This window comes from Ochotona princeps, chromosome 30 (assembly GCF_030435755.1).
Source record: "Ochotona princeps isolate mOchPri1 chromosome 30, mOchPri1.hap1, whole genome shotgun sequence".
NCBI classification, from domain to species: domain Eukaryota; kingdom Metazoa; phylum Chordata; class Mammalia; order Lagomorpha; family Ochotonidae; genus Ochotona; species Ochotona princeps.
In genome coordinates, this window is record NC_080861.1 from 19,773,446 (window position 1) to 19,917,624 (window position 144,179).

At 43.0% G+C, this 144,179-nt stretch overlaps 1 protein-coding gene across 1 annotated transcript; it reads left to right on the forward strand.

The window, feature by feature from the left end:
- The first annotated feature begins 17,466 nt into the window (after positions 1–17,466).
- SCN11A (sodium voltage-gated channel alpha subunit 11) lies at positions 17,467–110,258 on the forward strand. Its single transcript, XM_058657032.1, has 26 exons — positions 17,467–17,733; positions 20,790–20,908; positions 22,014–22,109; positions 41,946–42,074; positions 43,287–43,381; positions 46,315–46,473; positions 47,180–47,246; positions 50,133–50,274; positions 50,848–51,045; positions 51,865–52,047; positions 53,884–54,013; positions 55,243–55,481; positions 58,722–58,892; positions 62,002–62,373; positions 64,321–64,734; positions 83,993–84,085; positions 84,725–84,839; positions 85,652–85,806; positions 88,253–88,426; positions 92,082–92,183; positions 92,608–92,877; positions 93,416–93,469; positions 96,716–96,857; positions 102,556–102,656; positions 106,089–106,359; positions 109,098–110,258. Exons 1-26 carry the CDS (start codon positions 17,467–17,469, stop codon positions 110,114–110,116), a joined length of 5,277 nt encoding a protein of 1,758 aa, XP_058513015.1. The 3' UTR covers positions 110,117–110,258.
- Positions 110,259–144,179: the final 33,921 nt, after the last annotated feature.

The following is a 144,179-nucleotide window of genomic DNA, read 5'->3' on the forward strand; positions in this document are numbered from 1 at the left end:
CTCTCTACTGTGGTTCAGTACCTACCATCTCTGTTTCTCTCTCATCCATCTAACAATCACGTTTAAATCAGAATTACACACACACACACACACACACACACACACACTTGCTTTCAGCTTCCACTTATGAAAGAGAAAACAGGGTATTTTTGTTTGCGTGTCTTGATTATTTTACTTCATATCTGATTTCCAGCTGCGTTCACTTCGCTGCAAGTATCAGGATTGCATTCTATTTGATGGCAGAACAATCACTCCATTATGTACATAAACCACATTTTCTTGATCCATTCATCTGTTGATGGACACCCAGGTCAACTCCGTTTCTTGGTTGCTGTACATGTGCTGAAATGAATAGGGGAATGCCGGTAACACCTTCAAATGCTGATTTCATTTCCTTTGAATGTATTCTCAGGAGTAGGACAGCTGAATCTTGTGGTAGGTAGATCAGACTTTTGCTTTTGCGAGGAAGCTCCATACCGCTCCCCATAGCACTATATGAACTTGTATTTCTTTTTTTTTCACATTTAAAAATATTTTATTTTGTTTTGTGATGTAGTTTCATAGCCTCTGGGATTGCACGTGCTCTTCATTTTCCCAATTGATCTCCTATCTATCTATCTATAGATATATCCCATACATATCTTCCCCCCCGTCTCTCCTTGCATGTCTGTAACTTCCTTTCAAATAGAAATAGATAAACCTTAGCTATTGTGTCAGACCGCTCTTGTAATTTCTTCTTCAGTGAAGTTGCTGTTGGCGTATATGAAAGTTACTGGCTTTTCAGTGTCGAATTTTACATCCCCCAGCTTTACCGAATTTGACAGTTCCAATTGTCTCTTGCAATCCTTTAGTTCTACCATAGCTAGAGCTGTATCCTCTGTAAAGAGACATGTTTTGACTTCTTCCCTTCCTATGTTGAATGCCTTGAGTTGACTTTTCAGGTCTAATTGCTCTGAATAAAACTTCTTGTACTATTTGGAATACGGGTCGTATGAGGAGACATACTTGTCTGGTTCCACATCTTAGAGAAAATGCTTTCAGCTTTTTTCCATTTAGTACGATGTTGACTATGGATTTCGTCATATATAACCTTCATTGTATTGAGGTATGAACCTTCTATATTTAATTTGTTCAAGATGTTTGGATCATGAACTAAATTTCATCACATGCTTTTTCTGCATATATTGAGATTTGCACATTATTTTTATCTCTAATTTTATCTTTTGGTTCGCTGGCATAATGGATTTCCCTTGCTGAATTGCATATTTTGAATCATTTCTGCATTCCCTAAGTTGAGTTTCACTTAGTCAGGGTGAATAACCATTTCTATGTTTTGTTGAATTCAATTATTAATATTTTGTTGAAAAATCTGCACTTATTTTCATATACTTCAAAAAATGTCTTTGACCAAAACAGTCATTTGAAAACACTATTTGAGCTAAAGCCAGGAGCTGGGAACTGAATCTGACCTCCCTCATGGTTGGCAGTGACTCAATCAGTTAGTCACTTAATGTGTCCCAGTGTCTGCAAGAGCAGGAAGATTTAATTAAGAGCTGGAACCGGGAAACAAACCCAGGTACTCCAGAGTGGGCACTGCACATCTTAACCTGTTTCTTACCCACCAACCAAATGCCCAGCCAGCACTTACCCATTAACTCCTTGTTCCACACTTCTTATTTGCATCTACAGTGTTGGCACTAACTTCTGAGTAAGCAGAGGCTGTGTGCCTTTAAACAGCAAGTTTGTAAAAAAAAGTGTTTTTTTCTTATAATAGCATGTATGTACTCAAAAGCTTCAGTTAAAGGAGTTTAATGGCTATAAACTTTTTCCTTTGATCAAGCTGAAGGTTGAATGTCTCTCTATGGAAGATTAAATACAAATTAGCATGTATTTTTTTTAAGCTACAGTCTTCAAAGTCACACCAGTGTTCTGTTTTGTAACCCTCTTTCTCTTTTCTGTAACTGTGAAAACGTTCCTTGAGAGATTTTGCTCAAACTATACTGCAGACTTGTGGATCTTGGCATTTTCATGCGTCTCCTACACAGGAGAGCTAAAGCATGGCCAGCCTTCTTAACGAACTCTCATGTCAATGTGAGGTGTGAGGGCCTAGTCTGGAACACAGCTCTTCATGTTCCTGAATTTCTTTCTTTGCGGATGGTAACATCAGGCTCACCGTGCCTTCCTCTCCTCTGTTTCTCCAGGATTCTCAACAGAAACAGATCTAACAGACTGCTGTAAGCTAAGTGCGGTGAAGAGCCTTTTCCTAGGTGACTCCGGTGAGTTCAGCATGCTTCCCCTGTCTTCCCAAGTGAATGGAGGCAGAAACTGTACCTTGGCCTTTCTGTTTCCTCCGACCGCTCCCCCGTTGAGTGCTCTACAATGGGCAGGAACTGAATATATTGAAATCTGCTGGGGCGGCCACCTGGATGTCCTCTGTTTTTTAAAGACTTACTCTATTTATTTGAAAGGTGGAGTTATACAGAGGGGGAGATGGAAAGAGATCTTCTCCCTGCTGGTTCCGTCTCTAAGTGACCAGGGCCACCAATGCCAGGAGCTAGGCACACCACCTGGGTCTCTCACGTGGGTATTGGGGTCAAGTACTTCTGCCATCATCTGCTGCCTTCCCAGGAGCATTTGCAGGGAGCTGGAGCAGAAGTGGAGCAACCTGGACTGGAACCGACACTCCTGCGGGATACTGGCAACTGGGTAGGGCGCTGCTTAGCCCGATGGGTCACTGGGCCACCATGCTGACCCCCATCTGGGTTTCTTTAGACTGGAAGACAACTGAGTGGGCCTGACTGGCACATGGTTGATGTAAGTACCTCCAGTTCCCAGCACGCTTCTGATATGCTCTCTCCATTGGGGAAGCCAAGTGTAGGAAAAGGGGTCCTGGCCCATAAGAGAGGCTGGAGAGTGAGGGTCCTAGTGTTGGCTGCCCGCACACTGGCTCTGCGCTCGCAGGGCAGCTTCTTGCCTCAGAGCTTGCCCCTGAGGCTCCCACCTGCTTCAGACAAGCACAGTTCTGTGGCAGTTCTCCACAACCTCTCCTTCCTTCCAATTAACTGTGCATAACAACAGTGAGAGAAAACAAGTGGTTTAAGTAATAATTTATCATATTCAGTTCCCATTAACAGCCATCTCGTGTTTCCCTGGCTCTTTCAAATGAGTCTCAGCTCTTTGGTGTACTCCTTCACCTTTCCGTGAGCACTGCTTCTCCTCGGCTCCCTGCTTCTCTCTCTGGATCCCTCCCCCTGCCTTCCTCCGGCTTTGAAACCTTCCGTGTCCTGGAAGCAACCGACCTCTCCTGCCTTTCTCCCCCTAGAGTTGCAGGCTAGCTCTTGAGCATGAGCTGCAAGCTGGATGTTGGACCACAATGGGAATGGGACACAGCCTCTGCCCTAGGCCGGCTCTCAGCCTCCTGGAAGATGAGGATCATCCAACATTAGAGGCAGCGTAGAAAGGGAGGGATGGTACTCGGCTGTGGATGGGCGCTAGTGCAGGCTGCTGGAGCCAGCAGAGGCCACACCTTACTGTGGGCGAAGGAAGATTTGAGTCAGTTCTGGTGTTGGCATGGGTTGCAGGAGGCAGAGAAAGGAGAGGGCAGGCCACGCAGGAGCACAGGAGTGGCCTGGGGAAGGAGACTCTGGCATGAGGGTTTAAGGATGTGCTGGTGTTCAGTGCCCAGTGAGTGAAGCCCTTCAACCACCTGCTGGCTGTTCTGTGTCTGTATCAGGATTGCCATGGCTCCTGGGTAAGGGGTGCCATAGCCTGGCAAGCCCTACAGAGCTTGTACCCCAAGGGTGAGCCAGGAGTTCTGGGTTCCATCCTCATGTCTCTACAGCTCTCACTCACTCCCTGTCTCTCCCCTCCCCGCCCAACTTCTCCTTCCTCAGCATGAACACACACCCGCTCTCTTACCCTCATCAGGCTCCAGTGTCTGGACTTGTGGCTGAGCAGTGGAGCGAGGGCTAGCATTGTTGCCAGCATGCCTGAACAAACTGCTCCTACCTCAAGGCCTGCTAAGCACCCTGGTGGTGGAGGACAAGTCCCGGGTGGAGGAAAGTCAGGAAGCCTGGGCTTCCAAGAGAGCACCTGGACAGGTTACTCAGGAAGATGAAGTGGCCGCCTCCTAGCGGATACCCGGTGAAGAGGCACCCACGTCCCACTTTTTCAGGAGGCAACATCAGGCCATGAGTTGTGAGTGATGAACCTCCACGGCCTTCTAAGGAGCCAAGACACCAGCACAGGACTTCCCAGGGCACAGAACCCTTGGGAGTGAGCTGAGAACAGTGAGTGTGCAGGGGGATCTGATGTGACCCATGCGCTCACCTCAAGGTCCCCTGAGTGTGAGGGTGGGAGCGCCAGGCAAATATTCACCTTCATATCCAGTGCCCACGTTTAGATCCTAAAATTAAGCTTAAGGTTGACAGCAAACGGAATAGCACAGGCAGCCTTAGATTACAAACGGTGGCAATCCAGTGAGCTGGAGATTCATTTCTTGACTGGCGTTGATTTTATTGAAGCACGTGGCTTATTCGAAGACAGACTGGTGAGTTTTTGAGGTGAAACCCTGGGCCCAAGGAGCTCCTGAGGAAGTATAGAGGGTGGTGTCTCCACACAAGGGTTCTGTTTGCTTCATTCCGTAAGAGTGACACAGGGGTTGGGGTGCCGGGTCCAGAAGGAGTCCAGGAATCTCTGTACTCTCCAGGTCGGCAACATGAGTGAGATGCACGCTGCCCACCCAGGCATTACTGAGAGCCCTTTCAGCAGAAGTGAAGGGCGTCTGCCGTGGACGCAGGCAGCAGTGCTGGGCAGGCAGCTCAGGGCTTGTGCCCCGGCTTGAAGAAAACTGTCTTGTCAAGGGTGTCAAGTGGTCCAGGGTCCAGCGTGGAGGTGTGGGCTGGAACCTGGGAGGCAGCTGGCAAAGGGCTTGCCATCTCAGAACTGAACCTCATCGAGAAGCAGAGAGAGGAACGGAGAGAAAGTGCTTCTGATTCCTCCTGGGACACCCGGGGCCTTCAGTCAGCCTGAACTTGACTCTCAGTTAGCAGACCTTTTCTCTCTCTTTTCCATGCACATGAATGCGTCCAATTTATTTCCAGATGCCTTTCAATGCTTTACAAATACCAACCCTCAGCAGGTAGGAAACACGAAGGAAGCTGAGAGGAGCACCCAAAGCAGGCATCAGAGGCATAGGTACCTTCCCCTCCCATCCTGGCAAGGTCTGCTGACCTGCCTCCTGCCTGGACAGCAGGTGGGATGTGGACTTCGTGGGCAGCCCTAGCGTGTTTCTTCCCATCTCCACCTTCAATGCAATTGCTCTGAGCGTTCCCTAGGGAGCGCCATGCTAGGAGGACTGGGCCGCTGAGGTCTAGTTCAGAATAGACACCGCACTCCTTTTTCTCCAAACATGCTGTGGGGCTGCCCCGTTGAAATGATTTCTTCCCCTTTTCCAATCTCTCGGGTAAGGAAGGGCAAGCTGAGAAGAACGAGGCCAGGGTAAATGAGGAGAATATTTAAAGCCCATTAAATGTGGCAACAAGTTTATTGTTGCTTAAGTTAATTACATCTGTTTTGACTTCCCGCCAGTCCCTTCGCCAGGCTTCCATGTAGACTTGGCCAACTCTCCCTGCCTGGGGCTGGCGGCATGCCTGTCTGCCTGCTTTGCTCCTTTGCCCCTGCCCTCCCTCTAGCCACCTCCTCCCCACTCCCTGCTGCACCGGTGAGGCTGCCCCCACCAGGACTGTTACTCCATGAAGCATAAACAAGGCAAAGGCAGTCTCTCATGCAGGTGCAGGGTCCCAAGGCTTTGGGCCATCCTATACTGCTCTCCCAGGTCACAAGCTGGAAGGGAAGCGGAACAACCGGGATATGAACCGGCGGCCATATGGGATCCCAGTGGATGCAAGGCGAGGACTTTAACCACTAGGCTACCACGCCAAGGCCTACCTGCTAACCTTCACAGAACAGAATCAGAATGAAGATATGCTGGAAATGCACAGGTCTACCTCTCTGTGTCTCCTGCTTCTGTTGTTCTCCCTCCTCACTGTCCAGCGTTCTTATCTGACCCCAGTGGGCCTGGAAGGATCACTCGGAACCACCAGGTGTATGTGCTGGTCTCATTCATTGCCAGTGCATACTTTGTGAGGAAGAGGGCTGATCCCATCCGAATCAAGTCAGCAGAGGTCAGGGAGATGGGGGAGGGGGCCACCACTGCCAGCCTGTAGCTGGGTCGGGGGAGGAGCAATACCCGAAGAAGTCAGAAAAGAGCATCAAGATGACAACACTAGGGCCCGGCGGCGTGGCCTAGCGGCTAAAGTCCTCGCCTTGAATGCGCCGGGATCCCATATGGTCGCTGGTTCTAGTCCCGGCAGCTCCACTTCCCCTCCAGCTTCCTGCTTGTGGCCTGGGAAAGCAGTCGAGGATGGCCCAAAGCTTTGGGACCCTGCACTTGTGTGGGAGACCTGGAAGAGGTTCCTGGTTCCCGGCTTTGGATTGGCACAGCACCGGCCGTTGCGGCTCACTTGGGGAGTGAATCATCGGATGGAAGATCTTCTGTCCGTCTCTCCTCCTCTCTGTATATCCGACTTTGTAATGAAGATAAATAAATCTTAAAAAAAAAAGATGACAACACTTCGTGGATTATGGGAGGCAGCAAGGGGGCAACTTTCTGGTTGTTTTGGGAACAGAGTAGAGGAGAGGGGAACACACACACACACACACACACACAACTTAGACTTCAGAACCTGGGCTGGAGTCACGCCTTGCTTTGTCACCTGCCAGCCAAACCTCATTTTGTTCATCTAGAAAATGTAAGTGATCTAGAAGGTACCCATGAGAATTAATGGTGAGGGGAAAACACTTTGTCAATGATAAGGTATAAGTTGAAATCAATTCCTTTGCGGTGTGGTAAGAGTGATGATTCACACGTAGGGTCTTCCAACATGCATCACATCCGTGCCCCACATACAGACGTAAGGCTTTGAAGTGGTTCTGGCCTGAGACCAGTTGAACCCTCAGCCATGTCCTTCACAAAGTACAAGCAGAGTGAACTCAATGCTGCCTATGGGTCCTAGCAGCAAAATGTGGCAGTCCAGGGATGGAGTGAATTTCAGTGCTGTGCTGTAAGAGAGCTCCTGAGCTGGGTACAGATCTGTCTCTGCGGACCTGCATGTAGAGGCAGCCTTTTGACTTTAGGAAATTCCAGCTGCTTTGGTTTTCCTTGTCTCATTTCTTCATCGCCTCTGCCACGTCCAATGTCAGCTCAATCTATGATGGACCATTCTTTTTTTTTTTTTAAAGATTTATTTTATTTTTATTAGAAAGTCAGATAAACAGAGAGGAGGAGAGACAGAGAGGAAGATCTCCTGTCTGTTGATTCACTTCCCAAGTGGCTGCAACAGCCAGAGCTAAGCTGGTTCAAAGCCAGGAGCCTGGAGCCTCTTCTGGGCCTCCCACGTGGGTGCAGGGTCCCAAGGCTTTGGGCTGTCCTCTACTGTTTTCCCAGGCCACAAGCAGGAAGTTGGGTGGGAAGCAGGGCTGCCAGGATTAGAACTGGTGCCCATCTGGGATCCTAGCACATGCAAGGCGAGGACTTTAGCTGCTAGGCTATCACGTTGGGTCCTGGACAATTCTTTTGCAACACCAGCAGCACCCCATCTCAAGGGCCTGCCTTGCTTCTCTGTCCCTGTGCTTTCTCCAAAGCAGTGAGAGCTCTCACAACCCAGGAGCAAGCACAGCCCAGGAACTTGGAGATGGGAGGAAATTCAGGCCATTACTGAGGCCAGAAGTCCTGCTTCTGTGATGGTGTCTCCAAGGGCTGACTATCCTCACTGCATGGCAGCCAGCTTCCTCCACATGGACCCACCCAAGACAGCAAGGCAGGTGCTGCAGTGCCTTTTAGCACCCAGCCTCAGAAGGCCCTGATGACACTTCTATAGTGTTCCTTCAGTTATACATGCTGGCTCTGGTCAGTTGAAGATGGGCTACACAAAAACTTCTAGGAACTGGGGATCAATGCCGATAGGGCATTCACCCAGAGGACAGATGTCCCAGCCCACACGTCCATGAATGCACCCTACCTGGCTCCACAGAGAGTCTCCAGAGAGACTGAGTCAGTTAGCCACATTGAGAATGAACCCCATAATGTAAAGGTAGGACCCGGCCTCTCATCTGTGTCCCTTAGCCAAGGCATTCTTGCCTGTTCCTTAGGTTAATCCATTGTCACGAGAAATTCACTGAATTAAGGAAGTGGTACCACTGACCCTCCATAACTCTACTCACCAAACTCAAGGAGCCATTTGCTCTCTGTGAGATATAACCCAATTGGTCAGAATTGCAGAGGGGTCTGTTTCGAGGGATTCCAGGGCTGAACGGGAAAATGACAGGTCTAGGGGTAGAAGGTAGCTGTCACCCGCAGGTAGCTCACCCCCCACCTGGACTTACCGAAACCCCCTTGGGCCGCCATAAATGTTTCCTGAAGAGCATGACATCACCAATGAGTCCCAGGAAGGGTGCGAGCACCACTGAGCAGCCAGGAACTTGGACTTGAGCGGAGCATGCACCTCTCAGCCTCAAATTCCATGTATAAGGATGTTTACCTGAACCCCTCAGCCAGGAATTCAGTGATGACTGCGCTGCTCCCTGCTTTCTTCCACCAGCTCAGTGTCAGACATTGGCTTTCTTGTGATGGGACAAGCAGACCCAAGGTCTGGGGGTTCCGCAGCAGCACCTCCAGCATGCCTGGAAGCTGTTCTGTACAGCACACCATTTGTTGGCTTCTCCTCTTCACTTTACTCATTTCCTGCTACCACCACCCAAATCAACTCTCATGAATCAGCAGGAATTTAAAGCCTGAGAAGCTGGGAAAGGCAGCAAGACAAGAGGCCAAGCAAGAGCAGTGTGGATGCACAGCTTTAGCAAGACTCAGAGCTGCTGTTGGGCTTGGCCAGGGCAGGGAACAGAGGAGAGCTCCGAAGATGTGGCTGGGGCAGGGGCCGTTGGTCTGTGGGGCAGCCTCCAGGCTGGGGCAGCCCAGGAGAGCAACAAGGAGGCCTTGTCCTAGACAAGCTGCTGGACACAGAGGCGGGAGTGAGCAGCAAGACCTGGGAGAGGGGGGCTGGCGGGTCCTCCTTCCTGGTTCCCTACAGCGAGGACTGAGGAGCCAGGGCTGAGGAGCCAGGGCTGAGGGGAGGCAGTTGCTCCTCCCCTGCTCCAGTCAGCAGCAGTAGCAGCAGCGTGCACTGATCTCAGCCTGGAACCCCGTGTCATCAATAGGCATGTGTTGCCCAAGTGTCCACTGATTGGTCAGTGCCAGACCCCGATGGCAATGCACTTCCTGGGAGCTGTATCCCAAGTCTGCCATTACCCCTCCTCTAGGGTTTGCTCACTGAGAGTTTTCCACACCGTGCTGTGTTCATGTTGGTGCCTTCTCCTTACATCATAGCTTGGCATTGTTCAACTCACTCACACGGACAGGTCATTGTCTTCTCGAGGGCAACAGAGATGTGCATCAGACCGGAAGACCTGCTGGACACTCATCAAGTCCAACCCTTCAGAAAGTGCCAGGAGGTGTGCTTGAGTGACGAGCCAAGTTCAAGCTCAAACTCCTTAGATATTCCAGGCCTGGAGCTCTGTTTCGTCTGGCAAGTGCATGTTTGTGTTTTCTGCAGGAAAGACAAGACTGCGGAAAGTCCTGCTGCAAACCCTGCACTGCTCCAGTGGCCTGCATGGTGTTTTAGTCACTGGAGTCCTTGTATTGGGAAGCACTTGCATTTACCTTGAAGAAGGAGCTGGAAAGATTCTCTGAAATTACAGGAAGTCTGAATATGACTTCGCAGCCCGAAAAACAACATTTGCAAGGAAATGATATTGTAAAAGACGGGGGCCTTTTAAGATAATGGATCTAGAAGCTCCTACCTCTTCAAGTACACACGTGTTTTGAGTCATGTAGATGATGTTCAGTCGCTCCAAACCCCTCTCGCATTCCTTGTCTTCGTTTATTCTGAGACTTGCCATGAGGAAGCAGGGCTCAGAAGTTCTGATTTCTACTTCAAAAAGCCAAACCAATTACAACGTGTCAGACCTAAGGGCTAATGCCCGGGGTGCCCCTTCCACTCCCCCTGAAATTGGATCAAAGTAGTCAACGTGGTGACTTCCCTCTTAAAATCCAGAATATGCTTGCAGCTGGGTTTACCAAGTATTTCAGTGTTATCACACTTGCTTCTTAACAGAAGGAAGTTATGAGGGAATGATCCCATCTCACAGGGAGAAGACTAAGGCTCAGAGAAAAGAAACAATCTACTCAGCACTGCACAGCTCCTCAGCGACACAGCTGACACAAGTTTGCCACATGCCAGGACCCAGATTTGCCTGTGAGTCCCACCCCAGACCCCTGGAAGAACCCACTTCCTAAAACCTGCTCCCACCCTGTACCTCTATGGGTGAGACTGGTTGCAAGCACCTGATGTTGACATTAACTTTTCCCCCTGGACTTCTGGGTTTGGTCACAGGCTGCTGTGGAGCTGGAGCTGCTCCAGGGGCCTAGGAGTCTTCTTGCCACCCCTGTGGTTGCCACAGTATGTGGGCATGCTATTCTCCAACATCCAAATCCCAAATGTTGATGGTACAAGAGGTAAGAAGGAAGGCAATGCTGACAGGGTGCCTTTAGGCAACTGGACACTGTGTGGGCCTCCACAGTTCTGGAGGGCAACAGCCCAAGACCCTCACCCCCCACCCCAGTCAGCAGCATGCAGGTTCAGCCAAATGCAGGAGCACAGCTAGGCTTTTCTGTACTCCCCCAGTGACTCAGATGAAGCCAAAGGAAAAAACAACCTGTTTCTTTATTAATGAAGCTTCCTGCAGTTAGATTAAGCGCTGATTAAAGGCAGAAGCTTCTAAAGTATAAATGTAACTACCCTCTCAGTCACTTCTCCAGTTACAGGGTTTCCTAGGCGAGTCTCTAAAATCACTTTGGCTGTCTTCCCATTCGCCATCCTCCTTCTTCTCCACCCAGCTGCTGAGCTGCTCTCCCAGAAGGACTTCAGGCCACTGGCAGCGGCAGGAGCTCGGATGCTGGTGAGAGCCTAGCTCAGTGCAAAGCCGCGAGGGTCACTGCCATGCGCCTTCTGGAGCCACCTTACCAAGAGGACAGGTAACTCCTTCCCTGGGGCAGCCCCACGCTTCTGCTATTGGAAATCTGGGACCTGCCACAAAGGAAGGACTGGGGGCTTTTGGTTTCTTTTTGCATTGGGGATGGAGTACAGACCTTTCATATCCTGCTCTGATTTGATGTGAAGACCAGGAAGAAGTCACATGGCTCAGGGGAAGGGGGTCTTTGGGGTGGTTCTTCCTACTTCCACATGCTCTGAGAAAGCATTAGCATATGGGGATGGGGAGCAGGGTGAGGGGCTAACCTGATTGATTCCTGCAACCTTGGGTTTTATGTCAATAGCTGGAGTTTTCTAGAAAAGAGCCCTCAATCTTGATCCGAGGCTAGGGTAATCTTGTACCAAATATTTGCTGAACTCCTCGTGGCTAGTTAATAAAAAAAAAATAATAACAAACACAATTTCCATGTTGAGGAGCCAGCAAACAGTTCTTGGGATTGGCTTTGCATTGAGATCACTGTGTTAAAGCCTGTCTGTGTTCATCTGTTTTCTGATTTGATGATGATATCTATGAAAGGAGGAACAGGTTACTTGGTAGCCCAAATTAGCGAATATTAATGCATCACCAAGGGTAGGAAGCTGTGGGCCATAGACCACAGGAGGCAGTCTGCAGGGCACGCAGCAGCATTAGGCCATCTCACATGGGTGGGGGTGGGCAAGAATGTCACTGTGGGCTCAAGGGCATGTGTGATGGGGAGGTGGTGGTTAGGCTGTTATCCTGGGAGATGTGTCACATATAGTGAAGTACCACAGCCCCAGCCCAGCCCAGATGAACTCTATGCAGCATTCTCCCCCAACTCCCTTCTCCCATGTCCTTGGGGATGCTTTAGCCTTGGGTATATAGAATAAAAAGGCGACTGAGAAAATAGTCCTGGAAAGTGATTACATGAGCACAAGATCCTTTGGCATTTACTTTTGTGATCATAGGAAAGTTCCTCAATTTCTCTAAGCCCTAATATCTTCTTTTGTAAAATAAGGGTGATATAATAATGCTTGTCTAAGAGATTTCTTGAGGAGCTATGAGAGATGAGCCACTGAAAGCATCCTACAGTGTTTGGCCCATCGCTCATAGCTCTTGCTAGCCACAGTGTGGCCACCCGGCTCAGGTGAAGGGGTCCATTCCTAGCTCCAGGCCATGTGCACTGAATCCAAGCTGTAGCATCTTGGAGAAGCAGTTGCAAGCCTTCTTGTGACCTCCCCAGCAATTCCCCTCACCAGTTAAGGTGCAGAATGAGGCACAGGGCGCCCAGTGTAGCTCCGTACCTGGAGGGGAATGGAAATAAAACAATAGTCAAAGAAGGTAGAAGGGTATGTCCCTTCAAAAAAGGCCAGAAATAACTCGCCTTAAATCCACATGAGCACTTCCTTCAGAGGTCCGCAAAGATGTGTCTTATGTGGTTGTTTTGAGGATTCAATGAGAAATATGTGTTCCCAGACCCAGAATTTTACCTGGAGACAGACACTGTCAAGTAGTAGGTGTTGTTGAGAAAAACTGAGCCTTAGGGTTCAATGAAAAAAGGAGGGGGACCCACCATGTAGAATTGCATAACAATGACAGCAACATAAAGTATATTCATAAGAGTGCTAAAAAGAAACGCAACTATACATTCTCACCCAGGAGGTGACTGTGGCTGGTGCGTGATCATGGCTGTATCAGCTGAAAGCCCAGGCAGGAATCCTGTGGCACATTCGACTGAGTGTTTTCAGGACTTTTTATTGAGGTGTAGGCAAGGTCAGTAAGAGAATAGGCGATGTAGCAGTTCCCAGGCCTGGAGAGAGCAGGTAACCTAAGTCACATTAGAAGGGACAGGAGCAAAGGTGACATGACCAACTCCTAGAGAGAAGGGTGGGAAGAACTGCTGGACCTTACTCTCCCACTTTCCTTTAGTCTGCACTGGTACCTTCAACTGGCCCAATGCAATCAGTAGCCAGACAGTGAGAGATCCCGAAGCAGGCTCCAGGTGGGTGAGCCTCAAGGGCAGTGAGCAGAGTGGAGAAAAACAGTGAGCCAGCTGGCGATGGGGTGACTTCTACATCTAGGGGTAAGGTCAGAAATCAGCACCCAAGATGCTTGTGCTTGGCTTTGATACTTTCCCCAAAGCGACCTGTGTCCGGATGCCTTCCTCTTATCTGCAGCATGTCTGGCCCCACACAGCCACACCCTCTTATAGGCTTGTACAGCATCCAGTAGGAAGCCCTGGTGTCCAGGTTCTTCACACAGTGGTGAGGTCCGTGGGTGCTGGGGCAGTGCCCATGTCCCCCTTCATTCCCAGCCCCCCCCAGGTCAGGTCTGCGGGAGTTTCTGTGAAGCTTGTAGATTTGCAGGAAGGCACAGTGGGGCCTGATCATCACTGCCAGGGGCTTTCTCAGGAAGACGGGCCCGGGGAAGTGTTTGCTTTCTTACTTTTCTGTGGAGAGTGGGCTGTGATCGGGAGGGACAGGACAGAGCCCTCTCTGCCCTCCCTTGCAGGGCCAGCTGAGGCGGTACCTCCCAGAGAGCTTGCAGAGCCTCCTCTGGAATGTCTCACATCAGACCAAGTTGCTGGCCTCCTCCTGTAGAATGACCAGCCGGGATTGCACTTAGCTCCTTTGTGACTCAAGATTGCTGGACTTGCAGTATCAACGCTTTTGACTCAGATGTCCTGACACCTTCAAGGGTTCTTACTGTCATTTTCCGGTCTTATAAAAGTAACACATACATATGATTCAGACAGCTCAGACAGGGGAATGCTGGGACGGACAAAGCCTGAGAAATGACAGGTCTTTACACACAAGGTCACTCCTGATGGTCTCAGCTCTGAACTGCTCTGGGTGCTGTTTAACTCAATGTGCTTGTATTATCTCCTGATATTACCAAGTCTAGGTAGGAGTTATGGAGTCATTTCCATGGGAGAGATCTTGAGTTTTCTAACCACAATCCCCATGACTCTTCTGGTTTTTGTCATTTCTGCTTTAGCTGAAGCACACTTCAGCACTTAGCTACCTGTATAATTTTAAGGGATACATACAGCTTGTTGCTTGATCTGTGGACTTTCCATAGCAAATCCCAGCTCAGTGCTTAAGAGGAAACAATTGATGCCATGAGCTTATTTCTGCCTTTTCTCTCCAAACTCAGGGTGCAATCAAAAAATGTTTGCAACATTTGCATTCAATTTTATAAATTCCGTTTTTGTAGGATAACTATTAACCTCAAAAATTGATATTTATAGCGTAAAAATGTGCAACTGCTCTTCTCCAAAGCCAAGGATTCCTAACAAAGGGGAGGGAGTCTAATGTCACTGAGGAGAAAGTTGAACCATCAAGGTCAAGGGGCTCTTCCTTATTCTGATTGTCTGTGAGCTGCTCAAATCATTTAGTTGGCTTCGTGTGTAAACTGACTTTTAAAAATCGTCTTTGATGGTGTTTCTAGGTATTTTTGCATCAACAAAATCCAGTATCTGAATCATAGTCTTTGCTACAAAGAGTTTTATTCATATTTTGAGACATTTTCTCAGGATTCTCTGCCTTGTGATTCAAATTGGACTTTTTCTCCCATGTCTGTCAACTAGTGGTCACCTGGAATATTTTTATTCTATGTATTTTTTGGCTAAGTACATTATGTAATAAATTTCATTAGACCTGTTTTTTTCAGTTCCTCATTTGTTACTTGGAAGCACAAACTTAAACATTTTTGTTTGGTAAAGAGCCATTTAATGTTCAAAAATTTTGCTTTTATATTTGTTAGCAGGATTGAGAAAATAATTGCACTTAGCCATTTAATTCTTGGGATAAAGTTTAACAACGAAATCTAGTTTCTGTGCAGCAGCTTTTCCGAATGAAGTATTTTAGGAATTTGGATCATTCTAAATTTGACCAATTAATATATATGTCAATTGAATTTCTACTAATTTATAAATACTATTAGCTTTCTGAGCACAGCCTTTGTTCTCATGGCTCAATTATTTGGCTTCTACTTCTTCCAACCCAGCTTTTTTTTTTTATTAATTATTTCGCATTATGTGACAGTTTCATAGGCTCTGGGAATCCTTCCACCCCTCCCCACGCCCCTCCCCCCATGGTGGATTCCTCCACCTTGATGCAGTATTACAGTTCAAATTCAATCAAGATTCTTTCCTTGCAAACGTATACCAAGCATAGAGTCCAGCTACTTATTGTCCAGATGGGTTGAACAGTTTCTTGGGGAGACCATTTCTGGTCCGAAGTTAGAGTTGGTAGAATATCATCCCAGTCAATTAAGAGTCCCAACATAACATCAACAGCAATTTGCAATATTATGGAATTGACATGGTTTTGCGTAACCAGTATGTTAAAAAAAAAAAAAAAAGCAAGTCCTAACCACAACCTATGATTAACTCATTGACATTTCAATTTTAGTTTATATACAGGACCGGCTGCTATATACCTTAAAATGGCGATAAGGTACCATTCAGCTGTCTCGTGTCTATTTCATTTTAGTATTTAGCCATTTGTTGTGTTGAAGTACAATTTTGCTGTTCTTGGCAGATTTTAGGATAATCTAGACTGGTTTGTAACTCTAACAAGACATTTGTCGACAATTAAGGTGCAGAACATTTTTTTGGGGGGGGTGGGTGTGCAGGAAAATCCCCAACACCATGGTGAGGAGTGACTAATCTTTGTGTGTCCCACCCAGCGAGGCATGAGCCAATCCACGCCAGCTCTTTCCTGTCAGATTCAAAGCTCTACTTTTTGTTGTTTGTCTATTTATTTTAGGTTTTTTTTAGTTTGTATGATTGTTTGTTTGCTATGAGGGGTTTTCGAAGCGATCCCAATGGTCATCGCGAGGGAGGGTGGGGGTCCAGAGTTGGAACCAGGCTTGGACCAGAGAGAGCTCTCCTCCCTGGTCCCGAAGGACGTTTATTGTTCTTCTGTGTCTGCGGACCGCTCAGGGCTTCTGGTTGTCTTTCCGATGACGTTGGTTTCTGCACGGTAGTGTTTGGACTTCTTCCATCCCCTGCGGAAGCTCCGGTTGGGGGTGGGTGACCTCAGAATACTCGGCCTCCGAGGGCATCCAATTCCCTGTGGCCTCCTTGGCAGTTGGGATATAGTCCTTGTTGCTCGTATTAATAGTTTGTCAACCCAGCTTTTTTTAATGAACAAGAACATTTTATGCGTGTGTGTGCAGTTTCAGGGACTGTCAGCTTTGTTTTGTTTTCTTTATTTTTGTCACATTGCTTTTCCATGAGAGCACAGGGAGCATACCCCTTAGGGTCCAAATGGCAAAGTCAGAATGCTCGCTGTGTTCCAAACAATCTCAGTGCTGTGGTGGCAGCCCTCCACTGCGGTCCTCGCTGTAACTTGCTCAGGCTCCAGGTTTTAGCAGCACCCATGTACTGTTGACTGTCAATGACCCGCATCCTGTCTTTGATGTCTTTCTGGAGCTCAAGAACCAAATGTGGTAGAGTCCCATCATATGCCCACTTTGTTTCACAAATTTAATTATGAGTGTTTACAACAGTGAGGGGTGTGTGTGTGTGTGTGTGTGTGTGTGTATGAGAGAGTTTTAAATACTATGAGCAGTTCCACATTCCCATCTTCCAAACTCATTAATAATCAATCTGACCTTGAATGGATGTTAGGGTAGAATGCCCTGAATCTTCTGACAAGCTGCCATTAGAACTCATTATATTCTCCTGGAGTGATGTGATAGACTGTGCCAGGTTAGCCCTCAGTATATAAGAAAGGGGTGTACACAGCAAGAAAGATAGACAAATCTTTCTGCTTTACCAAATCTTAAAGCTTTATCTTGTTGGTATAGGATCAGGGGTCCTGGTGCCTGTGTTGATGGCTCTTGGTCTTTCTTACCCCAATTCCAGAATTTCACTGATCCAATGTGAGAAATGACTCAAGGACTTGCAGTTTTGCTTTTGCAACCCATAGTATTCGATTCTGCTTTCCTCTTGTTCATGTTCACCCAGTGGTGGCCTCATACCTACCCTCCCCAAGCCCCACATTGACATTCAACCAGTTCAGTTTGTCTTGCTCAAAGACTTGACGCTTGTGGCTTGGTATTAGACACTGGGCTTCTTTTGATCCCACCTCAGCACCCCACCTACCCCAAGATTCTCCAAGAATGTTGTCCTGCTTGGAGCTTGTCTACGTCAAAATGCCAGGTGTTGCCACAGTGGTGATCACGGCTTCTGATCTGCTTCACAGCCAACAGGTTCTCTAGATCCTCAGCTCAGCCTCAACCCTTGCAGACCAGGGCAGGCTGCATAGTCCCTATCTCCAGCTACTGTGTGAGGATCTACAGTTTATCTCTGCCCTGAAGATGATGAAGATGGATGACAGGTGCTACCCTGTGATCTTCCCAAACTCACACAACTTCCGGCCTTTCACTTCTGATTCTCTGGCTGCAATTGAGAAACGGCTCAGCATCCAAAAGGAGAAAAGGAAATCTGGAGACAAGACAGGGTCTGGATCTCCGCCTCGACCTCAGCTGGATCTAAAGGTCTCCAGGGAGTTGCCTAAGCTTTATGGTGACATTCCCCGTGACCTGATAGGGAAGCCACTGGAAGACTTGGATCCATTCTACAGGAATCATAAGGTACTTCCATGAGCATTCTGGGGTGGAGGCAGGGGCGTGTTGCCAGTTGATTTAAAATTGGGGTCACAGTTTCTTCAAACACTGACCTTAGGGCTGTATTTCTTTTTTATTGCCCCTCTCAATGTCCTGGGAACCCCTGTCAGTCCTCATTTTCTCTGTAACATACATGTTGCGGGGAGAAGGTGAGAGCGAGGGGTAGAAGATTAAAGCAGAGCAAAGAAAACACAGACGATGACAGCTGTAAAGAGGGACTGGACCAGCAGTCAGAGAAGTGAGGTGGAGGCTATTCCACTGATGCTCGCTTTTCTAATCTGCACAATGGGAATGATGCCTGGAATTCCTACCCTGCAGCAGGGATATACTAAGTTATAAAGCATTATATTGCCATAAATAATTCATGTCACTGTCCAGGAATGCCTATCTCAGTAATTAAATTTTATCGTGAAAAAAAAAATTCTTGGATAGAAAGCTTTCTAGTGTATTAAATGAGACTTATTAAGGCCATTTCAACACCTGACACTCAATAGAGCACCACAAATGGTTATCATGAATGGAATGATAACCACGCAGGCGCACACAGCTCGTGAGAAAACCCCATGCAAAAAATGTGAAAATGTTGGCATTCTATCCGCTCCAATGTGGTCCTTGCATGAAGTTCCTGAAAAGAGCTTCTGAGTGAGAAAATGGGAGTGCTTGGTTACCTGGCTGGCTTGTTAGAAGCCTGGGACTGTGAGAGCACCCCCTGAAGACTGCTCCTTTAGAAAAGGTTCTGAAGACCCAACCATCACCACCATTTCAGTGTATGACTCAGCAGAGAATGGAAAATCCATCTTACCCAGACACAGGTTGGAGAGGAAGGAGGATGGGAGCTTGTGGGAAGTATTAGGAATTACAAGACACTGAAAGCCCCCTTGTTTGGCACCATGAGGCCCTGACCTCCCAAAGAAAGTTCACCTGCTTGGCATGACCTTTAACTTGGAAAAACTTAGGCCTGTCGCACCAACTGGGACTGTATTTATAGAGAGATCAAGTGTAAGTGGAAAGGACAAGAAGGGGAAGATAGAGAAAGGAAGAACACTGCAATATTTCTCCTTTTTTCAGTTGCCAGGGAGGAGTTACCTGAGTGAGCCCTCCTGCTCAATACTGACAGGAGACCCATGTGCCAGGCAGCATCTTGGTATGCGTCGGGCTCCTTTCCAACCTGGACGGAGATTCCAGGAAAATCCTCCTGCCTGGTCCTCCCTTTCATTCATACAACATGACTCTTGTTTTGAGTTCTGCATGACCAGAACCCCTGTGGTTGGTGCTCTCAACAGCCATGCAAGGTGTATAGGGTTTTTATCATGGATGCCTCTTACAGAGGAGGAAACCAAAGCAAAGAAGGGTAAGTGCTATACCAAATCCAACATCACATTAGCGGTAGATCTGAGATTCAAGCCCAAGGGCTCTTTCTGTAATCACAGGCCATTTCCTCTCGTTCGAAGCTCCCATGTTCAAGAGTTACAGGGAGAAAAGTATCGAGATGTGCTAGAAAGCACTTTAGCAAGAATGGCCAGCACATACTGGTGCAGTCATGAGAACCCTGGCAAATATAATTAAAGACACCATTAGCTAAAATATTTAAAGTGATAGAAAAGACATGAATCAAATACCCAAAGCAGGGCCTTAAAGTTCCACCATGACTCTGGGATAGGGGGGAGTCTCCCTCCAAAATTCATTAGTCACAGGAAGCACACTAACGCTCTGGAGGTCTTGGGCACGTGGGCTGCCACCTAGAAGAACCCTGTTTCCTGAGTCATTGTACTGTGAAGGTGAAGGAAAACATTCAAATTCCCACCTTTCTCCTGGTCAGATGACCCTGGGCTGGTAAACTGCAGCAATTCATTGAAGAAGGGTTGGTGGTCAGCAGTGGCTGAGGTTGGGGTACTTGAGTTAAGTCAACACCTGCCCAACTTTCTTTAGGATTGTTTGCCACCTGCCCAACTTTCTTTAGGATTGTTTGCCATCTGAGAACATGCTGGATTCCATGGTCAAATGAGACTTTCCACAAATCTACAAGGAGCAGTGATATGGGGATGACAGAAATGAAGACCCTTACTCTGTGAAGGCCTCTGTGACTGACTGCCTTGGGGACAGATTAAGGGATAGCCAGATGACAGGAAAATGGAAAGAAAAGGATCTGATGTTAGATGGCTGTAGGTGCTATCATCGGAGGGCTGCTTCATTCACAGAGCCCAGGGTGAGCTGTTGGGAGGAAATGGGTTTGATGTTCTTCAATGAGGTCCACGTGGACACTTTGGGTGTGCAATGCAGATACGTCCTGTATTCGGCATCCCTGATACTATCCACTAAATCACACTGTGCATCTTTGTGATAGCAACCCAAAATACACATGCTTCCATCAGTCTTCTGTAGGGAGGGCATTAACTTCTCCAACTGGTTAAGAACCGCAGCTATGTTTGACCCAATTTGCATGGAAAGAATAGAACAGTAAGTCCTGGAATCTTGGTAATGTTCTTGAAGGTTTTCAAGGTTACAATTGGTTGACTAATGTAGAACTCTTCCAACGAGCCACAAAACCAAATGTTCCTAAGTTTTCATCAATGAGTAACATGGCTTAAAATAATTACTGAACGTGGATTTAAAACTCAATTTCCATGCCTTCTACCCTTCTGCTAGCTCGTATCCCTACAGAGATACATTCCACGAAGTCAACATTACAAAGTTTGTTTGCCCTTGTTATTACTCTATAACTCTATTTTGTGTATTTTCAAAGCTCGTGTTCTGGATCTTCAGGTTACTTCAAAGAGTGAATGAAACCCAAGTCATGTGGTGGTGTGGGGAGGTATTTGTCAGCTCTTGGAGTCACTAGAAATGGTCAGAAGATCAGAAAATATCTCGGGCTTCAGAATAACGGCTCTACAATCATTAGCTGGACTTCTGATAGCATGCCAAGCCAGGTCTCCACCCTTGCTTCCACTCAGCTTTCTCTAAATGAGCTCAGGATAAGTGATGCTTTGTCATTGAGTTTAATTTCTATTGTTGTTGTTTTTCAGACATTTATGGTGTTGAACAAAAAGAGAACCATCTACCGCTTTAGTGCCAAGCGCGCCTTGTTCATTTTTGGGCCTTTCAATTCCATCAGAAGTTTAGCCATTAGGATTTCAGTCCATTCATATCCTTTTTCTGAGTCCAGATCATGTCAAAAGACCATAAGTCCCATAGTGTGGTTGTTGAGTTTGTGCATACTGAGTTGCAACACACATTTATTCCTGTGACAAATATTGGCAGAGTACCAGACTTTGTAGCAGGAATTGAGCAGCCTTTAAGCAAGGTATGGCTGCTACCTTGGGCTTCTTGATCAGAGCAAAAGGTGGGCAATTTCTACAGTGAGATCACTACCGTGAAAATGATAGCATAGAGATTATTGCTGTGCTTGGGACTCAAGCAACTATAAACTGGCAGTCTGTGCACTGTATTGTTCTGGGTTTGTTCAGTGCTTACAATGTTAGTGACAATTTCTAACAGAGTCTAGTTGCCCAAGTTCTCAAAAAACAGAGCATTTGACAAGGCTAGGCCTCGCTCCCACCTGGCACAGACTGGTAAAATGAGAAACTGCTACCCGTTTTAGAGAGCCCTGCAGGCTTTGCCTACCTAAATCAACACCTTCCCCATGGCCCAGCATCAGCCTAATTCACACATTTATAGGACTGAAGATTTAACATGCAGATGTTGGTGGCAGTGATTAAGCCTGTTTGATTTGTGCAGTGGATGGGGGAGGCAATGGGCTATTTTAGACAAGAAAAGGGTGAAAAGGGCAGTAGGCAAAATATTGAGGACAACAGCAGTCATTTCTGCCAGGTTTTGCAGACACAAAACTGAGCCAGGATTCCTATTTAAGGAGGGAAGCATAAGGGGACAAAAACAAGAGCCCACTGAGGTTTGGGCCCCCAGCTGACTCTGCTTAAGCCTGAGCCCATGACGAGTTGCAAACCATGAACTGCCTGCAGAATCATGTAACCCTCTCGCAGGAGGCCAGAGTTTCAAATGCCTGAGTCAGCTAGACATGTGGAAGCCGGCATTTAGCCCTGCAGGTGGAAAAGCCTGTCCATTTGGTAGGGAACAGTTCTCCAGTTGAAGGGATGGTTTCGAGTTGTCACAGTCAAAGGACAAATGTGCCTGCAGAAAAGAAAGTCAGAAGGGATTCCTACAGCTTGCACGACAGGAACAGAGATCACGTGTCTGCCTGCCGTGTGTCTGCCTTGACAGCCGTGGGCCACGCTCTTCACCATCTTCATCATCAGCACGGTGGTCATCAACTGTGTGTTCATGGTGATCACTACAGAGAGCAACAGCACAGCCTCCAACATTCCTGAGTAAGTGTTTCTAAACCAGCAAACCTAGAGAAGATACTGTGATTGCGCTAAGGCTGAGAAAGACATGGCACTCATCATTCCCATTTCCTGATGCAAATGCTGGCAGGATCGGTTATATTTCTGTGCATTTTCTTCCCCCCCCCCCCCTCAGATTCACTTATTATTTTTATTGCAAAGTCAGATTTACAGAGGGAAGAAGGACAGAGAGAAAAGTCTTCCATCCACTGCTTCGCTCCCCAAATGACCACAGTGGCTGGAGTTGAGCTCATCTGAAACTAAGCCAGGAGCTTCTCCTGGGTCTCCCATGTGGTACAGGATCCCAAGGTTTTGGGCTGTCTTCTTCTGCTTTCCTAGACTACACACAGGGAGCCTGATAGAAAATGGAGCAGCCGGGACTCGAAGCAGCACCGACATGGGGTGCCAGTGCATGCAAGGCAAGGAATTTAGGTACTAGACACTAGGCTACTGCACCTGGTCTACGCATATTTCTTAGTGTCTTTAAATCATCCTTAAAGTTGCATTTGTAGTAAACAACACACATGTCATTTTATGTCTAGCTTTTAAGCCATCTTATTTGTTTTTCTTTTTTTAAAAAAGATTTATTTATTTTTATTACAAAGTCAGATATACAGAGAGGAGGAGAGACAGACAGGAAGATCTTCCGTCTGATGACCCACTCCCCAAGTGACTGCAATGGCCGGTGCTGCGCCGATCCAGAGCCAGGAGCCAGGAACTTCCTCCAGGTCTCCCACATGGGTGCAGGGTCCCAAAGCTTTGGGCCATCCTAGACTGCTTTCCCAGGTCACAAGCAGGGAGCTGGATGGGAAGCTGCCAGGACTAGAACCGGTGCCAATATGGGATTTTGGTGTGTTCAAAGTGAGGACTTTAGTCGCTAGGCCACGCTGCCGGGCCCTGCTGCTATTTTTCTAACTCCTTCAAATGTATACTTAGCTTATTTACCTGTTTACTTGTTTACTTATTTACTTCTAATTTCTCAATATAATTTGATTGAAATGAACTTTCCTCTTCATACTGCCTTGATTGTGTCCTGTAATTCTTCATATGTTGCATTGATGCCTTAATTTGTTTCAAGAAATTTTTTAATTTTCTCTTTGATTTCCTCTATAACCCATTGCTCATTTTGTAGCATATTATTCAGTCTCCAGATCTTTGCATGTCTTCTGGGGGGTATTTTGACTTTTTGGTCTCCAATTTTACTCCATGATGATATGAAAACGTGCATGGTATAATTTTGATTTATTTTAATTTGCTCAAGCTTGTTCAGTCGCCTATAAACTGATCAATCCTGGAGAACGTTCCATGTACTGATGGAAAAAAAAAGTGTATTCTGTGTCTTCAGGAAAAAAAATTCTGTAGATGTCAATTAAGTCCATTTGCTGTGTGCTGTAGTGTCTGGTCAGCTCTGTTGTTTCCTGGCTGAGTTTCTGTCTCATTGATATGTCAATTGATGTTAATGGGATATTAAGATCCTCCACTACTGTTTTGGAGTCCATGTCTCCCTTAAATGTGTTAATATTTGTTTCGCATAGCTAGGTACCCTAGCATTTGGTACATATATTTATTATTGTGATCTCTTCTCGTTAAATCAGTCCTTCGATCATTATGTGGTGTCCTTCCTAATCTTTAATATTTTTCACCTCAATGTCTGTGTTATCTGATATAGGATGGCTATGCCAGCTCATTTTTTTTCCCATTAATCTGGAATATCTTTTTCCATCTTTCACTTACAGTTTCTGTGTATCTTTGTTGGTTAGATGTGTCTTCCAGGCAACAAATAGATGGGTTTTGTTTTTGGGTCCAGTCTGCTGATTTCTAATGTTTGATTGATGAGTTAAGTCCATTTACATTCAGGTTTAATACCATTAGGTAGCAATTTGGTCCTGTCATTATAGCAATGGGAGGTTCATTGCTTGATTTAGTCTTTTTTTTTTTTTTTTGTCGTTTTACTGAAATGTTCTCCATGTTTGTCTTTGGGTTTAGAAGGTGCTCTTCCTTTTCTCTGTCAAGAGAACATCTTTGAGTATCATTTGTAGGACAGTTCCGGAAGAGGCATATTCCTTGAGCTTATTTTTACTGTTAAAATTTTTCTTTCATTTTCAAAGACAAAGGAAAGCTTTTCTGGGTAAACTATTCTGGGCTGGCAATTTTTCACCTTTAAAATCTGGATGATGCTACTGCATTCTCTTCTGAATGATCTTTCCTCTGAAAGATCAGCTATGAGTCTGATTGGGACTCTTCTATATATTAATTGATTTTTTCATATGCATATTTAAGGATCTTTTTCTTATATTCAACTGAAGAGGGTTTGATACCATATATCATGGCAAAGATTGTTTTTGGTCAACCTAATTGGGAGTTCTGTGTCCTACCTGTATGTTGTTTCCCAATTCTTTCTTTGTATTAGGGGAGTTATGTTTTTTTATTTCATTGAATACATCTTTAAATCCAGTTTTTCTCTGTGTGCCTTCAGGAACTCCCATAACTGTTATGTTTAGCCTTTTAATACTGTCTTTTAATTCTTGAGTACCTTTTTTTTTTTTTTTTTTTGGCTGGAGTCAAATTGTTTCTCCAATGCGGCAAGAAATGTCTTCCAATTCTGAGATTCTTTCTTCTGCCTCCCTCATTCCATTACTGAGAGTTTCCATGGAATTTTGAACTTGCTCCCTTGTGTTCTTAATGTCTAACATATTCACTTTTTAAAATCCTTGTTATTTCCTGTATAACATATTCCTTAAGTTTTTTGATTCTTGTATGTGCTTTTCATTGTTGACAATAAGCTTTATAACAGGTTTAAAAATTCTTTATCCTCCATTTTCTCGATGTCTTTCTCAGTTAACTCTGAGGTTGACTGAGGTTGCCTGATTGCACTATTTCACTTAACATGACGTTCTCCAGTTCCATCGCTGCCACTGCAAAGGACAGAATTCCATCTTTCTCTTTTTAAAGATAGATATGTAAGCATAGCACATCTTTTCAATCCATTCATGTGATGGTGGACACCTTGACTGATTCCATTTCTTAGCTGTTGTGAATAATACAGTGAGGCAATTTATCTTTTTGATAGAATGAATATAGCTAATAGTGAAATTACTGTATTTGGCAGTTCTGGTTATTGTAAAGAAGTCATCCTACTGTTTTCCATAATGGCTTTAATAATTTATAGCATTCCATTTTCTCCACATCCTCTGCACTATTTCTTTTTATATATGTTATAAAAGTATATTATAATATATAATTTATATATAATCATACATAAGTTATTTATATAGATTTATATATGATTGTTCACATATATTTATATATTTATATATATGATTTTATATATATAATTATATATAGTCAACGATTACATCATTTTGGTTTTTTTATTATTTTTATTTATTATTTTTAATTCGTTAATTACATTGTATTATGTGACACAATTACATAGATACTTGGATTCTCCCCACCCCTCCCCAAACCCTCCCACCATGGTGGATTCCTCCACCTTGTTGCATAACTACAGTTCAAGTTCAGTTGAGATTCCCCCATTGCAAGCATATATCAAACATAGAGTCCAGCATCTTATTGTCCAGTCAAGTTCAACGGCTTCTTAGGTATACCCTCTCTGGTCTGAAGACAGAGCCAGCAGAGTATCATCCCGATCAATTAAAAACTCCAACATACCATCAGCAAAAATTTACATCATTATGGAATAAATTGACATAGTAATGAGTAACCAATATGTTTTGACTTTCACTTCTCTGATGGCTAGTGCATTGAGTACTTTTGCATACACTGTGGGAAAATTTTTTTTTTATGAAAACTGCATATTTGGAGAGAACCTTTTCAGTTTGATAGTCTCATTATATAGTTTTGGCTATGTTGCCTGCTCTTTTGGGATCTTCCAAAAGAAATGTCATTGCTTACAAAATGTCTGTAAGTGTGTTTTTGTTCTATATACTTTCAGGTCTCCCATGTGAGTGCAGGGTCCTAAGGCTTTGGGTCGTCCTCGACTGCTTCCCCAGGCCACAAGCAGGGAGCTAGATGGGAAGTGGAGCTGCCGGGATTAGAACCGGCGCCCATATGGGATCCCAGTGCATGCAAAGCAGTTTAGTCACTAGGCTATCACACTGGGCCCAAAATTTGTATAAGTGTTACCTCTATGTTTTCCTTTGGAACTTTGATAATTCTGAGGGTTTTAAAAATATTTTTCTTTTACTTTATACAGTTCCATAGGCTCAGGGATTTTCCCTCCAACCCTCCCCACTGTTTTCCAACATATTATTACAATAGTCTACTCCTTTAACAACAGTCACAACACTGTCCTTCTACTGTTTAAATAATCATGGCATTATAGTTATAGAGCATGATAGAGAGAACAGCATCCTATTGTGAAGACATATTTAATGGTTTCATTGGGGAGCCACCTTTTACTCAGGAGTAGAGATGTGTACTGGGCTGTGTCTTTCCTTGTCAGTATAATAATCTCCATTAAACTATTCCTCTAGATGAATATATGTATGTACAGATTTACCTGTGTAACTATCTTGTATGTTGCATGAAAATTGCCTTACATAAGAGTTAATATATGATATTTGTCCTTTTGGGATTACCTTATTTTACTAGGAAAATGGTCTCTAGTTGGAAAACCATTTAATTGTAAATGGTAGAATTTAGTTTTTTTGAATGGCTGGATGGTACTCCATAGAGTAGATTGTACCAGTTTCTTTATTCACTATTCTTTCAATGGGCATCCGGGCTGTTTCTATGTGTTCACTATTGTCAATTGTACAGCTGTAAATATAGGATTACAAATCCATTTCTCATATAAAGATTTCATTTCTTTTGGATATAGTCTCAGAAGTGGGATAGCGGGGTCACACAGCAGGTCAATTTTCCAGTGTATTAGCACTCCCCATACAGACTTGCATAGTGGTTGTACTAGCCTACAGTCCCAGCAACAGTAAAGGAGGGTACCTTTTTCCCCACACCCATGTCAGTAAGTGTAGCTAGTAGAGTTCTGAATGTGGGCCACTCTCACTGGTGTTAAATGGAACTTCAATGTGGTTTCCATTTGTATCTCCCTGATAGTAGGGACCCTGAGCATTTTTTTCTATGTCTATTAATCATTTAAACCTTGTTAGTTAGAAAAATGTCTGCTCATTTCATTTGCCCATTTCTTTGGTCATTGAAGTTTCTGAAACTCCTGGATATTGCTTCTCTACCTGTTGTTTAGTGTGCAAAGTTTGCTTCCATTCTGTTGGTTGCGTCTTCACTTTGTTTAACATTTTCTTTGCTATACAGAAGCTTTTTAGTTCGATGTAGTCCTATTTGTTTATTTTGGCTTCGATTGCCTGTGCTTTTGGTGATTTTTGCAAGAAGTCTTTCTCAATTACTATATCTTGGAGGATGCGTCCTATTTTTCTTCTAATAGTTTGATGGTTTTTGGGTGCATATTTAGATTCTCAATTCATGCAGAGATGATTTTTTTTATAAGGGGAGACGTAGAGGTCTTGCTTCTTCTGCAAGCAGCTGTCCAATTGTCCCAACAGCATTTGTTGAAGAAACCAAACATTTTCCCTGGATTATTTTCAATTTTGTTGAAGATTAGTTGACTACACATGTGTGGGCTCCTTTCTGGAGTTTCCATTCTGTTCCATTGATCTTCTCCATTTCTGTACCAGTTCCAGACTGTTTTGATAGCCCTCAAGTCTGTCTTGAGGTCTGGAATTATGATTCCTCCAGGCTATTTTGTTCTTCAGGATAGCTTTGTCTGGCTTTTTGTGGTTTCTTGTGTTTCCAGATGAACTTTTGTATAATATTTTCTGTTTCTGAGAAGAATGTTGCGGCCTTTTGTTTGGGTCACATTGAACCTGTTTAAGACTTTCGGTAACATATGCGTTTCTATGATGATCCTGTCCATCGAGAAACATGGTAGGGTTCTCCATCTTCAATTTTGTCTTCTATTTCTTTTTTTTTAATGTTTTGTAATTTTTACCATAGAGGTCATCTACATCTTTGGTTAGGTTTATTCCAAGGTATTTAAGAGTTTTCTCTGCTATTTTAAATGGGAGTATAATTACCAGTGCTTTCCCAGCCATGCAGTTATTTGTGTATAATAGAGCCATCGATCTATATCCATTAATTTTGTATTCTGCTACTCTGCCAAATTGTCTTATGAGTACAATACTCTCTTGATTGAATCTTTGGTTCTCTTATGTAGAGATTCATGTCATCTACAATCAGGAAAAATTTTAAATTCTCATTTCCAATTTGAATCCATTTAATTTTTTTTTTTTGCTTAATACCTTTAGCAAAAATTACCAATACTGTATTGAATAGCAGTGGTGAAAGTGGATATCCTTGTTCTGCCTCAAATCTTAATGGAACAGCTTCCAGTCTTTTTCTATTTAGTATGATGCTGGCATTGGGCTTTGCATATACTATTTTGATTGCATTTTAGAATGTTCCTTCTACGTCTGTCTTGTTCCATCTTTTTAGCATTAAGTGGTGTTGGATTTTATCGAATGGCTTTTCTGCATCAATTAAAATAACACAATATTAATTTTTCAATTTGTTGATGTTGTCTATCACATTTATAGATTTGCAAACGTTAAAACATTCCTGCATGCCAGGTATAGATTCTACCTGGTCCAGGTGAATCACCCATCCTATGTGTTGTTGAATTTTGTTGGCTAGTATGTTGTTGAGCATTTTTGTGTCTATGTTCATTAGGGATATTTGTCTGTAGTCTCTTTTCCTGATGTGTTTTATCTAGTTTATGTACTCAGGTGATTTGGGTTTCATAGAAAATGTTTGGAAGGATTACCTCACTTTCCATCTTTTTGAATAGCTTGTAGAGATTGGGATAGCTTCTTGAAATGCTTGGTGGAATTGTGCAATATAGCCATCTGGTTTAGGGCCTTTCATGCTTGAGATGGGATGTAATTACTGATTCCACCTCTATCCTGGTTGTAGGTCTATTTAGATTATTAATTGCTTCATTATTCAATTTTGGTTATATGTGTCCAAAAATGTATCCATCTCTTTCGGTTCTTCTGATATGTTGGTGTATGATTGCTTGTAATAGTTCCTGATCACTCTATGCATGTCCTAATTTTCCATTGTTTTTATTTTTTTAAAGATTTGTTTATTTTTATTGGAAAGGCGGATATACAGAGAGGAGGAGAGACAGAGAGGAAGATATTCCGTCTGATGATTCACTCCCCAAGTGAGCCACAACAGCCGGTGCTGTGCAGATCCAAAGCTGGGAACCTGGAACCTCTTCCGGGTCTCCCACATGGGTGCAGGGTCCCAAAGCTTTGGGCCGTCCTCGACTGCTTTCCCAGGCCACAAGCAGGGAGCTGGATGGGAACTGGAGCAGCTGGGATTAGAACCGGCGTCCATACGGGATCCCGGGGCGCATTCAAGCTAATTTTCCATTGTTATATTTCCTATTATGTCTTTAATTCTATTGATTCATATAGTCTCCCTGCTTTCTTTGATATTGGATAATGTCAAATCTACAATGTTGATTTTCTCAAAGTATCAACTCTTTGATTCATTGATCTTATGTATTGCTCTTTTGGTTGCTGTTTAATTTCACTTCTTATTTTTACTATTTCTTTTTTCCTGATATTTTGATTGCCTTACTTTCTTGTGTGTGCCTTCAGATGTCTGCACAGCCTGTTTAATTCTTATTTCATAATTTTAAAAAATTCATCTTATTTAAAGGCTAATTGACAGAGATAAGTAGAGATAGAAAAAAGATCTTCCATCCACTGACTCCATCTCCAAGTTGCTACAATAGTTGGAGCTGAGCCAGTCTGAAGCCAGGAGCCAAGAACTTATTTTGGGTTTCCCACATGCATAGAGGGTCCCAAGGCTTTGATCCATCCTCCATTGCTTTCTCCAGCCACAAGCAGGGAGATAAATGGGACATGGAGCAGCCAGGACATGAACTGGCACTCATATGGGATCCCAGCAAGTGCGCCACTGGGCCATCATACCAGGCCCAGTTTTTTGATTTCTTAAGGTAAGCATCAGTTGAAATAAATTTTCCGCTTAGCACTGCCTTGGTTGAGTCCAATAAGTTTTGGTATGTTATGTTGATATGTTCATTTGCTTCAAGCAATGTGTTTAATTTCTTCTTTGTTTTTTCCTATAAGCCATGTAATATAGCAGCATATTATTCAGTCTTCAATTTTTGCATATCTTTTGGGGTATTTTGACTTGTTGGTCTCCAATTTCAGTACATGGTGGCCTGAGAAGATGCATGGTATGATTTTGATTTTTTTCATTTGCTGAGCCTTGTTTTGAGGTCTATAATATGATCAATCCAGGACGAGGTTCTACGTATTGATGAGAAAAAAGTGTGTTCTGTGTCTGCAGGATGAAAGGTTCTATAGACATCAATTAAGTCCATTAGTTCTGTTGTCTGGATGAGCTCTGTTGTTTCCTGGCTGAGTTTCTGTCTCATCGATCTGTCGCTGAGGTAAATGGAGTATTAACGTTCTCCACTATTATGGTATTGGAGTCTATTTCTCCCTTAAATCCATTAATATTTGTCTCATATAGCTAGATGATACCCTGATATTTGCTGCATATACATTTATTATGATGATCTCTTTTCACTGAGTGGATCCTTTGATCATATGTGGTGTTCCTCTTCATCTCTTAAAAAGTTTGCGCTTTCATGTTTATAGTATCTAATATAAGAATGGCTATGCCAGCTCATTTTTCCATTGGATTAGCCTGAAATATCCTTTTCCATCCTTTCATTCTCAGTTTCTACATATCTTTGTTGGTGAGATGTGTCTCCTGTAGGCAACAAATAGATGAGTTTGTTTTTGATCCAGTCTGCTAAGCTGATATTTGACTGATGAGTTTAAGCCATTCAAACCAGGGTTAATAGGTAGTGACTTGGTCCTATCTTTTTAGCAATAGATTGTTCATTGCTTGATTAGTCTTTTCTTTTCCTTTGTCATCTTACTTGAATGCTCTCCACATTTGCCTTTGGCTTTTGTAGATGCTATTTCTTTTTCTGTCTGGAGTACATCTGTAAGGGTCATTTACAGGGCAATTCCAGTAGAGGAGAAGTCTTAGAGGTTTTATCTGCTTTGTGTTTTCTTTCATTATGAAAGACAAAGGAAATATTTTCTAGGAAATTATTGTGGGCTGACAATTCTTTCCTTTGAGGATCCAGAATATGTCATTCTATTCTCTTCTGGTCCTTGGAGTTTCCTCTGACAGATCAGCTGTGTGTATGATTGGAGTTCCTATGTAAGTTATTTGATTCTTTGGTATACATATTCAAGTATCTTTTCTTTTTATTTTAAGATTTATTTATTTTTATTGAAAAGGCAGATAAACAGAGAGAAGAAGAGACAGAGAGGAAGATCTCCCATCCATTGATTCACTCTCCAAGTGGCCGCAAAAGACAGAGCTGCACTGATCTGAAGCCGGGAGCCCATCAGGTGCAGGGTCCCAAGGCATTGGGCCATCCTTTGTTGCTTTCCCAGGCCACAAGCAGTGAGCTGGATGGAAAGCAGGGCTGCCGGGATTAGAACTGGTGCCCAGATGGGATCCTGGCGTGTGCAAGATGAAGACCTTAGCCACTAGGTTGCTGTGCTGCACCCATCTTTTTCTTCTGTTTAACTGTAGAGAGCTTGATGATGTTGTGTCATGTGAAGAACACTTTTGGTCAACTCTATTCAAGTTCTGTGAGCTCCTGTATTTTGTTTCCCAATTATTTCTCCATATTCTTGGATTTCTCAATTTTTTTGTTTCATTAAACACATCTTTGAATCCGGTTTCTTTTTCTATGCCTTCTGGAGCTCCTGTAACTCTAATATTCAGCCTTTTAATTATTTCTGAATGCTTTTCTAAGCTTGACTCCGTTCCTCTTCCAGCTATATGATTGATTCTGAGTTATTATGGAAGGCTCCTTCCAATTCTGAGATTCTTCTGTGTCACTCATTTTATTATTGAACCTTCCACTGAAGTTTTAATTTGCTGTACTGTGTTCATTTTCAATAATCTGTTTTGATTTTGTTTCAATGTTGCTATATTCCTTAAATTCCTTGAACTCCTGTATGTGCTTCTCATTGGCTTTAAGGAGTTTTATAGCAATTAAAAAAATTTTTTTTATCTCAAGCTCCTTATTTTTTTCCTGAGTTAACTCTGATATTGTCACTGACTTTTTTTAAAGATTTATTATTATTGGAAAGCCGGATATACAGAGAGGAGGAGAGACAGAGAGAAGATCTTCCATCCAATGTTTCACTCCCCAAGTGAGCCACAATGGGCTGGTGGACGCTGATCCGATGCCGGGAACCAGGAACCTCTTCCGGGTCTCCCATGCGGGTGCAGGGTCTCAAGGCTTTGGGCCATCCTCTCCTGCTTTCCCAGGCCACAAGCAGGGAGCTGGATGGGAAGTGGAGCTGCCGGGATTAGAACCGGTGCCCATATGGGATCCCGGGGCTTTCAAGGCGAGGACTTTAGCCGCTAGGCCATGCCGCCGGGCCCTGTCACTGACCTTTTTCTCCTTTGCAGGGAAGGTTTCCGTAACCTTAACCATTCTGCCTATGTCTCTTCTTTTGCCCTTGATCATTGCAAATCTGATTAGTAGATTTCTCTCCTTGGGGATGGTTTAAAGCTGTATTGTCCACAAGACTACATGTCAACTTTCCTGATCCTGCTCAATGCTTGATTCACTTGCCATTGGCTGTGCTACTCCCTCCAGTGAGTTTCAATCCCAGTCTCCTGTGCCCTGCTTCTACCATGGTATCTGTAATGCCAGCTTCTGTCTCAACACCCTCCACTCCCTGTAATCCCATGCTGTGGCTATGTCATTGCTGCTCAGCCTTACTCCCATTCCTGGTTCCAGCACTATCCAGGATTAGGGAGACTTTAACTTAGATCACAGTATTGTCAGTAGTGTCCATTGCATAGATTTTTTCCCCCTCTTCTCTTCTTGCCTTAACCTACTGGCAATTAGGTCTGGCGGCATCCTACACCAATTTTTAATGCAACTTGTGGCTTGTGAAGTGTTATTGTTTACCTAGTGGCACCAGAGCATTGCACTGATCTGGAGGTGAGTTTTTTCCTGGTTTAGTGCACGCAGGGTTCACCGTTGTCCCTCCCCCAGAATATTCTACTCAGCACACAAAATGGTGTCTGATTTGGCACTGGTGGTAGTCAAATTCCAGTCATGAAATCCATCCTTTTCCCACACTCTACTGCTTGGGCTCTGCTACTCTGTTTCTGCTCATGGTCAGATTAAACAAATCAGCAGAATCTACAGTTTCTTGGCTGGATTCACGTCCTGAGTTCCTAGTGAACTGCTTTTCCCACCTGGCTGCCAGTGGCGCTCTAATCACTGCTGGGATCCTCTGCTCACTGTAGCACTACTCTGTTGTCTGCTGTGTCCCCATGTCCACTGGTTGTAGGTGTCCCTCTGCCCTTGGCTTGTCCTCTCAAAATTCTTGGGTGTTTGCCCTCTCTGTTTCACCTCAGCTAGTCCTTGCCTTTAAACATGTCCTCACAGTATCTTGCCATCTTTAAACTTCCTTTAGAAAGTCTTACAGTTTAGGTCTTTTTAGCCATCCTGATATTTCATTCTTGGTTAAAGTGAGAGTTAGTGTATAATTTCATCCTTCTACATATATGTGTCTAGTTTTGCTGGCAACATTTTAAAAAAATGCTCTTTTGCCTCCAATGAATGTTTATACTATTATTTTCAAAACTCGGTTGTGTGTTCAAGGACTGGTTTATGCATTCTCAGCTCTGTTAGTCTGTGTGTTTGTGTCATTAGTACACATGTCATTTACCATAGCTTTGTAATCTGTGTTGAAATTGTACCCAATTTGATATGTTTTGTTCAGAATGACATTAGTTTGGAATTTAGTTATTCAATGTGGGTTTTAGGAAGGTTTTGTTTTCTGATTTAGTGACAAATGCCATTAGTATATTTGTAAGAATAAAACCACACCAAAACAGCAATACTACCGAGATCAAAACAAAGATAAAACCAGGAGTTTTGGGGGTCTGCTTCCGAGCGAGGTTCACTGGTCCACGAGGAAATGGACTGTGGAAGTCGCACCCAGACAGAGGTGAGCACATTTTACGTAGTGGGGCTGTCGGGGCTTGAGGTAGAGTCATGTGTTGCTTTCTGATTGCTGGCTCCATTTGAATATGTTTCTGGGCAGTTTTCTCTGGTGGGAACTTTTGACGTTAGCCCGGGAATTTCTAGGGACAACCTGCCTGCCCCTTTGTTCCATCGGAAAGGCCTTCCGGGTTAACAGCATTTTAATGGGACAGCATTGAATTTGTAAATTGCTGCAATTTTTAAAAAAATTAGATGATATTTACATAATTGATCTGGGAGGGAAGGGTTAAGGGTTAGGGAAAAGTGAGTGTGATCCTCATTTCCAAATTTTCCTTTTCTTCTTCCTGCTTCTGGAGGAGAGGAGGAAATAAGGGGAGAAGCTTTACCCATCCTCCCAACCGCCTCAGTACCCAAGAATGGGAAATGGCCATGACCCGATATCAATCCAGGGTCCCCATGTGACACACTCTGAGGGTTCTGCCCACATGGTTTCGATTGTTCTGAAACATGGATCTTGTCAACTCATGGATAACAGAACTCTTCCCTTGTCTATTGGCTGACTTAGTTGACCTTAGTCTCAATCTGCCCAGATATTCATTGTCATCATTTGGCTAATGTAGTTGTCCAATTGGTTCTGTACTTGTTCTTTTGCATGGTGCCAGATGTCCTCTGCAGTCCCCATTGACTGCCATATCCTCTTTGTGGATCTGGGCCAGCCATCTGCTACTCCATCTTTTCTTGCAGATGGGCCCAAGGACCTAGCCAGGTGACTTGGACCCCACTGAATCTCCTGCCCCTAGAAGTCACAGACATAGCACCCAACATGCAGGGGTACCTAAGGGATTGGGTCAGGCAACCCAGGCCCAACTGGACCCCCATTCAGGGGCTCATGGACCCAGCACCCACTGCATAGGCAGTCCAAGGACCCAGGCCAGGTGACATAGAACCACTGCCACAGGAGCTCACAAACCTAGCACACACTGCACAAGTGGGCCCAAGGACCCAGGCCAGGTGACCAAGGCTCCACCAGAACCCAAGCCATGGAGCTCATGGACTCAGCACCCACCTGTGCAGACTGGCACAGAACCTGGGCCTGGAGACCTAAATCCTACTGAACCCTCCTCTCCAGGGGCTCACAAACCCAGCACCCACTGCCCTCAGATTGTCATGTATCACCTCACCTCAGCATCCATCAGTGGGTGCTGCAGTCTGGTTCTGTCCAGGCTGCCCTAGTTCCAGCTCATGCTGGTGGGTGCTGCAGCATAGCACAGCCCAGAGAGTCCCCCAGTCCCAGCCCTAATGTGAACTGGCTGGTGTTACAGTTTGACCTGGGCTGTCCTACACCTCATCTTAGTTCTCAGATCTGCCACCTGATGTTTAGAACTGGCCCAGCCTGGCATGCCCCCAGACTTGACCCACATGTATGCTGGCAGGTACTGTAATTTGGCCTGGCTTGGGCTGCTCCTTGCATTGGTCATCTTGTGCTTATCTGCAGGGAATGTATCTTGACAAAGGAGTTCTCCAAGCTTCTGTATCAGGTCTCCTCCTAGTGGCAGATGTCACACATACTGGTGGGTCCTTTGCCCAGATTGACTTTGTCTACCTCGTGTCCTGGAAAGAACAGTGTCCTTGCCCAACCAACCCACACTCATTCCTGTCCTTACTGTTGAGTGTTACAGCTGCGCCACACTTGGTCCACACCCATACACAGCTCTCATGTGGTTCAGGAGGAGTGAAGACCTAGCCCAGCTCATTCTACACCCATGCTGGCTCACACAAGTACCAGTGGGTGCTGGGCAGTAGCCCAGTCTGTCACTCCCCAGACCCAGTAACCATGTCCAGCCAAGCTTAATGCCCTCAATCTGGCTCTTGTGCTCACCAGTGGGAACCCCAACCCAGCTGGGATGTCCCCTTAGCTCTCCAACCAGGCCTGTTTCCAGCCACACAGCTTGCACATACCAACAGAGACTGTTGTTCTGCAGAGGTGAACCCACATACTAACCCACAGATTCTGCACCCAGACCTGATTCACTCATGTGCTGCTCAGTGTCATGACCCAGCCTTACATTAGCCATTCCCTGTTTTGACTCTCACTGGTTAGTATCGATAGCTAGCCCTGTCAGATAGGCCCCCAAGGTTACTGCAAATTTTAACAATGCTAATTTTACGAACACACAAATGAAGAATATCTTTCCATTTCTGTTAGTTTGTTTCTTTCATTGATGCTTTATAACATTCAGAAAATTTTCACTTCTTTGGTTAATTTTATTCCCCAGTATTGCTATTTTTGGTAATTACTGTAAGAATTCTTATTGATTTCTCTTTCCACAGAATCATGACTGTTATAAAAAGTACTGACTTTTCTTCGTATGGTGATTTTAATTTTTTTTCACTTTACTGAATTGATTTATCAATTTGACAGGTTTTTGGTGGGGTGTTTTAGACTTTTCTATGGACACAACACATCACCTGCAAACATGGCTATTTTGACTTTCTTCTTTCCACTTTTGTGACACTCGAGTTCTTTCTCTTTCCTAGTTGTGTTCTCTGATTCTCCCAGGAGTTCACTGAGTAACAGGGGAGAAAGTGTACATCTGTGTATTGTTTCAGATAAAGAGGAAATGCTTTCAACTTTTTCGCACTCAACTTGATATTTGTTGTAGATTTCTTATCCAAAGCCTTTAAATGTTGAGGTATATTTCTCTATATCTAATTTTGCAGAGTTTTTATACAGAAGAGATACTGACTCTCATCATGTTTTTTTTTTTTTCATGCATTGAGACGGCAGAGCGTTTGTTTTTCATGATGGTAGCGTGGTTTGTGATGTTTATCAGTGCATGAGTGTTGAACTAGACTTGCATCACTGGGATTAATCCTGCTTGACTGTGATGTATGATCGATTTGATGTAGTGTTTGGTTTGGCTTGCTAACAATTTGCTGAGAATTTTTGAATCTACAGTCATCAGGGATATTAGTTCATAGTGTTCTTTTCACATTGTATTTTTTTTTGACATTAGAGTAATGTTGGTATCATAAAAAGATTTTGCAGAGTTTTATTTTTTCAGTATCGTCGAACAGTTTGAAAAGACTGTTGGCTTCATTGTCATATGGTTCTTTATCATAATCTCTTATCCTTCGTATTTCAGTGTGTCAGTTTCATTCACTTGTGAAAAATCAGTTGGCTATAGATGGTATGGTTCATTTCTGTTCCATTGATCTTCATGTCTGTCTTTATGTCAGTTCCTTTTGATTAGTGCTTTACAGTACATCCCGAAGTCTGGCATTGTTGTGGTTGTTGCTTCAGATTGCTTCAGCTGTGATTTGAACAGAAGCTGGGAAAGGGGTATGACGTGTCCAAACGGACACAGGTGTGACCACACATTTTGGCAGCTCATGCAATCTTTTTTTTTTTTAAACAAATTATGAATCTCTCAAACTTGAACTGGAAAACAGTAAGTTTCCCTATAACCTGCCAGCACCAAATCAAGCCCATTCCCTAAGGATTTTCTTAAACCCGTGGCAGGACCTTTCCAGCCACTTTTAATCAAGAAAAATGAGAAAGATCACTTTAAACATCTGTTTATAATCTACACATAGCAATGTTAACTGCTGCTGTAGAAATCGCAGGCAGCAGAAACTGTCTGAAACCAGAGAATACTGATCTGTTAAATTCAAAATAAAATAGCACTCCATGTCTAAGAGAAGCAAATCCAAGCACAGGCAAGGCGAGCGCTTTAGCCACTAGGCTACCGTTCCGGGCTCGGAATGCTTTGTCTTGGTCTATTGAAATAATCATATGGATTTTTTTCTCATCTTGTTGATATGGTACACCACATTTATTGATTTGCATATGTTCTACTTCCCTGTAGACCAGGGTTAAATTCCCTCTGATATGAGTGAATGATCTTTCTAGTGTGTAGTTGGACTTGACTAGCTAGTTTTTTTTTTTTGAAGATTTTTGTTTCACTTGCATTTATTAAGGATACTGGTCTACAGTTGTCTCTCTCTTCGTATCATAAACAAGTTCTTAGATACCTTTTTAGATAAGAAATAAGACCTGTCATTTGGTTGATTGGAAGATGATGCTCCCTGCTCTGCTGCTGAATTTCATGGTGATATTTGTGTCACGTTTATTTATAATGCAGAACCCACGCCAGCATTTCTTGTAAGGCTGGCCTAGTAGTGATGAACTCTTTCAGTTTAAGCTTATTGTTCCTTCAACTTTAAGGGATATTTTTTTTTCTTGGAGTGATATTCTTTGATGGAAGACTTCTTTCTTTTCAGACCTTGAACATACCATCACATGCTTCAGCCTGCAGAGTTTCTGCGTGGTATCTGGCATCTGGTCAACCTGTGCTGGTTTGGAAGATACTAGGAGGGGAAATCATTCTAGAAACATAACCCAAAGGGGATACAGCCACCCCTCCCGGAAGTCTTGCTGCTGTGCAAACAGCTAATTGAGAGTTCAGGGGTGCAGGGGCTGCTGCTAGTGAGTTACTGCAGCTTCCTTGGAGGCCTCTGTGGTCAGCAGAGCAGGACCTGTGCAGATGGGTCAGGAGGAGGTCCAGCTCCCAGAGCAGCCCTCCACCCTGCCCAGCACTTGTGGTGAGATGAAGCGAACGCACTGTTTCCATTACAGGACATGGCAGCCCAAGTGGAAGCTCATTTCCTCTAAGGCTATTTTAACTGCTGAAAAATCCGTAAGGGAAATTTGTTTGAAGAACGTTGGTCTGGGCTACAAGAAGCGGTAGCCGGGAATGGGCGCAGGTGCCTGTTCTCTCTGGCAGCACTTAGCAATGGCTGGGAGGAAACTGTTAAGGCAGCACTCCTATAAGGAGGTCCACAGCATCTGCCTGGCAGGAGGAACCCCAGGCCATACCATGGGGCCCCCATTGGCCAGGCTTTATAGGAAAAAGAGACTGATGAAGTTCAGGAGGTGGCCAGGCTAAAAATGACAGCCTGTGGCTGCTGTCTCATTGGCTTGAAATGAGAAGAAAACATCCCACATATCTGTGATTATAACCCTTTAAGAAAGTACCTATAGGGCTCGGCAGCGTGGCCTAGTGGCTAAGGTCCTTGCCTTGATCCCATATGGCCGCTGGTTCTAACCCAGCAGCTCCACTTCCTCTCTATCTCTCCTCCTCTCAGTATATCTGACTTTGTAATAAAAAAATAAAATAAATCTTTAAAAAAAAAGAAAGTACCTATAGCATTGTACACCTGAGTTTACAGATGAGATTTCAAGGCATATTGTATTTAATCTGATGTTTTCATTTGTCTTCTGGAAGATGAGTAGCTCAGATGATGAGTGGAGCAGAGCGGAGCTTTGGCCCATGGCAACCTCTTGATGATTTCTGACTTTAGCTTTGGGAAGCTAATCCTGGGTAAAGATTCTATCAGGAAGCACTTCTTTTACTTTGAACTGACAGGTTATTTGATCAAATTGATTATTTTGATCTTCAAAGTAAAACTTGTGTGTGCATGCATACAAACCCAGACTTTTTGACTATTGGGGATTATAAGAAAAAAAAAAGATAGACTGTATTTTTGGAAGAAATAAGAGAAAAGGAAAATAAGATAGAGGGTAGGACAAATTAGGTAATTATGTAAAATTTAGAGAACAACACATTAAGATGGAGGGCTTTTAAAATGTTGGTTAAAAAAAAGTATGTACTACAAAAATCACATCATCACCATCTTTAAGTGAAATTAACTGCTCAGCACTTTAAAAAATATTTTATAATATGAGGGCTCTAATACTCAGGAAAACTAATCTCCCATTTTACTTTCCCTGCAGGTGCATCATGTAAGTGTTGTCCTATAGTGATTAGTGTGTTTGTGTGACTGGCTTACATTACTGACTTGAAGGTTCACTCATGTTGTAATGAGTGGTGATTTCCTGCCTTGTAAAATACGATTCATCGTCCGGCACAAGGAAACCAGATCTTGTTTATCGAGTCATTTAGGTTTCTTCCACCTCTTGAGTATTGTTAGCAGTGATGCTCTGTACATGGGTGCACAGAAACCTCGCTGAGACTCTAGATTCTGTTGTCAATTCTTCTGTGCGTTTACCTTGAAGTGTAATTTATGGAACATAGGCCAGGTCTGTTTTATATTTTTGGGAAAATCCTGTTTTATTTGCCATAGGAGTAACATTATGTTTCCACCCAATCAGTATTACATAGTGCTTCCAATTAATTTTTATCTCCTTATCAACATTCATTGTTTTGTGGTTTTAACAGCAGCAATCCTAGTGGACATTAAATAATATTTTACTCTTTGTTTTAAGATTTATTTATTTTTATTGGAAAGGCGGATATACAGAGAGGAGGAGAGACAGACAGGAAGAGCTTCCATTCGATGGTTCACTCCCCAAGTGGCCGCAACGGCTGGAGCTGAGCCAATCCAAAGCCAGGAGCCCGGAGCCCGGAGCCTCTTCTGGGTCTCCCACGTGGGTGCAGGGTCCCAAGGCTTTGGGCTGTCCTCGGCAGCTTTCCCAGACCACAAGCAGGGAGCTGGATGGGAAGTGGGGCAGAATGGATTAGAACTGGCACCCATATGGGATCCTGGTGCGTGCAAGGCGAGAACTTTAACCACTATGCTATCACGCTGGGCCCTACTCTGGTTTTTATTTTCATTTCTCTGATGATTGATAACGCTTTTTGGCCAAAGATAGTTAAATGTCATCTTTAGGGAAATTACTATTCAGGCTTTGTCCATTTTAAAATTGGATTCTTTGATCTTTTTTTCTTTTGGTTCCTATAGAAACTTGTAATATATTCCAGATGTTAACCTAATGTCAAATGTACTCTTGGAAGTATTTTTTGTATGAGTTTTGTTTTTTCAGATCTTAACATTTGCGTGTCTAATCCACAAGTATTTCAACTTTGTGCATCAATGAAGTATCTGACATTTCTATGTGACTCCTCAGATTTTCAACAACATTTCTGAATGAACTGTCCTTTTCCTCTGAGTTATCTTGGCACTCAGTGAAAATCATTTTACCCAGTAAATGAGGCTTATTCTAATCAATCGGTCTACATTTATATGTGTTTATGTTAGTAACAAGCTAGTCTAACTTCTGTTGCTTTGTGTGACAGGTTTTAATACCAGAGACTGTAAGACATTCAATTTTGTCCCTTTTGAAGATGCTTTGATTATTTGGATTTTTTGTGAAATTTCATTTAAATTGTATAATTGGTTTATCTTTCAGCCCCCAAGATGTTGCAGACATTTTGAGGGGACTTGCCTTGCATCTGTCGATTGCATTAGGTAGTAGAGCTTCTTAGAAAGATTCAGCCTTCTAGTTCATACACACAGAATATACAAAGGCTCAGTGGTTTGGTCACCTGTGTTCACAGAACCCTCACCATCATCTCCTCCTGTATACTGCACCAGAGGGGCATTCCGGACTGCTGGTGACAAATTACAAGCTGAGGTCCTAGCATCCCAGAGTGACTAAAACCGCTCTCAAGTGTAAGGCCACAAAGTGAGGCATTGAAGGGCAGATTTATAACTTGATTCAGAAATTATCCTGGTCCTCAGACTTTCTCAATGCCAGGACATGCTGTAAAGTGTTTGCCTGTCTGAACTCTAGTTTGTAGAAGACCAGGGTATTAAATGTCACCTTGAAATGGAATACAATATCAAGGCAAGGTAAGAAGCTTTTTTGCCTTTGACCTCGTTTACCATTTCCCTCTTGTTCTGGATTATTTGCTTTGTAGATATGTCTTCACTGGAATTTATATTTTTGAAGCTTCGATAAAAATAGTAGCAAGTGGTTTTATTCTGGATGAATTTTCTTTCCTTCGAGATTTATGGAACTGGTTGGATTCCTTCGTCATTGGAGCAGCGTAAGGATATTAAAGATTTTTACTGAAGAGACTTGGGGTGGGAAAGAAGTCCCTCTGCTTCTATTAGGCTTCTGAGTGGGTCCACATGAGTCATTGAGTAAGGCCTAATTACATCTACAGCTTTGAGACTAGCGTTGGATGGCCCTTAGCAGTGCCATGGAGCAAATGGCTATAACTCTAAGCACAAATCCATAGCTAGGCCAATAATCATATTCATATTTCCTTAGCCATTCACAAACACTGCCCATTAGTAAGCCAAGTTCTATGCATGCTATTGCGGTTGTGATAATGGAACAAAACAAAGGGACATGGTTCTCATGAAACTCACAGATCAAAGGGAAAAAGAAACAATGAATCACAATATGATATGGTGTGTGCCAGTGGATCAGGCTGTGGTCATACAGGAAAAATCAATGAGTCTAAAAGTCCTAGTTTACCACAGTAGCACAAAGGGTTTCACTTATATTTATACCCAATAGTTCTATGGTTTGAGATTTTTTTATATGTTTAAGCCTATGGTCCATTGAGAATGGATTACTGCAAATAAATAAATAGGATGAGCTGAAGAGGGTCGTGCTGCTTTGACAACTGAATGATGGGGCAGAGCAAATTAAAATCAAGAGAAGCAGCATGCCATTGCCTATATAACAACAGCCTAATTACTTGTGTGGGCCAGGCATTGTGTTAAGCACCTCACATATACTTTTCTATTTAGTATTCACACAAGTTGTTGGAGATAAATGCTACAAATTCAGAGTTTTACATTTGTCCAATGGCTGTGTTCTCTTCGTTACAGACAGGTGGTGTAGAGCATTGGTTAAGAGTGTGAACTCTACATAATGAAGTCCTGGGTTCATATCCAGCCATAGCCATGTAGTGACTGGGAAACTTTAGCCAAATGTATTGGACTCGGAACTTACCAATCAGTCAAAAACAGTGTGGATAGATTTCTATTCCCACTGGATGTGGCTACAACTGATTGTTTCAATGAATCCTTACCTCTGCCTACACTGAAGAGTGGCACAGTCTCCTGTGCAGTCCATGGGCCACGCTAATGGGCATTGAGACTCTCAGAAGCTGAGATGAAGGTGGGGACGGGAAGGAGAGGTACAGAGTTTACCATGGTGGGCAAAGAATCCAGGCAGTTTGGAGGAGTGTGGTACAGCCCCAGGACAGAGAGGGCCTGGGCTCTCTCTCTGCTTTATCTTGCAGGATCATATCCTTTTTTCCAAACATCTCCCTCAAGCTATTGCCCCTGCGTACCTTCCGAGTATTCAGAGCTTTAAAAGCCATTTCTGTGGTTTCAGGTAAGTCACTCTAACTCTAAATACTGCTTCTTAGCTGGAGAGAATGTTCTATCATTAAATTTCTTAAAATGTCATTGTGGAACCCCCAAACAAACCAGTCAGCCATGCTTTATGCAGTTACTTGATGGTTCAGCCAGTAATTATTTAACACCTAGTATGTCCAGGCCTGTGCTAGCTGCTTCAAGTCTGCTTGTAAGACCAAGGACCACCTGCCCCTACAGAATTGGTGTTCAAAGATGAGGGCTGGAGACACTGAAATGCAACAATCACGAATTTGAATTTGTAAATTACATACTGTGGACCATACTTTTGTAATAACATAGGGGAAAACAGTGGAGGTAGGAGGGTAAGTGGGGAGGGTGGAAGGGAAATCCTTGAACCTGTGGAACTCTATCATGAAAAATATAATGAAACCTTTTTAAAAAATGAGGTGCCATGTAACACAGAAAAGAACAACAGTTAAAAAAATAGATAGCACGAGGGCCAGGGGAGACCACAGAGATTGGGGGAAGCAGGTTGCGAAGCATCCGGAAGGAGTCACAGAGCAAGTGAGAAACGAACAAGGGGCTGAAACTGGTGGAACAGTAGCACGCACATGGGCAGAAAAAAGCATCTGAGACTGGGAGACAGGACTAAACAAGGATGTGGGCACTGCTGGGCAGGAGATGGCGAGGGTGTTGGTAGGACCAAAGGAGTGAAGGGGAGATGTACTGCTGAGAGAAGACTCACACAGCAGTCTCCAGAGCTGTATGAAGAAACGAAAGTCGGGGAGCAGTGGTAGAAGCAAGAAGGCAGAGTAGGAGGCATAGTGGTTGCCATAGAAACACATCACAGTTCATTAATAGTCCCAGCAGTCACCTCTTTGGATTCACTGTTGCATTCGTGCCACTAGTGCATAGCAGTTGTACTAATGTGGACCCATCTCTAAATCCTTGGGTTCCTTTTAACTGCTTCAGTGCTCCAAGTTCCTGGAAAGAAGTATCTCATAGCTACACTACAGTTTGAGGTTCTTCCTCTCCAATCCTGCCGTCTTTCCCCTTTCCTAATGATTTCTGTTCCTTGCTCCTCCTCTTGCACAGGTGTCCCTCCCCCAACCCCAGCCAAAAATCTCTGGCATCTCAAATCCCAAAGTATTCACCTCTCTTAAACCAAACTGACCCAAGAGGCCAAAACCCAATCAGGAATAGTGGAACTTTCGGATCATGGGATTGTCTTAGAGTTGTTCAGATTGTGTGAATGGGATATGGAAATAAGAAGAGTCTGTTATAGATGGATTGGACAGTGTTCATGATGTGAGCAGAAGAGAGGAGTCCAGGGTAATGCCAAGGTTTTTGGCTGGGGTGAGTGGAGAGGAGGAATGGCTCCTGAGGCAGAGAAAGTTGTGAAAGAAGCAGGCCTGATGGTCAGATTAGGGACTGCTGCTTGGGCATGTGTTTGACATGACAGCAAGACATTTAGGTAAAAATGTGAGGTAGGATTTTGAGTACATATGGGTCTTCAAAAAGTTGCAGGAAAATAGAATTTAAAATGTGAGTTTATTTTGGAGCAAAAATGGTTTTCATAATATGGAGGAACTGCACATTTACAAAAAAGCTATGCACATGTTGGTTATTGTTTCATTGATTATAGTTTTATCTTGGCGGGGGAAAGTCAAAACAAGTAAATACAGACTACAACTCTGGACAAATTATGTATGTTACAAGTAACTGACACACAAGCTGAAACAATGCATGGGAAGAATCAAGAAGCCTTTTATGATTTTAACCAACTTCATCTAAGTTCATAGTGATGGTGTCCCTTAAAAATGTAGCTCATCCTCAATGACAGTCAAAATAAAACAGAACAAAAAAATCTTAAGCAACAGTTACAATGAGAGAAAATCCTGATTTTTGTGAAATTATTTGTAACTGTTCATAGAATGCATCCCACAGTTTCTCCAGCCATATTGCTTTTTTAATATACATTCTTTATTTTTCATGATACAGTTCTTTAGGCTCAGGGATTCCCTTTCCACCCTTCTCCACCCTCTTCCTCTCACTGTTTTCTCCTATACTATTACAATAGCTTAGTCCCCAATAACAGTCACAAGCCCATCATTCTGCTATTTACATGTATCCTGACATTGTAGGAATAGAGAATGGTATAAACCCCAGCATTCTATTGTCAATATATATATATATTTTTAAAGATTTTATTATTATTGGAAAGCCGGATATACAGAGAGGAGGAGAGACAGAGAGGAAGATCTTCCATCCGATGTTTCACTCCCCAAGTGAGCCACAACGGGCCGGTACGCGCCAATCCGATGCCGGGAACCAGGAACCTCTTCCGGGTCTCCCATGCGGGTGCAGGGTCCCAAAGCTTTGGGCCATCCTCTCCTGCTTTCCCAGACCACAAGCAGGGAGCTGGATGGGAAGTGGAGCTGCCGGGATTAGAACCAGCACCCATATGGGATCCTGGGGCTTTCAAGGCGAGGACTTTAGCCACTAGGCCAGGGCGCCGCCGGGCCTGTCAATATATATTTAGCAGATTCATTGGGAGTCCGTATTTTATTCAGAAGCAGAGATGCACGCTATAATGTATCTCCACTTCATGATATACTTGCCAACAGATCTAGATCTAGCCTCCCTTTTGCTTTCATGCTGTCTGTGACCTCCAGCGGGAAGTTCACTTCACTGTCATCAAGTTCTGCCTGTGTCAATGTGGTATCCTCACTTCCTCCTTAGCCTGGATAGGGCAGGGACAAAGTGGTCAAGTCTCAGTGGGAGTGACTGCATTGACACTACATAGCCTCTGTGACACACAGTTCAAACAAGAACACAAGATACCAGAATGCTGAGCAGCCCCACCGCCAATTCCAGCCTGCAGTTCTTGACTGTCACTTCTGGTTGGGGGTGGGAAGTTCTCCTGCTTATGCCTGTCCTTCTCCACAGGTCTGAAGGTCATTGTGGGGGCCTTGCTGCGCTCTTTTAAGAAGCTTTTAAATGTGATGCTCCTCATCATATTTTTCCTCAGCATCTTTGCCCTGGTAGGTCAGCAGCTCTTTATGCGAAACCTGAGCCTGAAATGTGTCAGTGCTGAGTGCCAGAATCGTGATCCATTTGATGGTAAGCATAATTATGCCACCTTCTATGCCTTGGTTTGTGAATGGTTGATTCATCCTGATTCCCACTCAGAAACCCTGCATACTCACAACGTCCCCTAGGAGTCAGCGAAGGCTTCACCGTGCTGTTTACACAAGCAGATGTATTTCATTACTTTACTTGGGTTTTCACGGACAGGCAAAAGCCCAAAGCCATGTCCATAAAAACAATGCCTGTTCCCATGTTTTCCCATTTCGAATCTGGCCTGTTTCTTTGTCATATTTTACAGAAGTGCATAGAGTGCCTAGATTTGGCCACGGGGAAGCAACATCTTCCAAGCTCCACTCTTTGAGTATTTTCCTTCTGCACCCACTGTCTCTGCATTGAGCTCAAGGTTACGCCTTTTCCATGCACCCTCATGTCTGTCATGTACTGAGGTTGTTCCAGCCTTTCTGGGCAGCAGCACTGTGCCTATGGCACACCGGGAGGCAATATGTGCACAGTGATGCCCCTGCTACCCCCTCCCATATTCCTTTCCTTCTTTTCCTCTCAGCACTGCCTGAGGGATTACACCTCCATTTCTCTTTGGACAGCAACTTTATAATCATGTTGAGAGCTTAAAATCATCCGTTTTCAAGTACCCTCTGATGTATTTGCTAGTCTTGCTCCTTTCAGTGTTTTGAAAATCTGAATTTGTGGCTTTTTTCTCTATCAGAGGATTGTTTTGAAAGAAAAGAAAATTCTACAGAATTCAGAATGTGTGGCTTCTGGATGGGTGAAGGGTAAGAGGTTTTGTTTTCTTCCAAGAACGATTACTCTAGATGGAATCATATGGAAAGGGACCCTCACGGCTAGAGAAGGCATGGATGTCAGTTCTATGGTACTAATTCTTTCTTCCGTGTAAGCCAGTTTAAACGTCTGTTATTCAGCTAAAACTATTTCCAAGTTTTAAGGAAGCTCCTCCCTCAGTTTTGTTGAACTGATAGCTTATAAAAACCCTGCTACAACCTTGGGTTCTTTCAACGTGATAGAGTTGGATACTCAAGACTTTCAAAGGCACACAGGGTGTAATCACTCAGTCCCATGAAGCCATTGTTCCCTATTCAAGGGCATTGCATTATTATTTTTTTAAAGATTTATTTTATTTTTATTACAAAGTCAGATATACTGAGAGGAGGCGAGACAGAGAGGAAGTGGAGCCGCCGGGATCAGAACCAGCGGCCATATGGGATCAAGGCAAGGACCTTAGCCACTAGGCCACGCTGCCAAGCCCTCAAGGGCATTGCATTATTGCAAGCGCATGTGAACTGCTTCCTTTTGCCACTCACTTGAGTACCAACTAGATCACAAATACAGTTGTGGATCACAAATAGAGTTGTCGCTCTGAAGCAGAGCCTACCACTGCTGAATTCCACTCTGCCTATCCCCAACTCCAAGTCTGTGGGTCAGCATCTCTGATTAGAGCAACTGAGCTGCCCAGGATCATCTGACATTGAGAGACAACCTTTGCTATGAAGAAAGCTGAAGCAAAGGAACAGATAAAGTGGCCATGGGCAAAGTGAAAGTTCTGAGATCCCAAAAGGGTTTTAAAAACCTTGAGTAGGGTCCTTGGTGAAATCAAAAGAGATGCTGCCCACAGTTAAACAATGGTTACTTATGAAAAAAAAAAAAAAAAAAAGAAGTCATAAAACAGAGGTGATTTAGAAATTAGGTATGAATGCCAAAATAAGCATAACTAAAATAAAGTTGAAATAGCCAAGAAATTAGAAATAAAGAACATAAACAGAAATTAGGAGAACAAATGTAGGCCTAAAAGTTCCAATTTGTGACTAAGTAGAAGTTCCATAAAGAAAGCACAGAAAACACAAAAGAAAGGAAATTGGTGAAGAAATTCTCAAAGAACTTCCTTAAGAACACAGCCCATATGTGCACTGGCTCAAACCAATTGTTCCACACTGATCCAACTCCCTAGAAATGACCTGGGAAGAACAATGGAAGATACTCCAAGTGTTTAGGCCCCGTCACCAGAGTGGAAAACCCAGGAGAATTTCCTGGCTTCTGGGATTCAGCCTGGCCCAACCCAGGAAACTGTGGCCATATGGGAAGTAAACCAGAGGGTGGAAGATCTCTATCTCTCCCTCTCTTTTTGTAACTCTTTCAAACAAATAAATCTTTTTATAAAATGCAGATCTTGGGTTGTCAGGGCAGGAATTGTTATGTAGTAGACTCAGTCTGCTTGGAAAACCTGCATTCCATATCAAAGCAGTTTGTTCTAGTTCCAGCTGCTGTGCTCCCAATCCAGCTTCTTACTAGTGCACCTTGGGGGCAGCAGGTATTGCCTCCAATGCTTAGATCCCTGCCACCCTCACAGGAGACCAGGTATCAGACCCTGGCATCAACGGAGCCTCGCCACAGCTGTTGAGGGCATTTGAGAAGTAAATAGGCAAACAGGAATCTCCTTCTCTATGTCACTCTGCCTTTCAACTAACTAACTAACTAACTAACTAACTAATTAACTAACTAATTAACTAACCAATTAACTAAATCTTAAGGAACAAAAAAGGAGTGTGAGTCTCACAGCGCCCAGTACAGCAAACAGAAAAGTACCATGGTAACAGTATTATCGTGATATTTGAGGGCAAAAACCTTAAAATCAAAAGGGAAAATGTCACCTATGAAGGAACAAAACTTAAAATGGCATTAGAATTCTCAAGAGTGAGACAGGATAATAGCTTAGTCATGCCTTCATATTTCTAATAGAAAATAATTTTCACCCCAGAATTCCACTTTTGACCACATTTATCCATTGATTGTGATGATAAAGAAATCAGATGACAATGTAAGCCTAGAGCTATGGAAGTAATAGAACTACCCTAGTTGGATTTGGAGTCTGTAAATCACAATTACGGGATATTACAATGGGTTTGGTTACAAGCTTTTTGCTGCTTGTGATTTGTAAACCATATGTGTGTAAATTATTTTTTTGTTAAAAATTAAGTGTCCTATGGATACACTCACTGATATATGTTTTATCAAGTGGACAAAGACCCATGTGCACAGTTATCCATTGTCCAAACGCTGATAGAAACAAAAGACTGTTACCTCTGAAACTCAAAAATTCACAATTTGGCAGAGCAGTTAAATAAATTGTAGGTCTCTAAAACATGAGAAGAAATATATTCCTGAATGCTTATGTATGAAATGCCTCCTAGCTAAATTGTTCCAGGATACAAGCAAGATGCAAGAGTGTTTTGAAGTCAGACTCCCACTTATGTGTGATAAAAGTTGTGTATGGACATCTGTGCGCTCCTGAATGCATTGAAACATCTGGAGAATTGGTGAAAGTGCTGTTAACTTTTTCATCAAGAAAGTGGCACAAAGGGCAACCTGAGGAGAGAAAGACATGGCATTCACCATGTGCCTTTTTTTTTCTGTTCCATGCCCACTATTTCACCACACTTAATTGTTCATTGAATTCATTAATATAACTGTACCCATCAGTCATTGGAGAAAGAGTCCATAGTAGGTACATTAAGATCAAGACTGTCCTTTTTCTGCAGAGGACCTTCTGGTGTGAGCCAGGAGATAGGGTCATGGGGCTGCTGCGTGGAGAAAGCTTGGCTGCAAAGAATGCAACCTTTTTCTGTTTCCTTGTTTCTAACATCTAGTGCCTGTTCCAAACAATATACATGTAACTTCACCAAATTTAATCCTGACTATAATTACACGAATTTTGACAACTTTGGCTGGTCTTTTCTTGCCATGTTCCGGCTTATGACTCAGGATTCCTGGGAGAGGCTCTATCAGCAGGTGAGCTATTTAGAGTCACTCTCTTCTTCCTCCCACTCTCTCCCTCCTCCACCCATCACTTATCTATTTATTATGGAGCTAAAACCTACCATCTATATGTAGTTAAAACCTCACTTTAGTCATAGATTGCTCATCTTTAACAGATGTGCTATCAAATTTTGCTTTAGAAATTTTGCTATACATGTCACAAAAATTATAAATATAATATTTTGAAGAAAGATGGAAAAAAACCCACAATGCGTTCCTCTTTCTACAAGTATTACCTCCTCTCCAGTCTTGCTACTGCCTAGCATTTTGTCATTAGCACTCTCTGGCTTTTGTTTACTGTAAATTGAAAGTTCTTTCAGAAAGCTGTAGATGGTGAAGTCATCAAGCCTCCCACGTTAAGGTTCTCACTGACAGATGGAGCACCAGGGCCTCTGGGTGCCCGGGGGAAGCTGTAGAAGATGCTAGAGTAACTAAACTCAGCAGAGACATAGGGGGCAGCTGCATGCACTGTGGGGCCTGTGCTTGAGGTGACAGGCACGGTTCTATGTAGGAGTTGCAGTCCCATTGCGTGCTCTGCCCTTGCAGGTTTTGCGCACCACTGGACTCTACTCAGTCTTCTTCTTTGTGATAACTATCTTCCTGGGCTCCTTCTACCTGATTAATCTAACCCTGGCCGTTGTCACCATGGCCTATGAGGAACAGAATAGGAACGTGGCTGCAGAGACCGAGGCCAAGGAGAAGATGTTTCAGGAAGCCCAGAAGCTGCTAAGGGAGGAAAAGGAGGTAGATGGTGAGATGTGCTGGGCTGGGGGCACCCTGGAAGACCCTGCAGGTGGCATGCCTGAGGACTGAGTCCACGTCCCAGGATCTGACCTCAGTACATTCTCTCCTGATGATCTTCCTGCTACTTGACTATACCAGTCTCTTGCTCAGAGTTTCCCAGGCAGAAGGATCTTGAGGAAATGGTCTTGATACTCTTTGACCTTCTAAAGCCTGGTCTTTGAGGACAGCTCTCAAATTATTGGTTAGAGAAATTACTCCATTGTGAGTCCAGGCTCTGTTCAGTGTCCATGTATAACTGATTGTATCCAGGGCCTAAGGTTGGGAGGGAGGGCTGGCTATAGAACCACAAGAATGACAATCTCTCTGCTCCAGAAATACCTGTGGTTTTTAGAGGCCACGCTGAGGGTCTCTTTGGTATATTCAGATTTTCCAAATGAAGCTTAGAATTTTCATGGCAAGATAATGTTTTGTACGCCTTCCCATCCTCTAAAGAGACTGGTCAGTGGGAAGCTAATAATGAATCTGTAATAATAAATCCACATCATATGGCATATGCATTTATCGAGTGCCTAGTACATACTAACAGTCTGTGATTGAAGGTTTATGGTACAGAGATGGAGCGGCCAACCCCACCTCTGATGGCTGCATCTCATGTTCTCCCCCTCCCCAGACAACTACTGGTAAAGCTTTGTGTTTCCAGTAGGTGAGCACTCTAAATGGAGAACAGGAGGGAAAGCATGCATGAAGGCCAGGGTCAGTAGAAGCATACAATGTTTCATGGACAAATATAATTTTCCATTAATTACTTTGTTCATCAAGGCTTTGGTTGCCATGGGAATGGACAGAAGCTCACTTAATTCCCTTGAAGTCTCATCTTTCTCTCCAAAGAAGAGAAAGATCTTTGGTAACAGGAAAAGGAAGTCCTTCTTCGTAAGAGAATCAAAGAAGTCAAACAAGCACCAGGCTCCAGGATCAGAGTCTGACGAAGACCCTACTCCAAAGGTAAAGCTTGTCCCAGGGTCCAGTGACACTACAGCACACTCATTCATTCATTATCCACCCGCTGATCTTTGCACAATCTCATGTATCCTTGCAGGTTTTTCAGCTATCCACTCTTTGTAAATAAAGGTTTGCAAGTGTTATCATCTGTCTATTATATACTAGGGTTACATGGTTCCTACTCTACAGAATCACAGTTAGACACTGAAGTCACTGTCTTACAGAAGAAGTCACTTTCTGGTGACAGAATGTTGCCAATTTTTCAGTGAACTCATTATGAATTCCACATCCAGAGAGAACTTCAGCACCCAAGTGATTTTCAGGTAGCATTGAAAACCACTGCTCTTTCACCAAGTAATACTGAGTCTGAATATTACACATAAAGAACTCAGAATGTTGGTGAATGAAATAGGCCAGAAGATACAGAATATGGGTTCTGATTGCAGAACAACCTTCAAATACCATCAGGCTTACAAGGAGCTTTCAAGGAACCCGAGTTTTGTCACTTTTCATCTAGAGTGAGATTTCTGCTCATACAGTGGACTGTATAGAAAATAAGAGTGGGAAAATCAACATATGCTTGCTTTTTATTGAGAAGAAATAAAGCACAGAGAAAATTGAATTCCTACAGCTAGAACTCCAAAGATGTGCATACAGGAAGTGTATTCTATTTGCCTGTTCAACATTGGGTAAGAATATGTTTAACTTAGCATTTTAGATGCTACTTGAGTCATTCTAATCTCATACTGGAGTATCCAGGTTTGAATCTTGGCTCCCCTACCTATTTCTACTTACTGAAAATGTGCGCATTGGAAGGTAGCAGGTGTTGCTCAAGTAGTTGAGTTCCTAACACCTATGTTGGAGAACTAGATTGAATTCATAGCTCCTGGCTTCAGCCTAGCCCAACCCACAATTACAAACATTGGAGGAGTGAACCAGTTAATCTTCTTTCACTCTTTTTTTTTTAAAAAAAAGACTTTTACAAAGTCAGATATACAGAGAGGAGGAGAGACAGAGAGGAAGATCTTCCGTCTGATGATTCACTCCCCAAGTGACCGCAACGGCTGGTGCATGCCGATCTGAAGCTGGGAACCAGGAACTTCTTCTGGGTCTCCCACCGGGTGCAGGGTCCCAAATCTTTGGGCTGTCCTCGACTGCTTTCCCAGGCCACAAGCAGGGAGCTGGATGGGAAGCGGAGCTGCCGGGATTAGAACCGGTGCCCATATGGGATCCCGGGGCATTCAAGGCGAGGATGTTAACGCTAGACCACGCCACTGGGCCCTTCTTTCACTCTTAAATAATAAAAAAATAAAGAATTAAAACATTGGGGGCCAACATTGTGAAGCAGTGGGGTAAGGCACAACCTGTGTTGCTGGCATGCTGTAAGAGCACTGAATCCCAGTTGCTCAACTTCCAGTCAAGCTGTCTGCTAATGCCTGGGGAAGCAGCAGAAGGTAACCAAAGAACTTGAGCTCTTGAACCAATGTAGGAGACCTGGAAGAAGCTCCTGGTTCCCATTTTGGATCAGCTCAGCTCTGGCCATTGTGGCCATTTGGGGAGTGAACAAGCAGATGGAAGGCATTCTCTCTCTCTCTCTCCCTCTCCCTCTCTGTCTCTGAAATTCTGCCTTTCCAATAAACATAATTTAAAAAAAAAACAAAAGGAAGAAAACATTGAGCTAACTCAGCATCTCTGTGTTGTAAAAGTAAAGTGAAATGTTTGGTACTAGGAAGATGACATTAGCAAGCTTTAGAACATGTTGAGTGCTCTCATAGTTCATACAGTTTCAATGAAAAGCTGCTATTGCCTTTAGCAGGACTGCCATGCATTCTCTTACAGCCACACCTCCTAGAGCAAACCAAGCGCCTATCTCAGAATCTGTCAAAGGATTATTTTGATGAACATGGAGATGCACTCCAAAGGCAGAGGGCCCTGAGTGCTGTCAGCATCATCACTATCACCATGCAGGGTAAGTTCCATCTCCCTGGCCACTGGCATGCCCAGCTTCTATTCCTCTTCTCCTCCATCTCCAAGAAGCATTCTACCAAGGAGGCTATTTTGGAACCAGCCCAATGCAGTCTCCCTTAAATAGTGATGACTGCTGTTTCTCTGGAATCTACAAACGAAACACTTTGCATGAAGTGGACCCCTCTGAACGGGCACTTAGATGGTGGCGAGAATAATGATGGAACTTTAGACCCGTGGCACAGACAGGGCCTCCTAAGCAGGCCAGGCCATAAGAAAGGTGATCAGGGTGACAATGAGCATCAGCTAAGGAAGTTTGCATGAAATGGCACTTGTTGCTGCAGTTGGAGTCAGGAATCGAGCATGCGTAGTAAAAGATCCATGTAGACAGGTTAGGGTGACCTGATGCACCTGCTAATGGCAGGTAGGGCCCTGTAGGAAGACTGCTGCTCAGGAGAAGGATCAGATGGGTTTCTGCTTACTTTTGTGCCCATTTTATCACCTCATTTGGCCGGCATGAGGCATGAGCCCTACAAGGTTGCCAGGAAAATCAAATGGCCTTTATGGCCTGAACTCAACTAGCTGATGGAGTGCTTTCTGTACTCAACAGATGCCTCCATCTGATTCTCTCTACTTCCCCTAAACCAGGGGTGGGGAATGTCCAACCTACAGGCCACTATAGGGCCCACAGAATTATTGAGTTTGGCCCTGCCAAGGCAACCACATATGGGACTCAAAATTCAGATAAGCTATAACATCCTAATCTTAAGTTGATAATTTTATATGGTCTGTGAATGATATTATAACTACCTAATTTTTTTTTGGCCCTTGGCAGCAAAAAGATTCCCCCAAACACATGCACTTCCTGTGCCTGTTACAGGCATCACCAAGACTTGTCTTCAGAGGCTTTAGTGTAGGCATGTATCTGTTTCTCACAGGTTCGCCGGTAGCATGACTTCGACTTTGGTATCTCTGACAACATGGCCCAGCTTCTGGGTACAGTACTCAAAAAGTCAAAATTTGATCGACATTCCTGTTGAACATTCTGGTTACATGCTGGAAGTGATCTCTTCTCTAGTGTGATTGATATATGAACCTTTCTGGCTACACAAGTCAGTGCCCAATTTGGTCAATTTGACCAGCTTGACCTTGGGGAATCATGGGCAGGAAAACAGCAGGTAGACTGGTCTAGAGCTAACTCAGTTCCTCAATTGTTCCTTCACTGTTTTTCAGAGCAGGAAAAATCCCAGGAGCCTTGCCTCCCATGTGGAGAAAACCTGGCATCCAAATACCTGGTGTGGAACTGTTGCCCCCAGTGGCTACGCATCAAGACTGTCCTGAAGGCCGTGATGACCGACCCCTTCACTGAGCTGACTGTCACCATCTGTATCATCATCAACACTGTCTTCTTGGCCCTTGAACATCATGAGATGGACACGAATTTTAAAACCATTTTGAATATAGGGAATTTGGTAATTTCTAACTTTAAAATTTTTGCATTATAAGCCTTTCAAAGTCTAAATACGATCAGTGGTCTACAATAACCCAAGTTTTTGGTCCCCTTGCATGGAATAGAGGTCTGAGATGACTGCCATGACTTTATTTTCACACAGTGCATTCCAGTTATTTCCAAGGCCCTGTCATTGTGTTGTAGTATACTGAGATTTTCTCTTTAGCTTTCCAGGGGCAATCTATAAGCAAATAGACACCTGAAAATGTCAACTCTGGTATATTCAAGGAAATGTTTGCCAAATGGAGAGGCTTGTGTTAGTGACCGCCATGATCCTGCTGCTGTCCCCAACCCTACGTATAACAATGACACCGTTTGTCATAAAGAGATGCAGCTCCCATTGCTAGCATCATTCTCCTTGAAAAGAGGAGGCAGGTCTTGGTAACCATGAAATGCTTGCCTTCGTGGGAGAAGGTGTGACAAGCAGGCAGGCAGTGTGAGAGGGAGTGATTGGATTTGAGTTTGCTTCAATGTTGGTTTTTTTTCCCTTTAACAACTCTAAGTTTCAGTTAAACTGAGAAAACTACTGTGAAAGACTTTTCAAGTGCTGGTTACTTTGCGATTCCTGGAAAGATATTCTTCTCAATGGAAAATTAGTTCCTAAACTATAAGAAGCAACAAATAATTCCCATTATATATTCTACCCTCATTAGATTAAAGAATAAGGAATATGAATGATCGGTTCAGATTTTTCATCTTAATAGTTTATTTATTTTCCTGTCTTAAAAAACAATACATACCCTTTAACTTCCAAAAAATAAGAAAAATGTAAGTTTAAAAAGAAAAGATTCATTTAATTTCCCAGCAAAGCTGACACTTTTTTTTTAAACACTGTAGGATTTTTCCTGGCATTAAGTATGTATGAGTGGATATATGTATATCTGCTTGATGTTCTTCTTTTGGATTTTTTCTTTCTTGTACTTTCTGTATCTAATTTGTAATATTTATACTGAAAAGAATATGCTGTATCTATTGAATTAGAAGTTCATTCACAAAAGTGCCCCTTGCAGAACGTTGAGGTTGATGCAAAACTAGAGAAAGCAGCTGTCCCATCCAGTTCCACATCCTTCCCTTGAGGAGCAAAGATGAAGTTAAACCACAGGAGAAAAAGGCAGAGGGGCTCTCCTTACACACAATTGGCATTAAAGTTCTCTTTCTCATAGTGCTTTAGGAATAAATGTCTTGTGGAAATGTGTGGGTCAGACTAGCTTTCCTGCTGCGCACTGACCCCAGCACATAGCTGTGATTGCCCAACAGGCCCGGTCTTCTGGGTTGCAAGCCGGTAGGTTCAGCTCTCCCTTGACAGCACCATTTCAGTTGGCAGCAGAATAGTGTCCACAGGACATGGCTTCTGCCTCTTCAGAATCAGTCTTGAGTTCCATGACCACACCCAAGCCTGCCCCATGTGATGGATGGACCAGAATAGAAGTTGTTTTGTCAAGTACCAGGGAGCTGAGCTGAGAAATGGGTTCCCTCAAATAAGTCAAGTACCCTGAGCCCCACAAGAATCCATATGTGGCAATAGAACTGGCTTGGAAAAACCAGGGCCTCTAAAATGTGTAGGGATGCTGTGGAGCCAGATTCAAAACTAAAGATGACAATAGGAGGAGAGTCCAAAAGGGCAGAGATGAATCCACAAACAGAACAGACACAGCTCTATTCTTCAAGGTACTGGCTGCCAGCAGGGGTAGGTAGAAGTGTTTCACAGGGACATATGAAGACAAGCTTGAATTTTCTTTCCCCACCCTGATTTAAAAAAAAGTGTCAATCCTGTATTTATTTTCATCTATGTTTTTATTTTTGACACATGTCATATAGTTTTAGGCATGTTTCCGACACAGAGTAAATCAATAAATTACTTATAAGAACAGATGCTCTGGGGATGTTTGGCACAGCAGGTAAGATGCTGCTTGCAGGCCCACCACCCATAACAGAGAGTCTAGTTTGAGTCATAGTTTCTCCACTTCTGATTCCAGCTTCCTGCTGATGCACACCCTGGTAGGCAGCAGATCATGGCCCAAGTATTTGGGTTCCTGCTGCCGACATGGGAAACCTGGACTGAGTCCCAGGATCTGGCTTTAACCCAGCTAAGTCACAGGTTTTTTTTTTTTTTTTTTTTGAACATTTGGAACCTAAAGTATCAGATGAGAGATCTTTCTGTGTCACTGTTTCTCTGCCCTTTAAATGAATAAAACCAGGTAACCCATTACTTCAGTGTGGATAGATAATCATTTATTGGGTCTTCCACAGAATTAGAGTAGAGAGTGTTGTAACTGATAAGTCAAAGGTTTTATCTCTTTTTTGTGTGTGTGTTACCTTATTATTTACATATATTTGTGTTTCTCTCTCACTCGCTGTATGTATGTGTAATAGAGAATGTGCTATTCGCTGTGGTTTTATATTCTGCAAGGATATAGAAGATAAATTTAATTTTAATTTGTCTGCTTCTTACTCAATATTCTGCACAACTGTAAGCCTGTATTTTCCTAATAACCAAAGAAAAAACAATTCACTTTTGTCTGTGAAAAAAACACCCAAGTTGGAGCTTGTTGTGGCTCTTACCTCTCGTTTTTGTTCTGCGGTGCTCAGTCCTTAATTCTCAGTCTTTAGATTCACTAAATCCTTCTTTCCACCATAACCAACCTATGGTTTCCTCACGTATTGAATTGCTTGGAAATTCTATGTTGCACAAGACGATGTTTCTGATGGTCTACTTTGAATCCCTTTTTAACTTTCAAGAAATGTTTAAATTTTGTTTTCTGACCAAGGATTGTGATTTCGTGGGTGGGTGTGTTCCTCTAGATCCTGCTCTGTAGGGCTATTGATTCCTGTGTCTGCCATCCTCTTCCTATACTTGGAAGCTTTAATGGATACATTAAACACAATTCAGAGGAGGGTTGCCTGACACTTCCTATCACTCTGCTGTCAAGAAAACTACTTGGCCTCATTTCCACCGGATGGGAAATGATGTCATTTATTCTCCTGGTGGTGATGGGCGGGCACCACACATGGGGGTGGAGAGGAAGAACCAAGGCACCATGAGAGTCACCTCTCACAATAAATATCCCTATTGCCCAGTCTTTTGAGTATATCCCATGAGCCCTACTGATGCTTTATTCCTCTTTAACCTTTGTCATTTCCTCACACCATGCTTATAGCCACGTCTACAACTTTGTTTTCTCATTCTTCTTTGTTTTACTAGGTTTTCACCATCGTTTTTATAGTGGAAATGTGCCTCAAAATCATTGCATTTGACCCCTACTACTACTTCCGCCAATGCTGGAATATCTTCGACTGCGTGGTTGCTCTTCTGAGCCTTGTAGATGTGCTGTATGTACAGCAAAGCTTGCCATTCATGCGTTCCTTCCGAGTGGTAAGGCATTTCCTTTACTCTATAACCCAGCCAGGCAGCTGAAAAAGCCTTGAGTGAGCTTGTACTAAGCTTCAAGTTATTCTCCTTTAATCCCAGAAGCAGAACTCTGCTCCCCCTCCAGTTCAGGTCTTTAATAGACTAGAAGATCCTTTTACAAATGGCCCTTTTCCCATCTTTGATCTGACAGAAACTTTCAGAAACCAAATTCAAAGCTGCATTTGCAGGGTCAGGACTCTGCCCCATGCTTTGTGCACAAAAGCTCCAACTTTCTTTTTCTCCCCTGAGCCCTGAAGCGAACACCCACACATCTGGGCTCACTGATAACTGTGAGGATCACAAAGCCCAGGACAGAGATGAGTGATGCTGGCAGGTGCAGGTCTTACAACAAGGTCCTTTTTCATCACTGCCAGCATCACATGCCTGCCCTGTAGTGTCTGCCTTCCACTCACTTCTGTGGAGGTATTCTAAAAACTGTCTTTAATACACGTTGATACAAGGTAAGCCCAAAAGTAAAAAAGTGACAGTCCTCAAGGAGATTTCAGTCCAAGGGTGGCATCAGACTGGATCAGACATGATCGTAACACAAAGCAAAATGCGATGGTGCTCAGGGTGGGTATAGAGAGGAAACTACAGAGAAGTTACATCCACGAGGGAAACTGGCAAACCTAAGGCAGTTTGCTTCCTGCTGCTGTGGCAGAATACTGTCTGTAGACAGGGTCAGTGCCAAACAACAGAAGCTCCAGTTCTAGACTTCCTGGGAAGTCCAGGAATCAAGGGCTTATTCTGGTAGCAGCTCTGTGCTGCATCATGATGTGGTGAGAAGGAATGTACAAGAGAAAAAAATGGGAGGGTGAGGGGTCCAAACCTTATGCTTCATCAGGACAACTAACTCATGAAACAGGCACCTTTGAAGGTCCCAGCTCTCGACACCACGTCAGTGGTGATTGAATTCCAACATGGGGTATGGAGGATATATTTAAATCACAGTCTTCAGTCCCCAGTCCCTTAAAACTTATGTTGCTGTCACAAAAACACATTTAAAATCCTTGTTTTTCTCTTCTTTTTAAATTACTTTTAATTAACGCATAACAATTGGCCCTATGAACTATCTGTGTTGATTTTGTCTAAACACCAGTGGTCCTCCATGTTGGTAATCTCAAAGTCCTAATTCATTCTAGCATCAACTCATACACCCCAGGTCCAGAGTCTCTTCTAGGTCTGGTACGGGTAATAATCAAGGCAGGATTCATCATGAGGCAAGTTTGCTCCAGCTGTGAGCCTGCAGAGCCAAGCGAACTGTTCACTTCAACAATACAGCTGTGGGACAGGTGGGCTGAGGATCACCATTCCAGTTTCAAAAGGGAAAAATAGGTGCAAAGAGGGTAACTTCAGCCCAATTATTCTAAGACCATTAAATGGCAATTAGCCTAAGTCTAAATAGCATAACCATTAAATCTTAAAGCTCGAAAATAGTCTTTTTAAACAAAATATTTAAATGTATTTTATTATTCCATGATACAGTTGTTCCACAGCCTCTGAAATTTCCCTTACCCCCTCCTCATATCTCTACCCCCTTTTTTCCCCCAGGTCATTACAGTAGTATAGTCTTTCACCGTCCGTCATAAGTCCATTGTTCTGCTATTTAAGTGTATCTTGGCATTGTAACCATGGACAATGGCAGATAGTCAAGCATCCTATTGTCAAGATATATCCAATAGTTTCATTGGGAATCCATCTTTGATTTGAAAGTAGAGATTCATAATACATAATATCCTCACATCTGGATATGATAGTCTTCATTACACAGTGACTGTACATCCCCTTAAATGAAAAGCCATAAACAAAATCAACAACAGAGAGAAAAATAGAAAATTTACAACAACATGAAGTGAAAGGACATGCTACTGAATGTTTCACCTCACAAGCACTCTAGGGTGTCATCATCTTGGAAGCCCTCTCCTGGGGTGCCACTCTCATGATTTTGCTGGGATTAGCCCCTTCAGTGTTTTTTCAGGTCCTTTTGTACCTCATGAAATACCCATCTCCTGATTACTTTTTGACATTTACAAATATGAAAAGTATCCAAGCTACACAATCTGTAGACACCAGACAATGGACAAGATCTGGCCCTTGGGGCAGAGTTTCTGACTTCCAGTTTGTAATGTGCAATTGCAAAAGCATTTGTTTCACTTAATAGATGTGTGTACTCAATTATCATCCTGATCTTAAAGTCTACCCTTTTTTAGAAAAAATAACAAAATATTTCTATTTTAAAATAATAATGCTCCCTTGGAATTCTGTACCACAACCCTGACAGTATCTATTATCCTGACACCATAAACTCGTTTTGCCTGTTTCTGAACTTCAAATAAATGGAGTAATATATTATGTAGTCTTCTGTGCCTGGCTGGCTTCTTTGTTTCAATACTTTGTCTATAAAATTCATCTGTATTGCGATACGTTGTGATTGTTTCATACTGTTATATATAGCATTACATTGTGTGAGTGTATGAGTTCTTCATTCTGTTAATAAGCATATAAACTATTTCTCATTTTGACAATTTTAAATAGAACATAAAAAATAGGTATGGACCAGCATTGTAACACAGTGGTTTAATGTGCTGTCTGTATGGTACAGATATATTCTAGCTGTTCCACTTCTGATCAAGCTTCCTGTTAATGTCCTGAAAAAGCAACAGAGGAAGGTCTAAATGCTTGGGCTCTGTCACACGCGTGGGAGACCTGGATGAGGTGCCAGATTTCTGGGTTTAGCCTGGCCCATCCCTATTTGTTGCTAAACCATTTAGGGAGTGAAACAGTAGATGGAAGATCCCTTACCTTCTAACTCTGAAACTCCACTTTTCAAATATATAAATACATAAATATGTATATATATATATATGTATATATATATATATATAATCTGTATCTTTTTAATTGAATCACATACAAGAAGAGACACAGATGAATACTACATTGGGACAGGAAGTTGGTGAACTATGTTCAGGATAGGTTCAACCTTGAGAAGTGTTTGAAAATCATAAAGTACTGGTTGAAGGGCAGTAATTAACTGGCTTCTTTTGTTTTTGTTGCTGTCTCCTGTTTGCAGATCCGCGTGTTCAAGTTAGCCAAGTCCTGGCCAACTTTAAATACACTGATAAAGATAATTGGGCACTCCATAGGAGCCCTTGGAAATTTGACTGTGGTGCTGGTCATTGTGGTCTTCATTTTCTCTGTGGTTGGCATGCAGCTTTTTGGCTCTAAATTCCGTTCTGAAAAGAATAAAAAATTATGTAACACCGAAGAGCTATGTCGACGCCGCTGGCACATGGGAGATTTCTACCACTCCTTCCTGGTGGTGTTCCGCATCCTGTGTGGGGAGTGGATTGAGAACATGTGGGAGTGCATGCAGGAAATGGACACAGATGCGCCACTGTGTGTTTTTATCTTTGTGCTTATCATGGTGATAGGAAATCTTGTGGTGAGTTTAGATTTGTTTCTTCGAATCGTTAGAGAAAAGTTATTCCAAATGTAATCACCAATGCATCTCCATTTAATTTTGATGAACATGATGCAAAGTCCCTTGATAAATTGTGCTTGTGCTGACTAATGTTCTAATAGCTAGTTTGTTCTAGGTGAGTATTACAAGCTAATTGGATTCTCTTTATCGGTGATGCACTGAAGTAAGTATATGTGACTTAAGTTGGTCAAAACAATAAAAAGAAACATATAGTGGGAAGATAAGAACATGTTCTTAATCATAGTCGTTTTTACTCCCCGTGGATCTTTTTAGAACTATGACCTCAGGATGAGCTGACAATATTATGCAATTATGAGATGAAACCAGTTCTAAGGAAAACGGAGTGAAAAGGTGGAACAAAGCTCGTTCTCATGTCATAATTGGTCCCTGTTTCATTTTCAACCTCCTTGATATGGTATTTGCTTATGGTGTAAGCTGGACTGACCCTGTTCCCAGCACCTGCTATTCAAGATTATCTAAGCAGAAGCCAATTGGGTGCACATCTGTGAAGATGTGAAGAGGAGAAGACAGCATGAGGTTCTTTGAGCACCAAATCTTCAGAATCAAGGTTGGGTTTATGGGTGCAATTCTAAGGAACTATCTACACAAACCTAGTAATGACATACACAATGAATGATCCAGAAGTTTATAAGAGTAAAATAAGAATACTACCAATTGAGTATGGAAAATGAACATTGAGGAAGGATTTGGTAAAGATAATGTAATTGAGGAAAGCACCCAAAAGGCAAGAGTGACTTGGCCAAATGGAAGAGATACTGAAAGAGACATAGGAATTGGAATGGCCATGGGGAAACTGAAAAACTGGTCAGATCCGTTTACACCAACAAAGCACTTCTCCCCAAAGCTTTTTTTTTTAACTGGTGAAAGTTAACGGCAAAGGAATTCCAGGAGATAAAGATGATATATAAATATAAGCAAAGCAAAAAAACCGAACCAACACACACACACACACACACACACACACACACACACACACAACCAAGTAATAAGCTATAGGGATGATCTGAATTTAAAGTGAAATATCAACATAAATCCTAATTATTGAGATGTTAGATGCCAATAGATGAATCTTTCTTTTAGAATTTGTGACTTACACTTGTTTTTCTTCATAGAAAGTGAACAAGCTTCACATATTTCACAATACAGGTTTGGGAGTGCAGTGCTACACAGATTTGTGAACCAGACAGACTCTATCCTGAGCGGTTTGGATTCTGAAAACATTGTTAAATCAAAGATAGCAGTGAATAACTGTGATTTGTGATTTAACTACATGAAGCAAGATCAGATGTTTACAAAAATAATTGGAACTAATCTGTTAAACAAATATTAGTTAAAATTAAAATTAATTTTTCTAAAAAATACAGTGAAACGTGCTTTTGTGAAGGAGTTGCAGAATTGATCTAAACTCTGCTGAGCCTCAATACCTCGCTGAAGTGAAAGCAGTAAAGAGACCGCCCTAAGTAGACTAGCTCTCATCATGTGCAAACAGGACAGCATTGCACCATTGCCACACCCATGCAGGCAGTTGCAGAGAATATTCAAAATCTTGATGCAACCGTTCTCCTAGGAATACACCCTACTGATGTTGTCATGCAGGCATCCCATTCTATACAACGCTTGCCAAGTATATGCATACATGTTGCTTATATTTATATAAACTGCTTGGATGTTTGCTACTTCACTTTATATTTTGTCAAATCTAGTGGCCATTGTTACTTCCTCAATCCTTTAATTTTCATTTTATAGTTGGAGCTTTTCTCATGGGACTGAATGGTATACAATTCTCATTGGACTCTGTTTTGAAATTTGGAGGAAAAAATTTGTCCTGAAAGCCCAATGTATCTGTTGCGAAACAATTAACTTCCTTGTTACCCACCCTTCCCCTAGGTCCTCAACCTCTTCATCGCCTTATTGCTCAACTCCTTCAGCAGTGAGGAGAGACATGGAAGCCTCGATGGAGAGACCAGGAAAACCAAAGTCCAGTTAGCCCTGGATCGGTTCAGCAAGGTTTTTGCGTATGTCATTTACGCTGTTCAGAATTTCTGTGACAAGCGATGCAGGAGGCAAAATTTACCAAAGCTAAAGGAGGGGGAAGGAGGCCCTGCCACAGACAGCAAAGACATCATTCCCCTGGTCTCAGGGAAGAAAGTGGGCCCAGAGACCCAGGAGACATGTGGTGTACCCTTCTCTGGGCCAAGGACCCTGAGCATTGGGCACGATGGGACTTGGTTGGCCCCACTCGCAGAGGAAGAAGATGCTGCGTCTCTTGGTGAAGATAATCCACAGGCTTTTCCACAGCAGGTCTGAAGGTTTCTTGACTTAGGGGATATGCAAAGCTAGAGTTACCATAGGGCAGAGGTTGCCTTCCTGGCCCTGACCACAAAGTAGAGATGACAAGAAGAATACACAACATGGTCACTGCCCTTAAGTAGCCACAAATGTTTTAATGCTCTTTGATTTCTCTTGGCTGCTTTTCCATGACAGCTGCTGACCATGAGCACTTTTTCATGTTTTTAGCCATCTGAATTTCACTGTTTCAAAAGCGCCTGTTCATGTCCTTTGCCCATCTCTTAGTTGAATTGTTTTTTCCATTGTTGAGTTTCTTGAGCTCTTTAAAGATCCTGTATATTAATCATGTCTAAGTTGCATAGTTTAAGAATATTTTCTCCCATGCTGTTGGCTGCTTCTTCACTTTGTTGATGATTTCCTTTGCTTTGGGCTTGATGTAATCTCATTTGTCTACATTTGCTTTTATTGTCTGTGCTTATGGAGTCTAAGACAATGGGCCTTTGTCCTTGATAATATTGTGCAGAGTTTCCACAATATTTTCATCTGATAATTCCATGGTATCAGGAACTAACTTGACTTTGAGTCTTGATTCATTTTAACTTTTTCTTTTGTATAAGGTGTGAAGTAATATCTTGTTTAATAATTCTCTTTTTCTTTTTAAAAATCTTTATTTTTTATGATACAATTCCATATGCTCTGGGATCTGCTTTCCTGTCTCCCTAGCTCTACTCGCCTGCCACCGATTTCCTCTATATTATTATAATAGTAAATTCTTTCAACAACAGTCCCAAGTACCTCTTTTTTCTATTAAGTGAATCATGACGTTTAGGTATAGACAGTGATATAAAATCAGATATTCCACTGTCAAGATATATTTAACAGTTTTGTTACAGTCCATCTTATATTAAAGAGTAGAGATGCATACAGCAATGTATCTTCATTCATAGTATACTTGCCTCCACTAAACAGTTCCTCTACATGATATACGTATATAAATATTTACCTATGTATTTATTGGTCATGTATTTTGCATGAATGATGCCTTATATCAGAGAGAAGATATGGTATTTGTCCTTTTGGACAAATGCTGAGCATAATGGTTTCTAGTTGGGAACATTTTGTTGCAAATGGTACAGTTTCATTCTTTTTCATGGTTGGGTAAGACTCCATGGAGTAGGTGTACCACAGTTTCTTCATCCACTCCTTCTTTTTAACAGACATCTGGGTTGTTTCCATGTCTTCACTACTGTGGATAGTGCTGCTGTAAACATAGGATTACAGGTTACTTTCTCCCTTTGCATATTCCCAGAGTGGGATAGCTGGGTCATTCGGCATATCAATTTTCAGTGTCTTAGCACTCTCCATACTGACTTCCATAGCCTACACTCCCAACAATGAAGGAGGGTACCTTTAACCCACATCCACAACAGCAGGTGTTGTTAGTAGAGTTCTGAATGTAGACCAATATCACTGGAGTTAGGTGGAATCTCAATGTGGCTTTTATTTGTATTTCCCTGACAGCTAGGAAGTCTGAGCACTTTTTTCATGTATCTATTAGCCATTTGAATTTGTTCTTTTGAAAAATGTCTGTTCATTTCCTCCACCCATTCCTTCACAGAGTGGTTTGTTTTTGGTGTCACTGGGTTTCTGAAGCTCTTTGTAAATACTGGTTTTAGTTTCCTATCAGTTGTGAAGTGTGCAATGATTTTCTCACATTCTGTTAGTTGCTTCTTCACTTTGTTGATTGTTTCCTTTGCTGTGCAGAAGCTTCTTGGTTTAATGTAGTTCCATGTGTTTATTTTGGCTTGGACTACCTATGCTTCTGGTGAATTTTCAAAGAAATCTTTCTCAATGCCTATATCTTGCAGAGTACTTCCTATGTTTTCCTCTAATAGTTTGATGGTTTCTGGGTGTAGATTTGGTTCCTTCATCCATTTATAGTTGATTTTTTTATAAGGTGACAGATCTTGCTTCTTACTTCTGTAAGTTGCTATCCAATTATCCCAACAGCGTTTGTTGATGAGACTAGATTTTTCCCTGATAGTTTTCAGGTTTCTTGTCAAAGCTGGATTGGCTATCTGTATGTCGGCTCCCTTCTGGGGTTTCTGTTCTGTTTCATTGATATCCTCTGTTTCTGTTCCGGACTGTTTTGTTGGCCACTGCTCTTAAGTCTTGAGTCTTGAATTGTGATTCCTCCAACTAGATCTTTATTTTTCAGGATAACTTTGTCTATTAACAGTCTCTTGTGTTTTCAGATGATCTTTTGTATCATTTTTTCCATTTCTGAAAAGAATGTTGTTGAGATTTTGATGGGGATCACATTGAATCTGTGTATTACTTTCAGTAACATGGACATTTCGATGGTTAAAGAACAGGAACATAGTAAGTTTCTCCATCTTTAAAGATCTGCTATCTCTTTATTGTTTTGTAACTTTTGTCTTAGAGGTTTTACACATTTTGATTAGTTAATTCAAAGGTATTTAAGGTTCTTCCCTGCTATTTTTATTTTTTAATAATTTATTTTTATCAGAATGTGAGACTTACAGAGAAGAGAGACAGAGAAAGATCTGTCCACTGGTTCACTCCCCAAGCAGATGCAACAGACAGGGCTGAGCCAATCCAAAGCCAGGAGATTATTCCGGGTCTCCCATGTGGATGCAAGGTTCCAAGGCTTTGGGCCATTCTCTACTGCCTTCCTAGGCCATAAGCATTGAGCTAGAAGGGAAATGGAGCAGCCAGGATACAAACTGGCACCCACTGGGATCCTGGCACATGCAAGGTGAGGACTTTAGTCACTATTTAAGTGCTATGCCCCTTCCCTGCTATTTTAAAGAGGCCTGTACTTATAAATTCATTCTTGTATATGGAATTATTTGTGTATACTAGGACCATTAATTTGTGTTCATTGATTTTGTAACTTGGTACTTTGCCAAATTCTCTTATGACTTCCATTAGTATCTTTTTTTAAAAAAATAGATTTATTTATTTTTATTGCAAAATCAGATATACAAAGAGGAGGAGAAACAGAGAGGAAAATCTTCCATCCGATGATTCACTTCCCAAAGGACTGCAACGGTCAGAGCTGAGCCAATCCAAAGCCAGGAGCTTCTTCCAGGTTTCCCACGCAGGTGCAGGGACCCAAAGCTTTGGGTTGTCATCAACTGCTTTCCTAAGCTACAAGCAGGAAACTGGATGGGAAGTGGAGCCTCCGGGATTAGAACTGGTGCCCAAATGGGATCCCGGTGTGTTCAAGGCGAGGACTTGAACCAGGCCCTCATTCCAATAGTCTCTTTACTGAGTCTTTTGGTTCTCCTAAGTATAGAATTATGTCATCTGAAAATAGGAATCATTTCAGTTCCTCATTTCTGATTTGAATTCCTTTTATTTCTCCTTCTTGCCTAACAGCTCTAACCAGGACTTTCAATACCACATTGAACAGCAATCATGAGAAGGAACATGCTTGTCTAGTTCTGGATCTTAATGGAAAAGCTTCCAGTCCATCCCATTTAATATGATGTTAGCACTGGATTTTTCATATATTGCTTTATGTTCTGTATTGTTCCTCTATGCCTACCTTGTATGGACCTTTTAGCATGAAGTGATGTAGGATTTTTATCAAATGCCTTCTCTGCATTTATCGAGATGATATGTTTTCTATTTTGTAATTTGTTAATGTGGTGTGCATATGTCAAATCAACCCTACTTCCCAGGGAGATGTCTCACCTGGTGTGGGTGAATGAACCATCTGATGTTTTGTTGGATTCTCTTGGCTGGTATTTTGTTGAGAATTTTTGTCTTTATATTCATCAGGGATATTGGTCTGTAGTTCTCTCTTTCTGTTGTGTTTTATCTGACTTTGATATTAAGGCGATTTGGACTTCATAGAAAGAATTTGGAAAAATTGCCTTCCCTTCTATTGTTTGGCATAGCTTGTGGAGGATTGGGGTAAGTTCTTGAAACATTTGGTTTGAATTCTACAGTGAAGCCATCTGGTCCTGGGTTTTTCTTGGTTGGCAGAGTTTTAATTACTGATTTGATCTCAGTCATTGTTATAGGTCTATTTAGATTATTAATTGTCTCATGATTCAACTTTGGTAGATTGTGTGTGCCCAAAATTTAACCTTCTCTTCTAGTTCTTCTGATTTGTTTTTGTATTATTATTTGTAATATTTCCTGATTATTGTATGTACCCCCAAGGAGTCTGTCATTATATTTCCTTTTTTGTCTCTGATTTTATTGACCCACATTTCCCCCTCCTTTTTTTTCATCAGTTGGGTTAGTGTGGAATCTATTTTGTGGATTTTCTCAGAAAAACAGCTTTTTAATTCATCAAACTTATGCATTGTTTTTTTGGTCTCTATTTTATTTCCTCTCTTATTTTCATTATTTTGTTTTGTCAGCTAAGCCTTGAGATTACTTTGATATTTGTTTCTCTAGCTCCTTCAAATATATGCTTAACCTGCTTACTTAGTGCTATTCTAATTTCTTAACATAAACATTGGTTGAAATGAGCTTCCTCATAACAGTGCCTTATTCATGTCCCATAAGTTTTGGATATGTTGCGCTGATGCATTCATTCATTGCTTGGAAGTAATATTTTTAATGTTCTCTGATTTTTCTATAATCCATCATCCATTTAGCAGCATCTTGTTTGGTGTCCAAGTTTTTGTATATATACTGGGATATTTTGACTTATTGGTCTCCAATTTCACTCCATGGTGGTTTGAGGAGATGTATGATATAATTTCAATTTTTTACAATTTGCTGAGCCTTGTTTTGTGGCCCATAATATGATGAATCCTGGAGAAAGTTCTATGTACTGATGGGAAGAAAGTGTTTTTCCATAGTATGAAAGGTACTGTAGGTATCAATTAAGTCCATTTGCTCTAGTGTCCGGGTAAGCTTTGCTGTTTACTCACTGAGTTTCCATCGAGGTTAATGGGATGTTAAGGTCCCCACTATATTGTGTTACAGTCTATTTCTTTCTTTAAATACAGTAATATTTGCTTCATGTAGCTGGGTGCCCTGACATTTGGTGTGTATACACTTCTTATCGTGTTTTCTTCTTGCTGAAAGGATCCTTTGGTCATTATGTGGTGTTCTTCTTCATCTCTTTAATGCTTTTCATTGTCCACTTCTATATTATCTGAAAGAAGAATGGCTGCACAAACTGAACAGGCTGAAATATCCTTTCCCATCCTTTCACTTCCAGTTTCCTCTGATCTTTCTTGGTGAAATGTGTCTCCTGTAGGCAACAGAGAGATGGATTTTCTTTTTGATCCGATCTGCTAATCTATGAGATTTGATTGATGAATATATGCCACTTACGTTCAGGGTTTATATCAATAGGTAATATTTTGGTCCTGTCATTTTAGCAATGGGTTGTTCATTGTTTGATTTAGTCTTTCTCTCTCTCTCTTTTTTGTCATTTTATTGGAATGTTCTCCATGTTTGTCTTTGGCTTTGATAGGTGCTGTTCCTTTTCTCTGTCAAGAAAACATCTTTGAGTATCATTTGAGTATCATTTGTAGGGCAGGTCTGGAAGAGGCGTATTCTTTTAGTATTTCTTTACTGTTGAAGAATTTTCTTTCATTTTGAAAGACAAAGGATATCTTTGCTGCATAAGTTATTCTGGGCTTACATTTTTTTTTTCCTTATAGGGTTTGAAATGTGACACACCATTCTCTTATGGCCTGTAGTGTTTCCTGTGAGAGGTCAGCTGTGAATCTGATTGTAATTCCTCTAAATGTTAATTTATTTTTACATGCATATTTTTAAAAGATTTTTGTTGGAAAGGCAGATACGCAGAAAAAAAGAGACAGAAAGAAAGATCTTCCATCCTCTGATTCACTTCCCAAGTGGCCGCAATGGCCAGACCTGAGCTGATCCAAAGCCAGCAGCTCAAAGCCTCTTCCAGGTCTCCCACATGGGTGCAGGGTCCCAAGGCTTTGGGCTGCCCTCTACTGTTTTCCCAGGCCACAAGCAGGGAGCTGGATGGGAAGTCGGGCCATTTGGATAAGAACCAGTGCCCATATGGGATCCCAGTGTGTGCAAGGTGAGGACCATAGTCACTAGGCTATCATACCGGGTCCTACTTGCATATTTAGGGATCTTTTCCTGATGTTCAACTGAAAAGAGCTTGATTATGATGTGTCGTGGTAAAGATCATTTTTCAGTCAACCCTTTGGGAGTTCTGCGCCCCTCAGTATTCTGTTTCTCAGTTTGTTTGTTTGTTTTTTTTTTTTTTTTTTACCATATTAAGGAAGTTCTCAGTATTTCATTGAATACATTTTTAACCCAGCTTCTCTTTCCGTACCTTCTGGAACTCCCATAGCTCCTATATTCAGGCTTTTCTTGATGTGCATTGATTCCTGAATGCTCTGCTTAGCTCAGTTTCTGCTCCAGCTTTTTGATTCAGAATTATTATAGAAGTTGTCTTCCAGTTTTCAGACTCTTTCTTCCGCCTCACTCTTTCTATTATAGAGGGTTTTCACTGAATGTTTAATTTTCTGTATTGTGTGTTTCATTTCAAACAATTTGGCTTGATTTTATTTCAATGCCATTATTTCCTTTGTGATATAGTTCCCAAATTCCTTAAACTCTGGTGTGTGCCTCTTGTTTTTACAGTGCTTTATAACATTGTTTTAAAATTCTTTATCCCTTAGTTGCTTAATGTCTTCTTCAGTTAACTCTGAGGTTGACATAGATTTTTTTTTTTTTGCTCCTTTGTGGATTAGCCGTTAGCAATCTTATTTGTTGTGCCTATCTCTTCTATTGCACTTAGTAATTTCAACACTGCTTAGTGGATTCTTCTTCTTGAAACTGTTGTCCACATGTCTACAAATCAACTTTACTGATCCCACTTATGCCCTGTTATTCATTTGCAATTGCTTGTGCCACTTCCTCCAGTGAGTTTCAGTGCCAGGCTCTTGCGCTGCGCTTCACACATGATCTCTGTAGCTTCAGCTTCCAGCTCACCACTCTCCACCCCTGGTGATCGCATGCTGTAGCTGCACCCTTGCCTGAGTACCCTTTCTCTCACTCTTGGTTTGAGCAGTGCCAGAATTATGTTTGTTTTGCCTTTCGTCTTCTTGCTTTAACCTCCTGACCATTAGGTCTGGGTGAAACAGGAACCTATTTTGGATGGAACCTGTAGGATGCCAAGTCGGTAGTGTTTTCCCTGTGGGACTAGTGCAATACATTTGCCAGAAATGAGTTCACTGCTGGCTTAGAACATGTGCAGCCTGCTATTGTCCCTCCAGCTCACAGTATTGTTTCTCAATACACAAAATGGGGCCTGATGTAGCTCTGGTGAGGCTCTGGGCCATGAAATCTACCCTGTCCCTGCACCTGACTCCTTGGGCTCTGCCATTCTGCTCCTTTTTATGGCCCATCTAAATAAGTCAACAGGTCCCACAGTTCTGTGCCTGGGTTCATCTCTGGAGTTCTCAGTGAACTGCCCTTCTCACCTGACCACTGGTGTAGCTCCAATCACCACCAGGATATCTGGTCATTAAAGCATCACTCTGCTGTCTGCTGCTTCCCCATGTCCATGGGCCTACAGGTATCCCTCTGCTGTCAGCCTGTCCTCTCCTGTTTCCTGGGATCACACCCTCTCTGCTTCACTTTGGCTAATGCTTCTCCATGTGTTTAAATCTGTCCTTACCCTATTGCAGCATCTTTGCTCTCCCTTGTTTCATGCCTCTGCACATGTAGATCTGATTATCTCAGGACCATTTGGTGAAGGAGCTTTTTATTTTCAGGCAGTGATTTAAGCTTACTCATTGAAGTTTCATTCCTATGTTGTGGGAGCATGAATTAATTCCTGGAATTTCTATTCTGTTCTACCAGTCTATGTGTCTATTTTTCCTCCAGCACCAGACTGTTTTGGTTATAACAGCCCTGTCGTTTGTCATGAGATCTGTTATGATAGCTCTGACAATTTTTCTTCATCTTTAGCTATTTGAGGTCTTTTGTGACTCAAAATGTATTTTAAAAGCATTTTTCTGTCTCTGAAAATAATGTCATACATATTTTGATTGGGGGGCCTTATTGATTCTGTAAAATTGTTTGGGTAGTATGGACATTTCGATTATGTTAATTCTTCCAATCCGTGAACAAGGAAGATTTTTTATTTTGTGTCTTTTCTTTCTTTTCTTAATATCTCATAATTTTCTATGTAAAGATCATGCACATCTTGGGTTACATTTACTCTCAGTATTTAAAAATTTTTGTTGCAGCTACTAATGATACTGATCTCTCAAGGTCTCTATCATCTACAGGCTTACAAAAAAAAAATACTGTTGGTTTTTGTGTGCTGATTTCCTAACATATACATTTGTCAAACTGTCTTATTAGTTTTAATAATCATTTAGTAGAGACTTTTGCTTCCCGTCTGTTTAAGACCATGTTATCTTTCAGACAGGGATAATTTGACTTGTTCCTTTCCAGTTTGTATCCTTTAGTTTTGTGTTCTTGTTTAATAGATCTGGCTAAAACTTCCTGAGCTACAATGAATAATAATGGCAAAAGTGAGTGTTTCTGACTGGCTCCAGATCTTAGAAAGAACTCGTCCAGGTTTTCCCCATCCAATACGACACTGACTTTGGGTTTATCATATATATTGCCTTGATTATTGTTAAGGAATGATCCGTCTATACTCAGTTTGCTGAAGGTTTTTCAAACATAAAAAGATGTTTTCATTTATTAAATGCTTTTTATACATCCATTGAGATAATCATATGTTTTTTATTCAACAATTTGTTAATATGATATACTATGCTTATTAGTAAATGCCAAACCACCCTGTATGCCTGGGACACTACTTGGTCTGAGTGGATGGTCTTTTAGAAATGTTGTGGATTTGATTAGCTATTATCTTTTGAACATTTGTGCATCAGTGTTCATCAGGAATATTGGTCTATAGTTCTCTTTCTTTGTTGTGTCTTCTGGTTTGGGGATTAAGGTAGAGATGGTCCTAGAGCAGGTGTTTGGGAGTATTCCCTCCCTCTGTAGTGTTTTGAATAGTTTAAGAACTGGAATTAAGTTTGATAGAGTTCAGCATTGAATCCAGCCAGTCCTGGGCTTTTTTGTTGTTGTTGAAAGGGTATTTATTATTGATTCAATTTCCACATTGGTTATTGGTCTATTATGATCTTCTATGTCTTATGGACATATGTCTATGTGTCCAGAAATCTATCCATTTCTTCTAGAATCTTCAGTTTGTTGGCATATAGCTGTTTATACTAATTCCTGATGATTTGCTTTATTTCAGTGGCATCAAATGTAACCAACGTGGGTCTTCCTCTTCAGTATTTTAGGTTAGTTGGGCCAATGGTTTGTCTAATTTATTTACTTATTCATTTTTAAACCAACTCTTCATTTTTCCTGATTATTTGTACTTTTAAAATTCATATTTTTAAGTGCATTTTCAAATTTTATTATTTCTTTACTAATTTTCAATTTGACTTGTTCTTTTTCTATAGCCTTGTGATGCATTTTTAAAAGATTTTATTTATTTTTATTTAAAGGCAATAAAAGGAAGAGAAGGAGAGAAAGAAGAAAGATCTTCCATCTGCTGGTTCACTCCCCAAATGGTTGCAGTTTCCAGAGTTGAGCCTGTCCAAAGCTGAGAGCCAGGAGCTTCTTCTGTGTGCAGGGTCTCAAGCATTTGGGCCATTCCCTATTGCCATAAGCAGGGCCATTCCCAAGCCATAAGCAGGGATCTGGATAGGAAATTTCTTGTGCTGTTAATTTTTGAACTTAACTCTATCATGATCAAAAAAGATACATGGCATGATTTAATTTTTAAAAATTTGTTGAAACTTTTTTATGGGCTAGAACGTGAAGTTTTCTAAATGGTTCGTGCACTAATGAGAAGAATGTGTTTTCTTTGGCTGTTGATGGAATGTTCTGTAGATGTCAATCCCACTTGGTCCAGGTTAATGATCTTTCTCATGTGTTGTTGATTAGCCAGGATTCTGTTCAGAATTTTTGTCTCAACTACATTCATCAGGGATATCTGTCTATGGTTTTCTTTCTTTATTGTTCCTTTTTAAGTTATTGGAATTATGATCATAGGAATTTGATTTCCTTTCAGTTATTTTGAAAAGTTTGAGAAGAATTAGAATTAGCCCTTCTTGAAAAGTTTGGCAGAATTTAGCAGAACAGCCAGTTGGTCTTGGGCTTTCGTTGTTGTTTAAAGATTTCTTTATATTTCTTGGAAAGGCAGATTTACAGAGAAAAGGAGAGACAGAGAGAAAGATCTTCCATCCACTGGTTCACTCCCCAAGCAGCCACAATGGCCAGAGCTGAGCCAGTCTGAAGCCAGAAGCCAGGAACTACTTTCAGGTCTCCCTCGTGGGTACAGGGTCTGAAGGCTTTGGGCCATCTTCCATTGTTTTCTCATGCCATAAGCAGGGAGCTGGATGGGAAGTAGAGCAGCCAGGGCAGGAATTGGTGCTCATATGGAATCATGGCATGTGCAAGGTCATCATGCCAGGCATGCTTTTGTTCTTATTGTTTTAAGATCTTTCATTGTCTTAACTGTTGGTCTATTTAGGTTTTTTGTCGATATGCCTCAGTTTAGGCAGATTGTATGTGTCCAGAAAGCCATCATTTTTTCTGTTTTCCAATTTGTTAGCATGTGGTTGTAATAATACCTGATGATTCTTTTTATATCTGAGTTGTCTCGTTGTTACATCTCCTTTTTTATCTCTGAATTTATTGGTTTGGATCCTCTTCCTCTTTTTTGGTTAGTTTGACCAATGACAGTCAATTTTTTTTAAAAAAAAGACTCTTGGATTAACTGATACTATGTATCCTCTTTCACATAAATTGTGTTTATTTCTGTTCCATTTTAATTATTCCTTTCTTCTTATTAACTTTGGGTATATTTTGTTTTTTTTATTTTTTTAATTTTTTAAATTTTATTTTAAATTCGTTAATTACATTGTATTATGTGACACAGTTTCATAGGTACTGGGATTCTCCCCACCCCTCCCCAAACCCTCCCACCATGGTGGATTCCTCCACCTTGTTGCATAACCACAGTTCAAGTTCAGATGAGATTCCCCCATTGCGAGCATATACCAAACATAGAGTCCAGCATCTTATTGTCCAGTCAAGTTCAACGGCTTCTTAGGTATACTCCCTCTGGTCTGAAGACAGAGCCAGCAAAGTATCATCCCGATCAATTAAAAGCTCCAACATACCATCAGCAAAAATTTACATCACCATGGAATTAATTGACATAGTAATGAGTAACCAATATGGTAAAAGTAAATGCGATTTCTTATCCACCTTCTGTGACCACCTCATTGACATTTCTATGTTTTGTTGTTATTCTGTATCTTTGTGATGCATTGATAGGTTATTTATTTGATGTATTTTTCTGTTTCTAAATATAAGCATTGCTATGAACTTCTCCCTTTACACTGCTTTTGCTATATTCATAGTTTGATATATAACGCTGCATATTCATTTGTTTCTGTGACATTTCTATCTACCTTTTGGTTTCTTCCATGATCCACTGCTCATTCAGTAGCATGTTGCATTCAGTCTACGCATGTTTGCATAATTGCCAGAGTTCAATTAGCTATTTCCAACTTCATTCTGTGGAGGTTAGAAAAGATACATGGTATGATTTCAATATTTTTTGCTGCTTACTGAAGCTTGCTTTATGACGTAGAATATGGTCTGTTCTAGAATAGTTTCCAAGAATTGAGGAAAAGCAAATGTATTCTACATTTGTGGGATGAAATGTTCTGTAGATATCATTTAGGTCCATTTGGTCCATAGTATAGACTAACCCTTGTTTCTTGTTGATTTTCTGGCTCATCAATTGTTGAAAATGAAGTGTGAAATCCCTTATTATTATTGCATTGGAGTCTATGTCTCCCTTTAGATCCATTAATGATTTTTTAAAAGCCAGATGCCCTAGCATTGAGTGCATATACATTTCCCATAGTAATTTCTTCTTGTTGAATTCATCTTTTAATCACTGTATGATGTCTTTCTTTACATCTCTAAGCAGTCTCTATTTTGCCAGTTATAAGAAAGGCTCCGGCTACTCAGTACTTCTTCCCATTGGCATGAAATGTATCATTTTCATCCTTTCACTTTCAGTTTGTGTGTATCTTTGTTGGTTAAATGTGTTTTTGGTAGGGATTAAACACATGCGGTCTTGATTTTTAAGCCATTCATCCAGTCTATATCTTTTGAAGAGGGAATTCAGGCCATTTGTATTCAGGATCATTATTGAAAGGTAATGACTTGGTCCTATCATTTTGCTATAAACATTTTCATTGTTTTCTTTGAATTTTCTTTTTACTTTTACTGAGAGATTTTTCAACCTCTCATTCTTTATTTATGGTGATTATCTTTCTCCATTTTCTTGTGTAGCACATCCTTAACCATTATTCATAAAGCTGAATGGATACTGACAAATTCTTTAAATCTGTTTGTTTTGAAAGGTCTTTATTTTGCCTGAATTTATAAATGGGATATTTGTAGGACACAGTATTTGGGTTGCCTATTTCTTCTCCTAGGTCCTGGCATATGTTGTCCTGTGTCTCCTAACCTTTAGGGCTTGTGGTGAGAAATCGTGTTAGTCTAATCATGGATTCTCTAAAGGTAAGCTGGCATATTTCTAATGCACATTTTAGAATTTTTTCCTTATATTTTGCTGTTGAAAGTTTGACTGTAATGTGTCATGGTGAAGGTCATTTCTGATTATGCCTATTAGGAGTGCTATGTGCTTGCTGTACCGAGACGTCGCTTTCTTTCTCCACATCGGGGAATGTCCTGCTGGTACTTTGCTGAATAGTCTTCTAATGCATTCTCTCCCTTCACACGTTCAGGAATTCCCAAGATATGTATACTTGTTCGCTTTATAGTGTCCCATAAATCTCAAACACTATTTTGAGTTTTTAAATTTTTTCAACTTGCTTTTTATTAAACTGGGATGTTTCCAAGGATTTATTTGACATCTTAGATGTTCTTTTTTTTTTAGCTTCTCCAAGCCTATTGTTGTGGCTTTTCATTTTCTACTTGATATATTGAATTCTTCATTTCTAATTATTTTCACTTGATTTCTATTTCCTTAAGATTTGATTAATATTTTTGTTGGAAAATCAGAGAGAATGATCTTTCATTTGCTGGTTCACTCCCCAAGTGACCTTAACAACCAGAGCTGAGCTAATCCAAAGCCAGGAGCCAGAAGCTTCTTCTGGTTCTCCCACTTGGGTGCAGGATTCCAAGGCTTTAAGCTACCTTCTACAGCTTTCCCAGGCAACAAGCAGTAAGCTGGATGGGAAGTAGAGCAGCTGGGACATGAACCAGCATCCACATAGGATCCTGGTGCAGACAAGGCAAGGATTTTAGCTACCAGGCTATTTGTCACACCCCAAATTCTCTTTAAGAGCTCAATCTCAGGCCTGGTGTGGTAGCCAAGCAGCATGCACAGGGATCCCATATGGGTGCCAGTTCTAATCCTGGATGCCCTGCTTCCCAACCAGCTCTCTGCTTGTGGCCTGAGAAAGCAGTAAAGGATGGCCCAAAGCCTTGGACCCTGCACCCACATGGGAGACCTGGAAGAGGCTTTGGGCTGCTGGCTTTGGATCAGCTCAGGTCTGGCCATTACAACCACTTGAGGGGTGAATCAGCAGACAGAAGATCTTTCTCTCTGTCTCTCCTCTTCTATGTATATCTGACTTTCCAATAAAACAATAAATCTTTCTTTTTTTAAAAAAAAAAAAAGCTCAATCTCTTTGAGGAATTTTTGATCCATATCATGTGTGCATTTCTTTTTTAAAAGGTATTTATTTTATTGTTTTATGATGCAGTTCCACAGGCTCTGTTGTGTGTATTTCTTTTTTTTTTTAAAGATTTATTTTATTTTATTTTATTTTTTTTAAATTATTTATTATTTAACTTCAGTAATTACATTGTATTATGTGACACGGTTACATAGATACTTGGGTTCTCCCCACCCCTCCCCAAACCCTCCCACCATGGTGGATTCCTCCACCTTGTTGCATAACCACAGCTCAAGTTCAGTTGAGATTTCCCCATTGCAAGCGTATACCAAACATAGAGTCCACTATCTTATTGTCCCGTCAAGTTGAACGGCTTCTTAGGTATACCCTCTCTGGTCTGAAGACAGAGCCAGCAGAGTATCATCCCAGTCAATTGTGTGTATTTCTTTATCTCAGTAATTTCTCTGTACTTTTTAGGAATCCTGTGATAATTTTTTTTGCATTTATTTTTAGACATTTCTTCAGTCTCTTCATCTTCACATTCTAATATTGGAGTAGTTATGCTCCTTTTTTCGGAGTCACAATGTCTTCCTTGTTTTGATTTCTTGTATTTCTGTATTTTTAAGCATTTATGGAAACATTTGTTGGCTTTCTCTTGTGGTGGTTGTTATCTTTGATCCATACCTCTCTAGTTTGGAGAAGTGACTGCTCCTTCAGGTATGTTCATGTCAAGGCCGGGGCACTCAGGCCAGTGCCCAAGTATAAGCTGAGAACACAGAGTGATACCCGGTTGGGCGTGGTATGATCTCTTCATTTGTCAGGATTAGCCCACTGTGAAGAGCTGCTTTGACACATCATGATCACGCAAAGCTCCTCTCATGCCAGGGCTCACACTTGGTGCTGCAACCCAGATAGTGTGGGTTAAGACAAGTAGGTGATGACATGTGTCCATCACCGAGTAGTTCCACTGCCCTAAAAGCCCTTACACACCTCTTATCTTTCCCATATCCAACCACTGACAACCTCTGTTCCTTTTACTTTCTTTATAATTGCCTTTTGCAGCCTGTAATTCCATTTGAATTACGTAATATCAAGCTTTTTCATGTTGATTTCTTTCACTTAGTGTTACGTATTTAAGCTTCCTCTGCGTCTTGTCTTGACCGAATGAATGGCTCGCTTCTTTCTATCTCAAGTTCTATTTCGTTGTCTAGATGTGTTACAGTTTATCTGTCTACCTCCTTGAGAACATTGTGATTGAGCTGAAGCTTTTCCAACATGAACGAAGCATCAGTGCACCTCACCTGTAAGTCTGTGTAGGCTGAAGTTTTTGACTCCTAAGTACCCCTGATACAGTTCTATTTTTTTTCCCACCTAAAACTTCTGCTGATGGATTTTTGTTGCAGTAAGCTGTGGTTCTCCATGTTTGCTTGTCTTGCTGAGAAGGAATATTCTGTACTATGACCTAATTTTTCTTATTTGCCTAGGAAAATCTGTTGCTTCTTCAGTTCACTCTTATTTTTACCTGTTGTTAAAATTGTGTGGTGACTTCCAGGCTTTATGTACGCTGGAACAGGAGCCAAAATCTCTTTGAAAAGTTTTCATATTACACATTAATTCTCTACTTGCAATGGAGCTGTTTCTATTTTCCATTCATTTATGAGTTTATTTGATAGTTTGTGGACTATTGAAATATGCACTTCACTGAAGTTTTCTAACTTGTTAACATACAGTAATTCACATTGTTTTCTTATGCTACTATTTATTTCTATAAAGGTGATGGTAGTATCTCTCCTTTTACTCTTGATTCTAGTAGCTTGGATTTTCCCTGTTTTTTCATGATCATTCTATCTAACATTTTAAAAATTTTCTTAATATTGTTAGCCAATTTTCAGATTCATCGTTTTCCTATTATTTTTATATTCTTTCTTTCTTTATACTCAAGCATTAATCCTCACTGTTTGATTTTAGGCTCCTTTCCCTTTTTCCATGCCTAGAGATGTAAGATGATTTATTTTGGGTCTTCTTGTTTCTTGTTAATGCTGTTGTAGTTGTTGTGGTCATTGTTTCTTGTTAATGTTGTTGTGGTCATTAATCTCGTTCTAACTATTGTTTGGCAGCACCATTTTGAGAATGGAATATTGAGGTGACAACTATAATTCTCATTACGTTGCCAGGTTTTGCCTTGCCTATGCTGAGGCTCTTCTGAAAATGTTTTCAAATGTTCTATCTCCCCAGTGCCTTTTTATAAAGTGCCCCTCTTTATCTTCAATACATTCTTATTCTCAATCTTGGTTTACCTGTTGTTAATATGATCATTGCAGGTTTCGTATGATCCCTGTGTGAGTGTACAGTTTTCCATCCTTTAACTAACCATTTACTTTGTATTTTAAAACCTAAATTGTGTCTTCCATGTAGAGTCTGGTTGTACCTGGCTTTGTTTTCTTACCCAGTCTGATGGTTTCTGGTTTCTGACTGGATTGTTTAATCCATTCATACTTAAAGCTATTCTTGCTATAGTTTATTTCTAACATTGTAATACTTTTTAATGTCCTATGTATACTTTCCTCTTCATTTCTCCCTTATTGCTTTATTTGCACTAAGTGATTATTTTATAGTCTAACATTTTCATATCTTTAATTAGTTGTTCAAAATATTCCTTAATTTTTATTGCTTGCTTTAGAACTTTTCCTATACATCTATGATATCAGAATCCGTCTCATCTTACACCCAACTCAATTCCAGTGAGATACAAACACGGCTCAAAGCTCTATTTCCCTTTTTCTCATTTTGAAACATTTTCATTTTATGTATTATATCTATGCATGCTGAAACTCACAGTTCTTTTATGTAAGCATATGTCTACTAAAAACAGAAAATTTGATGTAGTCATAGAGTGCACTGATCTTTGTTACCCTTTTTAGTTTCTGTTCCTGCGAATTTGAGTTAATTCCAGGTGTTGTTTTTTCACTCTAATACAGTGTTGTTCCTACCCACTCCTTTGTGCTATTATTATGAAATGTATTTTCGTATGCTGCTGCCCAACAATACAATTTTATACATATTATTTAACGATCAATTTTGATATCAGCTAAAGAAGTAAACATTTTACCTTTAGTATAGTTACATAATTACTTTGCTCTTTTCAAGATGTTTCACTTTTTAGTAAACAGATAACAGTACGTTTCTTATGTATACCATATTGTTTTGAAGGTCATATGCATTGGGGAATGGTTAAAACTAATTAATTTACAATTCTGACTGCACCCGCATTTTTTGTTGTAGGGAGAACACACATCATTCACTCATTTTACATTTTTCAGGAACATACTAGACTGTCACTGGTTATAATCAGCTTGCTAAAGTATGCTGTTGAAGTGTGTTCATGTATCCTTTGACCACTGTTTTCCCACTCCAACCACCCCAACCTCTGGTAACTACCATTCTGTTTCCTACTTTGGTAAGATTAGCTTCTAATGGTTACATGTGAGTAAGATATGTGGAGCTTGTCTCTTCATGTCTGATTAGTTGTATTTAATATATTATCCTCAGATTCATCCACATTGTTGCGAATGATGAATTTATTCTTTTTATGCCTAAAGAGTACTCAATTGTGTATAGAAGCCACATTCTTTATGCAAATATTATTTGATAGACACTTAGGTTGAGTCCACATATTGGCTATTGTTGAGTACCCTTGTGGTACTCAACAATAAATGTCACTTCAACTTGCTGATTTCAATTCCTTTAGACATAAGTCTAGCAGTGGTGTTACTGAGCCATATAGGAGTTCTATTTTTAATTTTTAAAGGAACCTTCATATAATTTTCCATAATAGCTACACTAATCTGTATTTCCATTAGTATGAAAGTCTTTTCTCTACATTCTCAACAGCACATGTTATCTTTGATGTTCTTATAACATTCATTTTAATTAGAGTGAGGTGACATTTCATTGTGGTTTCTATCAACATATCCCTGATTATCAGTAATATTTGATATATTTTTTATATACCTACTGGCCAATTGTACATGTTCTTTTTTATTTTCTAATATTTTAAAATAAATTATTTGTTTTTCATGATAGAGTTCCTTAGGCTCAGGGATTTCCCCTCCCACCCTCCTCCACCTTCTTTCCCACACTGCTGCCCCACAAACTGTAACAATAATCCAATCCCTCAAAAACAGCCACAAATCTGTCATTCTGCTATTTTAGTGTATCCTGACACTATCGATATGGAGCATGGTATAAAGTCCAGCATTCTATATTCAAGATATACTTAACAGATTCACTTGGAGTCCATCTTTTATTCAGAAGTAGAGATGTGTACTGCAATGAATTGCTACCTCATGATATACTTGTCTACATTATATAGGTCCTATAGATAAACATATGTGTATATATATGGATCTTGTATTTTACATGAAGGTTGCCTTATATCAGAGACAACATATAATATTTTTCCTTTTGTGACAGGCATATTCAAGAGCTTGAGTGCGTATGTGGGTGTTGAGCTACAGGGAAATTCTCTTACCATTCAAGTCGCCAAAGTTCAGCCTGAGTGATTTTTTTTCATTATTTATTGTGAAGTGGGGAAGCTAGTTTTGTTTGCCTGGGAATATTGATTTCATAAATCTTCCAATCGCTGGTTCACTCCCCAGATGGTTGCAAGACTCTGAGCTGGGCTGAAACTTTGAGCTGGGAACTTCTTCCAGGGGCCATTAGAATATTTGTAGCATCACTCACGGGCCATACAACTTGATCAGTTTAAAAATCAGTCTGCCATGGCTTTATTTATAGATGCTGAGTCCTGCTTGCAGTTGCCTTTGCTGGGCCAGACAAAATGATTTCACAGGTAAACATATGAGCCATGTGCAGGGTCTCGCCCACCCTGGACAGAGAGCAGGATGAAACTCTCATTAAAGATCTGACTGCGTACTCTCTTCTTAGATACCCTGCAGATCCTCAGACTAAACTTCTATGTAACAATGAATTCTCATATTTTCCCTTATTTTTCATTTCTTCTTTTGCTAAAACAAGCCTCTGTATGTTGAAGTATAACATATTATTTTCTAAATTTGTATTCTAACATTTCCACTTATTTCTTTCGACATGACTTATTATATAGCTATAAATTTTATTTTACTGTATTACAGTATTGCTTGCCAATACTGCTTATTATTAAATTTATTGTTATTTAACCATTAAATTAAAAGTTCACATCCTAAGCTATGTTAAATGTACCATATACGTTTCACTAATATGGTAGTGTTGCAACAGAACTATATTGCTCTGAGTCTGTAACTCTACAGTGTTTCAACCCTAACTATGGTTCCTTTATTTGTCTAGCACGGTTCATGCTGAGTATTTCCAGAAGCAGTTTTTAAAACAAGAAAAAGTCATTCCACAGACTATTTTTGTGATGAATAGAAAAATAAATAGAATTCATACCTAGTTCATCACACGTGAAACCTCCAAAAGGAATACTAGTCCTTCTCTCGGCTTTCTTTTCTCAGGAGACCACAAAGCCCACCAGTCCTGGAGTTCAGAGTGTGGAAATCGATGTATTCTCTGATGATAACTACTCAATTTCATGGAATCTCCAAAAGGTGACTTTTCTAGTATCTTGTGGGAAGGAGCATGTTGCCCATCCACAGCCAGCTCTAAGACAGCCATTGTGAAAAACTTCCAGAGCTGAACTTAAAGCAAAGTCTAGGGCAATGTCCCACTAGTACACTTGGGTAAAGACAATTTATGGGGGATGAGGGGGCTTCCCTGAGAAGGTTAGGAGCCTTAATAGCATTCTTGGCCTCTACCCAGTAGATGCCAGTGGCATCCCTTGGTGAGGTCATCAGATATGATGTCAACAAGGAGAAGAAAACCAACAGAACCGCTGGCTGGAACCTAGCATTCCCACAGTCCAGAGAACTGAACCAATGAGTCTCAGTCATTCTTAGTACCTGACTTCCCTGCCTGGAGCTAGGGGGCCTGTCAAGATTTTGCTTTGTACAAAGGGAAATGTTGAGGGGCTGTGCCTCATACGCATTGCAGTTACTCCAGCAATCAGTCAGGGCAATCAGAGGACTCAGAGAAGCACAGCATTTGCTAGGTGTTTCCCTGACATTCTTCACACTCAGAAGCCTTTGACCAGTTGGAGTCATCCCTAGCAAGTCAGAAAAGGAAGACCTGGCTGCATCGTGGTGAGGTGAAGTCTCACAACTCCCTCTTTGCTCTGCTCTGACTTGCAGAAGCCTGACACGAACAGTGTCCTGTCTGAATGTAGTACCATTGATCCCCAGGACACCTTTAGGTGGTTAACTGATATGACTCCCGCAAAGCAGCCAGAGAGATGCTTGCCCAAAGGTAAGTACCAGTATCCCTGAACACAACACACAGAATCTTGTTCTTTGAAGCTCTGTCATTTGGGTAGATGTCTTCTTTATCTTTTTACTAAGTACCACAGCAAAGAGAGGGCATCTATAAAATTAGCATACAGGTAAAGAAAGTTTGAGTAACTTTTGCTTTATGTGGGCTTCACTCATACAACCCAACAAGCAGGAGACATGCTCTATAAAGCTCATTGGGTCAGCATGTCTGTGAAGTCTCCCATAATTCATCACCCATCATCAGAATGTATTTGAGGTAAAATGAATAAATAAATAAATAACATATGTTGCTCCATAATAGCCACAGAACATTAGTGGCATATACTAGTAACCATGTGCTGGTATCACTGAGCTGATCTCAACTGTCTCTGTCTGCTGAACTTGGCTCACCTTCTTCATGCAAGTGGCATTGGGTGAAATCAGTGATCTAATCCGGGATCAACCGGTAAACATGGCTCTGCCTGGCCTGTCTATAACTAACTCTCCTCTCAAAACCAATGAGTTGGCCTGACTATGCCATTTCCCCCACTTGAGTTAGTACCAGAGAGCAAGCAGACACAGGAATGTCTTTTGAAGGCCTAGTGTCGAAACTGAACAGTGTCACTTCCAGTTCACTTGAGTGTCCAGTCTACTGGCTCAGCCCATGTTCAAAGGGTTGGGAGGGGTCACTACTTCTTTAACAGGGAAACTGCAGGCCTCATGAGCAAGGGTATGAATACAGGAAGGGTGGAGACTTAAGGCAATTTACTACAGAATACTAATGGTGGTGCTACTACTAATTTCTTTCAGGCCTGTATTCCTACTTTCCATGTTGTAGAGTGGACAAGAGAAAGTCCGCCTGGATCCTTTGGTGGAACCTGCGGAAAACCTGCTACCAAATAGTGAAACACAGCTGGTTTGAGAGCTTTATTATCTTTGTGATTCTGCTGAGCAGTGGGGCACTGGTAAATTATCATGGTCTTGTGGGAATGCTGCATATTAGGGAATCTGGGGAAGCTACATGCTCTGACTTGGCTCTTCCTGGGGCTGTGAACGCAGGTAGACCAGAAAGCAGGAGGATCTGAGTTTTATACAACTATGCATACCATCTTAGCTCTCATGTGCTTTCATAAAGGCGAGTGCAAGCTAAGCAGAACAGGACTGGACACGCATGCAGAGATGGTCAACAGTGCAGCCCAGATCATTTCATTGTGCACATCTGTAGAGAAAGGAAATAAGAAACATCTGATCTACTGCCACCATATGTGGTCTACAGTCCAACAGCATCATCATTACTGGACAGCTTGTCACAAATGCAGAGTTGTGGGCCCACCACAAACCAACCAGATCAAAACCTGCATTATATCAAGTTCCCTTGGTGATTAGGAGCTCATTGGAGTTTGAGAAGCTCTGTTATTGGGCAGCTGTGTTCATCACAGGGGTCTCCTAAGCCAGGAAACACCTGTCACCATATAGGAGTCCCTGAAGTTCACAGACTATGGTCAACTTTCTCAGTCCACTGAGCTAACCCACACTATCTGAACTCACCTGTATCATGTCTATCCTCAAGACCAGAACACATGAGTCCCCTGATCTCCAGGAGCTTGGAGTAGAGAAGGTAGAGGAGCCATTATAAACCAGGGTCACAGTGATGTGATCAGACCATATAGCATAGAACATGTAGCACGGGCACCTACCTGTTTTTCTGGAATAGAACAATCTCCCACCAAAAAAAAAGGGCAATGAAGGTGAGATTGATGTTTTAAGATGTATTTTTCTTTTTTTTGGAAAAGCAGTTTTACAGAGAGGAGAGACAGAGAAAGATCGTCCACCCTCTGGTTCACTCCCCAAATGTCTGCGACAACTGAAGCTGAGCTGCTCCCAAATCGGGAGCCAGGAGTTTCTTTTGAGTCTCCCACGCAGGTGCAGGGTCACAAGGTTTTTGGCCATCCTGTACTGCCTTTCCAGCTCAATAAACAGGGCAGTGCACTGGAAGTACAGCAGCTGAGACACAACCAGTGCCCATGTGGAATGCTGGCATTTGCAGGCAGAGGATTAGCCAGTTGAGCCATCACTCTGGTACCTGAAGCCGATATCATAAGGCTGAGAAGGAATAAGGAAGGGGAAGGAGATGCAGTCTCCAGGCGGCTCCAAGATTGTTTCATAAAGACAATCTGTTGTCCCAAACACCCAACATCAGGGCTGATTTCCTTCCCGTCTTCAAGTTTGTCTTAATATCTCAAGTAGATTTAGTACCAGGCCCCTCTTCTCTCCTGTCTTTCACTCCCAGTAATTATAGAAAGGCCACACCACACAGTCTACACCTGAGTTGTAACGATCCTCCAGAATCATGCTTGCCTTCTACCTGAGTGAGCATTTGCACACAGCAGCCAAAAGAATCTCAGAAGACTTGTGGGGTGATTCCCAGTTCCAACGAAACTGTATCACATAATACAATGTAATCAATGAATATAAAAAAAATCTCAGAAGACTAGGTTATCTAATTTTTACAATCACATTGAATGAACGTTTAATATTTGAGGCAGATCACATGAGGTCCCAAACTTCCCAAATTCTGCACAGAAGCCTCAGTGGCAAATGGGCATGGCTCTTTATGGTGAGAGACATGGGCCTGGGGCATGTGACCTCGAGGCTACAGGAACTGCAGATAACACTGAAAGGGCCTCTGGAGATGGCCTGTGCCACCAGGTGGTTCTGGAAACGTCACCAAGACACACTTGACAGGAGTCGAAAGGATTAGGACATCTAGGGGCCTAGCGTGGTGGCCTAGTGGCTAAAGTCCTCACCTTGAACTCACCGGGATCCCATATGGGTGCCGGTTCTAGTCCCGGCGGCTCCACTTCCCATCCAGCTCCCTGCTTGTGGCCTGGGAAAACAGTTGAGGATGGCCCAAAGCTTTGGGACCCTGCACCCGCATGGGAGACCTGGAGGAGGTTCCTGGTTCCTGTCTTTGGATCGGCGCAGCACCGGCCATTACGGTCACTTGGGGAGTGAATCATTGGACAGAATATCTTCCTCTCTGTAAATCTGACTTTCCAATAAAAATAAATAAAAATCTTTAAAAAATAAAAAAAAAAAGATTAGGACATCTAGGGAATGTGGTGGGAAGATGACTGTAGGTATAGAGGGCCAGTAATGAGGGTCCAGAGAGCTTTAGAGACCACACAAGTATATGAATGGTATTTTTCTTCCTCCGTTTTCATTGGCTCAAAGAATGGTTTCCACTAAAAAAGCCCAGTCATAACATCTTTGAAGTAAAACCGTATTTCCAAGAAAGATACTAGCTTTTAGTTACATAAGGGAAAAAATGCATCAACTGGGAGTTTTTTGTTTTTTTTGTTTTTTTTTACAAGTATTCAGTCTGGCCTATGGCTTTCTTTATCATTTCAGGTATTTGAAAATGTTCATCTTAAGCAACAGCACAACATTCAAAAGTTACTCAGTTGTACAGACAACATCTTCACGTTTATTTTTATCCTGGAGATGGGTCTAAAATGGGTGTCCTTTGGATTTAGAAAGTATTTCACCAGTGTCTGGTGCTGGCTCGATTTCATCATTGTGATCGTAAGTTCATCGTGTCTGTGTCCCCAGCAGGCTGAAGCTGGGGAGGAGGGAGCAGAAGAGGGGATGAGCACAGCTACCTCACAGAAAGTTCACAGGAAATGCGATTAAAAGTTTACCCTTGTGCAAAAGTAAATAAATAAAAAATGAAATTAAAAAGCAAATGAAACCTATACATAATAAGGGATCTTCAAAAAAAAAGGTTCATGGAAATGAATGTTTTGAAACAACTCTACATGGATTTCAAAACTTTTTTCACTGAAAATCAACTTAGTTTTAAATTCCATTTTCCAAAAAAAAAAAAAAAATTTGGGCATTTTCTTGCCTGTAGGCTTCACACAGACACCTCTCCAAAGTATCACTTTGTTGTCATCTTGTCTTCACAGTACCTGCAAATGGCTGTCACTTGTCCATCAGGAGGCCAGTCTTTCCCAGCTCGAACCCTCCCCAATGCTCAGCACACACATGTACTGTGCTTCATACACTAACCATTCCAATCTTGTCCGTGGTGATGTTCACCCACTTCTCTCCACAAGCATGACAAACCTGGCAAGCTCACTTGGAATAACTCCAAGTATCTTTCAGTTCCCCATCCCCTTCTAACTTTTCATGTCTTTTCAAGACTTCTCAAAACTAGTCATCACCAACAGATTGGGCTGATCTCAATCTTGAGTTTTCACTAGTACAAAAGGATTTTTCGCTTACATTCTTTCATTTAATCTGCACAATGATCTTCCAGCTTACAGCGCATTATACAACTGCCACGTGACAGATGAGGAACCCTGAAACTCAGCATCAGCAAAACTTATTTCTGATCATGGAACCTAAGTGATAAAACTGGGATTCCCACCTCCATCCATGAATTGCCAAAGCTGATAATAGTTCTTGTGAGGCACATTTGTCAGTTGATTACAATAGGGGTTCTATCATGAATTCCATTTGTGTATTCTCCTATAATTATCACAGTAACTCTTTGGGGCAAGTACTATGATTTTTCCTATATACAGAGAAAGAATAATAGTACCTATCCCAAAATGTGAGAGAGCGGTAGATAAAGAAACACATTTAAGACTGCTGTACCTAGAAAGGGTAAATGTGAGATTCAAACCCAGTAAGTCTTGCTCCAGAGTGCTCAAGTTTACACGTACACTGTTTCTACTACGAGCTAGTACAGTACACTGTGTCCCTGCTATCTGAGGTAGTGGATGGGACAAATGGCAAGAGCACAAGCCATGTGGTCAGCAAAACCCTCTTGAAATTCACATTGTTGGAGGAAACAGATGGGTCATTGGTTCAGGCACTGTGGAAAGGCCTCAGTCCTGAAGGAGCTCCAACAGAACTCAAGGATGTGAGCAAGAGCATCTATTTTTCATTCTTATCAATGTCCACAGTGCTAAGAATTCCACACCAGTTAGAATCTGAAACCCACGTGAGCAGGCGATTGCTATAGTCATTAAAGGATCCTGTGCATGCTGGATACAGCCATTGGCATAGGACACTGAGTCCTAAAGTTAGCTTGCCTGCTGTCTTTCTGAGTTACCCTGAGCAGATCATTTCCCCTTTTCTTGGCATTAACTTTCTCATAGGTAAAAATGAGGATGTGCACTATAAACTGGCCAGAGAGACTAAATACAAAATAGGAGACATAAATGTAGCAATAACCCTTTCCAACATCAAAACAGTGATTCAAACATGCTCTGCAACAAAGGGCACCAGGCCCAGAAAGTTCTACAGGTGAGTTTTGGTAATCTTCAAAAGAGCAGTTAGCTTTAATATTAATAAAATTTTTTTTACAAAGAATAGAAAAAGAGGAAAATCTTATAAACCAATTAATAAAGCAAGTAGAATCCTGATAACGAAATGAATAGAACAAGAAAATAAAACAATCTTTTTAAAAAGATTCATTCCATTTTTGTTTGAAAGAGTTATAGAAAGCAGGAGAGAAAACACATTAAAAAGAGATTTCTCTTTTCATTCATCAGATTGTCAAAATATTTAAAGTTAGATGGTGCCTAACATTGAGAAGGAGATAGGAAAGCAATTTCCAATCACTGGTAATGTTTTAATTACTACAACCATTATGGAGAAAGTCTTGCATTATTGTAAAATTAGAAATAAGTCAGTCGTTTCTCGGCCTTATGGCTAAGATCAAGTGTAAAATTACAAACAAGTCCAACTTACAATCCATTAAATAACTTTCTCTTATATATCCAAGGGAAATTCTCATATGTATATCCTGTTTTTAAAATCCACTATGAGTAAAAACATCTTGGGTTGCATAGACCTTTTAAAATCTCTCAGTTCTGTCCACAGTAGCTCATTCAATGTATCTTGGTTGATGAACGTGTTACTGCTGCATTGAGGCTGGCAGGATGACGAGGCAGTATTTCTAGGCTGGAATGAACTATGGCATCAGCTGAGTCATCGATATGCTGACTCACTTGCTGTGCAGATGAGCAGCTTTCAAGGTGAGCCTGTGAGGACCCACTGTTCGCTGTCCGGCAGTGATGGACTCAGTGCACGGGGTCGATAATAATATACACAAGGACTATTGACTGATGGTCATTAGCTGAAGTTTATTAACAACATCAGACTTCTTAAAGACTGGGGGTCACATAGACACAAGCATTAGGGAGTCTCCTTTCCTTGGTCTGCCTGGAGCGGGCAAGCGCCTCTCTGTTTTTTCTATACAATTGTTCTCATCCAAATGATATCCAATCAATTGTTCTCATACAAATGATAGCTAATCCATTATTCCCATGCCAATGATATCCACTCAATTATTGTCATTCAAATGATATCCAATTAATTGTCCTCCTACAACCCATAATAGTAAGAGTGGTTGAGGCGCTACAGAGTCATCTCCAAACTGAAGTTCAGCATTCTGGGAGGTTTTAACTTCATGTACTTAACAGTTTTCCAGTCCATAGTCCTGTCCCCCCAGGGAGAGGAAAGCATCTTTTAATTCCCCTCTCCCCCACAAAGGATCTATTTGAGTAAGGGAAAAAATCTGTGAACAGGCAATTTAGCTTTCTTCCTGGTTTTTCGTCTGCTATCATTTCAAGCTTACAGACAAATTTCCAGGAATGGGGGAACGAGCTCCTCCCAGTGATTCAGGGGCCATCCAGCTGCTATTTGCTTTCCTGCTCTATTTTTTTTTCTAAATGGTTTGAGATTCAGTCACAACAATCATACCACTTCCCCGAGAAACACCTCAGTTTGTCTTTCCTAACCAGGGCACTGTCTCACAAAGTCATGGTACAACGACCAATACTAGGAAATTCGGCATTGACTCAATATGGAACCTACATGTCTCTACTTCCCACCACCATAGCAACACAGGAGGCAGTTCAAGAGCCCATGCTATCCATCAGCCAAGGGTGTTACTGATTTCTTGACATTCAGAATTTCTCTGATTTTCTTTGACTTTCATTCAAAACAAAAATGGTGGAAATGCATGACTTCTGTTTTTGTGAATGGTAGCTTTGCCAGACAGTCTGAAGCATGGCGGCTCCCTCCACCCTCGCCCTTCAGCAAGGTCTGACTTCCTGTGGATACAACGCTTCTGTCTCCCAGGAAGCGAGCTCAGAGCCCTTCCTGACTGACTTCCCTGGGGCCCACTTGCGGGCACAACACCTGTAGCTTCTCCTTCCGCCAGGTATCTGTGATCAGTCTAATCAACGTGAAGAGCTTGAAGTCCTTCCGGACTCTGCGAGCGCTGAGGCCTCTGCGGGCATTGTCACAATTTGAAGGAATGAAGGTACGTTTTCCAGTGGGATGGGTGTTCAGCCAACAGAGGAAGGTAGAGGAAGATGACTGCCCTTTGGCTGAACTGTCCTTCAGACACCAAGACTTCCCTTTTATTGGTACCTTTGCATCTCGAGGCATAGACTTTGAGAGGTAGGGGCAAGCCAAAGGTAGAGACATTACCTAAGAGTCTCTGTGACAACTCAAGTGAGCTCTGCCTTCCCTTGGGAATCCCAGGGCAAGTGTCCCTTAAAACACCATCCTCAATCATGCTTCTTGAGTTGACTTTGCAGCCGTATGAGTAGGTAAGGTCTTGCATTAGGGATAGGTGATAGACAGAGGAAAGCTGGAGCTCAAGCAGACCCATCTTGGAGAGATCATGAGCTGCATATGCTCTAGCCAGCTGGTACGTTTTTCTTCCTTTTTGTTTCCCTAAGGTGGTGGTCAACGCTCTCATCGGCGCCATACCTGCCATTCTGAATGTCTTGCTTGTCTGCCTCATTGTCTGGCTCATATTTTGTATACTCGGAGTAACCTTTTTTTCGGGGAAATTTGGAAAATGCATTAATAAGACAGATCCAAATACACTTATCAGTCATACCATCATTACAAACAGAAGCCAATGTGAGACTGGCAATTTGTCTTGGGTCACCCCAGAAATCAACTTTGACAATGTGGGGACAGTTTACTTGGCTCTGCTGCAGGTGGTAAGTACTGTACATATGACTACACTGAGAAAACGCTTAAGGAACACAAAACACTTTGACCCTAATAAAACTGCAGTGACTTCATTGAGATAACAGACCCAAATCCTAGTTCCTCATGTGAAACCCAAGGCCTCCAAGATTTGTCCTACTGAGCACCTCCCACTTCGTTGCCTATTGAATCTTACTTCCCAAGTGGTATCCCTTAACTATCCATGGCACTTTGCTTACCCTCAGGTCATAACGTTTTAAGCAGATACTAGGTGTGGTATATAGAAGTTGGGCCATATTTTGTTTAACAAATGTTGTTAGAAATGCCTTTTATGTTTAAACTTTTTATTTTGTGAAAATTAAAAAAAGAAAAAAAAATCCAAGAAATTTATCCTCGCATTCCCTTCTACTGGCATTTTGTGTGAACACCCTTTTCGGGCATGACTGGGCCTTGTTTTATCTATATTGGCACACCAGGCCTGACCTTTTTGCATTTGTCGGTTGTTGACAAGTCTACAGACACATTTGTGTATTTCTGCTTTGGTTGCAGGCAACATATAAGGGTTGGATGGAAATTATGTATGCTGCTGTTGATTCAAGAGGGGTGAGTCTGTTACTCCATGTTCTAGAATGCTAAGATTAAATCAAGGATATCATGAGCATATGAACAGCCCAGAACTTCCTGCGTGCAGGTGTAGTAACCAGGGTTCTCTACCTCATTTCTCTAGGACAAAACTTTGAAAACAACCACTGCCTGATTAAATGCATTTATATGTATCTTCCTGTGTATTTCTGATACACCAACATTTTCAAAAGTCCAATCTTCTGTCTCCATGGAGACCAAAGGCAGTATAGGAGATAGAGCTAGAAGCAAGAGACAACTACAGGATACCTTGATTTGGTTCTCATTTCTTCCCTAAATATATAGGCATGCAGAAGCCAAATTTCCAAGAATTAGTGAAAAAGACTAAACTAAAGTCAAACAGGAGAGACCTCCATGGTTGCTGGTTCCCTGGAGACAGGGGAGTTTCTGGAGATTTTCAACTGTTGAATTCTCAACACAAAGCAATCACAGATTTCCAGAGTTGGAAGAGTGGTCAGCCATTTACCCTATTTTCTAGTTCTCAGATGAGTAAATTGAGGAATAGAAAGGAGTGAAATTGGCTGATGGCATAGAGGTTAGCAAATAGTTGAGTCAAAAAATGGAATCAATGGAAAATCATTAACTTTTTTTCCCTACCCTGGTGTAGGTGTACACCTCACTCTGAGAGTCTGCAGAGATAATACCTGACATGTAGTAGGTGCTCGACAGGTGTGTGCTGTAGCAGTAGCCGAGCTGGTTCGAGTGAGAGTTAGTCCTTTTGGCCGACCTAGTGTCTCAGTCTGAGCTAATATGTGGAAGATGCAGAGTAACAAATCAACCAGCTTAATCTTGGTCTCTTGCTAATGAAATTAAGTTTCTGAAAAGGAACAGCTAATAAATGTGTTTTTTACTGTTTATAAAAATTACAATTTGGATTATAATATTGACACAGAGCATAATTGCATAGTCATACATTGTATGTACAATCTAATTTTATAATTATAATTTATAGCAAGTGTTTTAACAGTAGTGATACACTCATTCCTTCTGTCTTTCTGAGTACCTGATCTTCACTCAAGTTTACTTTAGGCATCCATCTGCCAGAGATGGTGAGAAAGAAACTTTTGTAGGTGTGTGGGTTGCCTATGATTCTTGAATGAAAAATAGATGAGTGAAGGTTTTGGGAAGAGTGTCTGTACTGGCGCTGGCCCTGGTGCATGCTAGTTTTTGTATCCTGGTTTGCAGCATGAATGCCCTTATGTGTATGGTCACAAAAGCATTACAATAACCTCAGATACTGAAGCTGTGATCAGTAAATCCATGGACCATTGTCCCTTTCAGCTCCATCTGGCCTCCATGACTGTCCTAAATATTATCCACATGACCCCTGGTCCAGAAATCTAGTCCCATCTCTTGCTATAAGATTCACCATGGCAAGCCCATAGTCTGCCAACTTTATGTCAACTTCATGTCCAAACTGCATGGGAACTGATAGAGGTTTGAGAAACATCTTTCTGATTATTCAACTCCAGTCCCTAAAGTAAGGTTTTTCCAACTACAGCTTCCTTAATTGAGGGACCATCTCTTTGCCTTCCCCATTCCCAAGTCCCTTCTCCAAATCAAAAAAGTGAATCAGGACACATACATCTTGTACTTCTTGTTTTATCTATCTCTGCTTACTTTTCCCCAAAACTTCCTAGGGACAAAGGAGATAAGCTTTTGTTATTTTCTCTCCCTTTCTGAACCTCTTTCACTGCAGGCATTACTATGCTGAGGGTAGTTCATAGTGGGATGGGTATTTGTTTCAGTGGCTAACAGACCACATGTGGTGCTGGCATAGCAGACAGGAGCACCTGCTTTGTATCCTGTTTCCTCCTATTCCAATCCAGCTTTCTCCTAAAATATACCCTGAAAAGTAGCAGGTGGTGGCTCAACTACCTGGGGCCACACATATTGGGGACTCAGAATGAGTTATGGGGTCTTGGTTGCAACCTGGCGTGTTGCAGGGATTTGAGGAATGATCCAGCAAATGGAGGATTTCTCTATCTCTTCGTGTCTCTGCTTTCCAAATAAACTGAAATACATTTTAAAATTGTAATAGAAACAGTTTATAGAAAATGAAAGATAATTTTATTTTGATACAAAAAATTAAAACCTGTTAGATTGTCTCATAGTACAAATTATCAGTAAACTGTTTAAGGTACCCTCAAATGCATGGGTTTCCAAACTTTTCATGGCAAAGTAAACTTTTAATTCTATTTTCCATAAGCTCCTTGAAGTACATAATGAACATGAAGAAATGTAGACATTCTTCTATCTCATGGCAATAACCTAACTTGCAATATTTGCTTGCTGCATAATCTTACAGTAGATACCAGGTGCTGAATATCAGTTCCCTCTTTCTTTTACATTATTTCTATACTAATGCCCATCCTTTGTTCAAAAAACTGGACAGCCTCAAGCCAACTGTGGCTAGTGTCAGGTACTCTTTTAGCGAAAGAAAAAAGCAATGGTTTTTAATAACTACCTCTATTCCACTTGTCTGTGTGCTAGGTATTGGATAACCAATATCATAAACACCTTCATCATATGGTAGAGCTACCAGTACTTATTTCCTTGGATGTGATTAGGGGAAAAGGCTACTTTAGACCACTAATACTGAACCCAATGGAAAGAACTCAGACAAACAGAATCTCAGATACTCTTGGCTGAACTTTCAACTTGGAAAGCTTGGTTAGAGTCAATTTGTGTCCATGCTGGAAGCTTGATTAATTACCAATTCATTCATTTACTCTTAAGTTCATTCTGTGCCTATTGAGGGGCTACATATTGGAAGGTATGCTAGCTACAGGAGTGAAAGGACACAGCTGGATAGAACAGTGGGCTCTGTATAAAGGAGGTCATAGCTCACCAGTGATGATGCAATGTGCTCCTCTGGTGGCCACACATACAGTCTAGCTCTCCCTAATTGAATATCCGTGTAGAGATCCTACAGATTTTTGTTAAAAGACAAAGGTGATTAAGCTGTTCTTCTTAATTACAAATCCTTAATGCTTCCCCATTGCTGACAATAAAAAGTCCATCTCTGCAGTGAGCAGGTATACCACACAAACTAGGCGGGGAAGAACAGCTCTCGAAGAAGGGGCTGTGGCAATACAGAAGAGGTTACAGACCCTTTGTTGTCTAGACAAAGTAGTCAGGATGGCGCATACTGTCTGCTGTAATTCTGTTTTTCTTCTGTTGAAACCCACCCCCTCCCCCCAACAGGAAAACCAACAACCAGCATTTGAAGAGAATACAGCTGTGTACTTCTACTTCGTAGTTTTTATCGTGTTAGGCTCGTTCTTCACCCTGAACCTCTTTATTGGTGTTATTATTGACAACTTCAACCAACAGCAGAAAAAGATAAGTATGTTGACTATTCTGATTTGGTAGTCTCATGTCCAATCTCCGGCGTGGAGAAAGTTCTGGTCTAAACTGATCTAAATAATTGCAGAGCATTCTTCACAGTCTGCAGGAAGACAGAATCTCACCACCTCTGCTGGAAGAGGATCCTGAAAGACGTGGCCAGGAAGAAACTGCAGGCGTGGGAAGGGGTGGTTATTAAGCTGATGTTTTTTTATTATCTGGCTTACCCTTTGAATCAATACACATTGTATTTGTCTGATTCTAAGTCTGATACTAATTAAACCTTAAGAGAACAACAGCTCTCAGGATTGGGATTTATGACACTATGGTAAGATTTTAATAGCATTCCATGTGGGATTTTTTTTTTTTTGAGTCTTTGTTTCTGTTTTTGCTGTTGTTGTTATTTTTGAGGGGTATGGGTTTTTGTTTGTGTTTGCTATCTACAATAGAAATAATGAATGTTCCTCTTTCAACAACCTTGCATCCTGGTTTGCAACATTCAGCCTTAGCAGAGCTGTTGAACTACTCAGAATGACAGTGACTGGGGAAGAGGAAGAACTAGGAAAGGCTTTCCTAGCCTTCATAATGAATAGGTGTTTATTTTGCTGATTCCAAAATCCACAGGCTCTTTGCAGTAAATGGGGTAAGAACGAAGAAAATTTGAAATCACCCTACAGTGACACCCAATGGTAACCATTTTAGACAAAGTCTCTTGTCACTGTGGTATAATACTCTCCAGTTAATTTCTTGCCAAGTTTTACCTGGTTGGGACTACCTTATGTGTTTGGTTCTATAGTCATGAGTCACTATTTGCAAACCTTTGTAATAGACCGTCTCTACTCAAAGAAAATGTGTAGCTGAGCTATATCTCACATTATGCATGGGCCACAATTTATCCTGAGAGTTCCCTTCTTCATGAAGTCACATCATTTCTAAACACCTTGCCCTTCTGAAACAAAAAGTATTTTTAGATACGCAAAAAATTTTAAATTATTTTTTTCTGTTGATTATTTAGCCAGGTTAAATTCCTAGAATTAGAGAAGTTAAGGCAATAAAAGCATCTCACCAGAGTCGGGTGGAACCTCAATGTGCGTTTTATTTGTATTTCCCTGATATCTAGGAAGCCTGAGCTATTAGCCATTTGTATTTGTTCTTCTGGAAAATGTCTGTTCATTTCCCTCACCCATTTCTTCACAGGGTAGCTTGTGTTGCTGTCACTGCAGTTCTGAAGCTCTTCATAAACGCTGCTGTGTGGTGTGCAAAGATTTTCTCTCATTCTGTTGGTTGCTTCTTCACTTAGTTGATCATTTCATTTGCTTCTTAGTTTGATGTAGTTCCGATGGTTTATTTTGGCTTTGACTCCCTGTGCTTTGGGTGACTTTTCTAAGAAGTCTTTCTCAATTCCTATGTCTTGGCAAGTGCTTCCTATTTTTTCCTTCTAATAGTTTTATGGTTTCTGGGTGCAGATTTAGGCCTTTTTGATCTATGTAGGACTGGTTTTTGCATCTTATTTCTGCAATCTGTTATCCAGTTCTCCCAACAGCATTTGTTGAGATCAGACTTTTCCCTGGATTATTTTCAGTTATCTTGCTAATGAGTTGGATACACATGTGTGGGCTGCATATGGGGTTTCTGTTTTGTTACATCGATCTCCAGTTCTGTACCAGCACCAGACTGTTTTGATCACCATTGCCTTACAGTATGTCTTGAGTTCTGGAATTGTATTTCTCCAGCTTAATTTCTAGTCTTCAGGATAGCTTTGTCTATTTGTAGTCTCTTGTGTTTCCAGATGAACTTTTGCATCATTTTTTCTATTTTTGAAAAGAATGTTGTTGGGATTTTGCTTGAGATCACATTGGTTTTGTATATCACTTTTGGTAACATGGACATTTTGATGATGTTGATCCTGCTGATCCAGGAACATTATAAATTTCTCCATCTTTAAATGTCTTCTTTTATCTCTTTTTTTTTTGATGTTTTATAATTTCATCACAGAGGTTTTTCATATCTTGGTTAGGTTAATTCCAATGTATTTAAGATTGCACTATTTTATTTTTTTTACAGATTTTATTTATTTTATTACAAAGTCTGATATACAGAGAGGAGGAGAGACAGAGAGAAAGATCTTCCGTCCGATGATTCATTCCCCAAGTGAGCGGGTGCAGGGGCCCAAAGCTTTCGGCCATCCTCGACTGCTTTCCCAGGCCACAAGCAGGGAACTGGATGGGAAGTGGAGCTGCCGGGATTAGAACCGGCACCCATATGGGATCCTGGCGCGTTCAAGGCGAGGACTTTAGCTGCTAGGCCACGCTGCCGAGCCCAAGATTCCACTATTTTAAAAGGGAGTTCATTTACAGGTTCTTTCTTAAAAGTTATTTCTCAGTCATGGAGTTTTTTTTGGTGTATGTTTGGACCGTTGATTTATGCTCATTAATTTTGTATCCTGCTACCCTACCAAATTCTCTTATGAATTCCAATACTCTGTGCTGGAGGCCAGCTCCAGCTGAGTTCGGAACTGAGTTCGGTGTGCGGAATAGGCATAGAGAGAAAAGAAACGGATCACTATAATTTCAGGATCATAGTGGACAATGCAAGCAAGCTTTCCTTTTTATTTATACGGAAGCAGTCACAAGCTCTGGCACAGACCTTTTACGTCATGGTGTTGCATCCACTCGACCGGAAAGTACAATGACAAAATTTTCTTTAGGGGTAATTTGGCATAGCTTCAAGGGGGGCACAATTTACAACAGGTGAGAGGTGAGTGAGGAAGGATTCCACATTGCTTGCTTATCTCGACTTGCCAGCCCCTGCCTTCTCTCCTCAGGTATGGGCTCCAACCTTGGCACCACCTGTGACAACCAGACCCCGATCTTGAATTATCTATGGGTTGATAAGGCTGGGGCCTTGATTTATGGCGACTGGGGCCATGGGCACTAGTTGGCCGTTAGGCCTGCAAGCTCACACTGTTTGTTAGCCAAGCAAGTAAAGCAGGAGTTACAAAGGCGAAAAGAATTGCAGTTAGCAATGAGCCATGTCTAATCCATTTTTATTCTAACTCTAAGATGGACAAGTGGGTGTTTCCAAGGATAATTCTGCCAATTGTTTCTCATTAAGGCAGGCATTATCCATTCTGATGTTGTAGCCAGGAATTCCTCAGTAGACAACACATAGTAATCAATAATACACTACTACTACAATTCTCATCATACAACTTATCAGTTAGAGGACAGAGGGGAAAAGATAAAGATAAGAAACAGAAAAACTACAAACATAAATTCCCATTACAACTACGGACTCAATAACCCTAAATTAGTTTGAAAACATGCATTACGATGTTAGTACAGACATTCTTGAGCTCTTCCAGCGAAAGGGCCATAAAAGCAGCCCAGACAGCTTACATTGTTAAAGGCCCGTTCACCAAGACGTTATCAGCATCATTAACTCCCAAGCTCACAGTGGTTATAAAAACCATCTTGCAGGGGCAAACAACAATGCCTCAATAAATTACAGAATTCTTAGCAGGGTGGTTGGGTGTCCTTGCAAAGGGAGATGGAACTGCATTCAGATGGTTGCAGAGACATCCACAGAGCCCTACCATGCAACGGAACGCTCCCCTGGGCCCTGCTGAACAGGGGAGCTGTTCTCTTCCCACCTTTGTGTCATCCACACCTACTGCATGGACCCCAGCAACTCTCCTGATTGAGCCTTTTGGTTCTCCTATGTAGAGAATCATGTCATCTGCAAAAAGGGATACTTTTAATTCCTCAGTGCCAATTTGAAGTTTTTTGATTTCTTCTTGCCTAATAGCTCTGGCAAGGACTTCTGATACTATATTGAATAGCAGTGGTGAAGGTGGACATCCTTGTCTAGTTTCAGATTTTAGTGGAAAAGCTTCCAGTCCATCCCATTTAGTATGACTTGGATTTTTTGCATATTGCTTTGATTATGTTGTAGAATGTTCTTTCTATGCCTATCTTATTTGCACTTTTTAGCATGAAGTGTTGGATTTTATCAAATGCCTTTTCTGCATCTATTGAGATGATCATATGTTTTTTATTTTTCAATTTTTGATGTGGTGTATCCCATGTATAGATTTGCAAATGTTAAACTATCCCTACATGCTGCGAGAAAGCCTAACATGTCCAGGTAAATTATCCCTCCAGTGTATTGCTGGATTCTGTTGGCTGGTATTTTGTTGAGGATTTTTGTCTTTATGTTCATCAGAGATATTGGTCTGTAGTTTTCTTTTTCTGTTGTGTTTTATCTGGCTTTGGTATTAAGGCGATTTGGGCTTCATAGAAAGAGTTTAAAAGGATTGCCTTCCTTCCTATTATTTGGAGTAGCCTGTGGAAGATTAGGGTAAGTTCTTGAAACATTTGGTAGAATGCTGCAATTAAGCCGTCTGGTCCTGGGCTTTTCTTGGTTGGGAGAGATTTAATTACTGATTTGATTCCACTCATTGTTATAGGTCTATTTAGATTATTAATGGCCTCATGATTCAACTTTGATAGATTGCGTGTGTTAAAAAAAAAACTATCCATTTCTCTAGGGCTTCTGATTCGTTGTTGTATGATTGCTTGTTCCTTGTTATTCTATGTATGCCCTTGGTTTTCATCATTATATTTCCTTTTTTGTCTTTGATCCTATTGATTTCTATCTTCTGCCTCCTTTTTCTTATTAATTGGGATAGTGGGGAATATATTTTGTTATTATATATGATCAAGAATAGAAGCGCTGGTGCTTTGGCACAGCCTATTGCCTTTTTTTTCCAGGACCCCTTCATTGCAAAGATTCAAGAAAAGCAGAAAAAAAGATCTGCTGTTCACCATCCACTCCCTCAGATGCCTGAAATAGCTGGGACGAGGCCAGGCTGAACCAGAAACAAGGAACTTCATCCAGATCCCCACTACATGGGTGGCAGGGACCCAACTAATTTAGCTCATCCTCTACCACCCAAGCCATACGTTAGCAAGAAGCAGGAATGTAGCTGGGACTTGAATCCAGGCTCTCTGATAAAAATGCCAACATCTCCAGAAGTGCATCAACTCCCAGTCAAGTACCTGCCCCAGCTATATTTTGTTTTAGAGATTATTTTTTTCTTTTAATTTTCATTCAGATTCAACTAAACTGCTAAAAGAATTTTGTTGTATTATAGTCAGCATTTCTAAATATTTTATACCATTCTTGTCCAAAAATGATAATCTTAGTCCTTTTTCTATTTTTTTCTTGTTTGGCGATGAAAATATTTAAACTCTGTTGCCTCTTCTGAGAAGAATGACTGAAGTGATTTTATGCAATTGAGTTTATTAGTGATATATGTGCTTATTTAAGAGAATGTAATTGCCGCATTGTGGGATGTTGGCTAAATATGCATTACTAATTTCTATTTTCATTGGATTGCTGTTTGATGTATGCAATCTAAATGTATCCAGATTTTACAGAGCTTCTGTGAATGTTTACAAAGAACTTAGGATTTTTATATGATAAAAACTGAAATATAACTAGTGTCACCTCCGTTTTTCCTATTCATTAACTTTACAACTATTTCCTTTTAGCTTTTTCCAAGGTTCAGCTTCTTTTACTTCGCTTGGAATTTGCAGGATTATTGACAGAATGTAATGTAAATTTAAAATTACTTCCACAGTTTCAGAACCTGACCCCAAAATCAAGGTAATCTCTCATCTTTTCCATATACTTAGGTGGTCAAGACATTTTTATGACAGAAGAACAGAAGAAATATTATAATGCCATGAAAAAATTAGGAACCAAAAAGCCTCAAAAACCCATTCCGAGACCTCTGGTGAGAGCAACTGAATGCTTCTGAAAATAAAAAATGTATTGGGTGATTAGTAAGAACTCAGATTTCTGCCATGCCATTGTGCAATATTTTAAGTTTACAAACGTTAAGACCTCACAAAATCCGTAACGTGTTCCTATTCTAGATGTTCAGATTCAACAGTAGCAGCCGAGGCAACCACTGATATGTCATTTGTAGTGTGCTCACAGCAGGTGGTTGGTAGACTCATCACAATAACAGACTTCACAGTTTGTTTAAGCTTAATCTCAACCAGTTTGAAAAGTATTTCTAATATCCTTCTGATATCTTTCTGATATCCTTCTAATATCCTTCACCAGGCTTTGCTGGTGTAAGAGGTTGAACTTACACATATGCAATTCATCTTTACAAATGTTTATGATAAACTGCGTCCGGTATTGACAAATTTCTCCTATGTAGAATCAGAAAGCAAATCTTGCCCTAGGCTTAGACAGAACCTCAGCATCACGGTGAGGCACAAATGGAACCATAGAGAATAAAGAGCTGATGAATGGGTTGCTTAGAGATGGGGAAAGTGATTGCCTGTGATTCATGTGCCATAACATTGTCTTCATCTTTTACATTTCAAGATAAAAACTAACCCTGTGAGCATGAGCTGTACCATAGCAGCTAACTGGCTGCATTTGTCCAGTGGGTCATAGTTTGCTGATCTCAGGTAATTCAGGGCAAAATAGGATGATCAACATGAGGCTAGAAACTGGTAGTCTAATTGTAAGGCTGGGGGACTGTATACCCGTTTGAGAGGCTTAGATTAGAAAGCACAGATTGAATTTGAACATCTAAAATCCTAAGGCATGACACAAAATGTTCCTACACCTTTGCCAGTTTATTTCAATGTGTGAATGAAGAAAAGCTACAATACACAGTCAAGGCCTCCTGGCCGCTCCACTGTCCCAGCCTTGTTTGTCTGCCAGAAATGAACTTAAAAAGATTAAGCATGGACAGGTGTGTCATAGGGATTACCAGGCAATAGACATCAAGTCACAACTCTTGCTGTGTAACTGCAGCTCACCAAGCATTCCTGTAACTGCTGCTCATTTGTCTTGACTATTCCAGAGAGAGTATTACAGGACACCATTTCAACACTTTATCACCTGACATTCATAAGTTTGAACTAAGACTTCAAGTCAGTCCATTGCACACAGCTCTTGACTCTGAATATGTTTTTTTTTTTACTTTTGTAATAATTTAATAGCAACCAAAAAGGGAGAAAAACCCAGCTGTTTTTTTTTTTAAACCTGAGAACTCATACATTTCATTTCCAGCCATAAAGCAAGGGATTTAGAATAATTTCTTCTTTCTCTTGATGTATCCCCACAGGGCAACTTTCTTACTGGTTTTTAAATCATGCTGAAACATAAGAGTAACTGTACATTTTAGAGTCACATAAAATGCTTTTTGATCATTCACTACTTTTGGTAATTTTATACTTCTAATCCCCCGTTTGCCTCAACGGTGCAATTAACTATAAAGCCACCCACACTTATCATCCCTTACTCTACCTCCTATATGAGTTCCCAAATGCATCCTCAGATAGGCGGTGCACTTGACCTTCAAGTGTCTTCTCCAGGTTTCTTAATGAAAGCCTCAGGGTTCCCAGCACATGAGCTAAAAGCCCTGCATTGAATATAATATCCCTGTCCCTGCCCTGTGTCCAACCATTGCCCCCACTCTTCCTGAATTCACTGAACTCCACATGTCATTCCACTTCTGCTCTAGGCCCTTGGATACACTCCTGGTAACCAATACTGAATCTGCTCAGGCCAGATCTCATGAACTACCTCTAAAATTTCTCATCTTCTGGTCTCTGACTGATAACCTCAGTATCAATTTTCCTACAGCCCTCACATACAAACACACTCATTACGTTTCCTTTTGCCTACCTATTAGCTCTACCACCATTATTTCCTGTTATTCCCGTGAGTCAGCATCATCTGTTGCCTGGGTTACCAAAGCAGGTCCTTGATGGTTGAAAGATGAATTCTTAAGGTTCCATAAATTCTCTACAAAGAACAGTGTGTGCACACTTTGATTAGAAGATAGTGTAATATAAAATAACCCAATACGCGTTTATACTTCTAATCCCCATTTGCCTCAGACAACTAATTTGTACTCAGGAATGCCATATGCTTTAAATGTCTGAGTTTGTGTTTAAGAACAGCATTTCACTGAGTGATGATTCACAGCCCATTATATTCAGGAAAATCATGAAACAGTCTAGTCATTTCACCACACATGATAGATTAGACTCACAAAATCAAATTAGAACTTTTATCAGAACAATTAGAGAGCAGTATACTCACCTATATAGAAATCAATTTCATCAACAATATCAAATAATGAGATTTTTTCCCATTTCAATAATCATTGAATAAAATCCCATTTAAAGTGAACAAGTTAGAAATGTGGCAATAAAGATTTGCTTGAATACAAGAATTTTGATTAAGTATAAGCTCTGATGATCTGACCTGGCAAACAGAGCCTGAGGGACATTAAATCCAATTTGCCAAACATCTGTGTGTGACCAAGTATTCTCTGAACTAACATGATTGCAACAGCAATATAGAAGCAGATAAAATACAGTGACCAAGTTTCATCATTTTTATTATTTAATCCAACATGAGCTGTTTTAATCCAGCAAAACAACATCATCAATCACATCATATATATCTTGTTACTAAGATGTTTTAAAATATTTTTGCTTAAAGTGAGATTAAAACTGCATGTCTAAGCACTTAATGCCAGTTATCATATTAAATTTAAACAGGAGCTGTACAACAACTTCGGGATCTATAAAAGTCTTTTGCCCTTCAGAAAAGATGTGATCAGGAGAGAAACCAAACTTCATTTTCTTGATGTGTCTTTTCAATGTACATGGCATCATTCTTACAACTCAACATGATCTGTTATTTATCGCTATCATAAAATTCTATTATTTTGATAATGTTTCCATAGTTACGAAGGATGGATGCCCTTTGAATCACTGATTAGGGTTAAGAGCGTTGAGGATTAGAAGAAAGCGGATGAGACAACTTTTTCCAATCTCCTTTTTTTTTTTTTCCCTGTATCTGGGGAGAGTGGGTTGGAAAGGAAGAGGACTGCTCCCAGCAGCCTAACCATATTAGGACCCAGAAATGGAAGCCAGTCACCAGATGTCATCCCAGGGTCCCCGCTGTAAGGCATGCTCTGATGGTACTGCTTACATGGTTTTTGTAGTTCTGAGATACTGTTGATTATGTTGCTCCAAGGCTGAGGAAATCCTTCCAAGGATCATCGGCTGACACAGTCCACCTTAAGAGTATCCACTGGCCCGCATACTCACTGTTAAAGTTTGGCCAACACGGCTGTTATTGCTACAAGTAAAAATGATCTATTATTTCTTTTCTGTTTCCTCAGAACAAATGCCAAGGTGTTGTGTTCGACTTGGTCACAAGCCAAGTGTTTGATATCATCATCGTCCTTCTCATTATGCTAAACATGGTTAGCATGATGGTGGAGACAGCTGACCAGACCGACTCTATGACATCCATCCTTGAGTATCTCAATGTAGCCTTTGTGGTCATTTTCACAGTAGAATGCCTCATCAAAATCTTTGCCTTGAGACAATACTACTTCACCAGTGGCTGGAATTTATTTGATTGTGTGGTCGTGGTTCTGTCCATTGTTAGTAAGTAAAAAAATCACACCTTGGGGAACTTTAAACTGACCTCCAGAAGCAAACTTGGAATTATTATCATTTGGAAGCATTTCCAAACTATCCACAAAGCAATAAATGTGGCTTCAGGTGGTTCCTGAAAAAGAAAAAAAAAAAATAGATAGGTGTACCAATGCCTGTCTTTGCTAAGGAGCTGTCAGGAATTAGAGAATAATTTCCATTCCCTTGACTGTATGCAACATTGGAATAGAGTTAATTGGGTGAATAACTTATTCAATGGAGCCAGGCAAAATTCAGATAAACTTGGGAGCTTTTTGTGGTGTAATATGACTTGCAAAGGTTATGGAGCCAGTTCTACCCGTCCTCTGCAACTATAACCCCGAAGGTATATTTTAAAGTTGTAAGGATTTGCATTTAGTGATCATGTTTTCTCTCTTACTTTGGAATCCTCATGGATGCCAGATCTAATTGCTGTTTCCCCGTAGCATTGGTGTGCCTTCCTCACCTGCTATAAAGGCCCCGTGGCCCACCTGAGTCTATACGTCCAAAATTATATCATGTAGACTAGCAGTGCTTTCTGTTTATTTGTGTTCCATGTAAACTTAAACCACTTCACGAACTATGCTTCTCTTGACTAGTTTGATCTCACTCATCAATTAGCCCCTGTATATAATCAGTATATTTTTCTTCATCATAGGTATGATAATTGACGGGTTTATGAAAGGAAAAATAGAACAGAAGGATAGCTATTGTCAGGTGACCTTTTCTAAAACACACACATAAATCAACTTATGGCTGAACCATAAGAACTTACTCTGGGTTTTTAAACTCTGATTTTATCCAAAACATTAATTGAGCTTCTCATAATTGCAAAAAGCTCCAATGAGCCCTTCTCACGGTTCAAAAAGTCACACAGACAAGGAAAACTGATCTCCCACCCTGACGTTTTTGTGCAGTCTCAGAAGGGGTACACCAAAAAGATAGGCTAGATCAAAATATTTTGGCTCCTACTGCCACTACAATTATGCAGATGTTCCAGAGAACAAAGAAGTGTTACAGCTTTTGATCATCTCTGGTTCCTGGGCCATGAAGATCATGTGGATACAGTTTACCAGTAGATCCTTCCACATATTTATAGTTGAGTAGACTGTAACCTGTATTACTTAATGTTCAAAAACATATACTGATGAAATAGCCCCTATGAGAGCCCAAAGAACTGTTCCTTTGAATAGTCCAAAAGGAGCTCATTCATTCAGCTCTTTCCTGGAAATGCCAGAAATCACGCAGTTGGTGGAGACATCTTTGACTATGCTCTGACCAAATGCTATGCATGGCATTTTTCTCTGATGAATGAGACAAAGAGCACACGAGGCAGGATCCTCCTCACCAGTGTGGGCAGAATTCTGGGTGCCTTTGCCAGTCCGGCTGCCATCCCACACTTAGTCTCGCCACTTCTACAGGCTGCTTCTTAAGTTTTACAGCAGTACAAAATGCGGCGAGTTGCGGTGAATCTTCTCTTGGAGTTCAGAATCCTGTCCAAGTATAAAAACTGTACCTTTCACTGTCAGAAAAAGAGAGAAATTCACTGAATAGCAAATCACATGGAAACAGAGCAATGAAGCTCAGGGAAACGATAGATCATCATGGGCTTGATTAGCCAAAGACACGTCTCCAAGAATGTGGGTCTTCAAGGATAGATGCTGCTGAACTGCCAGGGGTGGCTGCTTAGTTAGCATTGTGGTACAACTCAGCTGTTAGTGAGACATCATCAGCTGATCCTCTTTGGTCACTAGGTGACAGCAAAAGCATTTTAACTTCCATACTCCTCATGACCACAGAGGATCACAGTACCAAGAACTAAGAAAGCCATGTCCACGCAAGACAAGCATGTGCCAGCCGTTTGACCATATTTGCCCCCAAAATGTGAGTTGCATTAAGTCCTTGTATTCAGGGAGACATTTTAGGGCAACTATTCAGGTGTTGGCACAAAGTTCAGCTTAAGCTTCTGTTCATAGGGAATCTGCACCAACAGAGAGAGAGGGTCTCCCCATTTTTGTGAGTTTGGGGCACTTGACAGTTCTTGGGATGAACACGGTTGATAGTTATGAGACCTGTGGACAGTTTCAGCCAAAGATGAGCACCCACGTGGCTGCCCTGTCTGCCCAGCCCTATACATGTGGTGGTTCTTGTGATAGATAAATTGTCCTTTCCCACCTCAGACTGTCTTCAAGGCTTCTTCACTAACACAAAACTTCAAAGGGTTTAAGGAACTTGGAAGTCGGGCTCGCGATTTCCACTGGCAGCTGAGGTTGAGCCAGCATTCGCCAGAAGTCTCTCTTTGTAGTCTAATCTGAGAGACTCAGAACCTAGTGTTTCATTTGTTCGTCGTATTATCTTTGGATATGGATAGCTTTGTGTTTGTTTCACATGAGTGACTTTTAAAACCCAACGTAGATCACAACCTCCAAATTCATCAGACAATTATCACAGTAGCCTTTCAGAAACCATATTCCTGTTGCTGATGGATTTCAGTATTTTAGACACCTTATCCCATCTAAAGTTCCACCTAAAACTGGAAGGAAATTATTTTCCAAGTTAAAGCACAGATGGAGTCTCCCTTGAATTTGGCAAAGAATATCCCTACCTTTGAGCACAGATGACTGGTTATTGGTGGGAAGTTGGCCTTGCTGGGATTCTGAGGCCAGTGGGCCTGGCAGGTGTGCTCTGACAGTAACTCTTCTTCCCCTAAGGTACCATGATTTCTGGTTTGGAGAAACAGAAACACATCCCTTTCCCCCCGACGCTCTTCAGAGTCATCCGCTTGGTCCGGATTGGCCGCATCCTGAGGCTGGTGCGGGCGGCTCGTGGAATCAGGACCCTCCTTTTCGCGTTGATGATGTCTCTCCCTTCCCTTTTCAACATCGGCCTGCTCCTTTTCTTGGTCATGTTCATCTACGCTATATTAGGCATGAATTTCTTTTCTGAAGTGAGCCCACAGTCGGGGATTGATGACATACTGAACTTCCAGACTTTCTACAATAGCATGCTGTGTCTTTTCCAGATAACTACATCAGCAGGTTGGGACTCTTTGCTCAGCCCCATGCTGAAAAGTGAAAACTCCGCAAAAAACCACCACCTGTGGGCAATAGCCATCGCCTACTTTGTCAGTTACATCATCATTTCCTTTCTCATTGTTGTCAACATGTATATTGCTGTGATCTTGGAGAACTTCAACACAGCCACTGAAGAAAGTGAGGAACCCTTGGGTGATGATGACTTTGAAATATTCTATGAAGTGTGGGAAAAGTTTGACCCAGAGGCAACACAGTTTATTGAATATTCTGCCCTTTCTGATTTTGCTGATGCCCTTCCAGAGCCTTTGCGGGTGGCAAAGCCAAACAAATTTCAGTTCTTAGTAATGGACCTGCCCATGGTGAGTGGAGATCGTTTGCACTGCATGGATATTCTTTTTGCTTTCACCACGAGGGTACTCGGTGACTCCAGTTATCTGGACAGCATGAAAGTCATGATGGAAGAGAAGTTCATGGAAGCAAATCCTTTCAAGAAGTTGTATGAGCCAATAATCACCACCACGAAGAGGAAGGAAGAAGAGAGAGGTGCTGCTATTATTCAAAAGGCCTTTCGAAAGTACATGACCAAGATGACCAAAGGTGCCTTGGAAGACAGACCTCCTCCACCACTTGAAATGCTGTGCAATGGAGACTTGCCCAGTGTTGAGGTAGCTAAAAGCAAGGCCCACTACGACTGAGCCACTCACCTCTGTCCCCTACCTCACAGCCTTGCTTCTAGCTTCTGAGCTTCACAGGTCTACAGCTCAATGAGTGAACGAGCAGCGGACTTGGAAAACTAGCCATTCCGTGTTTTTCTGGGTTGTTTTCAGTGATATTTTAACACTCTAAGTAATTTCTGCTGAGATCTAAAATAAAGCTGCCTTTTAACTACCACTTCAACAAGAAAAAATAGATGACACACTATTGTTAGGATTGAAGTATTATTCAAACTCATCAAAACAAAATAATAGAGGAAAACACACTAAATTTTAGACTGTCCTTTTACCTTGGTTTCCAGGCACATTAGTCAGCACCTTTGTTTGATTTTTTTTTAACCAATGTGTTTTATCACACATAGCTCTTTTGCATGCTAAATGAAAGTTCAAAATTTCCAATAAACAAATAACTTATTGCAGATGCATTTATCAACATTAACTATTTTGGGTTTGTTTAAATATGAAAGTATTACCTTGACGTGTCCACTCTTTCTTTCATAACCTACAATATGATATGGAAATTTGAAAAGTAGGGGGCTGACTCTGCAGTACGGTAGGTTAAGCTGCCACCTGCAGGGCTGGCATCCCATGTGAATGCTAGTTTGAGTCCCAGCTGATTCACTTCCAAGGGTTCTTGTTACTATGTGGAAGTACTGGATGGAGTTTTAGGCTCCTGGCTTCAGCCTGATGCAGTCCTGGTTGTTGATGACCTTTGGGGAATGAACCAATGGGTAGACAATCTCTCCTATTCTTCCCTCTCCCTATAAATTTGACATTCAACTAGATACATCTCTTTTTTTAATAAAAAGGAAAATAGAAATTTTTTTAAAGATTTATTTATTTTTATTACAAAGTCAGATATACAGAGAGAGGAGGAGAGACAGAGAGGAAGAGCTTCTATCCGATGATTCACTCCCCAAGTGAGCCGCAACGGGCCAATGCGCGCCAATCCAATGCCAGGAACCAGGAACCTCTTCCAGGTCTCCCACATGGGTGCAGTGTCCCAATGCATTGGGCCGTCCTCGACTGCTTTCCCAGGCCACAAGCAGGGAGCTGGATGGGAAGTGGAGCTGCCGGGATTAGAACCGGCACCCATATGGGATCCCGACGCGTTCAAGGCGAGGACTTTAACCGTTAGGCCACGCTGCCGGGCTCAAAATAGAAATTTGAAAAATAAATTTTCAATTTTAATTTCTTTCAAATAGCTAATCAATATTTCCCTCTTGTTCCATGGTTGTTTCAGTAGGAACTCAATGTTATTTTTTGCTTAAACTTAAATGCTGGATCCAATAGTGTACCTGTCAGCTGTTTAACAATTGGTTCTTCAGGACCAAAGCAGCCTTGTTTTGTAGTACCTGTTGAGTTCTGTGTTGTGAATATTTCCATTATGACTGATTTCAAACTGATTTCACCCTCTCATTGGACTTGGGTCTGGGGAGAGATGCTCAGAATAATTTCTGAAGAGCTAGTCTCAGCAAGTTGCAGTACACCACTTGAATCTCACAGTTGTACAGTGTGTTACGCCAAGGCCTGCAGTGCTGGCATCCATATGGATGCCAGTTCAATTCCCAGCTGCTCTTACAATTCATCCCAAGTACTTGGGTACCTGCCACCCACATGGGAAACCCAGTTGGACCTCAAGGCTCCTGACTTGAGCCTGATTCAGTCATTGTAGCCATTTTGGGAGTGAAGTAAGTCTGCCCCTTTTTGTATATAATGCTGCCTTTCAAATAAATAAAGCTTTAAAATGAAACAAAAAGGAAAGAAAGAAATCCTCACAGAGGACGCTGGATGGAGACAACACGATTAGCCCCAACTGGACCACTAGGTTGGGGAGTTAACCAGGTGATCTCAGCGATTTGTTGAGTCTGGTGCTCAATGCAACCCAGAGAAAAACCTAAGCCCATCAAAACAGTTGAGTACTAAGAGTAGTCTGGGCCTTCTGCAGAAACTGGAGATGACCAGTGGACCATTCCCAAAATGGCTGGGCTGGGGAGCAGAGAACCTGCACTGTGATCATCCAGGTGTAGAGGAAAGCTTCAGAGAAGTATCCTTGGAATTCTGTGCCTCACACAGGTAGGAAGAGCTGATGCCTCAGTTAGTAGCAGCCCAAAGTCAAGGGTTTGGTCCTCAGGCCTCCCCATTCCCACTACCACATGGCAGGGGGGAAAGCAGCATGACACCTGAATGGGTGGTGGGCAGGGGCAAGGCATTCCTTGTCAATGTGTGCAAAATCTAAGCATGACTTGATGTATTCATAAATAAGACCTAAACTTTCCAAGTTTCGTAGACAGCCTGTGTCTGCAACGCTGATAAAAAAACAAACAAACAAACAAACAAAAAAACACTCTTATCATCAGTAGCTAATGTTCATTTGGCAGCTACTGGGCTTCAGGCACCAGCAAAGCAATTCTTATGAATAATCTCATTTGTACCTCGTAACAACCCAATGATGGAAGGATATCCCATTTAAAAAGGAAAAAAATGGAGAGGCTGGGTGACACACAGAGTTATGTGCCCTATAGAGCATGAGCCTTTGTGCCCTGCTGGGGAAGGGGAACGGGCGGTTTCAGGAACAAAGAAGAAAAAATTGGGATGGGGGATGCTCCTGTACAAGACTGTGAGGGCCTTTTGAAAACATCAGTCTTGACAATTGTCACCAAAGTCTCTTGGAACACTGAGAAGGGCCTCTGGCTCCCTGAAAGGAAGCCCCTGATTACAAACTCTTTATGGACCCCCACCAATTCTTCTGCAAACGCAACTGATCATTCCAGCAGAGATATTCCTAGGCTTGGGCTGCCAATCGCACACCACCTGGGGCTTGAACAGGATCTGCTCAATGCATAAATGCTGGCTCCTCCCCACATCCACCCACGCACCCTCACACAGTGTGGTGTGGCCAGATTGAAATCCTAGAACGGTTGAACCACACTTCCTTCACTAGATGGCAGCAAAGGTCCAACATGCCCTTTACTGAGTGCTCTGTGGCACCCACGTGTGTGAGGCCTGAAGGAGGACAGCCATGGCAGAAAGTGGTAAATCATCCACACCCTGCATGGGTGTAAGGAAGCCCAAACTCACCAAAGAGCCTTGCCATTGGGCAAGCATGCAATATACTCCCAAAAGGCAGGGCCTTGGGTGTGAGCTCTGTTATCCTTCGGCCACACTTAACGCCCCTAGTTAACAGCCCTATAGGCACATGAAGAGAGTCTCTTGTTATCTATTCTGGTAAATCAGACCCTGCTCCTTGGAGCAATGTGGTACAACCTTGCAGGAACTACTTCTAGCCAATGGATACGTTTTCGCAAAGCATTACGCCCACTGCCATAGGGACATCTCTCTGTGCTGAAGTCACACCTACCAGGAGGTTTCATGAGAAAGGGGCATTTGAGCCAAACTTGAAAGATGTTTGGGATTTGGACAGGTGAAAGTAGTTGAGCGTACTTGAGGTAAAGGAATTTGCACAGGAAGCACCATGTAGGTAGGAAGCTAAAAGTGCGGAGGAGTTTGAGTTGATGGATTGACTGCACATCAAGTGTGAATAGAGTAGTGGCAATGACTGAATATTTGCAAGACTTTTTGTGAAGAGCCTCAGACATCAGCATGAAAAATTATAATATACATGATGCCAGGGAAGCATGGCAGGTGTTGGCGTCTAGGAGAACAGCTAACTGCATAAGGTGTGCAGAGTGGAAACGAAAAGAGAGAGATCATTGCCTTGTTCCTGGTGGGAAAGAGACACTGAGCCAAGGAGGAGGGCCAACCTGGTGTGGCTCCAGGATGCTTGGCCTAGCTACATGGCCATGGTGGCAGGCATTTGGGGAGAATCTTGAGAGTTTGGGTTATGAAGACAAGACAGGTAACATTTCAGATCATCATGTTAGTAACCATGAGAGGAGCCAGGTTATTTGGGCTTCATCCTGCTTGTGACGCCCCCTGAAGAGGAAGAACTCGGAATTACTAAATTTGTTTTGAATATTGTAAGTGGCAATGTTCACGTGGATCTGGAACTTGAGGACAGGCTGCAGAGAGAACCCCTCACCTCCAAGGAGCAGGGGAGTCCCCAGGAGCAAATCAATGAATGGGAGAGGGCATGCTCAACCCTGGGAGGAGACCGGTGACTTGACCTGGAGCCAGGCTCCCGGAGAATAAAGAGGAATGAGGCAGTTTCCAAGGAGGCTGTAGGTAGATGGATGAAGGGAAACGACACAGCAGGTGGCCTGGACACAGTCAGCAAGGTGAGAATCTCACAGCTACCTCTCCATCAGTTCCATCAAACCAGTTCCAGAAGTGGACGCCACTCCTCCCTTTCCACCTTTTTTTGGTAGGCCAAGGGTGAGAGCTTTCCTTACAAACAATCCAGGCTCAGAGGCCACCTCTTCCAGGGAGCAATCTTGGAATATCAGCTAGGAGCACCCAACGCCCTTGAGGAAGTCGAAAGCCTAAGCAAGCCCTTCTGCTCAGACAGGCAAAGCTTGCCCTCTCTCTGGCAAACCCAGACAGAACCTCTAGAGTCATTCAGTGGCCAACCCTGTTCCTTGATGCACGAGGAGTAACCAGAGAAGGAGGGAGAACACGAGGGCTATTCTGGCCAGGTAACAATTCTAACCACATCACCTTCCACAGCAGGTGCCAGGTAGAAACTATTTCTGACCATAATGCAGATAAGGAAACCGAGGCACACAGAGGCAATAAGAGGCTTGTGGCTGCAGAGCCCATAAATGACCCTGATCTCAAGTTACAGTTGGCTCTGCCACAGACACAAGGAGCAGGGTGGTACAAGTTGGAGACAGGGCATACGGCTTTCCCAGTGGCATTTGCAAGCCTTGCATTACCACATCTTCTCTGAGGATAGAGCATAGCTGGCTGTAGAGCTCTTCACAGCACTGGGAAAAGGCTACACTCGCTCTGCACTTTCAGCAGACTCACTTCTGCTGCTGTGTGTGGTTCTCTGATGTTCTGACAGTTTCTAGCCTTTTATCGTGCCCTTCACTTCCCCGGGTACATTCTGGCTAATCCATCTCCTCTAAGACAAGGTGCAGCGGTAGGGACACTTTCTCTTCTCATTGGACACCATACTCATGTTTATGTAGAACATGTGGCTGCTAATCAGACAGTGGGGGGTGCCAGGAGTATCCTCCAACTCGAGACACATCAAGGCAGGCCAAGGCAGACCCTGTGTCTGCTCTACAGACATTTCTCCCTCTATCCAAACTCTGAGCTCTATTTGGAAATCACTTCTGCAGCCAAATCATGCTGATGGCTCCTATTCTATTGATTTGCCAGTCCCAGTCAGATTTCCAAATAGTTTTTCTCAAAAATTAATGCTTTAGAGTACCATACTTGGCAAAAAAAAAATTCTTATCTAAAGCGAAGTCTCCTAAAAGTTCTGGATCGCTTGTGTGAACAGTTAAGTTTAAAGGAAGGCGTTTCTGGTACTCCAGGAGTGGTGAGCAGAGCTTCAGGCAACAGTTCACCCAAGGACCCTGATCAAGACAGGAATACAGGATCAGATTGTGTAAGAATATAGCAAAAACAGAGGGCTTGAATAAAACTGTCAGGAAACTCACTGTCATTGAACCTAACATGAACAAAACCATATTGTGTTCAGCCATACAGAGAAACTATCCAGAACCATAATCCCATATGGGTGCTGGTTCAAGTCCTGGCTCTTTCATTTTCAATACAGCTCCCTGCTGTGAAAACAAGATGGTCAAAGTGCGTGGGCCCCTGCATCCACATGGGAGACCTGGATGGAATTCCAGAATCCCATCCAGCTCCCTGCTTGTGGCCTGGGAAAGCAGTGGAGAATGGTCCAAAGCCTTGGGACCTTGCAACCACATGGGAGACCCAGAGAAGGCTCCTGGCTTCAAATCAACTGGTGGGCACTGGTGGGCAAAGGATATTTCTCTCTGTATGTTCTCTCTGTAAAATCTACCTTTCCAATAAAAATGATTAAATCTTTCAAAGAGAGGTGGGGGGAATGAGTGGGACATAGCTAATGCAGTATGCACAGGGAAATGTGTAGCACTAAAATGTTATGTTGAGAAAGCAGCGAAGCCCAAGAGAGGTAAGACAACATAGTAGCTAAGTAAGCTTCTTTCCAATACTCACCCCACAGAGACACCAATTTAAGCAGGAAGTCAAGTTCCAATCTACCTTTACAAGAGCCAGAAAACTCAGTTGACAGCCCATGCTACCTGCTTTCAGTCTAATAATAAGAAAAAAGAAGCATGTGTAGCCACAGCATTATGATGCAGAATGTTGAGTTATTGTCAGTGATAGCATGCAATACTGGCATCCCATATCAGGATGTCTGCGCCACTTTCTTATAAAACTCTGTGCTGATGCTCCTGGGAAAACAGAGGAAGACAGCCCATACGGGAGACACAGATGGAATTCCAGGTCAGGAAGGTGAGTACATGGCAGACATTGCAGAGGAAGAAAATGCACAATGTTGTGTGAAGAAAGGGATTAAGTACATAGATTTGCCATTCCATTTCTCGAGAGCAACACTGAATAAGAGGGACTTCACTTGGGAGAGAAGAGCAGGCAGGATGTCCTTGGGGTCTTAAGAAGCTCCCCAGACCCAGTCTTTGAGCCAGCTAAGAGGCACTTGCCACCTTCTGTGGCCCTGAATTCACTGAAGAAGCTCCCAGAAGAGATCAGCAGCCCCACCTGCCCTTATGCCACCCCAGAAGCATCCTGGTTGCTTGCTCTTCCTGTGCAAACATAGACCCAGGAGACATGCCTGAGTGGTCATCCCACAGAAATTCAGGTAAGCAAATGGGCATCCCCATCTAGTCACCTACAGTCCCACAAAGCATCCAAACACCTGGCCTGGGAAGCAGCTGGGTGGCGCCACCAATCCTCCGATGACCCTGAAAAAGAGGTAGTCAATCAGTCTGTTCTCATTCAGCCTATGGAGACCCTAAGAAGCAACACTTGGCCCTGATCAACAACTTTGAGTCTTGGGAAACAGTTGGGTACATATCTCCAAGGAGATCAGTCCCCTGGCCTCGTGAAGCCATCCATGCAGCCGTCAGAACTGATGGGTGCTCTGTGCAGACACCCTGGGACATCCAGACACTGACAGGCACCCACTCACTACCAAACAGCCACACACCAACCTACAGAATTGAGTGAGCAGCCTATATCTGTAGGTGAGCACATGGACTGCCTGCCTCTCCTAAGGGAGCTGTCTCCCAGCTTCTGGTGCAATACCTCAACCCCTATACCCACTGCAATATCACCAACAATGACTGCAGAAGAGGAAGTTATAACAGCACTGCACTAAAGAGCTCACCTAAAACCAAAGTTGACACAGCAGATTCAACCACTCCTCATGACATATCACCAGAATCTTTCACTACTAACCCACTCTGTAGCATGGGCAGGAACAGCTGACTCATCCAATGCACAAGACATATTGTAGGAGTACAAGAAGCACAAAAAGGCAAGGGAACATAGTCCCCATAAGAACTCAGTAACGAAAGACCTTGAAGAAGAGAAAATCAACCAATTGCCCAACAAGCCAATCAAAATAATGTTTTAAGGGAACTTCATACCCTGCAAGAGGATACAGACTGACAATTCAATGGCATTAGAAAGACAACTCGTGACATGAATGAAAAATTTGGCATAGAAAAAATAAGGAACTCATCACAATTTTTGGTGATTAAACCTCAACAAACGACACTGAAAATACGGTTGAGAGCCTTAACAGCAAGATTGAACAGATAGAAGAAACAGCTCCTGTGTGTGAAAGCAAGACTGTCGAAAAGCACATTTAAGACAACAGCAACGATAGCACTAATTTAAAAGAACAAAGACAGCCTTTGAGAAGAGGAACAGCCTACTCAAGAGAGCTCAAAATTTTCCAAGTCTTGGGAAAGAGCCTGACATACCGCATCCAGGAAACCCACAGAACTCCTAATATGTGTGACCCAAATGATCCTTTCTGAGGTCTATCTTATTCAAACTGTTAAAACTACAAGACAAAGAGGTCGTTCTAGAAGAAGTAAAAGAAAAGATCAGGCCATTGGCAAGAAAATCTCCAGCCATTTAACAGCAGACTTCTCAGCAGAAACTTCACAAAGAGCAAACAGGATGAATTATTCCAAGTCTTGGAAGAAAACAAAACAAACAAACCAAAAAATATCAGTCAGGAATTCTCTATCAGTGCTGTCCTTTGTTAAGAAAGAGAAAAACAATTTCCGTGACAAGCAAAATTTGAGGGGATACAGTACTACAAGATTGATGATACAAGCTATGCTGGAGACATTCCTACATTAACAGTGAAGGGTGGTGTGAGAAACAATACAAATGGTCACCCTGATACCTGTTGGCAGTGTGGTATGGCAGGCTAAGCTGCCACTTGGGACACCCACATGCAGGTTGGAGTGTCTGCGATCAAGTTCGATCTTGTCTTTGCAATCCACTTTGGAAACTGGATGACAGGTCAAGTACTTCAGTCCCAGCCACCCAACAGGGGAGCCTCAGATGGAGCTTCTGCCTCCTGGATTTGGCCTGACCCACCGCTGGCTGTTACAAGGATGCTTGGAGTGAGCCAGCAAGTGGAAGAGCACTCTGTCTTCCTCCTCTCTAACTTTGCCTTTCACCTTCTTAAAGAAGTCAATAGATGATCATCACCATCACAAAAGAATGTAACAGAACAAATCTAACAGTAGACCAGATAGACAAATGAGAAGAAAAAATCTCATCACTGATAGACCTTTTTTTTCTTTTTTCCTTGATTTTATTTGCTACATGTTGAGCTAGGGTGTTTTCACCTGTATCAAGTGTATCTTAATTAAAATTTCAAAATTAGTGTTCTAATTTTTTTCTTATGCTCATTAATTCTGATATCAGGGTTATGTTGGCCTCCTAAAACAAGTTAGGAAGCATTTGAGTCTTCCCTATCTTGTCATAAAACATGCTATTAAATGTTAAGGAGAATTCACCAGTGGAATTACTTAATGCTTTAGTTTTCTTTGGAAGATTTTTAAAAGAAATTTGAATTTCTTTATTATAAGGAACGATTAAAAATATTTTCTTCCTGTGTCAGTTTTCTGGATGTATTTTTAAAGAAATGCTTTTATTTTACTTAAGCTGCAAGAATAGTTGACATAAAATTATTTTTCTTTAAAAACTAATTAAAAGTAGGACTAACCTACAATTCAGTAGTTCTACTGCGGATTATGCAGAGCAGTAAGAAGTCAGCTTGTGGAGAAGTCACGTGTAATAGCCAACATGGAACCCATCTACATGATCATCAAGAGATGAATGGCTAAAGGCAACGTATAATGCATGCATAATGAAAGACTGCCTGGTCATAAAAAAAAAGATGAAATCCTATCATTTGCAACAACCTTCATGACAACACAAGCCAGGCACACAAAGACAAATGCCACATGACTTCATTCATATGTGCAGTCTTAAAAAGTTATCCCATAGAAACTGGGAGTAGAGCAGTTCTTACCAAAGACTGGGGAACAGATGGGAGTGTGAGAAAGGGGTACTGCTAGTGGGTACAGTGTTGCACTTAGTGGTGTTCTACTGTAGGTGGACTACAATTAGCAATAACGCATGTATTGAAATGAACACAAGACAGAATTTGCAATATTCTAAAGAAACAATGACTATCTGAGGTGATGAGCATGCTCCAATTGTATTCATTCCATAGTGAACACATGTCAAACCATTACATTGTACCCTCTAAACACATATCATAATGGGTCATTGTACATTTTTTTAATGTTGAAAGGCAAAAATCAAGTTTCCAAATCAATGGCTTTGGCTCCAATCATCACTAACTACACACACACAAAAAGAATACATTAAACTCAAAATAAACATAAGAGCTGAAGGCGTAAGGATCAGAGACAAATCAGCAAAACACAAAACAGAAAAATACTGAAGCAAATCAATGAAACTAAAAGCTACCTCTTTGGGAAAGCCAATAAAATTGATATCTCTATCTAGCCTAATCAGTGAAAAAAGAAAAAGCATATAAAGGGCCCATATCAGATAGAGAGAGCAGATATCACTCCGGATAATGATAGGATAAGAAGAGCTATTGCGAGTGATCTTACCCTGGCAAACTCAACAGCTTAGATGAAGTGGGAAAAAAAATCTTCAGAAAGCACAAACTAATCTCACTCAAGAAGTAACAGATAACTTGAGGAGCAATCTCTCTATTTTTAAAATTTAATTTGTAGTTAAAATGCTCTGTATAATGAAAACTCTGGGTTTGCATGGCTTTAGATGGCAAATTCTCTCACACATCAAACCAAGAAATCCCATTTTACACAATTTCAAGAAAGTCAGAGAAATGAAAATATTTCCAATTCATTTCAGGAGACTCTGATAGGAAAATCAAAGATATTTCAAGAAAAAAAAAAAGCGGCTTGTATTGTGGTAAAGTAAATAAAGCTAGTTTGTATACTGGCTGCTCTACATCCAAACCAGTTCCTTGTTAATGACTTCAGAAAAGCAATGGAAGATGACCAAAGTATTTGGAGCCTTGCCACCCATGTGGGACACCTGAATGGGGCTCCTAGTTCGTGGCGTCAGCATGGCTCAGCACTGGCTGCTGTGGTATCTGGAGAATGAACCAGTGCATGGAAGCTCTCCGCCTCTCCCTGTCTGATGCGACTCTGAGTTTTAAAAATAAATAAATCTTTAAAAGACCTACAAGTTGGCAAATCAAATCCAAAATTATATTGTTAAAGGATAAAATCACTAAAAGTTTGACCTTATCCAGAAATGCATGGATGGTCTAATGCTGAAAAATCAATCAGTGTGATACACCATTTTGATGAACTAAAAAAAAAAAAACAAAAACTATATAATCAATTGCAAAGAAAAATTATGGATCAACATGTATCCATTTCTAATTAAGAAAAAAAAAAAACTCTTAGCAAATCAGGAAAAGACAGGAAGGAACAAAACTTGATGAAGGACCTGAAGTAAGTGACTACTCACTATGTGATGACACATTTTCCCCTCAGATCAGGAGCAAGGCCAAGAAGGCAGCTCAGGCCAATTCTATTCGGCACAGGGCAAGAAGTTCTAGTTCTCAAAATAAGTCAAGAAAAGTAAACAGAAAAAAAGAAAGGAGACTGTTGACTTCCGACATGACAATGTGGGAAGGCCTATGGAATCCACGGAAGAGTGGGATTGTTAATTTAAGATTGACTGTAGGACCGTAAACTAGCAAAAAGAACAAATGTAAATCATAGTTCAAAACAGCACTTACTAATTATATGAAAAGATATGAAACACTTACAGATAAACAATATAACTTAGGTGCAAGTCCTGTGTATGAAAAAGCTAGAAAACATTGCTGAGAGAAGTAAAGCAAAGAATACCTTGATCGTGGGCCAAAAGATTTTGATATTAACATCAATTTTCCCTGAAATCAATCTCAATCAACGTCTCTGCAGGCTTTCACAGATAACAAGGTGATTCTAAACTCTATGGGAAAGTTAAAGGGACCTAGAATACAGAAAACAATTTTGAAAAAGAGTAAATTTGAAGAGTATGCCACAATCTGATTGGAAAAATTATTATACAGCTTTACCAATAAAGACAGCATGTAGCAATCACACTGCCAGTCACTTCCCCACCCCAGCATTAACACAAATAAAACAGAGTGGAATGCAGAAGTAAACCCACACGTTACTGTTCAACAGATATTTAATAAAGACAGCAAGGTGATTCAATGAAGAAATGGGTCTTGTTAAACAGAACATGGCTCTATGAGTCTAGAATAATTGGATAAAATGAAAAGAAGGGTCCTTGCCTCACAGCACATGCAAAAATCAACTCAAAATAGATCATACAACTAAATGTAGCTGAGCTAGAGGCTACACGCTGGAAAACACAGGAGACGTTTTCAATCTTGACTTGCAAAATGTTCATAAATACACAAAAGGCACTACATTTTGAAAAAAAAAGAGAAATCAATAAATGAGATTTCATCCAAGTCACAAAGAGAAAAGGAAAATTAGTACTGCCAAGTTTTGATGAGTATCTGAGCTGCCATGCATTGCTGATGGGAGTGCAAAATAGTTTGTCCTTTTGGAACATGATTTCCTGGATTATTACAAAGCTAAACACACACCTACCAACCAGGACACCCGTGTCTTTGTGTGGGTGTGTATTTTCAGTTCCTATTGGGTAGGCACTCAGGAACCAATTCACCCTGAGTGTTTACCCAATAGGAATGAAAACATTTGTGCCCACACAAAGACTTGGGTGTGAATGCTGAGAGAAGCTTCATGTTTAACTGCCAAGAGCTGGAAGCCACCAGATGTAACATCACTAGGTGAATGGGTCGATAGCTGGAGATACATCTGTCCGATACCCTATTAACTGGCACACACATCGTTATCTGAGATTTGAAAGAGAATGTACACTCGAGAGTATGTACACTCCAGTATATTAACAAAAGGTAAATCAGTGGTAACCGAGTTTGAGTGCAGAATTAATATGAAAGGCAGATAGCAGGCCGAGGAAGCTTTGGAGGATGATATTGTGATCCCTGATTGTAGCAGTGGTTTCCCAAGTGGCTAACAGTATACAAAATGTGTGAAACTACACATTTCCTTTAAAAAAGTTTATTTGTTTGCAAGGCAAAGTTACAGAGAGAGAGAGAGAAAGGTTTTCCTACCTTGCTTCCTCCTGGTCTCCCACATGGCTGCAGGACCCCAACCACTTGGGCCATCCTCTGCAGCTTTGCCAGGGACATTGACAGGGAGCTGGATCAGAGGTGGAGCAGCCAGGGCTTGAACCAGGGATGCTGACATTGCAGGTGGCAGTTTTGCCTGCTGTACCCCAGTACCGGCCCCAATACTCTCAATATGTACAGTTGTTCTGCAGCAACAAGCTTGTTAAAACACACACACACACACACATCCCAGACCTTGAAAATGTGGAGTCTAAATAGACATCCCCAGCACCACAGCCTGAGCAGGAGGCTGTGAAGCTTCATCCTGTCCCTACCTGTCTGGAGAGAGACATCCAGCTGAAGGCTGCCCTGGCAGAGGGAGACCCATTGTCCAACACTGGAAGAGGTCCTTTGGGTGAGAGTTCCGGAAATGCCCCTGCTGGTGAATAACAGAGCTTCAAGTCTGGATGTGTGCTGGGCCAGATGGGAAAATCCAGGCACAGAGGCTGTGGTGACAAATTTAGGGACAAACTGCTGAGGGAGCACGGTCAGCACAGAAGGGGACTGGGTTGAGTAGGGACTGGGTTCTCCATCTCTTCTCCCCTCCTCTGCACCTGTCACTCACTGCTAAGAGAAGGGCACCCTGAAGACCCTCAGGTGGGTAGATTTAGCCTCTGTCCCCTCCCCTGGCCCCTGAGCACTCTGCATCCTGCCCTGTACCCTCTCCTGGGACTTGGACCTCCTTCCTTCTCCCAGAAGGGCGCTCAAGGATCCTCAGGCTGGGGGAGATGAGCTCCCTGCACCCCAGCCAGCCATCCCAGGAGGCAGGAAATGCCAGGCACTTTCCCAGTCCCTGTAGACAGTGTGAGCTCATGCTGGTAAAAGTTTAATGCCTGAAAGTCAATTACACTTAAGAGTGCTCTGATGAGCCCAATAGCAGCTTGTTCCCAGAGCCACTGGGGCCCACAGCCACCTTCCCGCTCCTGCCCTACTATGCTGAGATCTCCATGCATTTGTCCCAGTGCGGTGGGCCCTGGGCCCTGACTTCCTACCACATGCTGTGGGTTCTGCATGAAGCCCATCACCTTTCAGAGCCAGGTTTTGACACAAATGACTTGAAAGGGTTGGCTCAGATGCTCTGCAGAGTGTGTGCTGGGATCACCACACCTCCAAGGCTTTTTCCTGGGCAAGAATGACAGAAAGGCAGGACTACCTGCCAGGCTGAAGATCTGCCAAAGAATGGTCAGGAGTAGGAATGCCCAATACCAGAGGCACTGAAAATGAGGCAGCCATTCTGGGTGGGTTTCTGCCCATTTAGAGAACACGCCATAATGGACATGCCAAGGATTACACATAAAGACAGTTCTATAGTTTACAAGGATGCGGCCAGTCTTCTGTGCTGCACCCACCTCCACCTGCCACCATGACTCTGGACCAGCCAGCCCAGGTGTATCATGGGTAGCTCCAGGTATGGGCTAACAGGCTCAGGCATGCCCCAGGAAGGACAGAGAACCAGGAACTTCTTTTGCAGGCCATGATGAACATTCTGCCTCTAACCCACTCTCTTGTTGCTTCCCTAGTTGGACCCAATCCAACAGACACAATCCTGGTGTCTCCTGCCTCTGCATCCTCCTCGCACCAATCAGCTCCATGGAAATGCCATTCTTTTCTTGTTCCTTTCCCAGTGTGGAACAGAGATGTCTCTAAAAGGCTCTCTAAGTCCTTTTTTTAAAGATTTATTTTTATCTGAAAAAGCAGATTTACAGAGACAGATTTTCCACCTACTGGTTCACTCCCTAAATGGTTGCAATGGCTGGAGCTAAGCCAGGAGCCATGAGCTACTTCTGGATCTCCTAAATAGATAATTGGGCCTCTGCTGCTTTCCCAGACTTTAAACAGAGAGCTGTATTGAAAATGGAGCAACCAGGACTAGAACTGGTGCCCTCATGGGATGGTGGTACTGTAGCCAGAGGATTAGCTCATTGAGCCACTGTGTTAGCCCCTCTTTCTAGCTTCTTTCCAGGCTCACTGAGAAAGGTCTCTCTCTGACGCCATACAGCACTCTGTTGTACCACTGCCCACCACTAAGACCTACAAAGCATGTCAAGCCACATGTGTTCCAGATCCAACACAACAATTCTTTTGTGCCTGGGGAACCCTTCCCTGGTGGAGTTTAGAGGTTGCTTTTGTCCCATGTGGAAGCTGCTTTACAGCCATAAGTGGACATCCCTCACTCAATTCTTCCTTGGTTCTCTGATTAAGTTCAAATTATTTTCTCTGCTATCTGTCCTGGCCATGGATGATGTTCACAATATTTTGCCTCTGATGAATTCTGGGCCCTGGCCAAACAACACAGAGATCATCACTGAGTGCTGGTGATGGTGCTCAGAACTAGCCAAATGGGAGGCAGGGAAGAGGTGGAGGAGAGGTGTGGCTATTGGACTCCAGGGACCTAGAGGCACAGAAGATGAGGCTAGGCAGCTTGAGTGGCTCCAATGGTTCAGAGGTGCTATAAGGAGTCAGTTAACCCAAGCACCCACCTCAGATGACTCCCTACATTCACCTTGATGATCCATGTCCAGGGAGATAGATCTTTCAGGCTGCCTCAGCTGGGCTCCTTATCCAAATGACACCCACATCACTGGCTCGGACAGTGGGCAGCACCAGCAGAGCCCTGAGGGAGGAAGTGAAAGCCATAGAGGAATTTTCACCATCTTCTCCCCTGTCCTAGGCTGTGGCTGTGTTCCTCCAGTGCTACCATCCTGCTATGTGCTCCTTTAGCATTGCTCCAACCCTCCTATGGCTCCACTCACGCTCTCCCCCCACCCCTTGAGCCTTCCAGTCAAAGAGTGGGAATGGATCTCTTCCCCTGATTGTCTCAGAAAGTCCCGGGGCTCCTGCCCTGCACGGTGACCCCCAGAGCTTGCCTCCTGATATCTTTCCTGTGTCACAGTGTTCCTGGTTTATTCAGGGCAAGCAACAGAACAGACGCGACTTCTGAGGCTAAGTTGCCAAAGCTTGGGACTTGAGAGTTGGCTTGCTGTTGGCCTGCTGCCTCTGGGATTTCTCACTCAGAGGGATTCAGGCCAGCAGATTGTGAGTAATCCTGTGTAGAAGTCCATACAAAGACTAGTACCTAACTCTTCACCAGCAAGGCACTGCAGCCTGCCCATAGCTCCCTAAATCAGCTTGTCCTTGCCACACCAGCAAGTGTTAGTGACAGAGAATGATCACAGTCTCTGCAGACAGCTTGACCGTAGTGTCAGGAGAGGCACTGGGGCTCACCCACGCAGCCAAACTATTCCAAGAGTCTCAGAAACAGAAGAAGACAGGATTAAGTCTATATACTGTGTACACATGGACAGGTAACTGTTACAGGTCTCTCCAAGTCTCATGAAAGAAGCTTCATTTCCTGAAGTGTGAGGGGGACACTGCTTCTTGACATTGTTATACAGCCCTTGCCATGAAGAAGTTCACCATCTCCACAGTGCCGTGGGTGCTCCAGTGGGTTTCCTCTGAGGATCTGAAAACCTGGGGTATCTGAGTGGAGCCCTACCACCTCTCATGAGGACCCAGAACATGACAGAATCCAGGGACTAAGAATAAGACTAAGAGCGGACTATGAGAAAGGAAAAGGGAAGCTAGCAGAACAGACAGGGAACAGGTAGCAGGAGTCTGGCAGGAGGCATGCCCCAAGAAGTCAGGAGAGGCAGCTTGCAGGATGCCTGCCACCTGTGCTGCTGAAAACACCAGACAACCCACCAGGTAAGTTCTGTTAGGTTCACTGATGGAGAGTGAGAGACTTTTAGTTCAGGCAAAGAGTTTGATTAGGGGCAAGAGTGATGGGCTGGTCTCCTTGGTAGACCACTTGCTTCTACATGGCAAGATACCCACGTGAGGGAAATGGCTGCCCAGGGTATACAGTATTGGGCACAGGAATTGGGGAAGGCTCCTTGGTTTGCACGTGCTAGGAGTGCTCATCGAGGTGATGAGACAAGGTCTTATTTTATACAGAGACAAAGTCAGAGTGATTCAGCATTCCCAATATTTCTGGTAAGGAGTGTTAGCTCGACTGAGGTAGGGTGGTAGAGTCATTTCTTCTCTGCCCAACCTAACTCTGAGGAGTGACTCCAACATCAGCACCAAAGATTGATAAGACCCCGCCATTTTAGACTCAGCAACCATTTTAAATATTTGCGTCCTCTAGGTCTTAGTTTTATTAAGGGTCATGCCTTAGTATGTTCAAATTGTGTTGTCCATCAATTCACTGTAACCTTGTAACCCTGCTCCCACCAATCCATGGTGACCTCATGGCACTGTACCTACAAGCCCTTTCCACCAATCCCGTGTGGCCCCTCCCCTGGTACCTGCCTACTGCTGCATCCACCAATCCCCTACAGCCCAGACAACTCTGACATCCCTATCCACCAATCCTGTATGGCCCCTCCCCTGGGACCTGCCTACTGCTGTATATACCAATCCCCTGACAGCCCTGACAGCCCTGACAGTCCTGACAGCCCTATCCACCAATCCCTCGTCGTTTGGGTTTGTGGCTCCAAAGGAACAGAGCTAACATTAAGACAGAAACGAGCTAAGACCAAAAAGAGCTAACACTTGACTCAACAGCTCTGCTGTAGCTTGACTTCCTGGCCCCAAGGCCGGGGCCACTACAGGATCTGATTTCATCCAGTCACAGCCACGAAACCCAGACCCACACTCCCACGAGTCACCTGCCATCTTCCCGGGTGCCTTTACTGCACCCAATACCACAATAGGTGAGTTCCCCACTGCCCTGCTCTCCCCTGGGACTTTGTAACCTGTATGTTCATGTTCCCCTGATCTGGTCCAGTTAACTACTACTACTCAGGGTTCAGTTCTCTCGCTACGTTTTCAATCCCTGGATCAGGGTACCGAACTCTGCTATTCCCTGGCCCCCGTGTTGCAAAATGACGACTTCTGGTGTGGGTCGCTCTAATTCGGGGTTTCAGCCTGTCGTTTCCTCCACTCCTCTTGATACCCCCTCGGGCTGCCTCATAGCTAATTTTAAAGCCCTTCAATTAGACCCTTATCTAAAACAAGATACTCTCATTGCCTTTGTAATGTGGACTAGCCTCAGTATCCCTTAGATAATTCCTCCAAATGGCCCCTTAACGCTCCTTGGACCCGGACACACCCCAGAATCTGGACAGTTTCTGTTGATGTGCAGGAAAATGGACGGAGGGTCCCCTATGTGGGAGCCTTCTTTGATCTTAGTCCAAAGCTTTAGGAACCTTGGGACAACAACCCAGACCCTCCTTCACTGCACTCGCTTACCTGTCAAAGAAGCTGGATCCCACAGTCCTGGGGTGGGCCCCCCGCCTCTGTACCCTGGCAGTAATGGCTCTCTTCATCCAAGAATCCAAAAAACTTACTTTTGGTTTCCCAGTGACTGTCTTATCCGCTCATCATCTTTCGGAACTACTTACCTTTAAGGGTCTCCAAACCTTCCCCCGACCATACAGTCTGACCCCTCAAGTCTCACTGGTGGAGGACCCCATGCAAACCTTTCAGTGTTGTCCTCCCCTTAGCCCTTCTTCCCTACTTCCCCTCCCCCACTGAGTCCAGTGCCCCAAATTCCTACTATTCATGCATAGAAACCCTAGAAGAATTAATGCCACATCCTTCCCATATCCATGAGAGACCCCTCCCACTGGTGACCGCCATGCCTGATTCACAAGGAAGCACCCTTATTCATGAAGGCTTATGAAAAGCTGGCTATGCCATTACCATCACTGACACCATAGTTGAGGTCATGCCCCTTGCTGTGAACACCACAAACCAGCATGATGAACTAATTGCCTTAAGCAGAGCCTTCTGTGTAACCCCGGGAAAAACCCTTAATGTCTACACTGACTACAAATCTGCCATCCATAACCTATTCTTTCACTCAGCCATCTAGAAAGAAAGGGGGCTTCTGACAATGCAAGGGACTTCAATTACCAATGCCTCGTTTATTTCTGCCCTTATTCAGGCCTCCTGCCTTCCCCCAAGCTATTGGTGCTATTCATTGTAAAGCCCACCAAACAGATTCCTCCCCAGTCTCAAAGGGAAACATCTTACATGATACAGCAGCCTAGGAGGCAGCCCTAGAAATTATTACTGTCCCAATTACACCAGATACCCTTCCCCATTCTCACCTACTTCTGTCTTTCCCATCTTCTCCTCCCTCCAGGTCCAACCCATCAACAACAAGCCCTAGTACTCCCACTGTCCAACAGACTCTTATATACCTACACAATTTCTCCCATTTCCATAGTTCTACCCTAATTCACTATCTCCAGACCTTCTTGTCACTTTGCCTGAAGATCTTTCCTTTGTTATGTCCCTCTAAGCAACCTGTCTTATTTGCCAAAAAAAAAAAAAAAAAAACTAACCCCACCTCCAACCTTTGTCCTCCAGCCTTTCCCACACACCAGGCCAGGGGATTTCACTCACATGCCAACAGTCAAAAGGTTTAAATACCTCTTGGCATTAGTTGACACCTTCCCAGACTAGGTAGAAGCTATCCCCACCAACAACAAAATGGCACAGACAGTAGCAAACATGCAACTAAAGAAAATCATACCTCACTATAGCCTACCTCCCTCCATTCAGTCCAACAGTGGTTCTGAATTCAGTTCCCAAGTAACCCAATTTATTTACCGCAACTTAAACATCCCATGGCACTTTCACATTCCACACCATCCCAAATCCTCTGGAAAGGCTGAGTGGACCAAAACAACTCTCCAGATTCTCCTTCCCAAACTTACCCTGAAGATTGGGTAGTTCTACTTCCCTTGTCCTACTGCGGCTGAGAGCGCTCCCTAAAAAAACCACTACTTATATCCGCTTTTGAACTTACGTGTGGTCACCCAGGCTTGCCTGCTCTACTAGCTGTCAAACCCCCACCTATCTATACATCTCTCATCACACCCCTTTTGAATTACCTACAACAGCTTCTCTGACTACATGTGGACAAATTTCCTTCACCGCAACCCCTCAAGTCTTCTCTACAACCTGGAGACCTAGTTCTCTACCATTCACCCTTGATGCCCACTTTACACCCAAATGCAAAGCCCTGTTAAAGCCATACTGACCACACCCTTGGCCACCAAAGTCAAAGGCCTACCCCTATGGGATCCACAATTTTGACCTAAAATTTTTTACCCCACCTCCAACTACATCCACGAATCTCCCTGCTACCACAGACACTCTAGAAACCAAAGCTTTTCATAAAAACTAATCCTTGGAGACTACACATCCCTGCAAGCCTCTAGAAGGACTTCAGCTACTTTTTTTAAAGGACTTCTGATAAGTAACCCCTCTTTCAATTACATGTCCCTGACAATACCACAGATTCCTTCAGATTGTCCACCAGGAGAGCTATAATTATTCATTATCATTGTTATTATTGTTATTGATGGTGTTCACATAGTTGATCAGGGTAGGAAGGATTGACGGTCAGGGGAAAGTGAGTGGTATCATTGTTTCCCAAATTTCTTTTCCTTCCTCCCGTATTTGGGGGAAGTGGAGAAGCCACACCCAGCCTCCCAGCTATCCCAGTACCCAGGGATAGGGAACAGCCACCTGATGTCAACCCAGGATTCTCGATGTATAGCATGCTCTGATGGATCTGTTTAAGTGATTTTGATGGTTCTGAGACGCTGTTGATATCAGCAATTCAATGACAAGGAAATCTTTCCAAGGTCTATTGGCTGACATAGTCTACTTTAGAGTCTCCACTCACCCAGTTCTTTGTAGTCATTGCTTGACGGATGTGGCTGTCCAATTTGTTCTGTGCTTCTTTCTCTACTATGGCACCAGATGTCCTCTGCAGATCCCAGTGGGCTGCCATATCCTGTATGTGCATCTGACCAAGCCGTCCACTGCTCCATCTTTTCTACTGAGGAGGCCCTGTTCTGACACATGCACTCTATGGCATGGCATCGATCCTGCAGTTCTCCTCATGGTTGGTATTCTGAGTCTAGTGATTCAGTTGGAGGGGATGAGGGAGAATCCCCACAAGGGACCTTGTCTGAGATGATCTAACCCTCTTCCCTGGACAATCTCCCTCCCTCCTCTGTTCTGGTAGCAAATGTCCTTTGCAGGTCCTGATGGATTGCTCTATTATCTATATGCGTGTTCGTGTGCTCTGTTAAGTCATGAGGAGGCTCAGATCTGCAGGAACAGGGGCTTTGTCAATGCAAGTCCCTCAGAGAACTATTCCTCACCTGGACATGAGCCCTCAGGTCCCTACATGCCTGCACCTGTGCCCTCCGTCAGAACCCCTGCAAACCCACACCTCTCAAGCTCCCAGAACATGTCACCAGGCAACCTGAGGACTTGGCCCAGGCATCAATGACACCCAGGCTGCATGACCTAAATCCTGTCAGGTCTCCCCACCCCCAGGGCTAGTCTGCCCTGCTGCCTTCATGCCAGTAAAAGGACCAGGACAGGGGACCTAAGTTCTGCCAGCACACTCCCTCTCCCGTCCACTGGGCTAGCCGGCCTGACTGCCTCCATGCCAGTCAAAAGACCCAGGCAGGGGACCAGAGTCCCACCAGGCCTCCCCGCCCCGGGGCTAGACTGCCCAGCTGCCTGCATACTGGTCTCAAAGGACACAGACCCTATCATTATTCTTTCCACCCATTTATATTCCCAGCCTTATCTCAGACTGCTGGCTATGCATAACCTTACTTGCTTCATAATGTCTCTCCCACTCATGCAATTCAAGCTCCCAGCATTTTGGGGGATGGGAGACCATGGTCATCTCCCTATCCTCTGTTGGATTAGCAACAGAGAGTTTGGGACCTTCACTTACCTCAATCCAGCCATTGTCCAATGAGTCAAAGAGAGCCCTAGACATCATTGCCTTCTCCCTGGCCTTTCTCCAGCACCAACTCACCTCTCGGGCATAGGTAACCCTCCAAAACAGGAGAGCCAGAAAAATGAGACACCTGCATGTTCCTCCAAGAGGAATGTTGCTTCTACAATAATTAATCAGGGTAATTGAACAAAATGTTAAAACCTTATTATACTTCAAAGCTCGCCTCCATCAATCTCAAACCAATGACAACTCCTGGTTTTCCCAGACTCAGTCTCTTCTAATACCTGCTTACCCCTCTCCTCCCCCTATAATTACTCTTCTTCATACTTGCTACAGCCCCTTGCTTTATCTCTTTCTTTCTAAAGTTTATCCACATTCAAATGCACAAAATTTCTGATAAAACATTTAACCAGTTTCTTTTAGAGGGATACCACACTCTTTAGACCTTCCAGTCCTCCCCCAACCACTGTGAGACTGTTGCCTAGAGAACACTGCACCCAAACTCAGCTCGAAGAAGCTATGGAAGAGAACAACACCCCTTTCCCTTTATATACAGCAAAAGGGAGGAATATGAGGAGTGACTCCAACATCATCCCCAAAGATTGGTAAGACCCCGCCATTTTAGACTCAGCACCATTTTAAATATTTGCTTCCCCTAGGTCTTGGTTTTATTAAGGGTCGTGCCTTTTCATGTCATATTGTGTTGTCCACCAGTCTACTGTAACCTTGTAACCCTGTTCCTACCAATCCATGGTGACCTCATGGCACCATACTTAAAAGCCCTTTTGGCCCCTCCCCCTGGTACCTGCCTACTGCTGCATCTACCAGTCCCCTGCATGTCTGACAGCCCTATCCACCAATCCCTCATGACCCACCCACAGTCCTATCCATCAATCCCTCACGGACTGTATTCCCAATACCAACCCCCATGTACGAACCATCGCACTTCTCCCTGCCTTCATTCCTTTCGTTGCAGCCGTTTTCCTTAGCACCAAATAAAGAACCCTTGTTTGACTCACTGCAGCTTGCATTGGGGTTTGTGGCAGCAAAGGAGCAGAACTAACATTAAGACAGAAAAGAGCCAAGACCAAGAAGAGCTAACACGAATAGGCTCCAGGGGGGAGCTAGGAGTCTCCAAGCTGGCAGCTTTGAGCAGTGAATAAGGCATTTCCTCTTTAGGAGTCTTCCTTAAAGAGACACTTCCTGGCTCTGCTGTGGACAATTCTGCCAGCCAGCATACCCCGGGGGAGGAGGGAGCCTCACAGAGCAGACCCTGCCCAGAGAGGATGAGCAACGTGACGCTTTCGCTTTCGTGGGCAGGGCTTGTCCCTCCTGCCACTTGCCAGGGCCAGTGGCCAGGCCTTCCCTGGCAGGGGCCTTTGTGTGGCTGGGTGGCCCCAGGGAACCCTCCCCTGAGTCATTTCCTGTTATTGTCCTCCGGAGAGGTCCTGCCATTCTTTAGAGCCAAATCTGACATTTTTACAGAACTCACTTCTGAGGCCTTTTGGTCAAGAAGAAAGCATTGGTGATGGGAGGGGGTCCTTTTCTTTTATATTTACAAAGTCATTAATTGGCTTCTTTGTAAAATTAGGCTCCATTATGAGCTCAATTGGAGTGGGAGCATAGCTTTATTTAGTCCGAAACATCAAACAGTTTTAAAGGATTTTTTTTTTTTTTTTACTAATCCATGTTCCATGGCAAGACCAGAGAGGTGGGCTCTTTTTCCAGCTTTGGAAAAAGCAGGTGGAGCTGGCTTGGGCTCAGGGCGCCCCAGGAGCTGCCTAACCCCTGGGAAGAGAGGAAGGGAGTGGGAAGCATGCCCCAGAGCCCCTGCCCAGCTCCTGCAACTGCTACCAGGTGTCATTCCAGAGAAGGGACACACCAGGACTCTCCCCACCCTACCTCCCAGCCCAGGTCCTTACTCCAGAGCTCACTCCAGCCTCACTGTCTGCCACAGGGCTCCCTGCACTTCTTGCATCCTGACCCTGGGGCTACCAGCCTGGTCTGGCAAAGGGAGCTTATCCTCAGTCAACCCAACTTGTAGAGTTACAAGAACCAGTTCTATATAACCCACACTCTGCTCTGGGAACCTGGGACCTGTTGCAGAAGTTCTGAATTGTCCCTCGTCAGGACACATGGAGTCCCAAGTGTAGGCTCCCTCACTCTTGAATGCACATGGCACATGCTGTCACTTGGGTCCTCCTGGGAGCCGCACTGAGGCTGCATGGCCATAACCTCGTGTTCTTACAGCAGGCGTCTGGGCAAGCCATCCAGGTTACAGGTGTGAAGCCTGAATTCAGGGCAGGACAGTGATTTTCCCAGATATTCAAGCCAAGCGGAGTAGGGGTTGGGTCTCTAGTGAGCCCTGCTGCTCCTGGGACTGGGCCACAGGGGAACGCTTCCCAAACTTGGATGTGCACAGAACCTCCCAGGTACCTGTCATATGCAGGGTCTGATGACACAAGTGAAGCGGGCCAGAGGCTTACCTCTTGCCCTCCCAGGCAATGCCAAAGCAATTGTGGTCTGGGAGCTCCAGCAGAGCAGCAAGGTCGCGCTGTGTCTCTTCCAATACATGGGCTGGAATTTAGTCCCTGTGGTACCATTAGTAAAAGATGGGACCCTTGAGAGGTGAGCAGGTTATGGAAGGCTGATTCTGACCCCTTCTGTCTCCCTTAGTCCTTCTGATTTCTGTGACCCACAGCATGAAGTCGCTGTCCCATGGTTGCAAGGGTCTTAAAAAAATTATTTTTTCTGGAAAGTCAGAGAAAAGGAGAGACAGAGAGGAAGATCTTCCATCCAATGTTTTACTCCCCAAGTGGCCACAACAGCCAGAGCTGAGCTGATCCAAAGCCAGGAGCCTCTTCCAGGTCTCCCACATGGGTGTAGGGTCCCAAGGCTTTGGGCCGTCCTTGACTGCTTTCCCAGGCCCCAGGGAAGTGGGGCCACTGGGACATGACCCAGTGTCCAATGGGATCCCAGTACGTACAAGGCGAGGACTTTAGCCACTAGTCTTTGGCACTGGATCTGGTGCAAGTGTTTTGACGTTGTGCAGGCCACCTCCAGATCGCCCACTCTGAGTTCTCTGTCCTTGCAGCACAGAACAAAATTAAGGCAGGCTGTGATGGCACTGACCTTGGGACCCCTGGAAGGGTGCCCCACTGAAGCCAACAACTGCCACAGAACATGGTAAAGCCAAAGCCTATGTTCTCCCCACCCTAGACAATCCGCACTGAAACCCAGCCTAGGGAGCGGCCATGCAGCCGAGGCTGCCTTCGGAAAGAACTGAGTGAAGAGATGCGCTTGTCCCAAGGTTTCTGATGGAGTGTATTATGTAAAGAGTCCTCATGGTTGTCCTTGGATAGATGAGGGTGGGGGTGGTCTGGGGAACTATCCCAGCCTGGGAGGGTGTGTGCTGGTCATCGCTGGGCCTCTGGGCACTCATGGTAAGGCTTTCTTATGTTCTCTGAAGGTGGACCATAGGCAGACAAGGACACCAGCCAGGACTCATGGTCACTCTCCCAGCTAGCTGCAGTTCAACCCCAATCCCTCACCCCGTCTCTCCAAGGCTGAAATCATTTAGAAAAATGCCGGCAATTACCAGGGGGCTGCAGCAATACCGAGACCCTGTTTCTTTTGTTAGCTGTTTTGATTTTAATTTTTAATGAGTTTTTAGCAGATTAACGGGATCTAAGAACATAATGGCATTCTCTCCCTCAGCCCCTCCCTCCCTCCCTTCTGTCTCGCTGGTGCTTATCATTCTGCACGTGTGTCCGCCCAGTGCTGAGGGCACAGCCGGGACCTTTCAAAGGTGACAACAGAGCAGCCCTAGTCCCTCACCGAGTGGCCAGTCTCAGTTTCGGAAGGGCCTGTTGCACACCATGCTGTTCCCATGCTGACACAGAAACAATCCTGGAGGTGTGGGTGTGAGCAGGGCCCTGGGGCTCCAAGCCAGGGGCACTCAGTACTCAGCTGCAGAGGCCTTCGAGGAACTGGCTTTCTCTCTGTGTCTCGCCTATCCTTTTCTTGGCCAAATAGAAAGTACTTTAAAAAGGTGTTGGAAAAGGAAATGAGAGGATGTTGTGGATTCTGGTTTAGGAAGATTTTTGAAATCCGTGCATGGTTGTTTATGTATGTGTGTAAGTGTGGCGTGTGTGTTTGTGTATGCATGCGTATGTGTATATGTAGGGGGTATGTGGGTGTGTGTGTATGTGTGTATGTGAATGTGTGCACATGTGTGCAGAGGTATGTGTGGTATGTCTATGTGTGTGGGGGGGGGAATATGTGTGTATGTGTATATATGTAGATATGTGTGGGTGTGTGTAGCTGTGTATGGGTATGTGTGTATATGTATGTATCTGCATGTATTGGTGTATGTGGGTATGTGTGTGCATGTATGTGTGGGTGTTTGGGTGTGTGTATATGTGGGTGGAGTGTATGTGGGTGTATGTGTATGGAAGTATGCGTATATATGTGTATGTGTACATATGTGTGGATATGTGTGTGCATGTAGGGGGTATGTGTGTATACGTGGGTATGTGTGCATATGTGGGTATGTGTTTTTTGTGGGGGGTATGACAGCAGGAGTAGCCCTCCTGGAGCTGCATGTGGAGGGAGGGGATCCCAGTGCACAATCAGGACATAGAACCTCTGTGTTTGCCTGCTGCTCAGCGTATTCCATCAGAGGAACCTGGGAGAAGCTGCGCTAGCCCCTTCCTTGTGCTCCAGGTAGATACATCAGCGAGCCTATCCATCACAGCTCCTCAGACATCATGCATCAAACCCCTCCCCGACTCCAAACAGCCCTCCATCCTGGTGCAGGCTTGATCAGAGAACCGATATGAGATGATGTAGGACAGGCCCTTGGTGTACGCTCAGCACCATGAAGGGTCAGCTCTGTTCATATCGTGCTCACTCTCACCAACCTCTCCACCCATCCTTCCCCTAAGTCCCCCGCCTGAAGAGCCCAAATTCAACCCTGGCCTCTGTTTGGCTGGGTTCTCTCTTCTGATGGCAGGAAGCAAATCTGGAGAGAATCCAAGGGACTCCTGTGTTCCGGTCAGTTCTATTTAATGAGATGGTACGGGATCTCCTTTGCAACCACAGCCTCCATTGGCCAGCCCTCCTGCCTCCCCAGCTCATGATGGTCTGTCTACACCGGCTGCAGACACTGACAGGTGTTATGGAGTTACTCATGCCAAACCATTTGCTCTGTGGGACAGAGGCTACCCCCTACCCTGTGTCCTCCCCTGTGAAGCCCTGGCCCTGAGACCGGCATCAGGCTGCAGAGTTGGCTCTTGAGTCAGGAAAGCCTCACCTCTGTCCTGGGGTTGGGGGAGGGAGCAGCAGCTGCCTGACCTCACCAGAACAGATTCCTCCTTGTTAGTATCCCTACCCAGGTTGGACTCTTATTCCAGTAATCAAGCAGCGTGTTTCACTGTAGGAGACCTGGGAAGTGCACGAAACCATGCTTCTCTGCCTATTTCAACTTTACGCATTCATTCATGGAGCAAATACCTGCGCAAACTGTTTTCTCCCCAAAGAAGTATACACAGGGCCTGGCGGCGTGGCCTAGAGGCTAAAGTCCTCTCCTTGAACGTGCCGGGATCCCATATGGGCGCCGGTTCTAATCCCGGCAGCTCCACTTCCCATCCAGCTCCCCGCTTGTGGTCTGGGAAAGCAGTTGAGGACGGCCCAAAGCCTTGGGACCCTGCACCCTCGTGGGAGACCCAGAAGAGCTTCAGGATCCCGGCTTCGGATCGACGCACACTGGCCGTTACGGCTCACTTGGGGAGTGAATCATCGGGTGGAAGATCTTCCTCTCTGTCTCTCCTCCTCTCTGTATATCGGCTTTCCAATAATAATAAATCTTAGGAAAAAAAAAGAAGTATACACAGGGAGAAAACTCAAGCCACAGAGCAAACCTCTCCCTGCACGGATTTGCTAACCTCATTTTTGATTTAAGATGTGTCGTTCACTTCAATTAAATATATATTGTACTGAAATGCTCCTTGGACTCGTGTTTCATCTTGGATTGAAATACCCATTAACATCCATTCTGTATTTCCTTTGTCCATTTAGATTAAGTTGTGTTCCGAGCTCCTGACTCTCCTGGGCACGGGAGACCTCTTAGCTCACACCCTTTTTTCTCTCAGCCCATCTGTGAGTTTTTCCTCCAGCCGAGGGCTAAGAGCTTTGAGATCCCAAATGTTTTCTCTTCTTATAAAAACCTCTTCATCCAGCTTGCACTAAGTCCCCATCAGGCGAAGCATTTTCCTTCGAACAGAGACCTCCATAAAATGCCAGGCTATTGTCTAACAATTCAGCTTTCACTGCCCTGCCACTGCTGAATGTCTTTTCTTCCAGCTACGTCTTTCACTTACTTTGAAGTGGCAACAAGGACCGATTATGACTCTCACGCAATTGTCATGAAAATGAATATGAATCCATCTCAAAGGTAATATGAGCAAGAGTGCAGCTTTCACTGGCACCACCCCCATCCAATCCTATTATAATCAGGGAGCTTGGGGTACAAAACAAAATCTCTTTAATATTCAAATTAATAGACCTGCAGGCAAGATCGGGGATGGGGGTCTTTCTTCCCAAGCCCCACCTGTTCAGGCAAAGTTCAAGAAACCCCGAGGTTCTGGAATGAGTCTCATCTGGAACCCTAGGGACTAAATCAAGTTTCTCAAAAATGGCCCATGTCCCTCTACATAGAATGTGGTTCTGTCATCTAGCTGACCTTTCTTGTCTCCAGAACTTGGGGTCCAAGGACTCTCACACAGTACCTCGTTTGCCTTCGCAGAACCCTGAGCCATCCCCAGTCCTGAAGGGGTTCACAGGAACCCCCAGTGTCCCAGGCAAGCTTGAGTGCTTGACCACAGCTCCAGCCCTTACTCAGGGACAATCTTTCTGAGCTCCAAGTTCACCACCCTTCATCTCACAGGGAGCGGCTGCCCAGGCTCAGTCATAGCTCCTGGAACAGGTACTCCTTCTCCCCTCTTCTACAGAGTAAGGCTTTGTTTGGGAAGGTAACCCTTAAGGAGGAGGCCAGCACACCAGGGCCCCAGCAGCACAGCCTTGGAAATCGCTACATTCATATAGGCATCCCAGGAAGATGAGCTCCGTGAGGACAATCTCCCCAGTCAGAATAGGAATCTGCCTGAACTTACAAATATGCTCATCTACGCGGCTCTGGCTCATCCCGACTGCCAAAACCAGATGGGATGGAGCTGGTCCCCAGTTAGTGGCCCCCAGTTACTGTCACTCAGCCTTGGCTTGCAAGTGTTCCCCAATCCAGCCTGCCTCCAAATCCATCCTGAGGTTCCAGGTCAGGGGTGCCCTCACCCTGACCTTCCTGCAGGCTGGTGTGGCTTCCCCATTTCCCTGCTGCAGCCCACAAGACTGCATCCTGTGCCTCTAATTCTTACTCCTCCCATCTAGATCCTCTGCCAGTCCACTCAAGACAAGGGAGTCCAGAACAGGTTGATTGAGATTTAGTCCTGCCTCATACCAGCCACGTAGCCCAGACTAGCATGTACTGCATTTGAGACTCAACTCTATCTTATGTGAATGGGCAATGGTAAGGGTGGGTGTAGTGGCACAGCCGTGGGGTTAAGGAGCTGCCTGGAACACCTGTAGCCTACATCAGAGTGCCAGTTTGAGACCCACCTAGTCCACTTCCCATTCAGCTTCTTGCTAATGTATCCTGGCCCCTGTCTCCCATGTGGGAGATCATGATGGAATTCCATTCTGGCTTTGGCCTTGCACAGCCCCAGCTGTGGCAGTTACCTAGGAAATAAACCAACACATGGAAGCAGGGAAGATTCTCTCTCTCTCTCTCCTATCTCTGTGTGTATGTGTCACTCTACCTTCCAAGTAGAAGGAATTAAAAAATAATAATAATAAATAAAAACATCTCCCAAAATGAACATGACAGCACTTGTTTCCCAGGGCTGTCACGAAGTGAGATGCAGTCCCACTGGCCAGTCTTGTCCCAGCTGCTAGGTGAATGGGAGTGGCCATCTTGTCAAGGAAGTAGCTGTCAAGAGACGGAGAGGGAAATAGAGTTCACCCCTCAGATAACATGGGTAGGAGATGCAGATCCCAGAGGGAGAGTGGCCCAAATGACTAAAATCTTTGGTGTTCAAGTGTTCAGTGCTGTGGCCCTAGGCAGGTAGTTCAGGGTCGCCAGCTTAGAAACCACTCTCCCCACCACCACCACTACCACTTATGTGGTCCCTTCTGCCTACCTGTGACCCTTCTGCTATTATCAACTGGAACCTGAGAGAGGGTGGTATTGCATTGTTGTGTAACCACTCCCCTTGCAAGCCCCCATAAAGACCCAGATGGGGGAGAGGCTCACGTTCTTGGCCACATGCATCCCTTACTCTAGCACTCTGACTCTTGGCCTCCCCAGTATCTGTTTGCTCTCTGGCTTCCCACAGACAGACTCTGAAGACAGTGGTCCCTGAGCATGGCCCCTGTATGTCTGTATTCCTCACCTTCTATTCACTGCTTGGGCAGGACAAGAAAGATGTTAGTGCTAAGATGCTTTGTATGTCTAATGTGTGTGCTTTCAAGAGTTCCAGGAGAGGTGAGGCTTAGCAGTAACGGATTGTGTGCAAGAGAAACCAGGGAAAGGGGAATCTGTGCAGCTTTGTAAGTGTGCCCAGGTTGTTCGTTGTATGTCTCTTAGGATAGCTTGTATAGCTGGGGGAGCTGGAACTTAGGTCTTTAATGAATGGGCTCCAAGGTAATGATCTTTTGTTCATCTAGGGGTTTCAATTCAGATGGGGCTAACTTTTAGTAGGCCCTGTTGTCACCAAGCTTGGTTAATAAAAACTCTTTGATATACCCTAGACTTGTCTGGCAAGAGCTTGCTGGCAGCCTGCAATATTTGGAGCTCAGTTCTTTGCACTCTCCCACATTCAGGGACTGGGTTTCTGCTTGGAAACCAGGCAGGTACCCTTCCACTGCCAAGGCCCAGGAGATAGTCAGGATCCCTAACCATGGAGCCTTATGGAGGCAGGGGATAGGTGGGGAAGGGGTCCTGCACACCTCTTCCTGGGAGGTGAGGGGGGGCCCATTGACACACCTGTGCTCACACAATTGCTCACCTACTCAGTCTCTCCCAACCCCCATCCTCCCACCCCCATCTTCCTGCACCCTGGACCCATATCTGGAATTCCTGTGTGAATCTCCATGAGGGAGACATAGGAACTAGATGGCTTTCAGAATTCTCCTTAACTATTCATACCCTCCCACCCCAATCCCAGCATCCTCATCTGAGGGGAGTGGTTATCTCCTAGGGAGAAATAAGCTGGAACAGACAGCATACAAATGGCCAGAGCCTATACAACCCAGGATAGGCACTCAACATGTGGTGGAATCTTTGCTGGTGTCACTACCTCCCAACATTAGTGTGAGGAGTCACATGGGCTAATGGGGTGTATGGCCCTTAGTGAAGTTACTTTTTGTAAATATAAAATCTTGCTTCTCCTCCATTTGTTATCCCATGACTGTCTTAGCTGCCTCATTGGAGTCAGGCCCTCCCAGCATGTCCCATATCCAGCCAACAGCAGTGGCAAGCGCATGGAGGCACAGCCACCCACCTCCAACAGGAAGCTCAGCTGCAAGGCTAACTCACAGCACTGTCCTCTGGCCAATCCTCAGCTCCGCAGGTGCTGGTCACAGGGCACTGCCTCCATGCTGCCCTCTAGCTCTGAGGGTCTTTCCAGGAGCCTTTGCCTGAGTGAGTGTTGGCCCACAGCTAAAGCTTCCCAGATTCCACCATTTCTCACCTGGCTTGTAAGCGATAACATGGCTGCAGCCTCAGTAAAATCCGTCGCTGACTTTGGAGTCCTTGCTGAGGCTTCTGCAGCATCTCCTGTCCTGCTTGAGGTGCTGTTGTCTACTTGAGCCTACGCATTGCTATTTTCACCTGCCAGGATGACCCCTGTTTTCCCACGGGGTGAACCCCAGCCCCAGAATCTCTCGCAAAGGAGGCTGTTTTTCACTGCCCATCCTCCCTTCTCCCTCTCTGCCAGCCTCCTCTCCTCTCCTTGCCTACCTCAACTCACCCCCTCCTCCTGCCTTAGGTCGTGATCTCACAGACCCCATTCCTTCTCCTAATGCAGGAATGTCCCCATCCCCAACCCGGAATCTCTCCCCTAGGCCTCTGAAATACTCAGCTGGAGAACCTCCTGGATTTCAGGCTCTGAGCTCCACACTGTACCGCAGCAACCAGTGTCTTTAGACCTGGCACGGAAGCAATGCATCCCATAATCCTAAATTCTGAAACCTACCTGTACTGCAAAAAGAGGATGGTGGGTGGGAATGAGGCATTTGCCCCTCACAGGCTCTATGTCCCCTCCAGCTGCCTGCATGCAGGCCAATGCTGATACAGGGATCTGACCACCACCGTCCCCATGGGAACCATGTCCAGCTGGCCTCCAGGGCAGAGAGAGTAGCTGGCCTTGGGCCTCAACCCCCTCCCACCTGCTATAGCCCTGGAACCCAGTGTGGACTTGCGTGGGTACAGAACTGGCTCAGGGCACCCACAGCCCCGACTGCAGGGGCCTGAATTGGGGGCTGCAGCTGCTGGGACCCAGTGGGCAGGTTGCCATGGAAACTGAGCTATTCATCTTTCTCTGTTGCGTGGAGCTGTGACAAGGAGGCCAGGCTCCCAGGGTGATGCTGCTCTGCAGGGGACCTCCTTACCCTTCCAGCCTGAGTCCAGGGCACATCATCAGGAATATCTGAAGGGCTAGGGGCTTTAAGAAGCAGGGGCAGCTCAGGGAACAGGAAGCTGGCCACCATCCTTTCCCTCCCACTTCATCTGGCCACTGTCGTAGCTCCTGGGGCCATTCCAGCCTAACAAGAGTTGATTGACCCAGGAGGCACACCAATAGAAGGTGAGAGTCCCATTGGGAAATTCATAGTGTCAGGAACATCCTCCTTGCTCTGACACTTTACAGCGGGGAGTCCCTGGTGAACCCCTTGTCTCCTCAATTTCAAAACAAGGGTCGTCTTACCCAACAAACATCCATCAGCTATGGAGTCCTTGTTACTGCCACAGGTTGGTATATAACCTGTATGCAAAGGAGCTGGAGGCACGCATATGTGACAGGTGTTGTGGGTAATAATAAAGGGCACACTCCCTCTCCCCTCCCCCTAGTCAGACATGGAGTCAAAGATCTAGAAGCCAGAGGTGTTTCTGTGTGTACCCAGCAACCTATTAGGTATCTCAGAAGAGCAAGAGTCACACTTTTCTCAAAAAGCACAAATATACTCCAGAGAGATAAGTAAGAGACAAGCACATGTGCGCCATGCAGAAAGGAGAGTGTAACCCAAGAGAAGGAAAGATATAATGAACATCTTTGTTAGGAACAGAGAGGTTGCTGGGATGTGGCATAAGATAAGGTTGAGTCAAGCAAGACAAATACCGGTCAGGGTCAGAAAACTCTCTGGTTGTTGGCAACAAAAGAGATCTTGCAAATATCTTGTTTTCTGGAAAATAATTTTTAAAGATGTATTCCTCTGAAAGGCAGAGTTGCAGAGACAGAGATAAACAGAGAGAGAGAGAGAGAGATCTGCCATCTGCTAGTTCACTCTCCAAGAGGCCACAACAACTGAGGTTGGGTCAGCATAAATCCAGGTTTCTTACGTCTGTTTCAGTGGCACAAGTATCCAGTTCATCTTCAGCTGCTTTCCCAAGTGTGTTAGCAAGGAGTTGGATTAGAAAAGGAGGCTCAAACCTACGCTCATGTGGTATGTGACTTCACCCACTACATCACAAAACTGGACACAGTGATTCTTTATCTTCAGTGTGTGTTTGTTAATTTCTTTAGCTGCTTGTTTTCTAGAACAGAAACTCCCTGAGAGTAGACTCCATCTTTTACATTTCCTGTCCTCGGCCTTAACATCGATGCTCAGCCAGTTTTCATGAAGTGCTCATTAAATCAAGACACAAGGAAAGTTGGTATTCAACAAGTGACTTGGAGATGTGCTTCAAGTCGCAATGATAGAAGCATTTCATTCTTCTATTTTCCCTCCTGAATCTCCTCTTGCCGTTGGGAATACAGTAAAATCCTGCTGTGGTGAATTGAGCCCTAAAGGTTTAGTCATAGAGAGGGTATGTTTTATTATCATGAGGTTAATGGGGTGGCCAGGTGAGAACCAACTGCTGACTGCCGTCTGTCTCAAGTTGCATTGTCCCGGGAAATCTTATCATAGGACACATTACTGTGATTATTTTCAGCAGTGCTTGTTCGGTGTCTGATCCCCCACCAGACCTTGAGGACCTGAGACATAGGCGGTAGTAACTACGCATTGAATAAATAAATTAGTGAGTGAGTGAGTTAATGGGTTAATAGTGTACATCCCAAGTATCCACCTTGGTTTGGGGAGTGAGGAATGTAGCCTCGGGGGAGTGACTCTCAGTCTGAGAAGTGAAGGACATCTCGAAGTTAATAATTGAAGGGGAGGGGGACAAATGAAACCTAAGACCACAGGCTCCGCCTTGC

Excerpts from the sequence above, each read along its gene's own strand:
- SCN11A (XM_058657032.1), top strand. The coding sequence starts at position 17,467 with ATGGATGACAGGTGCTACCCTGTGATCTTCCCAAACTCACACAACTTC. Across the intron at positions 51,046-51,864 it reads TGCTAAGGGAGGAAAAGGAG|GCTTTGGTTGCCATGGGAAT; the intron begins GTAGATGGTGAG and ends TTGTTCATCAAG. Across the intron at positions 62,374-64,320 it reads TGGTGATAGGAAATCTTGTG|GTCCTCAACCTCTTCATCGC; the intron begins GTGAGTTTAGAT and ends CCCTTCCCCTAG.